This window comes from Diospyros lotus, chromosome 7, assembly GCF_014633365.1.
Source record: "Diospyros lotus cultivar Yz01 chromosome 7, ASM1463336v1, whole genome shotgun sequence".
Taxonomy (NCBI): domain Eukaryota; kingdom Viridiplantae; phylum Streptophyta; class Magnoliopsida; order Ericales; family Ebenaceae; genus Diospyros; species Diospyros lotus.
Window position 1 is genome coordinate 33,429,922 of NC_068344.1, and position 144,179 is coordinate 33,574,100.

At 36.4% G+C, this 144,179-nt stretch overlaps 10 protein-coding genes across 14 annotated transcripts; 4 read left to right on the plus strand and 6 right to left on the minus strand.

The window, feature by feature from the left end:
• Positions 1–5,369: 5,369 nt before the first annotated feature.
• On the plus strand, positions 5,370–10,094 carry LOC127806521 (actin-related protein 6). The gene is made up of 8 exons (XM_052343876.1): positions 5,370–6,161; positions 7,436–7,652; positions 7,726–7,789; positions 8,324–8,408; positions 8,519–8,569; positions 8,657–8,719; positions 8,800–8,952; positions 9,101–10,094. The coding sequence occupies exons 1-7, from the start codon at positions 5,464–5,466 to the stop codon at positions 8,927–8,929; spliced, it is 1,308 nt and encodes a 435-aa protein (XP_052199836.1). The 5' UTR covers positions 5,370–5,463; the 3' UTR covers positions 8,930–8,952; positions 9,101–10,094.
• On the minus strand, positions 9,945–55,750 carry LOC127806520 (uncharacterized). 3 transcript variants are annotated; one of them, XM_052343875.1, is made up of 22 exons: positions 55,617–55,750; positions 52,817–54,201; positions 49,321–49,652; positions 49,166–49,245; positions 46,584–46,671; positions 46,256–46,437; positions 45,925–46,061; positions 44,642–44,708; positions 43,795–43,966; positions 43,579–43,693; positions 40,035–40,110; positions 39,748–39,930; positions 38,483–38,643; positions 36,962–37,061; positions 36,376–36,568; positions 35,987–36,273; positions 35,665–35,783; positions 29,779–29,923; positions 29,472–29,564; positions 15,816–15,889; positions 10,832–10,882; positions 9,945–10,753 (listed from the first exon to the last, which is right to left on the minus strand). In XM_052343875.1, the coding sequence occupies exons 2-22, from the start codon at positions 53,815–53,817 to the stop codon at positions 10,456–10,458; spliced, it is 3,954 nt and encodes a 1,317-aa protein (XP_052199835.1). In that variant the 5' UTR covers positions 53,818–54,201; positions 55,617–55,750; the 3' UTR covers positions 9,945–10,455. The 3 variants fall into 3 exon arrangements, with proteins under 3 accessions (XP_052199835.1, XP_052199834.1, XP_052199833.1); XM_052343874.1 differs by having other exon boundaries at positions 43,579–43,690; positions 49,166–49,652; XM_052343873.1 differs by having other exon boundaries at positions 49,166–49,652.
• A 4,008-nt stretch (positions 55,751–59,758) lies between these two features.
• Positions 59,759–68,817, plus strand: LOC127806328 (uncharacterized). The gene is made up of 5 exons (XM_052343553.1): positions 59,759–60,067; positions 60,165–60,279; positions 60,394–60,508; positions 60,986–61,942; positions 68,515–68,817. Exons 1-5 carry the CDS (start codon positions 59,967–59,969, stop codon positions 68,529–68,531), a joined length of 1,305 nt encoding a protein of 434 aa, XP_052199513.1. The 5' UTR covers positions 59,759–59,966; the 3' UTR covers positions 68,532–68,817.
• Positions 68,818–69,202: 385 nt separating this feature from the next.
• On the minus strand, positions 69,203–70,276 carry LOC127806329 (cucumber peeling cupredoxin-like). The gene is made up of 2 exons (XM_052343554.1): positions 69,990–70,276; positions 69,203–69,877 (listed from the first exon to the last, which is right to left on the minus strand). The coding sequence occupies exons 1-2, from the start codon at positions 70,168–70,170 to the stop codon at positions 69,354–69,356; spliced, it is 705 nt and encodes a 234-aa protein (XP_052199514.1). The 5' UTR covers positions 70,171–70,276; the 3' UTR covers positions 69,203–69,353.
• A 4,259-nt stretch (positions 70,277–74,535) lies between these two features.
• Positions 74,536–75,908, minus strand: LOC127806210 (cucumber peeling cupredoxin-like). Its single transcript, XM_052343349.1, has 2 exons — positions 75,627–75,908; positions 74,536–75,091 (listed from the first exon to the last, which is right to left on the minus strand). The coding sequence occupies exons 1-2, from the start codon at positions 75,796–75,798 to the stop codon at positions 74,736–74,738; spliced, it is 528 nt and encodes a 175-aa protein (XP_052199309.1). The 5' UTR covers positions 75,799–75,908; the 3' UTR covers positions 74,536–74,735.
• Positions 75,909–77,159: 1,251 nt separating this feature from the next.
• LOC127805693 (stellacyanin-like) lies at positions 77,160–78,776 on the minus strand. The gene is made up of 3 exons (XM_052342449.1): positions 78,571–78,776; positions 78,449–78,487; positions 77,160–77,517 (listed from the first exon to the last, which is right to left on the minus strand). The coding sequence occupies exons 1-3, from the start codon at positions 78,774–78,776 to the stop codon at positions 77,160–77,162; spliced, it is 603 nt and encodes a 200-aa protein (XP_052198409.1).
• Positions 78,777–79,292: 516 nt separating this feature from the next.
• LOC127806209 (glucan endo-1,3-beta-glucosidase 11-like) lies at positions 79,293–94,818 on the minus strand. Its single transcript, XM_052343347.1, has 3 exons — positions 94,471–94,818; positions 92,550–93,577; positions 79,293–79,718 (listed from the first exon to the last, which is right to left on the minus strand). The coding sequence occupies exons 1-3, from the start codon at positions 94,532–94,534 to the stop codon at positions 79,632–79,634; spliced, it is 1,179 nt and encodes a 392-aa protein (XP_052199307.1). The 5' UTR covers positions 94,535–94,818; the 3' UTR covers positions 79,293–79,631.
• A 5,475-nt stretch (positions 94,819–100,293) lies between these two features.
• Positions 100,294–102,561, plus strand: LOC127806258 (thylakoid lumenal 16.5 kDa protein, chloroplastic). Its single transcript, XM_052343438.1, has 4 exons — positions 100,294–100,754; positions 101,613–101,752; positions 101,855–101,927; positions 102,277–102,561. Exons 1-4 carry the CDS (start codon positions 100,367–100,369, stop codon positions 102,384–102,386), a joined length of 711 nt encoding a protein of 236 aa, XP_052199398.1. The 5' UTR covers positions 100,294–100,366; the 3' UTR covers positions 102,387–102,561.
• A 206-nt stretch (positions 102,562–102,767) lies between these two features.
• LOC127806257 (methyl-CpG-binding domain-containing protein 11-like) lies at positions 102,768–120,705 on the minus strand. Of its 2 annotated transcripts, none has more exons than XM_052343436.1 (3): positions 120,557–120,705; positions 120,329–120,429; positions 102,768–103,840 (listed from the first exon to the last, which is right to left on the minus strand). In XM_052343436.1, the coding sequence occupies exons 2-3, from the start codon at positions 120,419–120,421 to the stop codon at positions 103,091–103,093; spliced, it is 843 nt and encodes a 280-aa protein (XP_052199396.1). In that variant the 5' UTR covers positions 120,422–120,429; positions 120,557–120,705; the 3' UTR covers positions 102,768–103,090. The 2 variants fall into 2 exon arrangements, with proteins under 2 accessions (XP_052199396.1, XP_052199397.1); XM_052343437.1 differs by lacking the exon at positions 120,557–120,705 and adding an exon at positions 108,594–108,657 and having other exon boundaries at positions 120,329–120,418.
• An 18,793-nt stretch (positions 120,706–139,498) lies between these two features.
• Positions 139,499–143,501, plus strand: LOC127805808 (axial regulator YABBY 5-like). Of its 2 annotated transcripts, none has more exons than XM_052342592.1 (7): positions 139,499–139,973; positions 140,915–141,034; positions 141,815–141,938; positions 142,080–142,128; positions 142,245–142,320; positions 142,408–142,480; positions 143,265–143,501. In XM_052342592.1, exons 1-6 carry the CDS (start codon positions 139,899–139,901, stop codon positions 142,474–142,476), a joined length of 513 nt encoding a protein of 170 aa, XP_052198552.1. In that variant the 5' UTR covers positions 139,499–139,898; the 3' UTR covers positions 142,477–142,480; positions 143,265–143,501. The 2 variants fall into 2 exon arrangements, with proteins under 2 accessions (XP_052198552.1, XP_052198553.1); XM_052342593.1 differs by lacking the exon at positions 139,499–139,973 and adding an exon at positions 140,383–140,770.
• Positions 143,502–144,179: the final 678 nt, after the last annotated feature.

The window sequence follows — 144,179 nt, forward strand, 5'->3', positions numbered from 1 at the left end:
GACAAACTTTAGTGATGGAACCAACATCATCACTTGGCGCTCATATTGGGGTTGATTGCTCTTTCCTACCTATCGAGTGCTTTTTTTGAGTTCAAGTTTTTTTCAACATGGCAACTAGAAAGAACCCTTCACAAACTACCATTGAAGAAGACAATAACTTCTTTAACCTGAGCCAATGCAAGCCATTTGAGGGTGGAGCAACAAGGGATCACCATCTAAGGAACCCACTACCACCTTTGGACTAGCTTCCTTAGTTGGAGGGACAAGTACAACACCTGACTAAGCTACTAGTTGGCTTTCTTAGATAGCAACACCACCAGAATGAGTGTCGAGATGAGCAATGATCAAGATGAGTGTTGAGAAGAGCGATATGAGTATCGAGGTGAGTGTTAGGAAGAGATGGAGTCCTACAGGGAAAAGCATAAGAGTAGGCACTCGAAGCATGAGGAGCGAAAGCGACACCATTAGGAGGGTAATAACTCTAGCTCAATCGACACCCTAGTAGGTGAAACCCTGTAGGAGAAGCGACCACATCTCCTGTAAAAGGAGATTGTTGAGATGAAAAGAAAGAAGGAGGAACCTTGGGCCATCGATTCGAACTAGCCCCTAAGCTAAGAGTTCTTGGTTGCGGTTCCCTTAGAACATTTCCAAATCCCAAGCATAAAACTCTATGGATGCACCATTGACTAGACTGATCACTTGGACCTTTTTCACCTTCCACATGATGGTTCAGCCATATCAGATGCCATGTGGTGTCAAGTTTTCTTAGTTATCTTAAAAGGGCATGCTTAGACTTAGTACTCGAGCCCTACTCATCTCTTGATCATTAGCTTAGAGAAACTAGGGAGCAAGTTCTTGGCTCACTTTGCTCATTTTAGGTGATATCAGAAATCCACCATGAGCTTAGTCAACCTAAAGAAGAGCTTGGGGGAATCCTTGAAGGATTTAGTGACTTAGTTTAACACAAAAGCATTGAGCATCAAGAATTTTGATTATAATATTGCCATGATAGCATTTCAGAATGCTCTAAAGGCTAACCCCTTTACTTATTCTCTAGCCAAGATACCCCCCTAAACCTTTACCGAGATCTTTGACTGAGCTACCGAGTATATCAATGTTGAGGAGGTTATGTGATTTGAGAGAGTCGGGCACCCTAAGAAACAAGAAAATAAAAAGCAAACTGTGGAGTGTGGTAAGCAGTAGGAGCAATTCAATCCAAGAAAGAGTTCAATTTGGTTCACTTTCCTCAACACATCCTGAGTTGAGATCCTCAATACCATTGAGGACAAGGATTACCTAAAAAGGTCAAAGTTGAATAAATCTCTTTCCAACAAAAGGAGCAAGGACAAGTATTGTTGATTCCACTGTGACTATGGACATGACATCAAGCAATGTCATTAGTTGAAGAAAGAGATTCATGACCTCATCCTTAGAAGGTTTGGAGCTCACACTTATCAATGGCAATGACTTGAAAGAGTTTGAGGAAGAGTTAGAACCTAGGCTTGATGCCTTTGCCTCGACAACATAAGATAAAGGATAAATTCTTCGATCCATTAGGGATTAATTGAGAGTGACTAATATTAAGGAAGTGAAAAACCTCAATAATGGGCTCGTCTAAAGGAAATCGACATCTAACCCAAAGAGCCTCCTTATACATACTATTCCCCTAGCATGAACCTGATGAGCCCTTTAGTTCACAAGTACAACATACCAGAAACCCTCAAAGGGAGGATGATACCGAAACAAGTGTGAAAATTCATCCTTATTTAACACCGATGAATTTGAGGTTGAGTTTGAAGGACGACTCTAAAGGTTAAATTCTACCTCTTCTTGACTACATGCACCTATTGCATCACAAAATGATAGAGCAATGGAGGAAGGATTTGACCTTTCCAGACTACTTAATCTCACCCTAGACCTATGAGGGGATAGATGAGAGCTAGACAAATTTGAGGAATCTAAGTCATTATTCTCCTCTAAATCATTAGGTGAAGATATAATGAGAAAAACCGATTGACCCAAATATAAAGACATAATCAAGGCAAAGAACAAGTTGAACTAAAGGAAAGAATGATCAACCCGACTAGAGGTGAAAACACTACCTTGTTAAGGAGAAGAACCAAGCCAAGAAAAAAAGAACAACTGAAACAAATAATTGCCAAGCTAGGCTTTGCCTTGGCCAAGTTGGGCACCACTTTGACTGAGTTAGGTTTCGACTTAGCTAATATGGGCACTGTAATATCCAAAATTTTCTAAAGGGACTCAAGCGTAATTTATTTTGGGTTGTAAGTGAGATTGTCAAAAGATTAGGGGTATTAGTGTAAATTATCATGGTTGAGAGTGACTGGAATAACTGCAAGAGATGCCCTGAAGCTTAGATGTCTAAGGAAATCGGTGTGTCTTTAATGAGATTTTGAGGCATGATTTTTAGTGTTGAAAGAAATCAGATCAGAGACAGTTTTTGGTATAACTATGGTTTAGGTCGAAAAATTGAATCGTCATAAGAGACCTCTGAAAAGTCAATAGAACCCTGTAGGGATTCAATTTTTTGCATAAGGAACAACCCTGAAGTGGTTTCAGGGTAAAAACAAATGGATTTACGTTCAAAATGTGATTTTTGCATAGTTTCAGGCGTAAGTGTAATTTTGAATTCTAGTTGAAAAATGGCCAAAAATGATGTTTTTCAAATTTTGTAAGGCCAAATTAAGAGAATGGAACTTAGGGGTCTAAGTGGTAAAACATCAAAGCTTAAGGGTTTCAACAAGGACCAAAATGGAAATTAGAGAAAAATGGGGTCAAAGTGCAAATTTTTAAAAAATATCCATGGCCACCTTCGACAAGCCTCTAGCATCTCCAACCAGCCTATGACTGCTATCGGGAAGGGTCACCTCAAGGTCCATCATGGGATTCAGAGCATGTGGAGTCGATTTGGATAAGGTATGGGCCAAGAATAGCCGTAATGTGACGTCAGTAAGGTGAGGCATGGCCGTGGGTTGCTGAAAAATCAAGCAAGCGTGTTCGAGGCTAATCACGGTAATTTGAAATGAGATAAGGTCGTATCAGGTCATTAAGAGCTTGGATTTGACTAGGCATGGCTCGGGTTGGCTAGAAATCGAATATAAATAAGAGTCGAATGGTGGAGGATTTCTTCACAATTCGAGCTGCAAATTGAAGGCTTTAAAGGGAGAATCGAGTGCAGTAGATAAGGGGCTTTTGTTCCTTGTGTGTTGTAGAATTTTTTTGGAGAGCTTGGTGAAGTTTCATCAAGGTTTGAGGGTGTTTCGAGAAGTGGCCGAAAATTGTAGCGGTTGTTGGAGCCAAACGTTTAAGTGTTCGATCAAAGGCCTTCTGGTGGTGTTTTCAGATCAAGGAGGGTACTACTAGGATCGATTGAATGAGAGCTTCATAGGAGTGTGATCAGATTAGGCATCGGAGAAATCGCCGGCGACTGGAGCATCAGAGAAGACGACTGGTGCATGGGCTTCATGCATTGGCCATTTGCTTCAAACGCGTAGGAAGGCATGTGAGGGTGCATGGCTATGTATTTTATTTTGATTTTTTTTATTTTTCTAAAATTATTTTATGAATTGTTGTGGAGAAAAAATTGAGAAAATATTTAAGGAGATATTTATTTAAAATTTATTGAGGTAAAAATAGGAAGAAAATATGTAAAAATTATGGAAAATTAGGTCTTGACATTTATTTTAATAAATATAATGGCCAGTGTGCATTGAGGCTCAAAATTGAGAGATTGTGCAATTTTTGGAGACCGAGCACGAAAATTAAGGTCGGACACGTATTTCGAGAATAAGTCAAATCATCCGTCAAGGTGAGTGGTTTTACTCTAAAAAGTTATACATGACTTGGTTGCCTATATTATACAAGATATTTATGAATGTCGCTAAGTTATTTATAATTTATGAGTATTTCGTCATATTTGTACATATACTGTTGCATCAATAGTCATGATTTTTTACATAGCATGATATTATTGGCATATTGATACTCATATATGAGAGACGGGATGTCACCCTGATAGTGTAGCCATAATTCCCTAAGGGTGTTGCTAGAACAACGTATAAAAGTATCTCGTTGTCTTGTGTGCATGCCGGGATGATTGCCTAGGATTTCGTGCCGGGCTGGTTTGCCAAGGAAGTTATACTAAGTTATCTGTTTATACATGTACATGTATCATTCATTTATATTGTTTTAATCTTCTAATGTTGGACATTTGTCCCTGAAATATTCCATATTCCAAGGCGAGACGAACGGACAAAAGGGTAAAGAGGTGATCGAAGCCTGAGCTTAGTAGAAGTTGTGATAGGTCCTAAGCCAAGGCTAGGACCAATTATCCAGTTGGTTTTGTTATTTTCATTATCAATTATTGTAATGGCATGAACGATATGTATGCAAGTATTTATGTATTGATTTGTGAGATTTCATGAGGTTCTGATTCTACTTCTGCTTATGGTTAAGATTACTATTCCTTAGTTCAATTTTGGGAATATTACCCTTATATGAGTACTTTGATCGAGCCACTAAACCAAGCTAAGCCTTAGCTTGATCGAGCTATCACCTCACCTTGCCAAGTTAACCTACTCCATTACTAAACTATGCCTCTCTAGAAGTCCCCACCTACTTTACACTCAAAGTCTTTTATGACCATATCCTTATTTATAGGGCTTTACAGGGCTTAAGAGAAGTGGGAAATGAGAAATTAAAAAGCACATCTCTTCTAATGGAGCAATCATTCACACCTCCATCAACAATTATCATGAACAAATTACTCCCAAAAATTAAAAGCGATAAGCTCGATTACTCCTCAAGATGACCACACTGTTCAGCTCAAGAAACATGGGTAAGTGATGAAGGAATATCTCACAGAAAGAAAAATTACTCTATTACTCCTATGTGTCCACCAATCACCATGGGTTATGTGTACTATCAGAAACTAATATGAAATCACCACGTGTTTAGATTGAGAAATATCATAGATTCGGCTTTAGAAAGACTTGTTGACATGGAAGACTTGGGTGCATTTGGTCTACTCCTATAAACCTAGTTAATTGAGAATCTCTCTAGTATTACAGAAATCTTAGCTTAGTAACCAAATTATATTCTCATGTGCCACTCTACATAGTCTATAAATAAGATTGAATTTTTAAAAGTATAATCATAGCCTATTTTATCTTAAACATTGAAATTCTCTCTCTCAAAAAAAAAAAAAACTAACCTTTACAGATATTTGATTTGAAACAAAACTCCATCATGGCTCCATCGTCATCACATGTGTAAACATTGAGAAAGCATTTCATCCTTGTAAAATTGGGACTTGATGTCTGGAGCACATCAACACTTGCTTACACTTAAAAGAGTGACAGTACTTGCACCGATGTTAAATTGTAAAAGGAAAGTGACAAATCACGCAAATGGAGAAAGGAAACTAGAGAGAGAGAGAGAGAGATGTCGAAGGTGGTGGTTCTAGACAACGGCGCTGGCCTCATAAAGGCCGGAATTGCCGGCGAGCGGGATCCCGCAGCCGTCGTCCCAAACTGCCTCGCTCGCCCTCTTTCCTCCAAGAAGTGGCTAATCGCCGACCAACTCCTCTACTCCTCCGCCGACCATGACCTCACCTCCGCCGCCGTCCGCCGCCCCTTCGACCGCGGCTACCTCCTGAACGCCGACCTCCAGCGCGAAATCTGGTCCCACCTCTTCTCCACTGTCCTCCACGTCACCCCCTCCTCCACCTCTCTCCTCCTCGTCGAGCCTCTCTTCAACCTTCCCTCAATCCAAGCCACCGTCGACGAGATTGTGTTCGAAGACTTAGGGTTTAAATCTCTGTTCGTCGCCGACTCGCCCTCTTTGGTCCATCTCTACGAGGCCAGCCGGAGCCCGTATGGCGTTGTTTCAAAAACGCAGACTAGTCTCGTCGTCGACTGCGGATTCTCCTTCACCCACGCCGCGCCGGTGTTCCAGAACTTCACGGTGAACTACGGTGTCAAGCGGCTCGATTTGGGCGGCAAGGCGCTGACCAACTACCTGAAGGAGTTGGTTTCATATCGGGCTGTGAATGTGATGGACGAGACCTTCGTCATGGACGATGTGAAGGAGAAGCTTTGCTTTGTTTCGCTCGACGTCGGTAGGGATTTGCAGATTGCCAGGTTTGGAAGAATACCCATATCCAATTCTTTGTGGCTCTTGTTGAGTTGATTGGTTTTTGCGTTATCATAGTGAATTGTGAAGTAGGTTTAGGTTTTTTGGAATATTTATCCTGTGCTGAAATGCAGTTACCAAATTGAGTTGAATGAGTTTGTTTGATATGAAACGATCCTTAAATTAATAGATGTAATTTAAGAAAAAGGTTGTAGAAGAAAATCTAAGTTTAGTATGCAGTACTCGATGAAGTGCTGGGCCACTACTAAATGAGTTCAGAGTTTTTGGTATATTTTTCTTCTGTGAAGAAGTGTTCAATTACAAAATTGAACGCAGTCTTGTATACTTACCATGTAATAATATGTGAATCCATGCACAATTCACACTATTTGAATATGGATCAACTACGGAAGATTAAAAATTGAGAATATAATTACAGTAGTTTTGAATGTATTAACTTTTAAGAGCTTATTATGATATGCATTGAAAAGGAAAAATGAATAAATTCCCAGGGTTTGCTTGTTAGCAAGGACCTATATTGATATCCTAATACCCAGGGATTGAACCGCACCTCCCTATTGCAAGTTTACACACAGAGTTCCTATGTGTTTGCTTGGTTTATGTGGTTTGTGTGCTATTATGTGCACCCAATAAATTTATTTAGTGAACTCGAAAGGCAGTGACTACGGATTTTCTAGGCATGCCAAAATGAGTTTCCTTACCTAGTCAACCTGGAAAACAATCTCCTTTAGAGAAAGGGAAAATCTGGGATCAATCTCCTGGCACAACAAAGGTAACAAATTGAAGGTCAAGTTTGGCCCACATTTACATTCAGATCCTCTGTACAAGTGTCCTAAAGAGCATGATGAAACACATTAAATGCCATCCATTAAAGATCTTAGAAAAATCTAATGCCTTGGGTAATCTTGTAAAGCTTCTTATATGCTCTAGCGATTGCATAGTTATATTTGGAAGCTTGGTCATCAAGCACCGGCAGCCAGTGATTGTGTCACAACTATGAAGCTGTTGGCTTCACAAAAACTTGAGTAATCTCTTGATTTCATCTGATTCCAAATTTGTAAATTTCATAAATGCTATTGATAAAATAAACTATCTTTAGAAGGAACTTAGAGTCTCTTGCTACCCTATACTAATCCATTGTATCATGCCATAGTTGAAAACATGTGGCATCCCATGTTACTTTCTTTTGCATCTACCAGAATAAACAGCTCTATGTGTACATGGCTTCAGAGTTGTTTTTAACCGTTTTCTCTCTTCACAGGAGACCTGGAAGGGACAATTTCTTCAGGTGCACATACGTGCTTCCTGATGGAGTCACTCATATGAAGGGTTTTGTAAAAGACCCAGATGAAGCAAAGAGATATTTGAGCTTAGAGGATGGATCCACACCATCAGAACTCAAAACAAAAGAGGAAATGGATGACACTGAAGATGCAGAGAAAACTAAGGGCAGAAGGACAATTGATCTAACGAAAAATGTACTACGCCATTTGGTTTTTGGATCGACTTCTCTCTGGCATGCAATGTTTCAACATTTAGCTTTTTCTACAGGAATTCAGCTTGACGAATGAGCGCTTCCTTGTGCCAGAAATGATTTTCCGCCCTGCTGATTTGGGTACATACTGAATTATAGTACTGTCAAGCAAGCCTTGAAGCTTTCAGACAATCTGATAAGCTGTTGTGTGATAAAAGTAGTCAAGATATCTTAGTCACTTTCAACTAGCATTTACTGCTTTGACCTGGTCTGAAAAATGTTGTCCGAACTATTTTCAGATGCACCTAATGTTTGTTTAGCTAAAGACACAGAATTCACTTATTTAAATGGTCAAAACCTTTGTTGCATTGAGCTATGAATTATTATTCGGAAAAAATAAAGAACTTTGTGGGAATAATTGGTGCTTAGAAATTGTTGCATCTCCTAAAAAAGTAGCATAAGATAGCAGTCAAACCTCATTCTGCTGTTTCCTCAAGTTGTGAATTGTGAAAATTTGAATTGTCTTAGCTGTATTATAAGGCACCTTGCCTATTTTAGAGATTGTTAAATTGTGATTTTGGTGAAAATGGATATTGAGAACATTGATTGTTAATTATGATTTGTTTTGTTTTGTGATGGAAATCTTTATTAGTGTGGACTGTAAACTTTTTCCAGGAATGAACCAGGCTGGACTTGCAGAGTGCATTGTTCGTGCTGTCAATTCCTGCCATCCTTACCTTCACCCTGTACTGTATGAGAGGTAATTTTTGGGAAGTTGAGTAGGAATTCTTGTCGGAAATATTACTTGTTTGAGTATTTGGCTTTAATAACCCAACTCTTTACTGTTCTTTCCAACCTGCTTTTGTGCAGCATTATATTGACTGGTGGAAGCACATTATTTCCTCGTTTTGCCAAAAGACTGTAAGCTTTTAGTCTTGTCTATTGACTTCGTCTAACCTTGTATGCTGGTAGCATGGGGGCTGTAGAATTTGATTTGTTTAAATGCAGTGAAAGAGAGCTTCGACCTCTTGTCCCTGACAACTATCAAGTGAAAATAACAACTCAAGAAGAGTAAAACCTCCCCCCTTCAAATCTCTGTCTAAAACCTGTTACTAGTTCCCAATTAATGACAGCATGCTCTCGTTGTCTAGTCCTATATTAGGTGTATGGCGAGGTGGCTCACTTCTGGCTTCTAGTCCTGATTTTGAAACAATGTGCGTCACCAAAGCTGAGTATGAGGAGTTTGGATCTGCCAGATGTCGCAAGCGGTTCTTCCATTGATTACCTTACCAGAAATCTTGAAGGTATGCGACCATGATCTCTATCTCTTCTCTTTCACAATTCAGTCTAATTGCGTGCAGTTTGACCAAGTTGTGAGCATTCATATGAAAATATCCCATTTTCAACCACTCACAATCGCATCAGTTATAAGATTCTATATTGTTTTGGCAGTGGAACGGCGAATTATGGAAAATTGTAGGTGAATGTCAACTATCATGTCAGGTCAAAGCATCGTGTCTTATCAATCATTGGTCTTACCTTCGAACAAAGAGGACGACATAGGAAAAGCTTTGCTTTTTCATATATCCAAGCTCTTGAGATGAAAGGCTCCATCACCACCCATTTCATGATACGTGCTGGCTTCTTGCTTCTTTGTGAACTTAAATAAGAGGATTACTTGATCTCCAATTCATTAAACTCAGAAGCAAGCCTGTTGAGTCATCCTGACAACGATTGAAGAGGACAAATACAACATAAGCGCAGAACGGGAAGGAAGAAGCTTGGAAGAAAGTTTTGGGTTGCTCAAGCAGACTGTGGAGACCTTGTGGGAAGTCTTGGTCCGAGTGCAGTCCTGTTGCGATCATATGGAGCCCTGCCCGGGACTTGCTCTCCTCAAATTAGAAAGACAACATGATCTCCAATCTTTTACACCTTCCAGATGCACGGCACTGGAATGCTCAAGATTTTTGCACAAATCTTTTGAAAGGTCGCCATTCTGTCAGCCTAACCCAATTACCCTGTTCACTGATCTGGATTGTGACTCGTTCCATTGAAAATATGATGGGGGCTTCATAGGCAACTGAATATTATTTGCATCGGATTTAGGAATCAAAGTTTGTGAAGTTAGTTCATAAACAGTTTATATGATAAACTTCGTGTCCAGAAACTCTCTCAGGTGAACTGTGAACATGATCTGTGATTTCAGTTCAGAGGTCTACGAAACACTTGGTTTCTGTACCCCTTAAAATTGATTAACCAATTGAAAAAGAGGGCAGTGCAGTTCTCTGGCAAGAGCTACAACAATGGTCATACATTTCACAAGTATCACTAACGGTATATACTACATATTGTCTTACATATGAACAATTATTCCAATAAATGTCTACAAATAATATACTACGTACTTCAAATTACAATGAAATGCCATCTTTATGAGTTTGTACTATCATCCTTCTCAAATTTCTACAACATGCCATTTGCTGAAGTTATGCGGCATTCCGATTTTCCATATTTGACTAATCCATCATCTTGGAAAATAGCTCCAGCCTTTTCAAGAGTAATTTTTTGTAGTAGTTCAGTGCAGCAACTGAGACTTCGATAATGACACTTTTGACAGGCAACGAATTGATGCTCGAATAGTGAATTCTTCATAGCTTTGGAAGTAGAAGGCTCTAATAATATTCTCATCTAAATTACCCGAGTCAATGGGTAAAAAAAAAATGGATGAGGTGTTGCTCCAACAGTGAATTCTCCAGGTTTAGTGGTATGATATGAACTAATTATCATATAGCCTTGGCCTGAGTTCTTCAGTCGGAAAATGGTTGCGAGTCCATGCAAAGATGCACTAGTTTTCTTTGGTACTGTCCAAAATATTCACCAACAGCAATAACATCTTCATTTTCCGGGTTTAAGCCAGGCGACAGTAATGCTTTATCCTTGATTGATGATCTTGATTCATCATCCAAGTCTAAGCTGGAGATGATATCAGTACAGGTTTCACGACAAGCAAGAATGAACATGGCAGCTGTGTCTGGTTGCTGTGCCTCACGAAGTGCAGCAAGGGCCTCTTGCAGTGCCCCGGCTGCGACGTACAAAATCAAAGCCCTATGGTGGACCACAACTAAACTTCAGTTGCAGGTGGTTGCAGATATCAATGAAGGGAGACAAGAAAATTAGTTATACCTCCAGATATTTTCAGTATGAAGAACATGATCAGCCCACCTCTGCAACACCCTGCAGGATCACATGATTGAAATCAGGCTCATTGAACCAGGTGAATGGCAATGGAGATATGCCATACCTTCATAAAGCAAATTTTGATGAAACTAAAACACATCAATCTATGCAGTGTAGTATCAAAATTTGAAATATTAGACAGTGGCACTATCAGCGGCAAAATGAAAATTAAAAGTATATCATGTGCCACAGTTGTGTTCTATGCAGTTAACTATGCAAGATTGAATTGTTAAATTAGGAGCAACAAAGTAAATAATAAATCACATATATTCTATATTATAGTATAACTAATTTCTTAACACTGAAATGATTTCTCCAACTGGAATATATGCCAACATTTTCAAACAAGTATGTTGGCAGCTTCCAGACTCTGGTAATCAACTGGAACATTTCTTCATCTGTCCTATAAGGAGGCCAAGTACTGATTCATTCTGATGGATGGACAATTTCCCGTCGTGATACATGAAAAGTTACAAGATAAATTTCCTTATTTGACCTTTACAATCCAAATTCTTTAGAGAACAACCACAACTGAACTGGCTGATGGAAGTTGGAAGATAAAAACAAGTCTGTAAATGAGCTTGGTAATGGGATCGTGCTATAAGCAGAAACATGATCAAAGCTGAGACTGTTGGAAGCCACTACAAAGCAGTCTAAATGTTATTTAGTCCTACGTTGTGTCTAATCTTTGTCCAACCAACTATTTTTTTTTTCTTCTGTGTTTTGCAAGACCAACTAGTTGACTGAATAGCCAGCCTATCCCCATCACATGCAAATGAGGAAAACCTGTTGGTTCCCCCGTTTCTACCTTCTATCACCCAATCCCAACTGGCTCTCTTCGCCTCTCAGAAGTGAGAAAAGCAGCAGCAAGCTGAAAACAGTGGAGCTTATCGAAAATTAAAAGGATTCAAGGTGCCTAGCTGTTATATATAAATATATATTGAAATTATCTAATAATAATAACATTGATAGTTTTGTGATATATATATTATAATTTATTCTTTGATTTCTTTTATTTAAATAAAGTGGTAGTTATGCGATGAAAAGACATGGCCTTTGGTTTAAATTGAAAAAGACATATACTTTTAAATTTTAAAGTCATGTCTTTTATATATTAAAGAGTTGTGACCTTTACAAAGGACAAGTCTATTCTCAAAAGACATGATCTTTCAATAGGTTGTGTTCTTTAGTTTTTGTGTCTATTGGTAAGCACGCTTTCATTGTCTATAAATAGTTTAGAACATTTGGGGTGAAAAGAGACACAACAAGCCTTCTATACTTCTTCATTCAATTACTATCATCTATCTCTCTATTTGCTCTCTATTTTCTCTCATTGTTGGGTTGAGTTTTTGGTGGTAGAAGAGATCAAAGAGTGCAACTTTGATTTCTTAAAGTTAGGCATTGTATCTTGGGGTTAGGATTTCCATTAAACCATTTGCACCTAGTGGGGAAATTAATATCCTAAAGATAGTTTTCTGGAAATGCCTTAACAACAACAACAACATATCCAGCCTTTATCCCACTATATGGGGTCGGCTACATGAATTCTAGACTTCCATGTATTTCTGTCTTTTGTCATATCCTCATTTAGATCCATATATTTCATATCAAATTTTAATGTCTCTCCCAAAGTCTTCTTGGGTCTACTTCTACCTCTTTTTGTGACTAATTGTTCCATTTCATCAACTCTTATCACAGGAGCGTCTCTTAGTCTCCTTCTCACATGACCAAACCATCTTAGTCTAGTCTCTCTCATCTTCTCCTCGATTGGCACTACTCCTACCTTATTACGAATAACTTCATTTCTAATTTTATCCTTTCCTGTATGTCCGCACATCCATCTTAACATCCGCATCTCCGCTACACTCGTCTTTTGCTCATGCTAGTATTTGACTGCCTAACATTCTGAGCCATACAGCAAGACTGGTCTTATAGCTGTCCTATAAAATTTTTCTTTCAATTTTAATGGGATTTTACCATCACATGACACCCCCGATGCATTTCTCCATTTTAGCTAACCTGCCTTAATTCTATGTGCAACATCCTCATGGATTTCTCCATCTTTTTGAATCACTGATCCCAAATATCGAAAATGGTCTTTTCTTTGTAAGATTTGGTCTTCTAATTTTATTATAACATCATCCACTCTTGCATTTTTACTAAATTTGCATTCCATATATTCTGTTTTCTTTCTACTTAATTTAAATCGCTTAGATTCTAAATTGTTTCTCCACAACTCAAACTTAGTGTTCACTCCTTCTTTTGTTTCATCCACCAACACTATGTCGTCTGCAAATAGCATACACCATGGCACATCTGTCTGAATATCTTTAGTGAGTTCATCCATTACTAGGGCAAATAAGTATGGACTTAGTGCAGAACCTTGATGCAGTCCTATTGTAGTTGTAAATGGTTCAGTATCCCCTCCGCATGTTCTGACCCTTGTCTCTACACCATGATACATGTCCTTAAGGGCTTGTATATAGGCTATTTTGACTCATTTCTTCTCTAAAACCCTTCATAATACTTCTCTAGGGACCCTATCATAGGCCTTTTCTAGATCTATAAACACCATATGTAGGTCCTTCTGATGATCTCGATACCTTTCCATTAGACACTTCAGTAAATATATAGCTTCCATTGTTGACCTACCATGCATGAAACCAAACTGATTTTCTGACACCTTTGTTTCCTTTCTGAACCTCTGCTCTATTACTCTCTCTCAGAGTTTCATGGTATGACTCATTAACTTAATTCCTCTATAATTTTCACAGTTTTGAACATCTCCTTTGTTCTTGTATATAGGAACCAAAGTACTCTTCCTCCACTCATCTGACATCTTTTTTGATTTAAGGATGGCGTTAAATAGTTGCGTTAGCCAGGAGATGCCCTATTCTCCCATGCATTTCCATGCTTCTATTGGTATATTATTTGGTCCCACTGCCTTATGATTTTTCATCTTTTTTAAAGCTTGTCTTATTTCGTTTGAACTTATGCGTCGATAGAATGTGTAGCTCACATTCCCTTCGGAGTTACTAAGATGTCCCAACCTAACTCTTGTGTCACCACCATCATTGAATAATTTTGTGAAATACTCCTTCCATCTCTCCTTAATCGCTCCCTCATTTACTAAAACATTTTGATTGTCATCTTTTATGCATTTCACTTGATTTAAATCCCGTGTTTTTCTTTCTCTTGCTTTAGCTAATTTATATATATCCATTTCTCCATCTTTTGTATCAAGTCGTTTATATAGATTCTCATATGCTTTTGACCTTGCTTCACTAACAGCTCTTTTCGCTGCCTTTTTTGCTTCTTTATAATTTTTTTGATTTTCTTCATTGTTGCATTGATATACCGCCTTATAGCAAGTTTTCTTATTTTTAATTTTCAATTGTACCTCTTCATTCCACCACCAAGACTCCTTAAGGTTAGGGGCTCTACCATTTGTCTCTCCAAGGACTACCTTTGCCGTGCTTCTCAGAGCATTAGCCATTTCTTTCCACATTTGGTTTGTCTGTCTTTCTCCATTCCATTCCATTCCCTTCTACCCCTTAATTTTTCTTTGAAAATTAGTTGTTTCTCCCCTTTTAAATTCCACCACCTGATTCTTGGATTTTATTTTATGTGATTTTTTCTCTTCCAATTTCTTACTTGGACGTCAAGTACTAGAAGTCTATGTTGAGTAGTGAAACACTCTCCCGGTATCACCTTACAATTCCTACAACATAACCGATCCTCTTGTCTCATGAGGAAGTAATCTATTTGGGTGCTTGAGGTGATATTTTTATATGTGATTAAGTGTTCGTCCCATTTTTTGAACCTAGTATTGGTTATAATGAGCCCATATGCCATAGCAAAATCTAGGATAGATTTACCCTCATTATTAATTTCCCCGAATCCATACCCTCCATGTACTTCTCTATATCCGTTTCCGTCTCTACCCACGTGCCCATTTAAGTCACCTCCTATAATCACTTTCTCTCCTCTTGGTATCATTTGTATGAGTCCCTCTAGGTCCTCCCAGAATTTTGCTTTTATCTCATCACCTAACCCCGCTTGTGGTGCATATATACTAAAGATATTCATAGTCATTCTTCCTAGACTAATCTTCACCATAATAATCCTATCCCCCATTCTCTTTACATCCACTACCTCATCTATTAAGCTTTTATCCATAATAATCCTCACTCTATTTTTTGCTCGTTCAGTTCCTGTGTACCATATTTTATATCCAGCTTCTGATAAAGTTTTTGCTTTTTTCCCTACCCATCTCATCTCTTGAAGGCACATAGTATTAATTTTTCTCCTAATCATCACATACACCACTTCCATAGCTTTGCCTGTTAATGTTCCTATGTTCCATGACCCAATCCTTAATCTATGATTTTGTTTTTGGCCTTGACTTTGGATTTGATTTTGTTTTTGGCCTTGACTTTGAATTTGATTTTGGTTTTGATTTTGGACTAGCTTCTTTAACCACATCCGTCCAAGCAAATGCGGGAACCCTTGCTCATTTATCACTACATCCAGGCGCCGATGCAGCGGCCCTAGCTCACTTGTCACTACACGGGGGCAGTGTAGCATGTCGCTATGAAGGGTTACGCCCACGCCCAAACGATTTTTCATAATTTGTCTAGAGTTTATGTTTTGGATCCGACTAAGTTTTACGTTGGCTGTCGGCTACCTAACACAACCCTCCTCATTTATCCGGGCTTGGGACCGGCAGTGGATAACATCCCCAGGCGGAATTTCCTGAAAATGCCTTACCTAATAAATATTCTATTCTTATTTTGTCTTTCCTCAATTATTCTATCATTTTTCCTTAATCACTACAACACTAGCTACAAAGAGATGGATGACAACATGAAATCAAAGTACACGTAGAAAAATAACAAGAAAACATACAAAATACAAAGAAGGTGTTAACCTTGCATAGTCAGATCCCTTCAAATGTGTTGCAGCTAAGGTTGCAGCATCTGTCCAGCACCCAGCATCTTGCAACTGAGATGGAATGGAGAGAAGTTACTCCAGTGAGAATTCTGTATAACGGTTTACTCAGCAGATTTTATTCCATATTAATGATCTACTCAGCAGATTTTCACATTTAAAATTTGATCGGTGATTTTCATTTTGCACAGTGTTCAACTGAAATCAACAGTCCATCCTAAACTCCCAGTCAAGGGAAGCTTCTCCTAAACTCCATCTACTGTGTCACATGGTGCTCCGTTCCTTGTATAATCATATGCATCTATATCACAATATAGCAATTCATTACAGGATCCATTTTGCTTGAGGTTAGCCTTGTCCTCCAACAGTCTATGTTTTCTATGCAAATTCCCAAAGAATGATAAAATGAAATGAAGATGTCTTATCTACAACAAGCATCCAGAAATGCATGGGATGGTATTGATAGCAAAAGAATTTATGTTATCTTGCATCAATTACACACATTTCAAAAACATGATGATGGTCTTAACTAAGGCAGCGGATGGATTTAGAATGGGGCTGAAGTAGAATTTTCAATGCTATGGAGTCCATTGATTGAAATCATACTCCCACCTGGTTACATATCCTTAAAGAAAATCTTACTAAACTCAAGTCACTGGGGGCTGTTTACTCGAACGCTTGGTTAATTGTCGAAAATGATTTCCACTTCTCAATCTTTAATTTTCTAGAAAACTTTAATTTTCATTTTCCATAGAAAATTTGAAAATTGCATCTAAATGTTAGAAGTATAGAAAACAATTTCCAATCTAAAAAATTGGAACATATTTTAAAAGAAGACACAGAGATTTGGAAAATTTGTGTAACCTTGATTAGAGAAGAAGATGGAGATGATTTAAATTTTGTGGGGAACCCCATTTACCATACCTCCAAAGTAATAAGGGAAATTTAGAAAACTCATTTTATAAATTTCCAAGCTCAAGAAAATTTTGGAGAACTGCATTTTCTAAATCTCCATTTTCTAGTTGGAAGATTTTTTTTTTTTTTTGAACAAGTTTTCCAATTCTTCATCTTTTGTGGAGTAGTTTTCCAAAAAATTGGGGTTGTTTCCCACAACCAAACAGCCAGTTTAGTTACCGATTTCCTACTTTATGTTCAATTTGTCTTTTCCACAGAAAATCTGGAAAATGTGCTTAATTATTAAATATAGAAAAAATTCTTATCATAAAAACTGAAAAATATATTTTAAACAGTTATATAACACGTTTACAATTGTTATATAATGCAATATACTGTTTTCAAAAATATTAAAACTAGTATAATAATTATATTATTGTAAAATTAATATTACCAGTACAATATTTATGGTATTGCTAATAATAATAATAATATTATTACATTAAAATTATGAATAAATTATATTGATAATATTATAAAAATAATATCCCCAATATATTGATTCATGATATTATTAATATTACAATATTCATGATAATCGTTAATGACAATATTAATTATAATTCTTACTCTTTTTTCAAATTTTAAAAATTTTATAATATTGGAATAGATATGTTAGGACCCGTTATTCATACCTATCAGAGGCATAAAAAGAAGGGGGAATCAGGGGGGAAAATCAAGGGTAGCCAAGGAAATTGAGTAAGGGGCAGAAGAGTCCAAAGCGGTTAGGGGAAGAATATTCCTTCACGTGGCTGCAATGGAATGAAGAGAAGGTATATAAGGCAAGGGGAAAGGAGAGAGAAAGGAGGAAAAAAAATCTGGATAACGGTCGTGGGGAGAGAAGAGGCCCTCTCGAACAGGCTGATTGGTTGTTTTAGCTTATACTTATCCTAGCAATTGCTGTAATCCTTGTAAACAATGATTTTTCTACTGTTCTAGTATTGAATTCAATCCAAAAAGAGTGAGTTCCTATAATTCTGGTATCAGAGCATTGATCTATGTGGATAACCGTTTCTGAGAGAATGGGGGAGCTGGAGGGAAGATTGGAGACTTATCAACAACAGATAGAAGGGTGAATGGAGGGATTGCAAGTCGGGTTGGATTTTATGAGGAATGAATTCCAAAAGGTGCATAACATATAGAAAAACATGACGATGATATTGGACCAATTCAACTTACTGATAGAGATGTGGGAGGCGCAGGAGAAGGATAGGAAGGGGAAATGAGGTGAGGAGAACATACCCATCGGGTCCTTTTTTACAGTGGACGAGAAACCGAGGGTAGGAGAAATAGGGAGAGATGAAGGCGGTGTGACTGAGGGCTTTGGAAGACTGGAGACAAGAGGTCGACGCTTGGAGATGCCACTATTTGAGGGAGACGACCCTGATGGATGGGTCTTTAGGGTAGAGCGCTACTTCGCCATGAACCAATTGACCAACACAGAGAAGTTGGATTTGGCGACGCTCTGCTTTGAAGGGGCTGCTCTCGCCTGGTTTCAATGGGAGCAACGGCAACGTCGTGTGAGGAGTTTGGGAGGAGCTCAAGGCAATGCTGGTCAATCGATTCTGATCAACTCAAGAAGGCACCGCGGAGGAAAGGTTCCTCGTGCTTAGGCAATAGGGGTTCGTCAAGAACCACTGCCTCTGCTTTGAGACTCTAGCCTCATCTCTTAAAGGGCTGGCAGAAGTGTTTCTAAAGGGTCATTTTATAAATGGCCTAAGGTCGGATATCTGGGCAGAGATGAGGGTACTGCGGCCAACCGAACTAGAATAGAATCAACAGATGATGGAGCTGACCCAAAGGATTGAGGAGAGGAATCAGGTGGTTCATGGAGGTTATTTTGGGTCAAGCCCAGCTCGGGTGCTGGCCCCTTCCACCCCAACAACGAACACTCAGCCGGTGGTGATTCGGCCCCCTTTTCTAGCACCGCCGAAGTCGGTGACACCTAGCCATGCCTTCTCACATCAGCCACCAACCGTCGGTAAGTGGAGCAACCCTTCTTTTAAACGGTTGAGTGAGAGTGAGTTGCAAGCCAAATAAGTGAAAGGTCTCTATTTTCATTGCGATGAGAAGTACGCGGTGGGGCACAAGTGCAAGAACATAGAGCTGCAGGTGATGGTAATCTATGAGGAGGAAAGAGAAGAGGGTGAAGAAGAAACAACGGATGCTGAAACAGGGGAGAATTCAAGGGAAACAGAAGACAATCAAAATGGGGGAAGTGGTGGAGCTATCCCTAAATTCTGTAGTGGGGTTAACACCTCCACAGACCATGAAGATCAAGGGAGAAATTGATGGCCAAGAAGTAGTGGTCTTAATCGATAGTGTGGCTTCTCACAACTTCATGGTGATAGACCACCGATTCACTGGACATACCAAAGGCGTCCAAGGAATCAGGGATAGTTTTGGAATTAGGGAAATTAGCTGTTAGATGAGGGGTAGAGCAGGAATTGCAAGGTTGTATAACAACCTGCATGTGCGGATTCCAATTCCGTTAGAGAATGAGGAATAAAAGAGAGGTGGCGGAGGTGAGGGGGGGGGGGGGGTGAAGAATTTTCTATAAAGTAGGAGAGATCAAGGGCCTCTCGAATTGCCCTGTTTTCTTTCTTCTTCGGCTGTAATTGGTTTGGACTCTTGCTTATTGAATCAAGTATTCTTACAATTCTTAGAATTCTACCATTTTGGTATCAGAGCATTGCGATCCCAATGGTGAACTTAACTGATCGAGTGGGAGATTTAGAGAAGGGGTTGGATAGCGTACAACTAGGCGTGGACGCCATGAAGAGTGAATCGAATGCCATGAGAAGTGAGATTCGATCAGTGGAGAAGAACGTTGCTTCCTTGTTGGAACAGTTCGAATGGATGAGAGCGAGATGGGAGGAGCAACAACGAGAAAGGAAGAACAAGGAGAAGTGGGGAGAACAATCACCTGGGGTAGGTGACTTGGAGGCGACGCTCGAGGCGGGTGGGAGGCTAGCTGAAACAGAGGGGGTCGAGGGTGGCTGGCGATCAGAATCTTGCAGACGCTGGCTGGAAATGCCACTCTTCGATGGAGGTGACCTAGATGGCTAGATTTTTAGGGCCGAGCGATACTTCTCGGTGAATGGGTTGACTGATATGGAGAAGGTGGATACAACAGCTGTAAGTTTGGAAGGACCTGCCCTCTCGTGGTTTCAGTGGGAAGAAAAAAGGCGGAGAATGAGGACTTGGGAGGATTTCAAGCTGTTGTTGCGAAACTGATTCCGACCTACTCAAGAAGGGTCGGTAAAAGAGCGATTTTTAGCTCTTCGGCAGAGAGGGACTGTCGCAGACTACCGTCAAAGCTTTAAGGCACTAGCATCGCCTTTGGAGAATCTGCCAGAAGTTGTGCTAGAAGGGCACTTCATCAACGGTCTCAATTCGAAGATCAAGGCTGAGTTGAGGGTGTTGAGGCCAAGGTGTTTGGAGCAAATGATGGACCTGGCGCAACGAATAGAAGAGAGGAACCTGGTGCTTCGGGGAAATGTAGCTGGACCGGCTTCGAATAGAGGTTAGTCCGCTTCTCTTGCTATTCCAAATTACCAGCGTGGGGGACCCCAGCTCCAGGCGCATCCTGCTCCTAAATCTGTGGCAGCAAACTTTCCCTATCCATTTCGGCCCCAAAACAGTGGGAGGGTGAGTAACCAGCCTTGGAAACGGCTTAGTGAGGCCGAATGGAAGTCCAAGCGAGATAAGGGCTTGTGTTTTAGGTGTGATGAGAAGTATACGATCGGCCACAAGTGTAAGAATAAAGAGTTGCAGGTGATGATGATTTATGATGAAGAAGTAGAGGAGGGGGAGCAGTGGGTAGAGGAGGGAGAGGCCAACCAGTGCCTCAGCCAAAAGAGGGAGGAAGTAGGGGAACCAGTCCAAGGGGGTGAGGTTATTGAGCTGTCCATGAATTCTGTGGTAGGATTGACAGCACCCCAAACGATGAAGTTAAAAAGGGAGATAGAACAACAGCCAGTTGTGGTCCTGATTGATGGAGGAGCAACCCATAACTTTATTTATGTGGAGCTGGTGTAGCTGTTGGGCCTAAGTAGGGAGGAAACAGCCGGCTATGGTGTGATTATGGAGACGGGAATGGCAGTTCAAGGGGTTGGAATTTGCAAGCGGGTGAAGCTTCAGCTCCAAAATTTGCAGATTGTGGAAGATTTCTTACCTTTAGAGCTGGGAAGCTCGAATGTGATTTTGGGAATGAAATGGCTAGCAGCGGTAGGTAAGATGAATGTGGATTGGAAGACTCTCACAATGAAGTTTCAAGTAGGAGACATGGCTGTAACTCTGTAGGGGGATCCTAGCTTGAGCAAGACCTTGGTATCCTCAAAGGCTATGGTGAAAGCATTTAAGGAGGACGGGGAAGGAATGTTGTTGGAATTGGGGACATTGGCAGCTGAAATTGAGGAAGATCCGAGGGCAATTCCAGATCTCTTAAGGGGCGCATTGGCTGAATTTAGAGGGGTGTTTACTGCTGAGGAAGGGTTGCCACCAAGCAGGGATAGAGACCATGCCATAAACCTCATTCCAGGATCATCTCCGGTGAGTGTAAGACCCTATCGTTATCCTTATTTACGAAAGAATGAGATTGAGAAGTTGGTGGGTTGAAATGTTGGCCGCAAGGATCATTCAACCCAGCTCCAACCCATTTTCTAGCCCAGTATTATTGGTCAAGAAGAAGGATGGGGGGTGGCGCTTTTGTGTCGATTATAGGGCCTTGAACAAGGTAACGGTTCCAAATAAATTTCCCATTCCGGTAATAGATGAGTTACTTGATGAGTTGCATGGTGCTAGGGTTTTTTCCAAACTTGACTTAAAATTTGGTTACCACCAGATTCGGGTTAGGCCCGAGGATGTCCCAAAGATAACATTCAGGACTCATGAAGGGCATTATGAGTTCCTAGTGATGCCTTTTGGATTGATGAACGCTCCGGCTACTTTCCAAGCGTTGATGAATGAAATTTTCAGAGATTATTTGAGGCGTTTTGTGTTGGTGTTTTTCGATGATATCTTGGTGTATAGCAGCAGTTTGGAGCAACATGAACAACACCTAAGATGTGTGTTAAGGGTGTTAGCAGACAACCAATTGGTGGCCAACAGCAAAAAGTGTGTTTGGGCAGCTGAAAATTGAGTATTTGGGCCATGTTATTTCTTATTTGGGGGTTTCAGCTGATAGCAACAAGGTGCAAGCGATGATAGATTGGCCTACTCCAACAACGGTAAAGGAATTGAGGGGGTTTCTTGGGCTTACGGGGTACTACAGACGCTTTGTGAGAGACTATGGTAAGCTTGCTCGGCCTCTAACTGATAAATTAAAAAAAACAACTTCTTGTGGGATGTGGCTGCTGAAGAGGCCTTCCAACAACTCAAGGCTAAAATGGTATCCTTACCCGTTTTAGCCTTACCCGACTTTGAGAAGCCTTTCACCATTGAAGCTGATGCCTTGGGGCATGGAATGGGGGCTATTTTGATGCAAGAACAGAGGCCGATCGCTTATTTCAGCCAAGCGTTCAATCAATTGGGGAGTAAGAAATCCGTTTATGAAAGAGAACTCATGGCCATAGTGTTTGCGGTGAAAAAATGGAGGCATTACTTGTTAGGCAGAAATTTTTTTATTAGAACGGATCAAAAAAGCCTCAAGTACTTGATGGAGCAACGGGAGGTAAGTTCGAAATATTTGAAATGGATGGTGAAGTTGATGGGTTACCAATTTGAGATACATTATCAGGCTGGGTTGGAGAATAAGGCAGTTGATGGGATATCCAAAATCTATCACACAGTAACTTTGATGGCTTTGATAGTGCCTAGGGTGGTCCATTTGGAGCAGGTGGCAAGTGAGGTAAACACTGATGCAGGGCTGCAAAAAATTATCCAAGAGTTACAAGCAGTCCCCTCCTCCCATCCTAATTTTCAGCTGGTGGACAAGCACCTCGTCTACAAAGGACGACTTTACTTACCCAAGAGATCCGCACTAATTCCGTTGATACTCCAAGAAGGGCATGATGGGAGCATGGGAGGTCATTCGGGGTTTTTAAAAACTTACAAAAGGGTGGCGGCGAATGTCTATTGGCCGGGTATGAAGAAGGATGTGCATTGGTATCTAAGTGAGTGTTCGACTTGTCAACAAAACAAATATATAACCTTGTCACCGGGGGGACTGTTACAGCTACTACCAATTCCTAACTCGATTTGGGACGACATTGCCATGGACTTTATTGAAGGACTTCCAAAATCTAACAAGGTAGACTCAATCCTGGTCGTGGTGGATCGACTTAGCAAATATGGGCATTTTATTGGACTTAAACATCCATTTACAGCTGGGGAGGTGGCTGGAACTTTTATCAAGGAAGTGGTAAGGCTCCATGGGGTTCCTAGGTCCATTGTGTCGGATAGAGACAAAATTTTTATGAGCAGATTTTGGGAGGAGATCTTCAAGCTACAGGGCACCAAACTCAAAAGAAGTATAGCTTATCATCCACAAACGGATGGGCAAACCGAGGTACTCAACCGGACTTTGGAAACCTACTTGAGATGTTTTGCTTCTTCCAAACCAAAGGCCTGGTTTGCTTGGTTACCATGGGCTGAATTATGGTACAATACTTCCTATCACACAGCTGCTAAATTAACTCCCTTCCAAGTGGTGTATGGGAGGGAACCGCCTCCCTTAGTGAGGTTTGAGAAGGGAACTACCCCCCGTTTCAATGGTGGAGTAGCAGATGATTGAAAGGGATGAGGTCCTAGATGAATTGAAGGCGCAACTTTTGAGAGCACAAGCCATAATGAAGAAAAGAGCAGATGGGGAAAGAAGGGATGTGAAGTTCTAGGTAGGCGACTTAGTATATTTGAAATTAAGACCGTATCGGCAAAGGTCTTTGGCTGCTCGTGCAAATGAGAAACTAGCGGCACACTATTATGGCCCATTTGAGATTAAGAAGGAGGTCGGTCCTGTGGCCTACCAGCTGAAACTGCCACCGCATTGTCAAATCCACCCAACATTTCACGTGTCCCAACTATGGGGAGGCTAAGGGGGCAATGAAGGCCACGAGGGAGCTGCCTGAACAGCTTACTGAAGATCTGGAAATGGTGGTGGAACCCTCAGCGGTGCTAGGAGTGCGTTCGGGGAATGGCAGGAGCATGCAAGGAGCAGAAGTGCTGATTCAGTGGAAGGGCCTGCCACCATTGGAAGCCACTTGGGAGCCCTACTCAGTGATCCAGCATCAGTTTCCATTTTTCCACCTTGAGGACGAGGTGAAAGTTGAGGGAGGGAATATTGATAGACCACCGATTCACTGGACATACCAAAGGCGTCCAAGGAATCAGAAATAGTTTTGGAATTAGGGAAATTAGCTGTTAGATGAGGGGTAGAGTAGGAATTGCAAGGTTGTGTAACAACCTGCATGTGCGGATTCCAATTCCGTTAGAGAATGAGGAATAAAAGAGAGGTGGCGGAGGTGAGGGGGGGGGGTGTGAAGAATTTTCCAGAAAGTAGGAGAGATCAAGGGCCTCTCGAATTGCCCTGTTTTCTTTATTCTTCGGCTGTAATTGGTTTGGACTCTTGCTTATTGAATCAAGTATTCTTACAATTCCTTAGAATTCTACCACATAGCTGCTGAGCTGGTGCAAAAACTGGGGCTGTTTCGAACTCAAACGAGAGGTTATGGAGTGATCATGGGGTCCGGCATGGCTGTTCAAGGGGTTGGAGTGTGTAAGGGGGTTACTCTAATGCTGCAAAATGTTGAGGATTTCCTACCATTAGAGCTAGGAAGCTCAGATGAAATTCTTGGAATGAAGTGGTTAGCCACGCTTGGGGAAACCCAAGTAGATTGGGACTCATTAGTTATGAAGTTTAGATCGGGGGGTATGACAGTAACACTGCATGGGGACCCTAGCCTTAGCAAAACATTGGTAACCTTGAAGTCGATGATGAAGGCGTTATGAGAAAACAAAGAAGTGTTGTTGGAGTTGGGAAGTTTGATAGTTGAGGACAAAAGGGCGGAAGAGGTGGTTCTTGGGGATTTGCAGGAGCTGCTGGCACATTTTAAGGAGGTGTTTGAGGAGCCTTGTGGGCTGCCCCTGCACTAGAGGAGGGATCACATGATTACGTTGCAATCCAGAGTCCCTCCTATTAGCGTATGGCCTTACCGTTACCCCCATCTCCAAAAAAATGAGATTGAGAAGCTGGTTCGAGAAATGTTGGCAGCAGGTCTTATCAGGCCGAGTATCTATCCATTTTCCAGCCCCATGTTGTTGGTTAAGAAGAAGGATGGTGGCTGGATATTTTGTGTAGACTATAGGGCTTTAAACAAGGTAACAATTCCCAATAAATTTCCCATTCCCATCATTGAAGAGTTATTGGACGAACTACATGGGGTTGCTATTTTTTCTAACCTAGACTTGAAATCGGGATATCATTAGATACGAATCGCACATGATGACATTCCGAAGACTGCTTTTCGCACCCATGAGGGTCATTATGAATTCTTAGTCATGTCGTTTGCCTTAACAAATAGACCTGCCACTTTTCAATCCTTGATGAATGAGATTTTTAAGGAGTACTTTAGACGATTCGTTTTGATGTTTTTTGATGACATTCTAGTCTACAGTAAGAATATGAGTGAATGCAAAGAACTTCTAAGGTGTGTATTAGGGGTCCTAACTGCCTACCAGCTGTACACTAATGCTAAGAAATGTATGTTTGGACAACGGGAGATTGGGTATTTAGGGCATGTCATCTCCCAAGAAGGTGTGGCTGCCGATAATGCTAAAGTGCAAGCTGTGTTGGAATGGCCCAGCCCCAAGTCACTGCGAGAATTCCGAGGATTTTTAGGCCTTACGGGGTATTATTAGAGGTTTGTAAGGAATTACGACAAGCTTGCGTGGCCATTAACAAATCGCCTACGGAAGGATAACTTCTCTTGAGATGAGGAGACAGAGCAAGCTTTCCAATCTCTTAAAAGGGCAATGATAGAATTGCCGGTGTTGGCTTTACCGTACTTTTCTAAGGAATTTGTCGTGGAGGCAAACGCGTTGGGGCATGGATTGGGGGCAGTCCTAATGCAGGGGCAGTGGCCTATCGCTCTCTTCAATCACGCCCTAAATCCCAATTGTCGAAACAAGTTTGTGTATGAGAGAGAGTTGATGGCGATAGTTTTCGCTGTAAGGAAGTGGAGACATTATTTATTGGGTCGAAGGCCCGTTATAAGAACTTATCAACGAAACCTTAAATTCTTGATAGAACAACAGGTAGTTAGTCCGGAGTGCCAAAAGTGGGTTGTGAAACTGATGGCCTATGACTTTGAGATCCAATATTGCCCGAGGATGGAGACTCGAGCTGCGGATGCCCTCTCTCACCTCCATTCACTTGCCACGCTTATGACCCTTATCATTCCCCGAGTATTGCAGTTGGACTAGCTCAAAAAGGAGGTTAATGAAGATGAGACACTTCAGGAAATTATTAGGGAGTTGCTGGAAAATCCTACGAACAGACCCGAGTTTGCATGGGTGGATGGGCAGTTGTCGTACAAAGGGAAATTGTATCTCCCTAAGGGCTCCACACTCATTCCTCTGATGCTAAAGGAAGGACATGATGGACAGGTTGGGGGCCACTCCGAGTTTCTCAAGACTTATAAGAGGATATTAGCCAATGTGTATTGGACAGGGATGAAGCAGGACATTCAGCGATATATTAGACATTGCCCTATGTGCCAGCAAAATAAATATGTGGTGTTGTTACCGAGAGGGTTGCTGCAGCCCCTTCCAGTCCCTCGTCAAATCTAGGAAGATGTATCCATGGATTTCATCGAAGGGTTTCCCAAATTAGTGGGGACTGGGAGGGATTCTATCATAGTGGTGGTAGATTGACTCAGTAAATATGGACATTTTATTGCTCTAAGGCACCCATTTATAGCAGCTAGCATAGCAGGGGTCTTCGTGAAGAGATTGTTTGGTTGCATGGAGTTCCAAACTTGATCATTTTCGATAGAGATAAAATATTTGTCAACCATTTTTGGGAAGAAATATTCAAGTTGCAAGGCACTCAATTGAACAGAAGTACCTCATACCACCCTCAGTCCGATGGTCAAACTGAGGTCCTAAACTGCACTTTGGAGATGTATCTCCGATGTTTTTCCTCCTCCAAACTCAAGGCGTGGTGCAGTTGGCTTCCTTGGGCAGAATATTGGTATAATACCTCTTATCATGTCTCCTCAAAACTAACTCCGTTTTAGATATTCTATGGGCATGAACCTCCCCTGTTGCTACGTTATGAGAAAGGGACCACGACGATTTTAGCAATCGAGCAACAGTTGTTGGAGCGAGATGCAGTTTTGGAGGAGTTGCAAGTCCAATTGCGACGAGTGCAGACAAGAATGAAGAATTTAGCAGATAAAAGGTGACTAGAAGTGCACTTTGAGGTCGGTGAATTGGTTTATGTGAAAATCCGCCCCTATTGACAGAAGACATTGGCTGCTAGGGTGAACGAGAAACTGTCACCAAAATTTTATGGGCCCTTTAAAGTGGAGAAGAAGATCGGGAAGGTGGCGTACAGGTTGTCCCTACCACCTTCTTGCGCAATCCACCCCATCTTCCATGTCTACCATCTTCACAAGGCGGAAGGAGCAGTGCAAGAGACGGTATAAATTCCAGACCACCTCACTGCTGAGTTGGAGATGAAGGTGGAACTGGAATTCTTGTTGGGAGTAAGGCCAGGGACAGGGAAGAATTTGAGAAACCTTGATGTTCTAATCCAATGGAAGGGGCTGCCACCCCTAGAGGCAACTTGGGAGCCCTACCATTTGATACAACAACAATTTCCTAAATTCCACCTCGAGAACAAGGTGTGTCTCTTGGGCGGGGGTAATGTTAGGACCCTCATTATTCATACCTATCAAAGGCGTAAAAGGAGGGGGGAATCAAGGGTAGCCAAGGAAATTGAGTAAGGGGCAGAAGAGTCCAAAGCGGTTAGGGCAAGAATATTCCTTCACGTGGCTGTAATGGAATGAAGAGAAGGTACATAAGACGAGGGGAAAGGAGAGAGAAGGGAGGGAAAAAAAAATCTGGACAATGGTCGTGGGGAGAGAGGAGACCCTCTTGAATAGGCCGACTAGTTGTTTTATCTCATACTTATCTTAGCAATTGCTGTAATCCTTGTAAACACTGATTTTTCTACTGTTCTAGTATTGAATTTAATCCAAAAATAGTGAGTTCCTATCAAGATATTAATATTTGAGTATTTATTGTTAGTCAATTATAATATCTATAAATAATTTTACTATTTATAATACTAATATTTTGATATTATTAATATAGATAAATATTATAATATTATTAATCAATTTTAAAATATAATAATAGCACAATAAGTTATTTATCATTAATTAAATTTTCTATTATTGATATTGCTGATATTTCTAGACTATAAAGTTACTATTAGTAAATTTCAAAATTCACATTTTTACTATTTATATTGATATTAATGTAAATATAATTAATATTGATTTTGGTTGAACTAAAATCTCAAGTTTTCAATTTGAAAAACAAAGGGAAAGCTTCACCTTGTGAAGAAAACAGTGGAAGGCGTCCTACACATGTTTCCAAACAGTCAATATATATTTAGAAAACAGGAAAACTCAGTTTTCTGTTTTATATTTGAAATTTTTTCTCATTTTAACATGTTTTCCAGTTTTTTGTTTTCTGTGATTTTTTTTTCTATAAAGCAGGCATTGTTTTCCACAACTGAACTACCCATAAGCATCCCTAGCCAACAAGTAATGAAGTGAAGATAAGTGAGCACATGCCTCTATGACTGTGAGGGCACCAATGTCTTTGCTCCAAAAAAACAACCTTCTCTCCAATGTCACTCATTGTGTCTCCTTAAATATGATGCTTGATTTGTTTAAATTATTTCCAATTCTTCCCAAACTTGTAGAAGACATGCACATCAAATAATTGTATATTCATGATCTTAGTCACCATCACCACAAAAAGTAACAAATACTTAAAAATGTACCTGGAAAACTGCAGCAACATTTTAAAAAATGATGCTAGCAGTCTTAAACCAACAATCATGAATATACAATCTTTTAGTAAAAAATACAGCTTCTCCAATTCAACAGTTAATTGGTGCTTGCAAGAAACAGCAATCCAAGGCTAGTTGTGAGGTTGAATTCCATACAATATTAGTGCCTTTTTATTATTTCTATAGCATTTTAGAATGGAAATCTAGAATTTCATTTAGCTGACTGCCTAATGGGAATAAGGCTTGTGATGATGACGATGACATAACATTTTAGATACAAGGATGCAAGAAGACACGGTTCAATGCTAAACTGATGTATGTGAAGATGAATAGGAAATGAAATTGTTGAGAGGTGAACTGAACTCCGGATGAGGAATCACAGAACAAACCAAGAGGTACCTGTGGTGCTTAAAATGTTCTACTTAGGTCATATCATTAAATAGACAAAATGGCCTTTTGCAATACAAAACCCGTAGTGAAGGTGGAAAAGGAAACTTTCAAGCCATAAAAAAGTTGTACATTTCACTTCAGAGGAATCAAACCAGATGGTTTATATACCACTAACAAGTATCTATCAAGTAAAGATGTTGACAATGAAGCTGTTCAAGTGAAGGTACAACATAAAAAAGAACTGCTTCAGTAAATAGGTCTAACCTGAGAACAAGCTTCTTGATACCTCCCAACAGCGCAGAGAAGATGTGTGCCTGACAATGACCTATCTGTCCTGACCATATTCGCTGCAACAACCTGCATGATCGTACAAAGACATGAAACAAGCAAGTATCCTAAATGGTCCTCATAATACATTTATTTCTTTTTTTTTGGTGGTAAATTATGATTTATATTTACAACATTATCACAGCCTTCATACCACTAGGTGGAGTCAGCTACATGAATTATAGCTCTCCAAATAAGATTTGCATTTACAATAAAAAAGAAATCATATCAAATGAACATTTACCTTAACTGCCAATTCCAGTAGTGACCTTGACACAGCAGATGAAAGAGCCACCGCACGAAGAGCATTTGCATAAAAATATGTGCTCTCTGGATGGGTTGAGAGCAGTAAACTAACAGCAGCTTCCAAGTTCCCAACTGACACAAGCCTGATTATCAAGGGAATGAAGAATATATGAAGGCACAAGCAATTCTGAATTTTCATATGGTACAAAAAGTGTTGCAAAAAGCCAAGCTAGACCATCGTCATTCAAATGTATCAAAAGGAAGAATAGATAAAAAGATAAAAAAGTAGTGGGAGAGGAATGGTAGAACTTAACTTCTCTTCATCCTTCTTGCATAAAAGCATCTTTAGATATATTTATGCTCTATTTATTTTCTAGATTTGTCAAGAGAAAGCAAAATTAAAGGAAAAGGAAATCAAAATGAGAGAAACTATTTCTTACTGTAGGTTGGTTGGGTTGGGAAAATAGAAGAAAATGACTAGTATTTCTCAAATTTTCAGACTTTTGTCACACAGTCATAGATGAGCACAATTGAGAAAGGATGTTCGGGAGGATATGCAGCTATATAAGAAAAGACAAAAATAGAAATGAGATCACCCATAATAAAGTTGGAGTGGCACCTATTAAAGATACAATTAGGGAAATGTGATTGAGAGAAGAAACCAATACATGCACTTGTAAAGAGAGTAATGCAGTAGAAAAAGTTTGAAACAAAAGAAGTATAGAAAGACCAAAGAAAACTTGGTAAAAAAATCCTTAGACATGGTATGGGATATAATGACTTAGAAGAAGATATGACTACAGATAAAATGATTGGAATTGGAGTGCTAGAATCTATGCAGCCAAACTCACTTAGTAGAATTAGAGCTTGTGATGTGTGTGATGATGGTTAGGCTACCGACAGAAAACAAAAAGGCATTTTCATTTTCAATTGATTTTCTTTCCCTCAATAAATCCAGCATTCAAATAATCCACCAACAATTATTGCCACTTTTTTCTATGTCCACCTTTTAACACAACATAAGCCTACTAAACTTCCCTTTTCAAAAATCTAGATGCTTTATTTCTTGACATTTCTAACTAATAAACTATTTACCATGCACCCCAAAAGTTTAAGTTCTTAGGAAAGAGGCCCAACAATGTATATCAAGCTTTTCAAGACTCTCCCTCACGTGCAACTTGCATGTGACTATTGATGAACTGACACGCAAAGAACAAGAGAGCACAACAAACACAAAGGAGAATAAAATACACATTTCAAGATTTCACCTAGGACCTCCTGAACTAGGATCTGATACTATGTTAAGTTCCGGCTTGTCCCAAAAGCTTAAACTAATAAGAAAGGGGTTAACAATGTAAATGAAGTTGGAGTCCGATATTTGTCTCCAGAAGTCAATTTTTTTGTTCACTATCACCAGATTTTTCTGATGGTATCAAGAAGAAAATGACTTATCACTTCTGACACTTTTATGTGGACAATGGGAATGACAGCCTTCGTACTTATTACAAGCCAAGATCTAGTTTCTTAGAACTCTATACCTGACCCTCACAAGGCAGGGAGCCTCGGCACCAGAGATGCCCTGACCAACCACTTTTTGTTACAAAATAGAGTCGGAATCCACTTCCATTCATATACCCTTGAATGGTTCTTTTTGAACTTAGGAACATTCCACATTAAATACCTCAAAACCTGTACTAACCCAGCCTCACCTTTTCATGCCCTATTCATTTTAATCATGGGATAATTACTGAGAAAACTTAAAAGTTAAGGTGGTGTTCTCTTCATATTTCAGTTTTCAGTTTTGAGTTTTGAATTCATTTTTAGTATTGTGTTTTGAATGTCTATTTTTAGATTTTAGAACACGCGTACTTTTTGTCATTCTGAAAAATTATTTCTTAAAACAAAAAATTAGAAAACGCGATTACTTTAGAATTTTGAAAAAAATTATTTATGATAGTTTATTTAATGAACAGCCTAAACCAGCCACAACCGCTGCCACCACAGTTGACGATGACCACTGTTGGCCGATCAAAGCCTACCATTAGAAACGCCAAGCCGGGGTTAACATACACAAAAATGAGCCAAATTTAATGGCTGGATTTTCATAGATCTGATTTTTAATTTTTGGCCAAAATTGAAAAACACACTGTCAGTCGCCACTAGCCACCGTGGCCGGTGGTTTTCGACGATCAGAGGCAACCACCTGACACCCTCATCCCCATCGGCCAACATACCAAAAAACCAACATCCTCCAATAGCCGAATCAAGGAGAAGATGAGAGAGACTAGACTAAGATGGTTTGGTCATGTGAGAAGAAGACCAAGAGATGCTCCTGTAAGGAGAATTGAAATAGAACAATTATTCAAAAAAAAAAGGTAGAGGCAGACCCAAGAAGACTTTGGAAGAGACATTAAAGTTTGATATGAAGTGCATGGGTCTAAATGAAGATATGATAAAAGACAGAAATACATGAAAGTCTAGAATTTATGTAGCCGACCCCACATAATGGGATAATGGCTGGATATGTTGTTGTTGTATCCAATAGTCGAATCTCCATAGATCTAAACTTAAACTTTCGGCCAAACTCAACACTTGCGTAAACGCACTGGCAGTCGCTACCGGCCACCATGGCCGGTGGTTTCTGACGATCAGATGCAACCACCTGACACTCTTATCCCCATCGACCAACGTACTCAAAAACCAGCAAGATCAACGGACGAATCTCCATAGATCTAAGCTTAAACATCCAGCTAGACACAAAATCAGTGATTTACAAAGGTGATGGCAGTCGACGACGGCTTGCGGTGGTGATGGTGGTGGCGGGCGCAATCGACAGCTGAGCCTTGAGAGAAGATAGAAGGGAAGAGAAACGTTGTTGCTATGTGTAACACCCCGGTATTTTGGGAACAAATAATAAATTAATTTCTGTTTTTGAGATGATTTATTGAAAAATTGTAGCATTGTGGAATTTAATGGAGAACATTAAATTTTGAAAAGGGAAGTGATTGAAAATTTTTGGAATTTTCGGGATCTACGTATAAGGTTGAAATTTGGAGTTTCTTTAGTACAAAATTAATTGTTGTGAAAATTATGATCAAAGGGGTCTTGTAGCCTAGTGGTTACTTGTACACACGAGAGTTGATAGGTTCAAAGTTCAAGTCTTGGTAGTAAAAGGCTGAAAATTATTTTTTTTAGTAAAGGGAGTTGGGATTAGTATAGAATTAATTATTTTGCATATATCAAACAAGAAAGCTTGTAGCCTAGTGGTCACGCCACCCAAGGATGGTTCCTTGCTTGGAGTAGGTTCCAGGTTCAATTCTTTGTTAGAATGCAATTATTATTATTATTTTTGGAATATAATTCTATGGTGGCCAAGTACGTTGCCACCAATCTCATCCAATTCAAAGAAAGGTCCACTATTCTCTTTAAATCTAGGGATAATGCTTTGTAAAAGGAGGTTCACTAATCTCCTTACATTAACGGGGATGTATTGTGAAAAGAGTTGCAGGTAAGCAGGAAGATGGGACCTGCAAATAAGACAAAAAGGAATAGGGGGATTAAGGGATAAATTGTGGCACGTATTGGCATTGTATGGATGTAAAATTAAAGATAGAAGTTTGGCAGCCAAGTGAGAAATCACCTATAAATAGAAGAATTGGAATTGGGAATAGAAAACAGTAGCCAGGGTGAGGAGAAATTGGAAAAAGATGAGTAGGTAGCATGGTAAGTGCGAAATAATTCAAAAATTATATGAAAGTTGATTTTAATATCTAAGAAATTATTGTGCCTTATACTACTATCTTCTTGTGTTTTGCTAGTAAAAATTTCAAGGCGTGACATCGGTGATTTTAACAATTTAGAGAAAGGCAGTAAATACTATTTCGGTAAAGGTTTAATATGTTTTCTGTGCAAATTATTTTTGTTATGACTTGCATATGATAATAGGAGAGTGCCTAGGTGTCACGAACCTAGGGTTCGTGATAGGTTAAAGAGGAATTGGGGAATGAAATCAGAATTGTAGGAGGGGGAAATGGGACAGAAATGGGGGGAGAAATCAGTAGAAAGGGAGAGAGTAATAGAGAGAAATGAGAGGGAGAATTGGAGAGAAATGTAGAGAGGAAAATAGAGATTCAACATCAATATCAATTTCAGCATACATCCCCTCCATTTACATCAGCCTTATATAGGCATATTTGTCCCCTAACAGTCTTGCACATGCAGCCATGTGCACCTAACTAATTGCTAGAATATCCCTAACAAACTATTCTACCCTATTACAATAATACCCTTTTATTACTCATAGGGTCATGACATTAGGCATGAGGCTATGGATTTTTATTTGGACGAGACAGAGCTCGTGTTAGGGTCCATAAAAAATCATAAAGGGCCACCAAGAGTCTGAGAGGGGTGAGGTGGACGGTCCTGCATGTATAATTCATTTCATATTTATCTATGTTTGTCATGATTTACAATTTGCTATGTTTACATACTGCCTTTACTGAGTCCCCGAACTCACCCTTTATAAATAACCACAGATGATTCAGACCCTAGTAGAGGAAAAACAGTGGTAGTGGACGATTCACCGATGAGCGTGGTTGACCAGTCGTGATAGGGTTTTTGTTGTAACGAATTTATGAGTATTTTATATTCCTAGTTTGTAATATATTTGTGTGAGACAGACGATATGTTAAACTTATAGTATTTCGTTAGACAAATAATTTAATTGCAGAAAACTGAGCTTCCATCCCAAAGCCTTGTAAAGCGTATAGCTAGACCAAGATGCGAGTGCCCTCGGCTACCTATGTTGTTTATGAGACTCGAGTTTTTGGACGAATGAAGGCGGTAAAACCTGGATCCCACCCAGGGCGCCCTAATCTGTAGAGCATAACCGACCTTCAAATTTATCAAATAATCGTGGGTTACGGGTGGCACCCTGGATGTGGGACCGGGAGGCATCACACTATGCGAGATTGAAATGTTCAAAACAACTATTTTCTGCGTTTTCAGATTTTGCACTTGTTCTGGCTCAAAATAGCCAAAGCGACTTTTTGGCGTTTTGGGTTTCCTTTACAAAAAAAAAAATTTGTCTTCAAAAATGCATTTTTAAAAACAACAAAGTAAACACGTCTTCACCATTTTGGAAAACTGAAAACTGAAAATGGCCTGAAAACAACAAAGAGAACAGGCCCTAAGGCTCCCAAGAGGAACAACTGTGTCCTAAACCAAAATGAATTCAATTCACAAAAAAAAAAAAGAAAAAATATTATATTTATATCTCTAGCTGGTCTGTTTCCCCAGGCATCGTACTTGGGGAATGAGAAACCATCATTAGGACATCAACTTGTCCCTTTCATTTTTTTCAAGTGGTTGAATTGAATCATATTGCCTAGGTCTAATTTGACAATTATCAAGCCTTTATCCCACTATCTAACAATTATGCCCCCCCCAAAAAAAATCTTAAACCACAAAAATTTTGTCAGAGTTGTCAGGTTAATGTTTTTGCTGCAATCTGTTCTAGTCATGTTTATGCACAAAACAGGATGGTTTTGCATTGCTTTCAATGAGTTAGTTATACAATTACATCTTCAACTTCCACCTGCTAACTTTGAATCACAAAGTTGCAAATAAAAGAAGCTCCAAGCCATGATTTTTGTGCAAATAAAACAACCTAATTATTCAGAATATTTTCCCAAATTAAATTTCAAACCTAAATCCACATACTAAAATGATATGTAGATCTCCATCTCATGCAATAAGGAGAGGAGAAAATAGAATCCTGAGAATGTATTGAAACCACATGTGTTCAGTTTGTTCGCCTTTACGGACAATAAATTTTGCAGGTACCAGGTTTAAGAATAGAGATATAAACAGAAAGAAAACTAACTCATGTACGCGGTTCTGAATAGCTTCTTCCTCGTCCAATTTCTCATGCCAAGGAATACGCTCATTTGCAGTTCCCCACAATTCTTGTTGTTCAAAAGCCATCATCCTAAGTTGACCATTCTAGCAGGCCAGATACCCCAGAGTCAGATTAGAGTACAAGACAAAGCATAAATGAACGGTAAAAATTTCATAGCTAAGTATTTGACTCGTTGAAGATGTCTGATTCATCAAATACTAACAAGAGGAAGCATCACCCTGAAGTTCAAACTCTACGCCTCAGAAGCTAGAAAATAAGAATAAATCAACACAGTGGACAAACTTACCAGAATATCTGTTTTGCCCGTTCCAGATGCTGATTTACCCTTTGATGTTATCCTGCTCAGCATAGATGTGTCGTCAAGCTCAGGAGATGATTCTGGTACGGGAGCTTTTTGTGGAGACTTATTAACCAACTTATTTATAAAATGGTTAAGGGCATGAGGTAGCTGTAACCAGAATAATGCTTCCATGGATTCACCAAAAATGGCAGCAGCAAAAGCAAATCTTGCAGCACAGCTTTTGTTTACTATAGAATCATAGAGTCTTGCCCTCTCATCATCAAGTATGCAGCCTTGAGCATGAGAAGAGGAACACGTAAGAGAACACAACTGAGAAATGATAGAGGAACATGCTTGATGAGAATTACTGTCAATTCATAAGCCCGAATGCTCACCTTCTTTTCGATAAGGTTCCAGTACCTTAAGGAGCAACTCTGGCACTACAGAGTCACCTACAGGAGGTGAATTGATCATGTAACTGCGAAGATCTCCAGAAGATGAAGCAATTTCGTGACTCTTATCTATGGTTGCACTGCACGTATTGAACCATGCAGGCTTCACTCCCAGTTGCAAGATCATGCGCACTGCCTGTACAAAGAAACACAAAACCTCAGCAGCTTGTGTTGACATCAAATAATAGTAAGCATGTTTTCCTAGATGAACATATTATGCATGCCCTATATCTAACATGAGAGAAAAACAGGTCAATCACACAAGATTTATTGAAAATTCAAGAGTTTTCAAGTGATGTGTCTGTTGTGTGTGTGTGTTGTGGGGTTCCAGTGAGATGTGAGGTTGTAGGTCTATACAAACTCAACTGAATTTGGAATACTGTGGGCAACCTGAGCAAGAGTGAAAGAGGGGGGGAATGTTTAATATTGATGACACCCTTAGCAAATAATTTTTCTTATCAACAGCTATAAGATAATTGAATGATTTTTAATACTGTAAAGGAGAGAAAGGAAAGGCAAATAATGATACCAAAGCATGTGGTGTAGGAAGTAATATTGGACAACACAAAGGCATTGGTCGGAATCTTTCTTTCACAGATCTAAGTTGATACCCAACTCTTTTGTCATTTCTGCAGGAATGAACAACAGATTTTAACAAGAGTTTATAAAACCATTCTTAAAAGAGAAGAATAACTTGTAACTGAGGAAACAGTATATTTGATCATTAGATTACATATGATAAGATTACTGGGACTATCTTGAATCTAGAAGCATTTCTATAGCAAGTACCACAATTTTTTTCTTTAATTAAGCATCTCAAAGCGGCTGACTGGGTTATGGGTTGGGTAGTCTTCAGGTGGAATTTCTTTTATCCTATGCCAATGCCCAATGGTACTAGATTTAAGTTTAACTTTTCAGAAAATACCCAAGAAGATAAAGAATTTCCAGACATCTGAGGCCTAGATGCACCCACACACCATGTTCATAAGAGAGTAAATGTAGCACAACCCTCTACAGTTTTTCTCACTTTTAAAATGCTCGACCATTTGTCTTCTGTCTGTGACCAAAATCAATAGAAAACCAAATCTAAGCAGCATAATTGGAGATTTCTACTCTGAATGCTACCAAAGGAAAAATCTGAAACTTCCTTTCAGGACCAAAACAAAAAGATATTTAGGTGTTTAACTTCCAAAGTAGTGAAGCTCTTGTGTGAGGGACTTGACACTATATCATCCTACACATTAGTTGGACACAGATTCAACAAATATGGTGAAATAGAAGTTGCCTATAAACTATAGGTAGCACTCTCATTCTATAGATTAAAGTTCTATGTTAATGTGTAAACACCAATTAATTTAGATAATTAAAAAGGTATTTAAATTTTATACAATATGAAATTAACCACATTATTGTGTCATTAAACATGAGAATTGGATGAGTCCAAACAGATAAACAACCACACCAAACACCAGTAGTGTAGTGCCTGCAGTCCAAGTTACATAGACAGAAGATAGCCAGCACAACTAAGAAAATTTGTCCACTTGAGTAATGGAATTCACACTTTCTTGGGTCAAGATCATAACCTTGGATGTGGGACTCTTGGTCAATAGGAAAGTAGTGTGGATGCAAGAACAACAACAATCACAAGCCTTAAGTGGGACCACATTGCCCAGCTAATATTTTAGCTCATATATAAGAAACTTATGAACCTCCAACTTAGGTGTCCTTATTGGGAAATGCAACCTAAGCTGCCTGTTTGTCCCCCTAAAGGACAGCTGTGAAATGCCTAATATGAAATGCCAAGGTACAATTTGTAGAAAATATTCTGACTTCTACAGTAATTTTGCTAAACATAGAGGAAATGTCTTCAACCAAGGGGGAAAAAGATGAAGGAAATATGTCCCCCTCCTGCAGCTTGCAGCCTTATCTTTGTCAGTAAAAATCTTTTCCATCCAAAAAGAGAAAAAAAATGAGGCACGTAAGAAATTAGCTTTAAAAAGATCAAAGAGCAAAAGGCAAAAAGTAAGTTCACTTGAATTGAGGTACATACACATTAACCTCAACAAGGCGAAAGCTACTGTCAGCACCAGCAACGCACAATACCAGTGGATCATTCTTATCAGTACGTAAAGGCAACCAATCAAGTTCCAGTACAAGAGTTCCTGGAAATTGAGGTTGTAGAAGGGAATTGGCCAAGGGGTCCTGTGAATCCTGCAGTTCATCAAAATATATGAAGAAATATTCCCCATAAATGTGGAGGGAAGGCATTTATTTTATACAAATCAATTCTAATTGCAACTCAGCTAATAAACACATGCAATTTTTGCTATGTAATTAAGAATATGTCAGACAAAAGTGCCAAAATAAGGGGGAATAAACCAATTAAATCCGCTATATACAGACCTTTAAGCGCATATGTCATCAGGAAATAAAATTACCCCAAAAAATTGAAGAAAAGAAACTAACAGACACAGATTCTCATTGAAAGAAACAGGGAATAGGATGATCCTTTCAAACAATAGATTGGACGCCCAATGCCTTCAAGCCATGACCTAGTTGACTACATAAACCAACTACGTATCAATCCTTAATCCCACTAGGTGGGGTTGGTTTACATGAATGCTAGGTTGCCAATCATCTCAATATATGGCCATATCTTCTGTAGGGCTTGTGTAACTCATATCATGCAAAAGAGTTTCCCATCAATAAACGGTTTCTTAGTCCAACTAATGAATGAAAAACAAACAAACAGTACACAATAATATGAAAAAGTATGTACAAACATGGTGCAGAAAATTAGGTGAGCAATCTTTTTCCTTGCTTTACAATTACAAGAGGTCATTGAAGTTGGTGCATATACATAAGGCAAGGATATCTTATTCATGTTGGCGATATATGTAGGCTGATGGTGAAGCATAACAACATGCAACCTAGAGATGCATGTGTTGAATTGTTAACCACCATTTTATCTAAAAGTTCATGTTATTAGATAGAGGCTTAACTTTATATTTTATATTATTATTTCACTCAACATGCCCCCTCACATGTGGCCAAGCTTTGCTGTATAACTAATCCAAACACTTGCAACAATTTAAATATTAGGTTAGCTATAAGGTTTGAACTCAAAACCTTCGCCTACTCTAATATCATATTGAAATTGTTAACCACAATATCATCTAAAAGATTAAGCTATTAGATAGAAGATTAACTTTATCTTTTATATTATATTATTTTTAGTCTCAACAGCGTGCATGTACACACGTAGACAAATGGAAGAAAGGGAGAAAAAGACAAGATTTTCCATTTCTAGCTTACCAGATCAAATACAGCAAACGTGTTGTCATAAAATAACACAGCTATTCGCCCACGGCTACGATCTCCAAGAACAACAGGTGAAAACTTGATTCTTCGGATTCCTTCTCTGTGAGTATTAAACGAGGAAGATTGCCCACTTGTCACATCCCACCAACGTATGTTTCCTGATCTGTCCCCCATAACCTGTGTAGAGGTGTCATTTACTTTGGTAATAGATAGCATGGGATAAATAAAAAAACTGCTCAAGTTGCTAGAAGATTAATCATTTGAAAGTTTATGATACATACTACATGAGGCAAGCGGTAAGCCATGGCAGTAATCAATCCATCAGTTGAAACAAATGAACTAGAGGGCCATTTTGGTCTGCAAACAAAATATCATAAGATGTACAATCAAAAGAAATTTATTTATTCAAATCGAGATGAATTTAAACCAGGAATTTAGCCAGTTGTCAGGTATGGGATACAAAAGAAAATATTCTCTCTTTTGGGAAACAAAGAATAAAATTTGGACAAAGAAAAATTGACCATGCAGTAAGTAGAATACAATCAATTCAATATGGAGTAGTAGAGTTGCACCAGCAACATAATAATTACTTGGGAGAATAATTGTTCCATTCATTACAATGACAACAATAATCACGAGTCTATAACCTGAATTGAAGACCTTTAGCCATCTTTGTCTATAACTGCATCCTCTACAAAGCTATTATATCCTATGTCATGTTAAAGGGTTTCCAGCCAAGTTGCTTTTTTCTTTTCTTTTCTTTTTTTATATCTTGCTCTCCCTCTTCTGCTACTAACTTTCTTCATTTGATCCACACTTGCCTCACAGGTGTGTCTATTGGTTTCTTCTCACATGTCCAAACATTTTTAATTGTGCCTCCCGCAACTTATCTTCAATAGGTGTCACTCCAACCTTATTACATATAATCTCATTTCTTTTCTTTTTTTTTCTTATGTAGACTCACATTGACCATAACATTCATATCTCAGCTACACTTATATTTTGCACATATTGGTACTTAATTTCTCAACATTTTAAGTCATACATCAAAGATATGCTTATGACCATCCAATAAAACTTTCCTTTTAAGCTTCAAAGGGATTTTACAATCAAATAAAATGTTGGGCACACTTCTCCACTTTAACCATTTTGTCTTGATTCCATGAGTACCATAATAATCCCCCCTACTTTTTTGAATAATTGATCTAAGATATCAAAAATTATCTTTTCTTAGGATTTCACTTGATCTCTAAGTCTCACAGTAACATTGTCCACATTTCTATTTTATAAACTTACAATCTACATATTTAGTTTTCAACCTACTTAATTTAAAACCTCTGAATTCTAAGGTAAATCTCCATAATGCAAGTATATTATTTAAATTTTCTTTTGTCTCATCCACCAAAATGATATCTTTTGCAAATAGCATACACCAAGGTACTTCTTCTTGGATGTCCTTTGTGAGTTTATCCATCATAAGACCAAAGATAAGTGTTCAATGCAGATTCTTGATGTAATACAACTATGTCACAACCCAAGAGTTAATTAGAATAGCTATGCTTTATTTCTTTTACTTTAATTGTTGCACTTATATTCCAGCTATCAATTTTGTTAGAATTAGAAATGCCACATGTGAGGCCTTAGGAAAAGAACAAAATAGTTTGTTGTAACTACTAGAGGGGGGGATGATCTGTTGTATCCACACCCATGCCAAGTAGCACCTATATGTATTCATCCCATTCCATGGGAGAAGGCATGCTGAAAAATAATTGAATTGAAATTCTATTTTCTTCCCTCTACCATTCTTCCTCTCTCATTCTTCTTTCTCTCTCTTCTGTTCTTCTATTTCTCCCTCTCTTTCTCTTAATATCTCTCCCACTTTCTACTGATTTCCCCCTTCCTTCAATCTGATTTTCTTCTCCAATTCCTCTTTTAACCTATCACGAACTCTAGGTTCGTGACAGACTATAATTTAGTATCTCCTCCACAAGTCCTAACACACATTTTTGCTTCATGATACAAGTCTTCAATAACCTTTACATAAGCAATCTAGCCTCCTTTGTTCTCCAACACCTTCCACAAACTTCTCTAGGGAATTTGTCAATTCCTAGTGTCTATAAATACCATATTTAAAACTTTTTTGTTTATCTCCCAGCTTTCCATTAGGCGTCTCAGTAAATGGATAGCTTTCATTATTGACCTACTAGGCATGGCATCAAGTTGATTTTCAAGCCTTTGGGTTCCTGTCCTTAACCTTTGTTCAATTACCCTTTCCCAAAGTTTCATAGTGTGGCTTAGCTTGATCCCTCTATAATTTTCAATTACCCTCTCCCAAAGTTTCATAGTGTGGATTAGCTAGAATCCCTCTATCATTTTCACAACTTTGGATCTGCTTTTTTTTTATAAATAGGCACTAAAGTGTTCACCCTCCACTGTTCTGACATTCTGTTTTATTTAAGGATCACATTGAATAATGCCATCATCAACGTCATCAATTGCACCTTATCTGAACCAAGATAGGTCAATGGCACAACATTCATAATGACAATTGACTTAAAAGTCACATTAACAATACAAATCCATACAAAGGAATAATGTGGCAAAATTTTAGGCTGGCTGCCCTTCCTAACGCAACCCTCTAGCGAGAGAATGAGAAAAAGTTCCAATTACCATCTCCATAATGGAAAATTTTCATGAGATGGCAGTGAATGAAGAATAATGTCATTAAGCAAAAAACGTCCTCTTCACCCATGCATTTCTATACATTTATTGGGATATTATTTAATCCAACTACTTAACTATTCTTCATTTTTTCCATATTTTGTTTGGAAAAGTATGTGGAGAGAACACACAATTCCCATCTTCTTTGGAATTTACTAAGTTGGCCAACATAACACTTGTTTTTCCACCTTTCCTTTTTTGGCACCTCATTACTAGCATATTTTGTGTCCGTCTTGTATGCATTTCACTTGGCTCAAATTCCTTTTTTCTTCCTTCAGTTCACTTATATATACATGTGTGTGTGTGTGTGTGTTTCTTTGCCCATCTTTTGTGTCAAGTTGGTGGTACAAATTTTCATAAGGTTATGACTTTCTATCTTTTTTGCTTCCTTTCTTTTTCCTAAATTTTTCACTTAGAACATCTGCTTTATTCTAATAAATAGGCACTAAAGTGCCCTTTCTCCACTCTTTTGGAGTTCTTTTTTTATTTAAGGATCACATTGAATTAATTTTATCAACCAAAAAATGTCCTCTTCTCCCATGCATTTCTATATTTTTATTGGGATACTATCTGATCCAACTACTTAACTATCCTTCATCTTTTTCATAACTTGCTTTATTTTGTTTGGAAAAGTACGTCCAAAGAACATGTAATTCATATCTTATTTGTAATTAGTAAGATGCCTAACATAACACTTGTTTTTACACCTTCACTGAATAACTTCAAGGAATACTCATTCTATCTTTCCTCCAGTGGCCCCTCATTTACTAGCACCTTTTGACATTCCTCTTTTAAATACTGACATGTTTAATCAAGTTACGAAGTGAAGTTTGGCCACACATGATAGAGAATGTTAAGAGTGAAAAAAAATCATAAAAAGTAGAAGTTACCCTTCACTCTATTCAATAATTTGACACTACACAAAAGAGAAGCGGCAAGAAAAAACCCATCAAGAAAGTCAAAGGGAGATTAAGAATACTAAGCAAGGTAAGAGTTGCTCATGGCATACTTCACAGACTTTAGGACAAGCAGATGACCAGGGTAATCATTATTTCACTGCCAGAGATATCATTCTGCTACCAGTTGCATCAGAGGGAATTATACCTAAAGTCTCGAATCCTTCGTCCATGAACCTCAAATACTCCTAATGCACCATTTACCAGAGCAAATGCAAAACTCTCAGAGAAGTCATCCTGAGATCCATCTGAGCTCATGTCTTCTGCAAATAGGAGTCACTTTTATCCATGAACAATTTTGGACATACAAGAAGATCAATTGTATATCCATTAATAAACTTAGTATCAAGTGAAACCAACTCACTAGAGTTTGTTGGAGGTGTTTCTGGTGGGGAAGATATCCCAGCTGTTGCTGTAGTTGTAGTATTGTCTTTGGATGATAATGACCACTGCCTAGAAGGTCCCTTTTGAGCTGGACGTGGAACTGTTGGCAGAGTCCATTCTAATACAGTGAATGGGAGAGCTAATGATCTAAGCTACATGAGGCAATAAAAAATAATAAATGTCTAGAAGAGAACTATATACTGTTAACAAAAGCTTAGGCATTATTCATAGATAATTCAATTCATTTTATTTCATGAAATGAATTAGGAAAAATCCACACAAAATGCATTTTCAGTATATAGATATTAAAAAAATATATATAACTGTTCAATATTATAACATTTTAAAAGTTGCACTCTGCATATGTCTAAAACCTCTTAAATAAAGATCAACAGAAATAACTTAGATTTTGTAGCTTAAGGGTTATGGTAATATCTGCATGCAAAGAGCAACTAGATTATCTGGTTTTAGGTAGGACAGATTAAAGCAAAAGAAGTCAATGGAAAAAGGAAAAAAAAAATTATTAAGGGAAAGGATGATGTTAACTTTGACCATCCAATGCAAAATATGTCATCTTGTTCTGTTGAGCACCACACTTCTGGGCAACTGTGTTCCCACAATAGTTAAAATAGTTTACTTGATTTCACAAGAAGGCTAAGGAAATTCGTGGAGTGGTTAATCATGCCATTTGACAAGATAGGACAGATCTTAGTACACTCGGCACAACATTGGGGTTGGACGAATGAATCTAATCATTGTGAAGAAAGTAATGCTAAAAATGGAAAAACTACCATTATATGCAACAAAAAATGCTTCAGCTAACCTACCATTATTGGAGTCTTTGTCATTGCCCATACCTCCACAGGTGCATCACGAAATAAAATCAAAAGATACCTACAAATTTTGACATTATAAGAAATTCAGCCACTTGCAAGTTGCTTGCTGAAGAATCTTTTATGATAGGAATGAGGCAATAAAGAAAATGAAAATGCAACTCCACCCATATATCAGTAGGAAAAAATTAATCACTACTTTTGCCAGACACCTGTGGCTATAGCAATGTTTTTAAATTTGTGAACCTCAAATTTCTTTTGACAATGATGTTACAATGGTGAATTTCATATGTATGATGGTAAAGATTTTATTTATGTCAATAATGCCAAAGGATAAGATCATCAAATTTAACCTGCCCACCACCCCCATCAAGCAGGCAATCAGTCAACCACACCCTGGTGCAACTTTTGTTGCTCCTGGAATCAATCCAATCCACCAGCACAAGTTTACTTGCCAAGCCTCCAGTATCGCACTAATTAAGAAGGAACAAATTTTTGCTCCCGTCTTCGGGAGAGAAATCATTTATCCCCTTAAGCTCTCATGCAAAGATTCTAATACCCTCCTCCCACACCCACTGTGGATGTGACATAGAGAATTAAGACCAAGCACACACATCATATGAGGATTGGCATTACAGGTTGGCCTGCAAGGACAGGCTTGGAGAATTTTCAGGTCTGATTGGCAGTTGCAATTACAATATAACTTGCAAATGGTATTTGAAGTTTGTCCTAGACATCAATATACATCGATAAATTTATCTATACAAAAGATATATTCCATGTAGGCATCAGGTTATTAATTTTATTCCTAGAGAAGGAACATAATCATGCATGTATTGTTCAGAAAACTAGTTACAAGTTAAGCACTTGACATTTCATCCATAAAGAAACATGCAAGAAACTTCACCAACTGCATATTTATCTGCAACATGTGACGTAAACTTTTTGTTGTACAAGATTGTTTGGTTATACATTAAGGTCTAGACCACTAAGCAAAAAAAAAAAAAAAAACCGGGGGGGGTGTCAAGACCAATTTCTTTTCAAGTGTCTACGAGAATTGAAGACCAGGCCCAGCTCCAACACTACAGTTAGTTATATATGGTACAGGCTTGGTCTCAAGCACCCCAGAAGCACCTAATCACAGGGTTGACAACTGGGTATTTAAGCATAACCTTTTAGGTTAATCTGGCATTTCCATTCTTACTTCTGTAAGAACAAAAAATAAGTTAATAGAAACAAATAACAAGCATTTGAAACTTTAGATCAGACTATGAAACCTTCCAGATGACGAAGCTCTTAAAGCTCTTATGGGTGCACGCTCTGGCTTTTGTAAAACCCGAAATGGTCGATTTAGGCCACTTCTAACACAAGTAACAACAAGCCTATTGATATAGCCCCCTGTTTTTTCATTCCCCTGCAACATTAAATCATCGGATGTAATACTAAGATATGAGAAAGAAGCAGTGATAAAACAAATTAAGCCATGAAGATTACTGAGAATCAGAGATAAACAGCAAAAGCCAGGTATAAGGAGGTGAGCAATTTATAGAAATTCTGTGGACTGAGATAATGGACAAGGAGACAATGTTTAAATCAGATGCCAAGTACCTGGGTATAGGAGAATGACACCAGTCTAGAATTTCCAAGCCACCGTAAACCCCGAACAGTACTATTATGAACAGAGAAACTTGCAGCAACAGCATTAGCAGAGACATCAATAACATCAATAGTACCATTTTGAGTTCCCAAAGCAACTAATGGAACAGCAACAGCAGGATGGTTTCCCCCACCTTCACATGTAGATTCCCATCAATCATTTTGACTAGTATTTAGATATCAGAATAATGCTATACTATTTATTTAAAAAAAAAAGAAACCTTCTGAGTCTTGGTACTCAACAGAGAGATCCAAATGAAGACAGATGAAAAAAACTCACGGGCCAAAGTAGCTGTTAGTGAAGGGGATGGTACAGCCAGCATAGTCACTGTTGATGAAAGAAGATGAAGCTGTCCCACCAAGCTGATCTGCAAGGTTCAACCTTTAGGAAACAAGGATGGCCAAATTATGTACATAGCAATAATATGAGTCATTTGTCCCTCCTACTTCAGTATACTGCAATGAGCAACAATATGAACAAAAAATCCTGTGCTGCCGTTGCACTTCTACATAAACAAGAGGCAAATAGTAAAAGAGTTCCCGGGATTAAAGCCTCCCCCTCTGCCCACACCATTGAACTGGGATCAGGATTGCACAGTTGCAATGGGGGTGCATTTGCACACCAGATCACAACAGAAACTGACATTCTCAAAAAAAAAAAAATGATCAAGGAAATTGAAAAGAAAATTTTGAGGTGCTGAAATCACAAGCAATCTGAATCTAAGGATATAGTATTGAAGTTACCAAAAAAAAAAAAAAATCACCAATTGTTCTCATAATTATAGTTACTACTGATATTGTCTTAAATTATGAATGACTAGCTTCCAAGCGAACTGCGACCTTACATGTTGCTCCAACTAAGCTCCTCTCACATTGCACATGAAGAAGAATGTTGAATTGCAGAGCCATACCCCATATCGCATTCCATACAGAACTGTAACCAGGTAACCAATGTTTCTTTTCCTATTGAACCCAATGTTACAAGAAAATGTTAATAGCCTAATGATCTGCTAATTGGTATTCATTTCAATTCAAAATAGAGAAATTTAGCAATCCATGATAATGCCAAATTTTTACATTTATTTCCTTTAAAGTTTTCTTAGGAGTGGTAAAAATCCAATATAATGATCTAAAAGTTAGAAAATTTGGAGTTTTGGTGAAGAAAATTTGGAAAAAAAATTGTCAATAAGGCTTCAAGAAATGTGTTCTAACATGACTGATAAATAGACTTAAAAAAGTATTCCGAGAATTTTTACAAGTCTACCCCATGATAGAACATATAATTCTTAGATGCTCTACTATAAGGGTAGCCCCCTTTTATGGCAGCTATAGCTAATACTACACTTTCTTATAAAAGAACAAAAAACAGAAGTCTTAGACCAATACTGCTTTCCCATTCACTCCCATGTAGAGGTACAAGAAAGTCTTAGCAATATTTCAAGATTGCACCTCTTTTGTGCTAATGAAAGAACCATAAAACAGGGAGGCTGAAGAGGAAGTTTCAGGATATTGAACACTTGGATATAATTAAAAGAAAGAAAGGAATAAACTAGTGATGTGGTATTCAAACAGAATCAAGGCAGAAGAGTTAAAGTGAAAAAGTATGTCTGGCAATTTATGCAATTGTAGAATCCTTTTAAAGCTAAAGAGAAGTTATATCTAACAGGCCATATGATCATCCTTGTTAGATGGCTCAAAACGTTGGGCAATTAAGTACCAACACGTGCAAAATATGAGTGTAACTGAAATAAAATATTAACATGGATGCGTGGCCAGTACAAAAAAGGACAGAATTAGACACAAGATTATTAATAATAAAGCTCAAGGGGTGCCTATTGAAGATAAAATGTTGACAATGCAATTAAGATGGTTTAAACATGTGAGAAGAAGACCAATATATGAACCTATGAGGTGAGTGGAAGAAATGACAAAAGTTTATGGTAATAGATGTAGAGGCTGACCAAACAAAACTTGGTGAAAAATTCTTAAACATTGACATGGAATATAATGGCCTCACAGAAGAGACATGCCTGAGGAGAGAAATAATTGGAAAACTATAATTCATATAGCCAACCCCATTTAGCAAGATTAAGGCTTCTGATGTTGTCATTGTTGTTATATCTGTGGGTTATGTCAATTTACTAGTAAAGAAATTGTGAAAGAGATGCAACACAAGCAAGGGCAATGGGTGTAGAGGATAGGGATTAAAAAGAAAAAAACAAGACAGAGAGACGAGTATGGTTATTTCAATGCTTTCGAAAGATTATTGTCTCCCTCTTTGTGGATTAGTTGAATAACTCTTAGTCCATTACTCAATGACTAAAGTTATGGCTGTTTACTCTATTGTGGTTCAATATTGCCCTGGTCTTTCCTAAGTGTGTAATTAATGATGTTCTAGAATTGAAAGCTTCTAGAGTGAGCAAATTGAAAAGGAAGGCCTGGCTTTCGGTGCATCGTGCTTCAATCTGGATTGTTGAGGGTTAACATAATCATAAGGCTTACCAAGGCTGTGAAGACCCTTCATTTAGATTGGAAAATAGGTGATTCTCAGACAGTAACAGTATGCAACCATGCTTCCACCAATTTTTTATTTTGCGGAGTGATTGGTGAGTTTTGGAACATAAATCTTGTTTATGATCCTCTTTTATGGGCTCTTTCTGATACATAATTCTTTATTCATCCAAAAAAGAGAAGAGAAGGTTGACATAGAAATTATGATAGGAACTACAAAGTTTTCTCTCTATTCATGCTTTTAATGGGGTAGCCTTTACCCATCCTGCAACAACTAAAAACTATTATGCTATATCCAACCAACAAAAGAAAAAGTTTTGGGTACTAATCTTGAAAAAAGCAAACTCAAACCTTAAATGACATCTCTTTCAGGCTGATATTTGATCTTTGCCGACAACAACAAATGTCATTCACAATGTCTACTTGGGGAACTGCATTTGATGCACGTACATCAGCAGAAGACACAACATTGCCAGAACTTGTCTCCAGAATAGGCACTTCTCTACCTTCATCAACAGCACTGGAGTTTCTTGCATCCTTCTGTGCATCTCCAGGTCCTTCAGCAGTCAGGAGCCAGTTCCAAATTTTCCCATCATCAGATATGGAAATCAAATGTATCTTAGAAACAACAAGAGATTCATCACAAAAATCAAGAGGCGTATCAAAGTCCTCATCAGGGGAAGAAGCATAAGACATATCAGAGTAAATCTTGCGAACATTTTGGAGAGTGGAATCTGATTGCGAGATGATGACTGCAAGAACAGAGGGAGAAGGGACAGATGTGCCAACTGAGGGCATCAATTCTTCCATCATACACATTGTGTGCACTTGTTCTCCTCTGTGATGACATGCAAATAAATACATTTTCTTAATACAAACCAAAATTTTCTCATATATAAAGCACAAACAGTTTTGATCCACAAGAACAGAAAAGATATCAAGCAAAATATCTCAGGTTTCTGCTAGGAAAAAGAACATAAGGAATCATGAAAATTGAGCAGCAATTAACCACGGTCATTGCTGCTTGTAGTAAATTACCCACTATCTCCATTATACCAGTGTGTTTCAGCAACCAGATTTTACCGCCCTTTTGTAAGAAAATCCAGGAATAGTGAAGATCTCAAATCTCAATAATCCAGGAATCATCAGAATATCATGAAACTCATTCCAAGAAATTAGCTTTTTTTTCATTTCTTCTCTTTTTCTTGGGGGAGGGCAATATTTGAGATTCTAAGTAGTGGAGTATTTGGTGCATATTAGAAAAAGAGGATCAAGCAGCTTAATAAGAATCTGAAACCAAATTGATGACAATTTCCATCCTTAATATGACTCGTTAGTTCTTCTTAATTCCAAATAAATGAAAAGTGTTTGACCCAACAAGTCAGGCTTTAATTGTGCTGAGATTCAAGTTGAGTTGTATTAGGTCAAATATATGGACACTGTATCTCAATATCAAAGACATATTGAAAAAATTTCCTGGAGTATCTGAAAAATCACAATGCACGTTCAAAATTGAAAAATCATTCTCAAATTATCAACCATTCAAGGATCAGAGACATCCACAAGGATATAAGGAAATTCAGTTTGAAGAAGATGCAATTGTAGGTAGACTTATTTCTGCTCCTTAAGGCAGTTGCCAAGAAACTTAAATCATCTTAAATAAAAAAAAATGCATATAAGAAATTCCCAAGTAAAGTAACCTATATTAGGCATAAGCACCCGTATCAATGACTCGTACTACTTATTGCCCTTCAAAATTTACTGTCTTGATATTGCCTCTCACGGCTAATACTTCTAACTTTGAAATAGATCATGATACAACTTTTGATAAAAGTGAATGCTGCTTCAATTTTGATAAAAGAACATGTAATATAGGACGAAAAGAGGAAATTTAGACATTGCTTGTGGATGGAGTAATGAGGTAGGGGTAAAAGGACTGGATAACAGAAAAGAGGAAAGAGAAAAGTAGTTTCACATGCACTAACTTTCAAAGAACCGACAGAATATTTTTTTTGCTACCAACCAACCGATTCAAATTTTGGAATTCCAGAAAAGAAAAGGGGGCTTTTTGATTCTGGAAAATTAGTTTCCATACCATATGGAGCTTTATATAGAAATGAGTTTTATTCATTTCAGATGTTCAATTCTCATGGAGTTTTAAGCAGTTATTTTTTGAACCATGCCTATGATCGTTGCCATTAGAATTTGCCTGCATAGAGCTCCAAGTACCCAGTTCAAATGTCTTTCATAAGGTTGCAGTGCTAAAATAATAGGTTTTAAGTCAAATCAATATTTGCACAGGTTCCCTTGGGTCTTTCCAACTTGGCAGGAATATGAACTGTTTAGGTCACTTTCTGGAGGAGAGCTACCCTAATCGCCCCTCCTTACCCCCATTAACTTGAACAAGGCTGGCCTTTGTGCATGCATTGCTCAAATAACCAAGAGATGGGTACTAAGAAAGATGAAAATAACACAAAGTAGAGCCCTTTTCTAAAGTGTTCACCCCACTGGAGGTTTTTCTCGGTAGAGCCCTTTTCTAAAGTGTTTGCCCCTCCTTACCCCCATGCCTATGATCGTTGCCATTAGAATTTGCCCGCATAGAGCTCCAAGTACCCAAAATGTCTTTCATAATGTTGCAGTGCTAAAATAATAGGTTTTAAGTCAGATCAATATTTGCACAGGTTCCCTTGGGTCTTTCCAACTTGGCAGGAATATGAATTGTTTAGGTCACTTTCTGGAGGAGAGCTACCCTAATCGCCCCTCCTTACCCCCATTAACTTGAACAAGGCTGGCCTTTGTGCATGCATTGCTCAAATAACCAAGAGACGGGTACTAAGAAAGATGAAAATAACACAAAGTAGAGCCCTTTTCTAAAGTGTTCACCCCACTGGAGGTTTTTCTCTGTACGTTTTTAATTATTTAGAATAAAAAAAAAAGAACACAAAGTAGAGAATTGAGGAGTGTGGCCACAGTCTAAAAAGCCAAGATAGTGCAAACAGAAAAAGGGGATAGAGGAGTCAAGGCAAAAGAAGCATAACAAGATGATGCCAGAAATGAATTGTGCCCATATGATGTGAGCTTATACAGGGGGAGAAAAAGGAAAGCATAAAAATCTAAAGTGCAAAGATGTGAGTGAAAAGGAGTACAAGAAACGAGAGGACCAGATCTTGAAATCCAAATTAAGGTCCTCTATGGAATAAGTAAAATGATTTCCGTAAACACAGTTTTAAGTGCATAGAAACCAAGACCGTGAGGTCAGGCAGGTGGTTGACCACTTTCTCTGTGATTAAAAAAATGTCTAAGTTCAATATGATCAAGTTTTCCAATTTTTCTTAGAATCAAATTTTGTTCACAAAAAACTTAGACAAAGGAGCATTCTATTGGTTTATTATCTATAAATAAATAGACCCTTAGAGGAGAAGCCACATGTAGAAAAGGACTAGGATGAAAACTAGATCACTCATGTACCAAATCAGCTGTCAGAAAGCTCTAGAAAAATTCCACAGAAAAATTTCACAAATGGTCTATTTCTAAGGATGAGCAATCCCTGAATTCCAAGTGCAATGCAAACCCTCAAAATACACTCTTCAAACTCTACAAAGGATTTCCCACCCACCTTATTGGAAGATGCTCCCCACACTAATGCCAACAAGCATAAAATGATAAAATAGATTGAAGGAATCTACATTTCCAGACAGTACGAGGTTAGTCATTTGAAGATATAAGCAATGGAATCAGTAACAGTTTCAAGTTCAACTAATTTCTATAAGACTTTGAACAATAATAAACTTCTGCAGTATGCATGTCTACAGGTTAGCAAAAAATTCTTAAATGCAATTGTCTCATAACATCAAAAACTCATGTGGTTGGAGAGGGTACTACTGACGTTGTACAAGAAGCGTCAGACCACTCGCTAATGAAGCACCGTCAAAGCAGGACTTCAAATACATTGCACACATTAAAATAAAAGATAAGTAACAATTCATAACAGTTAGAGCATACTCTTTTCGCCGCCAGGTACTAAGCCTCCCATCAAGATGCGGACAATACAACAATTCAAGATTTGGATCTGGCAACACATCAAAAAACTTGCTGCACCCCCGGGGCAGCCCAGCAGTGAACAATGCCGTCTCGTACTGCAAATCAAACACAACCAATTCCCTTGGGAAAGTCACGAAGAGAATGTGCCTCCAGATCGAAGAAAAAGAAAACCGAGCTATATAAGTGGGAAATGCCGCCAATGCCGGTGACGAAGATGAGGAATTGGACGACGAGTCCCTCTCCAGCCTCTGCAATTCAGTGCTGTCGGTGCGAATCCGAAGCTCCTTAATGACAACGTCATTTTCCGTGTCGCCGAGGACCATGACGGAGAGGAGGAAGCCTCTGAGGCCTAGGGCACATAAGTGTCTAGAATCGAACGGGTCGCGGCGGATACAGGAGAGGTACTCCGGCGAGGCCTCGTACTTGAAGAAGCAGCGGCTAGTAGTGGTGTTGTAGAGAGAAAAGAGCGACGGTCCAGAGACAGCGGCCAGCACCGGGTCGGACCGGGTGGGGATCCAGCAGAGGTCTTGGATGCCGGACTTGGACAGATTGGAGTCGGAATGGAGGAATAGGGGGCTTTTAAGGCGGAGATCGATGAGGGCGATGCGGCCATGGCGATCGCCGGCGGCGAGGAGGAGGTGCGAGGAGGCGGAGGAAGGGTCGTGGTCGTGAGTGAGGATGTTTGGGAGCGGGTTCGGGGACCACTTCACAGCGGTGACGAAGGGGGAGAGGCAGGCAGCGGCGGAGGAGGAGGAGGAGGAGGAGGAAGCTGGAGGCGGCGGGGGGAGCGGGATGACGGAAACAAGTTGCATGGAGCGGGTGTCGACTACGGCGACGCTGCTGCCGGCGGCGTAAGCCAGGAGGGCCGAGGGGCTGAGATCGGCGGCCCCGCCGTTGTTTCGCGACGGCGCGCCGGGAAGCATGCAATCCCACGACTCTTGCTGTGGTCTTTGGATCGACATTACCGCGTTCTCCCGATTCAAATGCTTCTGATATCTTTGAATGAAGATCTATATCATTATCATACATATATATATATATATGTATGTATGAGTAGAGAGAGTGCAATTCGATCGGCGTGGGAATGAATGAAGTGATTGAATTCCAAGTGTTTAAGAGAAACAGCTCACGGTTGGACGGATCTGTTCTCTGTAACTTTCTTGCAGTAGCAGGCCAATTTCTAACTCCACGACGAGCTTTGCTCTGAGGGCAAGAGGAAGATGATTACCACGGCTGTGTCTCGCCAGAAAACATTCTAAATCAATTACCGATCACGAGTTTGGGTCCTGTCCTGTCAACAGATCTGTATCTGTAATGATGAAAGGGCAACGAAAGGACAAGCCATTCTGCAATCGAAAAAATTATAGAAATATCTATGAAGAGTATATATAAATTTTTTTAAATTTTTAATTAAAAAATTAGAATATAACATGTTTAAGTCTGTTTTGGTCAAAATTGAAATCACTTGTCCCGGACACCTCTACATCCGGCCCGACAAGATATAGGGGAGGTTAATCATGGTGATCTAACCGAACGTAGTGGTTAGACCCGAGTTCATCGCGCACAAAGAACCCCCTTACTTTAGAGAAAAACACCCCATATTGTCGCTTACGAAATTTGATCCTCGATCTTAGTTTAAGATTCATCTTGAAATAAACTTTGTGCCCCTTCTTCACCAATTAGGCTGGTCATGCGGGCCTGTTTAAGTCTGTTTTGTTTTGTCAGTAGATTTGAATAATAATAAAAACATATTCTCTAATTAAACAAGTCATTAAAACTTTTTTCTCTTCCTCAGCCTGCCCTAATTTGATGAACAATGAATCCCTAAGTACAGACAAAAAAGTAAAAATACATTATGTCAGTGTAATCGATTTTCTCATTACAAAAATCAAATTTATACATAAAAAAAAATTACCGACTTTAAAAAAATATAAAATATTATTGAATGATGACCATGACTTAAAAGATAATTAAAAATTACATTTGTAAAGTCATCGATTGAGAATAAATATTAATAATAATTTCTAATAACGTTACGTGATGATTGTAATAAATCAATAAATTCAAATTCAACTAATGAATTATTAAATTAAAACTACAAGAAGTTTAAAATTTTAGTATTTTTTATAATACAAAATGTTAATTATTGTCTCTAAATACAATAATTAAAAAATACATTTATCATATTTTACTATTAATTTTACACAATTTCATTATAATTTACTCTTTTTAATAAATAATTAATAATTTCTACGAAGAATGTCACGTAGACAGAGAGAGAGAGAGACCTTACAATCCATGAAACCACAACAGCAATAACAGCTGAAAAAGTTAAAATCATTTGAGGAATCGCATCAAATTGTGACTATTTTACATTTCATCTAACTTTTGCCCGTCTGCCCCTAAAGAATCCAATCTATAAGCAACAACTGACAAGTCTACGAAGGAGCCAACCTAAGCAAAGCTCAATAAAGGTCGTCTTACAAACCTTTATCCCTTACTCGCCATTCTTTGCTCAACCTTTCTCCCTTAAATTAGGCTTATCTTCCCCATTAACGATGCATCATCTTAATTTTATCTCCTTAAATTCGTGAATCTATCATGTGTGCCCTCCAAACATTTGTGAACCCATCACTATCAATTGAACAAAGATACTAATCCGATGGTTTGGTTTAGAGCCTTAGTAGATTGTGTTCCTAATTACACAATATTGAGCGACTGCGGGCCCAATTTTATCAATTTAAACGACTCAGTCACTCACCTCCACAGCCATGAACTCGGAGGCTCCTTGTCCGATATACTGAGTTAACTCGCTCCTCCTGCTTGAATCCCAGTTTCTGCTCGAAACAGGCGATTTTCTGGAGAGAAATGCATTGAACAGAGCCGTGATTGTGAACGAGCCGTTCTGTTTCGAAGACCTCGATCTTCTATCCCGGCGACAGCTTCCTCGTCTACGATCCCAACGGAGCCCTCGTCTTCCGAGTGACTCGTGCTGTCCCGGTTCCCAGCCCAAGGACGAGCTCGTTCTCATGGACTCCTCCGTCAAGTGCCTTCTCTCGCTCCGCCGCAAGCTCAGTTCACAACTCCTAGCCATTTCACCGCTTTTCCTCGGATTCGGTGCGAGTCGACTCAGCTCATCAGCAGGTTTTTTGGTTTGTGGAATCAGATCCTGAGCCTCCATCAACGGTGGGAAGGATTTGCTGGCGAGGGGACGGAAGGACAAGAGCCGATATTCAGCGTCCGCAAGTCGTCCACAATCAACGGTCAGAAGTGCTGGTGGAGTTGTGGCGTGGACCCTGCCGCAGAGAATGCATCCTCTTGAGTGATGTTTTCTTTTTCCTTTTGTTTTTTTTTTTAATTATTTTGCTTTGCAAATTTGTTATTGTTTGAGGTATTTTAGACTTCTACTAGAGAAAGAGGATTAGAAAACTTTACCACTTGCTCATGTAATTCTTGCTTTAAATTAATTTTAATTATAATTGAGTTTTTTTTAATTAGTATCATTGATAAATTTTATCATAAATATGATACTATTTGAACTGTTCAATTAGAATATGATATTATTTTAAAAAACTAATAAACTGAATATAATATTTTTAGTTGTAATTTCAAATAAATACATATTATATCACAAGTCTAAGTTGTATGGAAAGAGATAAAGGAAACATTTTTGACATAAAACGAAAATGGAAAAATGATATTTTTTCAAAAAATTTAAGAAACAAAAATGCAAGATTCAGTGTAAATTAAAAATTTTATAAATATATTCTTTAATATATATATATATACATATCATCATATTTCTCTTCTTTTTCAACAATTTATATATACATATTAGATATTATTTCTCTCTCCGATAATTTTATTTCTCTCTCACTCTCTCTCCCCTTTCTTTACTATATGTTCATCTTATTTATTCTTCAACAACTATTTCTCGTTGCCTTCTTCTCATCGCAACCAACTGTCTTGCCACTACCTCACATCTCTTGTTGCCTCGCCTCATTGTCACTTCACATCTCTCCCTTTGTTGTTGTGTCATTTCTTTTTGTCGCTAAAAACATGTTTTCGACCATATTATATAATTTGCAAAACTGTTTTAAAACGTTATGTAAATTACAAAAATAACTCAAAAAACGTTTCGGCTTGTGATTTTCCGTTTTCATGCTTCCTAGTCATAATTACCATAATATTATATCACAAGTAATATCAGAATTAACCCAATACCACTACCCAATATAATGTACCATAAAAAAATATTTTTAGATTATATAAGATATAAGATCTTTGCTTTGGTGAGAGGGACACGAGGCATAATATATAATGAGAGTTTCCCACACTTTAATTTACACTAATAATTTATTAGAAAAATAAAAGTATTTAAATTCAACAGGCACATTTAGATAAATAAATTTTGAATGAAGAATTACTAAATATATGTTACCAAATAGATAATTATTTCTTCGATCATACATGTTGCTCCATGCATGGTTTTTGTCAATTGATGATGCCTTGAAAGACTGACTTCTTATTATTTGTCAATTTTTTTCCCTGAAATTGTTTTAATTTTTTCATTAATTTTTATATATTTGTTTTGACTTTGGTTAAAAAATAAAACTAAATATTTTATTTAATAATATTTTTATTTTTAAAAATGTTAAAAATGAAAATGAAAATATTATTTAATAAAAAGAGTAAATTAATCTCAAGCTTTCTCTGATTTAATTACTTTAAATCATATAAATGAGATGTTAAATACTTTTAATAGTACTATTATCACAATATTTTAATAGTCATTTACTATATTTACACATATAAAATAATAATTACATTTTACACATAAATTGAATAAATATTAAGTACATATATCATTTATTGAGGTGGTTGCAAGGTTGACTCAGTGGGTGCCAATGCCTGCTGAAAGTACCATTCCCTCACCCAACAAGTGAGAATGCAAGCCAAGGGCATGGGTTCGAAAAAGGACATGTATATGTAATACATTGATTGATTTTTGGTTTTTTTAATTTATTTATTTTCATCCATCACTTTTATTTTTTCAATTTCAATTTTTTACTTTTAATTTGTTAGATCTATATATATATATATATTATATTAAACTATTTTCAAGACAAAATAATTTTTTTAGTATTGTTATCAATAACCATATTATATTTAATGTTATTTTTAAAGGTATTTTACTAAGTTTATTTTCATCTTCATCTCTCTATTTCTTTTATTATTAATTTCGTTTATTTCATCTATTCTTGTTATCTGATCGTTTTTATCGTCACTCTTCTTATCTTATCTTCTACGTCTCTCCAACTTTATTGTTATGCATTTGTTTCTTCAACTTTTACCATATATGTGAACACTCAATTTTATAACATTTCAAGTACACAACAAAACATGTTTAATACGCATCGGTTAAACAGTCAAGGGGGAGACAAGTGGGAAAAGAGAAGGACGAGGCAGCCATCCAAGCGGGGAAAGCAACGCGGCCATCTTTTCAGCCAATACGAACGCCACAGCTCTGCAAGGCAAAGCTCGTCCCGCCATCAGCTCATGCTATGTCCCAACTGCAGAATGTGGTGCAATTTGCCTGCAAAGGGACAAATATGGGGGTGGGGGGCGCTCGCCGGCCCATCCGCATTGCCCTCCGCCTCTGCCATCTATGGCACCCACCCCGTACCAAACAGTGGCGGATTCCTATTTATCTTTGTACCCCGGGGGCCCCCCGTCTCCCCCTCTGCACGCTCGCCAATATGGAGTTCCCATGTGGTCACCTTTCTTGTGTGGCCCATCCAAGTTTCTCCTCCCGGCAATCGTTGATGGATGGAAAGGGTGTTTATTTTTTGGGTAAATTAAAATTTTATCTAAATATTTTTTAATTTTTAATTTTATTTAATTAATTTTATTTTTTTTTAAAATTAATCATCACACTCTTTTATTAGCCATCACATCTCTTGAACTTTACCATGACAAAAACATATTTATACTAATGAATTTTTATATATTTTTTGGTCATGAAATTCTAATAACATATTCTCACCGTATTTTAATTTTTAATTTTTAGTTTTATATTTTAAGTATATTTTTAAATTACAAAAAAATATACTTTTTTATTTGTAATATTTTTCATGTTTTAAAAATTTTAAACGTATTTATGATAAAAATAGTTAAAATAATTGTTTATTATTTTAATTTTTTTATATATTTTTTATTTTTAAAAATATGAAAATAAACGTATTTTTACTATTTTAAAAAATTAAAACAATAAAAAGAAAATGACAAATTTTTCGTGATTTCAAATATGCCCCTAAAATTTATTCAAGAGTATATTTATATCCCTAAACTTTTATAATTTTTTCTTGTAAAACTCTAAACTTTTTATAATTCTAAATATATTCATAAATTGTACAAAATCACTCATTTATAAGGTGTTAGGTGTCATATAATTTTTACCAATTAGGTGTCATAGATGATTTAAAAAAATTGAAGGACTAATTAGAAATTTTAAAATTTATAGTGTTTACGCTAAAATTTAAAAAATGTATAATTAATTTATTTTATTTATATATATACATGTATTATAATTTATATAAAAATTAAAAAATAACCATTTTATCCATATAAACATAAGTGGGTTAATTGAGAAATATGAAAAATATTTTTTATTAAAAATGAATTTTAAAATTAATTTATCACATGTAAATGGGACGCATATATATTTCATTTTCAGCACTAAACACTTAAGTTAGTGAATGTATGGTGTTTTGAAATATTTATTTAATTAATTAAATTATTTAAAAGTTAAAAATAATATATAAATTTATATTATTTAAAAGTAATTTATATTTATTATTACCAGCTGCCATTTAAACTCCCAGAGTCCCAGACCCGCTTATTATTACCAGCTGCCATTTAAACTCCCAGAGTCCGAGACCCATAAATAAGATTGCTCACAGTAAAGCAGCCTTCTCCATCTCTTCTCTACCCTCGCCTTCTCCGTTCTCTCTCTCTCTCCCCATCTCTCTATATTTAAAATCATACATACACTCGAATATATATGTATATGCAGGCACATGCTGCTTAGAACTCAGTTCGTCACTAGGAGATGCCAAGGCCGGGGCCAAGACCTTATGAATGTGTGAGGAGAGCTTGGCACAGTGACAGACACCAACCCGTCCGAGGTTCAATCATTCAACAGATTTTCAGGTAACGGATAATGATATTGTTTGCTTGAACCTGGTTTTGGTGGTTGGGGGTTTGTTTTTCTGTCGATTTTCTTAGTGCCCACCATGTGTTTGATCAGGGTTGTCCATGAGAGTCACAGTGCTGCTACTAAGAAGAACAGGGAATGGAGGGAGAAGCTACCTATTGTGGTGCTCAAAGCGGAGGAAATCATGTATTCCAAGGCTAATTCTGAGGTTTGGCTCTTGAATTAGATTTGATGATTGAATGGGTCGGCTTGGATTTCTTGGATCTTTGTTGTATGGGTTGGGTTCTTTTGAATTGATTTTGAACACTGTTGGATTGCTTAGGCTGAGTACGTGGATCTTGAAACGCTATGGGACCGTGTAAATGATGCCATTAATACCATCATCAGGAGAGACGAGAGCACGGAAACTGGAGATCTCTTGCCGCCGTGTGTTGAAGGTACCTTTTTCCCTTTTTTGAAGAACCAGTTACTCTATAGTTCTTCCTTTTCCACACTTCTTGGGTCAAACTCTGAAATTATGCAACTGGGTTGGTCTCATTTTGAAAGTAGATCAACCCCAGGCGTGTAGAAGGTCATTTAACTATTGAGAGACAGTTGATTCCTACCTGTTCCTTGGCTCTAAGATTTGCCAAGGGAAAGGAAAAATGAATGAGAAAATAAAGGAGAATAAGGACTGAAGCTAAATTTTTGTCTTTCTTTTGTGTGTGTGTGTGTTGGGGGGGTGGGGTTTAAGAAACCGAAAAAATGAATAGGCATTTCTCAATATTACGTTATTCTGCGTCTCCTTTTGGTCAACAAACTCCTAGATCCATGCATATTGGTAATGTTATTTCTCTAGACAATTATTTGATTATTTGTTGTTAAGAGATGGTTCTTCAAATGGGTAAATTGAAATTTTCACAATATGTTTTCAGCTGCCCTGAACTTGGGTTGTATACCAGTAAGGGCATCACGTAGCCAACGAAATTCTAATCCAACAGGTTACCTCAGTCCAAGAACTCAAGAACCTGATTGTGTACCTGCTAAAGTTTTGGATGGCACTTCCAGTGAACGGAAGCCCCTGTCACTACCAATCCATCCTGGCAATGAATTAACGACTGCAAGACCGTTGGTGATGAATTCAGTGCCATTAGTTACAGTATCTGACAGACATGCAATGCAAAACGATATCTATAATAATGCCTCTACTTCCTCCAATATTCCTTTTCCATGTGGGGAACTTGCTCCTCCTCACAACAACCAGTTTGTCCCAACGGACAGTAACCCTTCTGTGCATTGCGGTTCTGTTTTTCCATTGTATTATGGTTCACATTCTCAACCTAATATATCCCATTTTGACTTCCAACTTCCAAGAAACTCAAATTCCAGAATTGTTGGTACACCAGTTTTACCATCAACCGTGGATCCTGCTAAAATGGGTAGCTTGCAAAACTTATTTTCCAGTGAGAGGGAGGAACATTCTAAAAACATCATCAAGCAAAGGGATATTAGAAGCAACCATGACAAGGTGTCTGAAACAGGATTTGATCTATCTTTACGGTTGGGTTTGTTTAAAGACTCATCCATGAGCCTGGAAAAAGTTTCAGCTCATGATGGCAATATTGTTGATTTGAACAACTCTCAGGAGGGGAGCAAGTTCAGTGATATATCTCACTGCCAAAATGAAGAATTTTCATTCTTTCCTGTGCATACTGGTAATGATCCCAGTGGGTTCCAGTCTACCTGTTGGAACTTTGGGGGTGAAGGCCAGAGTACAGAAGGAGCTGTTAGGAAACGCAAGGCACCCCTTAATCACAATCTGGAGGATGAGCTATTTGCCTCACACCCGGAGTTCAGATTCAACCAGTTTACTGGTCGAGATAAAAGGCCAGGTTTGTAGAGAAATCCTTGTGCGTTGTACCATAGACTTTTTTGGAAAAAAAATGAGATGCCTTGGTATATATCTTTGAGGCCTTTATCTATGTCCACATTGTGATTGTTGAATTATTAACTACCATTTCTTCTACAAGCTTAAGAGGGTTAACATTATTTTTCATATTGTCATTTTCACTCTTAACACACCCTTTCATGTGGCCAGACTTCATTATATAACTGGTCTAAACATGTGCAATTATTTAAAAATTGGGTCAGCGGTGAGGTGGTTCGAGCTTAGGACCTTTACTTGCTCTAATACTATGATGAGTTATTAACCTCCAGTTTATAAAAATGCTTAAACTGTTAGATAGAGGTTTAACTTTATCTCTTATATTATCATGTTTACTCTCAACGGTTATCAATAAAAACTTGAATGGTTTTGGAGAGGGTCCCAACCAAGTACGTTACAAATTAATTTTCTTATTACTGCAGCCTAAACAAGACTCCAGCCGCGTAAGAAGAATTGTAAACCAACTCAAAATTAAATTTGTAATGGAAATCTAATGAAACATCATTACTTAAAATAACCTGCCTCTCCTCCTTTCAGTCAAAAGAAGAAATAGTTGAATTAAAAGAAGAATAAAGGACACAATGTTTAGCATTTGTTGCAAGTGGAGCAGCGAGGGACATACTGTACATGGTGTTTAATTTAAATTGCATCTCTTCCCCTTCATCTCTCTAAATCTATCCATCTTATCTCTCTCACTCCCTCTACATGCACACACGCACACACTTATAATTAATTGAATATTTGTTATATTGGGGTTGACTGATCTTTCATCCTACCTGGAACTAGAACTCGATTAGAATTTTAGTTGATGGAAAGGTTTTTCTTTTGAAAATCTTGGTGGGAGACACTTAGTATTATATAAATTATAAGGGACTTAAAAGATAAGGCTAGAGATAGAAATGACTAGCAAGCTAGAATTCATGTTGCTGATCTCACATAGTAGAATAAAAGCTTGATATGTTGTTGGAAAGATTTTTCTTTTGTAAAGGAAAGCACAAATGCTAACTAACTTCGATAAAATCTGCTATTCCAAAACAAAAAGGAAAAGATTTACATGTTTATTGAGTTGAATATCTAATTTGTAAGGATTTTCTTTTTTGATTTTTTGTTCCGTGTTAAGCTATCGAGTCCTTATCTGGAGGGAAGGGGTATGTTCATTCAAAATTGAAGTAAAATTGACCAGGAATATTTCATGATACATTTTTACCCATATAGAATGGTTGTTTCTTTTGCTTCATGTCTTTAATTTCTTTCACTACTTACCTTGCAACCCCTTTTTTGTTGTCTTTTGAAACTATCCTGACCATATCACTTTTCAATTTGGGATGGTAGCTCTCTGTTGGTGCTAGCCAGATCATAGACAGAAATTTTCTTGGAAATTGGTTTTTGCCTTCATTTTAATGTCGCGTGTTCCCTTGCTATGACTCCTTGCCATTCTCCAGCCCAATAAGTTTGAAAGCTGTACTTGAATCATCAATTTTTCTTGGTTTCAACTTACATGACATTTCATAGTAAAAGGAAGGCCAATTTTGTGTATAATTCCGTGGTTCCATTCCATCTATTTATAAGTAAGCTGCAGCTATGGAACAGTGCACACATGCTCCGTCATGACATCTGTCCCTGTACTTGCTGCATTGCTCACATTATGTTTCCTTTAAGAAAATCAATATGCTCTTAAGTGTGGCTTTCCCTTATCTCTTGGTCATCAATATTACCTACATTTGGACATTCTGCCAATAGGTGGAGAAATTACATTGTCCCTTGAAATTACTGTTATGTGCTTTTTCAAAGCGTTGTACTAATGAATTATTGCACTTCAAATTTTCCTTTAATGATTCTCTACTAGAATAGATAATAATTGATTATGCACATAGGAAATAGCATTGCGGATTTCCTGTATGTGTCTGATTTCCATACAATCAGGTAAAAAAAGGAGTCTAAATGTAAGAGCAATGGATGCCTTTTAAAATCAGTTTCTGTTCTCACAATAACCAATTTTACATATGGTCACAATTACTTTTACCTCATTATTGGATTTACTTGATACGTTGTGCACTGGGGATGCTCCTTTTTATTGGATTTACTTGATTAAGAACAATACTGAATACTGCAACTGGAGCCTGAACTCTCTAGTTTAATAAGAACCCAATCAACAACTGATTCATACTCATTTCATATTTGAGACACTGATATGTGGGATTAAATATTAATTGTCAAATTGTGGCAAACTTCCATTTGACATTGTTGACCCACTCCTCTCATATTATTGGACAATGGGTTCAAGTCTGGAGGTTGTTTTTGCAAAAGCTATCATAGCACAACAGTCATAATTTTGTGTTCTCTGAATCCTTGATGGCAGCTACTTATTTGTTTCAATGTTGTAGCAAGAGGGTAAGTGAAACACCCCTCTTTAAAGTGTTCTTCCACATCATAGTTTGGAGTTTTTTTTTGAAACATTTCCTGTAAAAGGCCTTTGCTAACCCTTACGATTTACATCTTGTTTTCAAAACCTTCATTTGCTTGACTTTTCATGTTCATTATTTATTTTCCCCAATTCATTAGAGATTATTCTCCTAAATAATGCTTAGGGAGGTTTACCTCTAGTGGCCTTGCTTTTCCACCAAACTCTTGCAATTGGTTTAGTTCGTTAAGGTGAGGTCTTTGTGAGTGCTTGTATTTTAACGGATTGAACCTAGTTTAAGTCATAACTCATATTAAGAAGTCCAAATCTCAAATCAATCCGAAATATCGAATTTAAAAGAAAAAGAAAGACTTTTTGGGTGTCTCAACCGAAATCTTTAGAAATCCTCGATGTAAATTTCTAAATCACCACAACCCAATATATGAATGTAAAAGTTGTCTATTTTCTGCAAAATAAAATAATAGACTTTAAATGAAAACCAAGTTTGTTCGATGAGTTTGACATATTTAATACACTTATATCACCAAAACATAACCTATACATGCGTCTCATAAAAACACGTATAGCATCTACAAATCATTACATGCCACAAAAATAATGAAGCTTCCCAAAACCTATGCTTCAAGAGTTTCTTTCCCCTTTGAGCTGCTTGCCTCCCTCCGTGGTGTCACTTGTGACCATGTCGGCCTCCTTACAAGAACTTTCTCAACTGGCACTAGAAGCGCCTCTTGGGAGGTTCTCGACCATGTCACCTTGGGCCTAAGTGGCAAGAAAAGTGCATGTGTCTGCTCCACAGTGCCACTTGTGACCCCATCAACCTCCTTCCAAGAGCTTTCTCAATTGGTGTCGAAAGCGCCTTTTGGAAGGTACTCGACTATGTCACCTTGGACTTAGACAACATAGAGCAAAATAGCATGGCCATACATGATCGTTGATGCAAATGAGAAGCCAAAATGAAGTATATTTCCAAAATCGATTTTTTTCATGCAATACAAAAAACCACGAAATAAGAGTTTGTGAGTGGAAGAACCTCACCTTGGGGTCTCGTTAGAGAAGATCTTGCTTGCTCTTCCTAGCTTCCCAATCTCTTCTTGGTTACCTTGATGGCAAGCTTCTTCTTCTGTTCACTTGTTCTCTCTCCTCCTTCCTCCCTTCTCTATTTTCTCTCTTCTCTTACGCTTACTTCAATTCTCTCGAAAGAGAGATCCTCCCCCAATTTATAGGATCCCTCATCTTCCCTATCAAGAAGCAAATTAATGTGAGGGATTTTGTGTTTTATTTTTGTTTTTGTGAAACATTCCTATATATACACGTGGGCATGGAGGAAGAAGAAAAGAGTCAAGGCATCAATGGGGGATGGCTTGGAAGCCATCCCCAAAGGTGTAAAGGGGTCTGCTTTCGTGTGGGCACGCAGGTGAGCAGCAGCAGCTGCTCGTTGCAAACAGCGAGCAGAAGCCATCCCCAAAGGTGTAAAGGGGTCTGCCTTTGTGTGGGCACGCAGGTGAGCAGCAGCAGCTGCTCGCTGCTTGCCTTTCTGGGGGACTGTGGTGTCCCTTTCATGGAAAGGGACCTCATGATCCATTAAGGGGGAGAGTTGGTGGGCTGCAGCCTGCTGGCTCCTCCCTCCTTTATATAAATATATATATATATATACACCTACACATATATTGAACCCATATACATGTAGATCTACATATCAATTCATTTGACCCATTAGGTTAACTGAATTTTTCTCAAAATTAAGTCCGAATTTATTTTCTCAAGTCTCCAAATATTCTAAAAATATAAAATATTTTGAGGTGTTACTGGAAGGTTGCGTACTTGGAGCCTCCTGCACACTTTTCTTATCTGGAGCCTTGATTGCTTTATGTGATATTTCTTATTTGTTGAAACGTTGATGAATAATTAATGCATCTTAAGTTGCTCTTTCTAGCCTAGTAAAATTTTTACACCCTTTACCTCAGTAATTTTATGGAGATGCTATCTAAGTCAAAAAATAATAGAAGCTATTGAATTATGGTGCTAAACTATTTGCCACATTAAGTTTGATGTATCTGATATTAATGCATTGACACTCTGGAGAATCTCTTCCCTTGTATATTATTGTGACTTAGTAGACCTGGCATTATATTTTTTGGTGAAGTGTATTACATTTCTTTTAATTTACTTGTTTTGAATAACTAAAGGTACTGTTTCAGCTTGGAGAAATCATATATCTTCAACCTGGCCCCTGTTTGACATGGTTTCTGAGAGAAATAATTTTCTACTGCATTTTATTTTAGCAATTGTGCTGGGAAAGTTTAGAAACTATGTATTAGTAAAAGCAGCTCATCATTAAGCAATTTTATAGTTAAAGACCAGTGGGCAGTTCTTTCTGCATAAGCTGTTAGGCTGCTCTTAAATTCTGGCTATAGGATTGTTGTTAATGCTCAAAATATTCTTGCTTGTAGTTGCATTCTCTCACATTTCTGTGCAGCTTTGTATCCCATTAGATAACTTGGTGAAGTTTCTGTGCGGGTCTCTTGCTGTTGACTTCTCCTTTTGTAAATCATTCCAATTTCTGCAATTGTTGAGGAGTTTAGAGAGCATACACGTTGAACTCTTTCTGGATAGTTAATGAAAGAATGGCAGAAGTTCCTTAACTTTTTATAGGCTTGTATAATTGGTCATGTAATTCTTATCTCAATTGCTTTCTCTCTTAGATTGGTTCTCTTATTGTTTCTCTACCAGCATAAGGTCTCATATGTACATGAGATCCTTCTTTTCCGAAACGTTTCTAGGATTTTGATGTTTGGGTAAATTACCGAAAAATGCCGAACTTCAATTTGTTTTGCGGATTTATTCTGAACTTCCAATTTTATCACTTAACCACGATAACTTTAAAAACGTTTTCAATTGTGTTCTGTAGTCAACATTCAGCTAAAAAAAACAAAAAACAAAAACTTTATATTGCTCTGCGTAGAAGTATTGCATTCATATAGCACTTAGAAGGTGCAGGGTAGCAAGAGATTACTTTCTTAATGGAAGTGACATATCCCAAGATAACTTAAGCTCCTCTTCATCATCATCATCATCATCATCATCTGCTTCTTCGTCCATCTATATGTCTTTCAGCTTGTTTCTTAAGTATAGCCTAATCCCTTCGGCCTTGGCCTTGAACATTGGCACTTTGTGTATAAACTCAAGACATCAACAGAGACATGACAAACCAGACAAGAATAATGTGAAAGTGTGAAATGCTGCGTAGTGCATACAAATGCTACCTTCAAGCAGAGAGAATCGTGCACTGATAGCCACTGTTCCTTGAATTGTTCATTTATTTTATTAATTAACATGGCTGTAATTGAATTTCCTTTCAGTAATTGTTACGTTTTGAATGAGACAAAGCAATGCGTAATTGGATGTTGGGAACGTTTGAAGTCTGAAGCTAATCATATGGTTGAAATATGATTTATCAAGGTAGTTATATCTAATTTGGACTTTAGTGAATTATCCACTGCAATGCGAATGGAAGACTGCAAAATGAAAGCATGGACCATGATTGGTGTATTGAACCAAACCCCCTCCACCATAGACTATATAGTATTTGCAAGTTGGTAATTGTCATTTCTCATCTGTCTGGCCCTTCAATCACGTATAATGAATTAGCCAAATATAATTAGAATTCTGATTTGTTTGGTCCTAATTTTATCAAAAAAAGAAAAAAATTCTTCATAATCATTGAAGTAGTTGACCAAATGATCTAAGACAGATAAAGGTCACTCTCAAGGTAGGATTTTTTCCCCCTTTGTTTGGGGCTTTGCGAGAGTGCTGTGTTTTATAGTCTCTTCTTTTTATTTTATAAATATATTGTATTGGTAATTCAAACTTGCCTTTATGTCTTAAGACTCCTTTGTGTCCATACTTCATTTCTTTTTTTATATATATTCTTTTTACAAGAATTAAAGGTTGTCATGGGGTTGATGCAAACCATTTAACTCAATTTGTAAGGAACTTGGAAACATTTAAATACCATACCTTGCCTTGGGGTGTATTTGCAATTAAGCTTTTCATCTTGTTAAAATTTCGGTAATAACCTCATTTGTTTCTCATTGAAGTCATAGATGTTGTCTGAATCTGAAGATTGAGCTCATAATCTCAAAGTGGTAACATGATATCGTCAAATCCTCATAAGCCATCACGTGGTTGGTAAAGATTTCTAGAAAATCATCAAGGAGAATGGAAGACCAGATCCCTAGCTTGTGTTAGTCATTGGTCGAGAGCTAGCTTAGCTTGTCAAGCTCTTGTATTCAAAAGAAGCTGCCGTCCAATTTAAAAACCTTTCCTAGTCAAAGAAAGGCTTCAATGAATATCATATCATGTATATAGTGTACTGGTCTATATATGGGTTCCACTTGACAACGTTTATCACGATGCTATGATTATTCCTTGTTATAGTGTCCTTAAAAGGACTTTTTTCATAAGAAGATGGTAAAATGAAACACGCTTTTGACCACATCAATACATACAGACATACAAACAGAGAATTTTCAATTTTGTACAAAAATTATATAGATGCGATATTTTTATATTATTATAATAATATGATTACGTTTAGGTAGTCATGAGTTCACCTAACAAGAAAAGGAAGATAAGAGCAGTCAAACTGAACACTTCAGTTTTCTTTTCCTGAGATCAGCAAGCAATTGGAAACGTGGACAAGATTACAAAACGAAATAATGAATGGGTTGAAATTAAAAGCAATATCACAAGCATTATTTTGTACGAAAATCAACACCGTGGATATATTGAGAGATCACACCAAACTGTTTGTATATTAAATGGAAAATATTCTTTATTGTAACGCAGGAAAACAAATGTTCAATAATAATGCCAATATTACATCAACCGCACCCTAAAAAATGGAGGAAAAATCTGTAAATTAACGGTAATTGATCTAATGAAGCAGAGCCAAGGCAATGGACAATAAGGTGACCGGCAAGGCAGCCGCGGCCAACGACGACGGAGCGCCGTTTGGTGGCGGAGGAGCGGTGGTGCTGGATGGAGAAGGGGTGCTGCCTGACGGAGAAGGCGTGGGCGGAGGAGTGGTGCTTTCGGACGGAGAAGGCGTGGGCGGAGGAGTGGTGCTGCCGGACGGAGACGGGGCTGTGGGCGAGTTGGGTGTGGGGGCCGACGGTGATGGTGGGGTGGCGGTGGAGGTGGGGCTGGGAGAAGGTGAGGGGGTGGCAGCGGCAGGCTGGGGGGCCGGAGAAGCGGATGCGGAGACATTGATGGCCAACTTCTGACCCAGGCTGCAGTGCTGACCGAAAGTGCAGATGTAGTAGTGCTCGCCGGCCGCACTGAGAGTAATATTAGTTGGCCCGTCGGTTGCAATGGAGATGGGGCTGGTGCCGTTGCAGCTGTCGAACCCCGCCTTCGTCACCGTCGCCACGTCGTGCTGTCCGGTGGCGTAGTTGAAGACTACGCATCCAATCAAAAACAAAAGGTTAGATAAGAGCGAAGAAAATATATATTTCGTGTTGTAGTGTTGGACGTGATATATATATACAACTGAATTTATAGCCTTAATTACCAAGAACATCGCCGACGGTGAAGGTTTGGTTGGAAGCCCATGTGGAGTAGGCTACGGCGCCGCTGGGTGGGACGACCCAACCCAAGGCATCTCCGACTACATGGGTAGTCTTAGCGGCGGTGCTCTGCAATAGAGCAGCCACGACCACCATTCCAAGAAGCACCATTTTCATGGATGCCATCGCCTTGCTGTGTTGTTGATGAACAGGTCGCCCCCGATCTCTCTCTCTCTCTGTATATATGTAGATATATAGATGTATTTGTTGAATTGGTTTCTGGGTTATCGCTATTACAACGAGAAGTGAGGTATTTATAGAGAAAGAGGGAGAAGAGTCAGAGTGCCAATGACGAAGCTTGGTTCGTCACACGGGTCAAGGCAGCAAGAATCGTCAACTCTATTCCTCTCCTCTCCTATTACAATGGAGATGGATAATTAAAATAAATTATTTAATGTTTGTGGGAACATGCCTAACGTGAACGTCTCATTATTAAAATTTCCAGAGAATTTTTTCATAAGATTTTTTTATACAAATCTTCTAAGATTTAAGACTTAGAGTTATTTTATTATATAATTTTAAATTGTGCTCTATCTTTAAATTCTTTTAATTTTTGACTAATTTAATTTAAATATCAAAATTTTTTATTGAAAAATATCTTGCGCCCTCTAATCTTCTTCACTTTTGCAAAATCTGAAGTGTTTAAAGATGATTCTTTAAGATCTAAATTTATTTTTGGATCCAAACACTAATGTTGATAAATTTTAAAGTGTGTTAATTATTTTCAATGAAAAGTATTTTAAATTTTATTTTATTTAACTTGAAAATTAAAAAAACGTGTAAAAGAAAATTAACTCTGATACCGAAGACACGTTAGGTAATTGGTGGGCCCGGCGGGGTGGAGGAACTTCCAGATTCCGCCGCGTAGCACCGACTCAAACTGGACTTTCCGGCTGCTGACCGCCTCCGCGTTTCAGTATCTTCGCTGGAACGCCGCGATCGGTCAAAAATGTACGGTTGCTTGGGCTCCATTGCTTGGAACAAATCTTAATTGCTAGGTCTTGGGTCGTTGAGATGAGATGAGATGGTGGCTTGATTGATTACTTCATACGTGAATTGAATATTATATATATGCATTGCCCAAATGTTTATTTGACACAGCCTTTTGTCGCTCAATATTAATTTCTAAAAATTTATTTTGATAACAAATTGAAACCCAAGTGAATTGAAGTTGTCACTTACTTAGCATTTAGTATTAAAAATTCCCTCGATAAAGTGTTTTTTTTTTTTATGGATCTTAACTTGAAAAATAAAAATGAATTATGTTAATAAAATAATTATGGACTATTGAATCCTTTTGGATAAAAATTTTAAAAAAATTAGTTTATTTGGTTTTTGACTTAAAAAAATCATCAATCTTGATCAATCTATAAACATGCCTAATTTTTCATTTTCCCTTGAAATTGAAGCAATTAATATAGAGAGTGTTTTATTTTATGTATGATCTTTTGATTTAACCCATTCCATTTTAATATTGTGTTTGGTTGGGCTGAAATATTGTGTTGGTTTCCTGGGCTTTGACAAATTGAGATTGGGCCCACCTGTTCTGGTGAGGTCCATTTGAGACCAACCCAGGATTGTTTTGTTTTTTTTTTTATAACTCATGTGTCTAAGCTTCACCCACTTAGTCTTAAAAGAGATCGATTTTCCTCTTAATTCGGCCTCTTGGTAAATTAGATATGATCGTAAACTTATACACTTTCAAGCACACACACAGTCAATTTTCATCAAATTATACATTATCGAAAATTCATCACTCCCAAGAAAAATTAAAAATTTTATCACTTGCGCCATATCCTCGGGGCTACCATGATTGTTTTTTATTTTGGCTGAGTCAAAACGATAGAGTTTCGCCGGAATTTGGTTATAAAAATTATATATATATATTAATTTATAATCTTATTTTTATACATTTTTGTCTGAAACTCCCCATTTGTTTGATAACTTTATTCGGATTGGGATTGACAATGAATAAAAATTCAAAAATAAAGATCAGTAGTCGTCAACCTGGTATAGAATACATTAGTATAGTAATTTTAAAAATTAGAAACTTAGAATCAAAGCTAATTTATTGTATAACATAATCTTAATTATGTTTGAGTAGGAGATGTAAATACTAAATTAAATACATGTCTTTCATATGTCTTTGTTGATAGAGAAATATTATTTATAACATAATTTATTTTATTTATTTATTTATTTTTAATTACGCACTATTAAGAACGTTTCTATTATCCGGCCCTACGATGTTAACATGAGATGTAAATCAAGAAATTTAGCAGTCAATTTCAATCTCTGGCATGCCTGTTAAAGCGAGGATGATGTACCTTTTTTAATCCCAAACCTAACCACTCGGCTATGTCTTATAGGCTTTTTTTTTATTTTATGTGTGAGAGAGAGGTAGATGTAGTCAAATTTGCCATTCTTGAATAGTTTTATATTTTTCAATTACACATTTTCTTCGCATCCAACTTCTCTTGTGGAAACACAGCAAGAAAGCCAGTGGCCCAAACCCTAAAATACACCAACCCAATAGAGTGGGTTTTTTTTTTTTTAATTATTTATAAAGATGGTGGCCTAACTCTACCTATTGTAATCAAATGATTGTCAATTAAAGATTGGTTTTGGTTGGTTGGTTCGTTGAACGTGGCAATGAGATTCCTAGAGCTTTTCAATTCAGCGCCCCCCCCCCCCCCCCCCCCCCCCCGCCCCGCCGGGGCGCCTTCTTTATTTTTTTTTCCTTCTTTATTTCCCAAGGCGACTTTAAAAAAGTTTTGCCATCTCATCACATCTTTTTCAAGGCGAGGAAAAAATATTTGACATGACAAGCAAAGCCTAAAGCAACAATATATAATTGTCCATACTAAAACTTATTTAATTATGTATAAAAATGTAAATGGGTTTTCAAATGACTCATGTACATACTTACTTTAATAAATTTTTAAATAACTCTTATATTTATATTTCTTAGTTATAATTTTTTATATTTATTATTATTAAAATATAATAATTAAATTTATAACGTGGATATATTAAGTACAAGTAAAGCAAGGCAAGAAAATCGAGGTGAATTACAAGTCGGGAGAAAGTGGTTTGTTGTTGTCTAAAAGAGAGTTCATACTGTTGTTGTTCGGGGGGAGAACTCATGTTTTTATTCGAGGGGAGAGATCAACATGTTTGAGTCTCCCAAAGAAGTAATTGTAGGCTTAAACAAGTAGCATAGTGTTGAAGCGAAAGAGAAAGATATATGATTACCTAAGGAAAGCTTCGATGTTCAAGAGGGAGCAGCTATAAAGGAATACACGGTTAGAAGGCATGCATGGATTCTTCTCGCGTGGGTCCTCAAATGTTTAAATTAGAAAAAGTCATGAATAAATAGGTGAAAGTGTCCAATAGAAGAAGTAGTGGTCTTTCATCTAGATAAACAAGCAGATTAATTCATGTTTAGGTGTTGTTATGTGTAAGATATGATTCGGGAGAAAATCCCAATAAACAAGGAGTTCTCTTGGGTTAAGCTTAAAAGAAATCCCCCAAGGAGTAGGTCTTTGAGAGAAGGAATACCTTGTGAGGCGAGTTGCCATTGGGCAAGACAGTGATAGAATAGTGAATTATTCGAGTGAAAATCTCCTTTGTTGTTCCCCTCGGAGAGTAACTTGATTAGGTGTGATGCTTTTCATGCAAAGAAACTTTTCCGATAGAACATTATTTTCCCAAAAAAACGTGCTTTGTCCTAAAGTATGTCATTCTTTCAAAAATTGGCAATTCTTCTGGGAGAACATCTCTTTGTCCCAGAAACTACACTTCCATTGAAAGAATGATTTTGTTCAAAGATTGGGTTACAACAATATTTATTTTAATTTTAAATAAAATTAATTAAAATGCATAGAAAAATCTATTTATATCCTTAATTATAGTCAGCACTTATGACACCCTTAAAGGATAAATTATAGTCAACACCTTTAAAGTGTCAACAAAAAACAAAATAAAATAAAAATACCTATAACATTTGAAAAATAATAGTGAGAGTTCTCTTTGCTTTACAGCTTTGACTATACTCTTTCTCTTAATCGTTGTTAAAATTGTTAATATGAAAAAATATATTTTCTCCCTTTCTTTATTCTTTTCTATTGTCCAGATAAAATTTAATAATCTATTGATCTCTATTCGACGGTGGCTAAACTATATTCGACAATAACTAAACTATCATCGAACGCAACAAAAAGAGAGATTGATACACATGCATTCTAGGCAATTTATCATACAAGGAGAATGGAAAGGGAGAGACGGAAAATCTGTAAAAATAATATAAAAGCAAAAATATAGCTAAAGTTATAAAATTAAGAAAAATTTCAGTCTTTTTATTAAACCCTAAAAGTGCTCTCTAATTTACCCTTATATATGTATATTTTAAATTTCCTCAATAAAGATATATATCCACCTTCCCTCCATCATTGCCTTCACAAAATTATTTAGTCATGGCCGGTGCGGAAGTACTGAAAAAAGGTGATCCTTCTATATTATATAGCAATAGCAATAGCAGCCAGCCTATCACGTTTACAAAAGTCACCACCTAAACCTCAAGCTAATTTATTGGTCTCCAGACAGAAAAATTTAAACATGTAAATCAATCCACATGACAACTCAATCAAACATACAAACAAAGAACCAAAAAAAAAAAACTATTCTAAGGGCTACAGGAAAGCCATGGCAATGGTCATGATGATGAAGGAGGAGGCGCCGACGGCGGCCGGCGGGGCAGAGTTGGGTGGCGGAGGAGCAGTGGCTGCCGGCGGTGGCGGGCTGCTGCCTGGAGAGGCCGGCGGCGGGGGGCTGCCGCTCGGAGTGGCAGCAGAAGTAACATTAATGCTCAACTTTTGGCCCGAGGAGCAGTGGCTGCCGATGGTGCAGATGTAGTAGTTCATGCTGGCTGAGTCTAGCTTGATGGTTGCCGGACCGGTGGTCACAATCTGGTTGCCGGCGGTGCAGCTGCTGAACTGAGACTCACTCACTGTGGCGACGTCGTGTTGTCCAGTGGCAAAATCGAAAACTGCAAAGTAGATAAGATTTTGAGTAATGATTTAGAGCTGTTTTTGGATTTCAGTCTTGGTAAGTCCTGTTTGGTTTTGCTGTCAGTTTTAATGTATTTATGTTGGTGAGAGAGTGGAACAGGGCCTAAGCAAATAATACAGGGTTATCTTGATTGTTCCCTTCTTATTCACTTGAATTTTGGAATGTTATAGATTATCAACATGGGTATTCTAGAATTCTGTCAAGAATGGGGACAATCAAGGCAATTAAATCAGCTATCTCAAAACTCTAAAGTTAGCTTATTTTTTCTTACTCTAAAATGAGTGAGATAAGATTAAATTAATATAAAATTAAAATATTTTTTACAATTTATATATCAAATGAATCGAGATTAAAAAGTATTTTAAAATTTTTATTAAATTTTTAGAATGTATTGTAAGACATATGTTTCTTTTTTTTTTTAAGGGTCATTTTTTTAATCTACAAAGTTATATGTGGTCCCGTCCTTGACAAACACGACATACATGTATGTGTGCATAGAGATTGAACTTTACCTAGAGAGTCTCCCACCGCGAAGGTGTGTTTCGCCGCCCAGTCGGAGTAGAAGCTGGCACCGCTAGAGGGGATCCTCCAGCCGGAGTCATCGCCGACGGTGTATGATGCCGCCGTTGAGCCCTCCACCAGGGCAGCCACCACTGCTATTGCAAGGAAAGCAAGTCTTGCCATATGTTTGCTCGAAGGCGTCTCAGACAAAACTATGGTGCTTGTCTTGTGTTCAATGAGTCTAGGTCGCCCCTGTTGCAGCAACTCAAGCTTGGATGGCCTTATGGGTTTTGTTCATTTCATTAATGATATAAATAGAGCCAAGCCTAACTGCCCTCTTCGTAGTTGGTGAGGTTCCTTATTGGATGGCTGCCACGTGGAGGGCCAGTGTTTTCCCTGAGGTATTTTATTATTATTATTTTCTGTTATTGGTAGCTTAGTTGCCTCATGGGGTTGGTATATTTAAGTTGAAAGTCAAATGAGAAGATAGGCATCAAGAGAAGGAAGGAACATAGAAACCAGACAAGGTGATACCCGCATAGAATAACAGTATAATCCTCACCAAAAAGTGATCGCAGCGAAAGTGATACACCCAAAATTTTCAAAAGTAAATTAATTATGTTGAGAATAAGTCCCAGTTTCAATTCTTGACATATTCATCGGACCAAAACTCTATATCTCAATTTGACCCAAACAAATCTTGAAACAATTTCCTGTTCCGTAGCTAATGATCGATCCTATATAGATTGATTCTGATACCACTTATAACACCATAAGTTCTTTCTCAAAAATGTTGCAGTAGAAGGCGGGTTATGGGTTGATGATGAGACTCAATAGATTAATCTGGCAACAGTGAAACAGATTAATCTGGTGCTAAACCGATGTACATTGCTTAAAACAGAGAAATTTACGGACAATTCCTACTAGGGTCTGCAAATGGCAAGAATAGATGAAATAGACAGATGATGCACTGCAATATGTCATGAGATAGCAACCCACTAGTATGGAGAGAAGATTTATTCGGCATGCACAAAACAAATAAAAATTGCTGAAGCAGATAAAAATGATCAGCAATTCCTACTGCCATTTCTCACAGTAACAAGAATTGATGATTGCTCAAATAGGATATGAGATACCAAACCTATGGCTCTGGTATGTAAGTTCATGCTATAAATCTAGGAGTATCCCAAAATTTGCTTTTTTATGAATTCAATCGGAGAAGCAGCATCAAAGCAGAGGTGATAGCCAATACTTGTTCCAGCTTTGAAATGTTACAACTTAATTTAATTATATATATGTATATTTTAATTTCCCAAATGAATATATTCACTGTCTCTATCATGCTTAGTCATGGCCTGTGCAAAACTGAACAAAAAGGTAATCCTCTATTATGGTAGCCAGCCTATCATGTATACAGAAATCATCATCAAAAACTCGAACTAATTTATTGGTCTCCAAACACAAAAATCAAACATGTAACTCATCAACAGGACAACTCCATCAAACACACAAACAAATAAAAACCATTAATGGTTGAAGGAAAGCTATGGCAATGGACATGAGGATGAAAAAGGCGGTGGGACCATTCCCACCGGGGCTGGGGCAGAGATGGATGGCAGAGGAGGAGCAGTGGTGGTGGGTGGAGAGGTAGGGCAACCAGCTGCCGGCGGCGGCTGGCTGCCGCTTGGAGTGGAAGCAGAAGTAACATTAATGCTTAACTTTTGGCCGAGGGAGCAGTGGTTGGCGATGGTGCAGATATAGTAGTGCATGCCGGTTGAGTTTAGCTTGATGGTTGCTGCTGGACCAGTGGTCTGAAGAGCAATTGGGTGGGCGGAATTGCAGCTGTTGAAATCAGCCTCAGTCACTGTGGTGACATCGTGTGCTCCGTGGAAAAGTTGAAAACTGCAAACTTGAGGGAATTTTAATGATGATATAGAGCTAGTTTTTGATTTCAGTCTCATCATGCCCATTTGAATTTGCTGTCAGTTTTCAAGTGAAGGAAAGGGTGTTAGCACTCAGTGTGGAAAAAGAAAAAATGGAAAATCCCAACACACGAACACCTTTTTTCAACGCCTGTCCATTTTTTTGTTAGTCACTTGAATTTTGGAATATTCCAGAATATCAACATAGGTGTTTTAGAATTCTGTCATGGATGGGACAATCGAGACAGGCATTCTAGTTGTTCTTTGAGAAAATTAGAGTTTCAAGCCAATAGAGCCGCTCCAAAATGATTTGAAGCCCAGCTAGATTAGGGCTAGCTAGTTCAAGATCGTCTTTTTATTTAAACAGTTTTGAACTTAATTTTTAAACTCACATAGTAACAGTTTGAACTTGATTTTAAAGTTCAAATAATAACCGAGCCAAGCTTAAATTTTTAGTCTCTCAATTCGTTTCTACTCATGAACAACCTAGTTCGTGGTTTGTTTGTAGGTGTTTATAAACTTGTGTATAGCTTTGCCTCTTTATAGGCTTAAATGGAGCATATTTCAAAATAATGTGTTCTTTTAATAATTAAGAAATTTTTCCACATTATTTATATTATTCAAGATTTAAATATATATTGAAATACATTAATTTTATATGTTCTACTGAAACTAGTCAGAAATTAAATTGTAATAACCTTCAACGTTTAAAACTTATGAAAAGATTTGTATAAACTCATTGAAACCTCAATTAAAAAAAATAAGTTGAGATTGAACCTTCTAAATAAACAAACTTGAGCCTCATCTTTGAGCCTGACTCAAACTCAGGCTCGGCCCTGTCCGTCCAATAAAATTCTAACAAATAAGCCCGAGCTTCTATGAGTTCATTTCAACTTGGCTTGTTTACAGACCTGGGGACCATCAAGATGACTAAATCAGATATTCCAAAACTACGCGAAAAATGAGAACACAAAAGTTATCGTGATCTTCCCCTTCTTTGCACGCATGTATCCGTGCGTAGGTTTAACTCTACCTAGAGAGTCTCCCACCATGAAGATATGTTTCATGGCCTAGTTGGCATAGAAGCTGGCACTGCCAGAAGCGACACTGCCAGCTGGAGCTCTCACCAACGGTGTATGTTGCCGCAGTTGAGCTCTCCACTAGGGCAGTCATCAACTGCTGTTGCAGGAATGCCAGGTCTTGCCAATGTTTGCTTGGAGGCATCTCAGCCAACACCATGGTCTGTGCTGTGTTCTATAGGTCTAGGTCAGCCCTGTTGTAGCAACTGAAGGTTCGGACGGCCTTATAGGTTGTGTTCATTCATTAATGAGACTATGTAGAGCCAAACCCAACTGCCCCCTTGGTGAGGTTCCCCTATTGGATGGCTGCCGTGTGGAGGGCCAGTACTTTCCTTGAGGTTATTTATTATTATTGCTGCTGTTATTACTGTTATTATCATTATTTTTATTCTGTTATTTGTAGCTATATTATTATTATTATTTGTAGCTTAGTCGCCTACTGGGGTTGGTACATTCAAGCTGAAAGTCAATGAGAAGATAGACACAGGGGGAACTGGGAAGAAACATAGAAACCTGACATAAGTCTTGTGATTGTTACATTCTATGGCAATTTACTGTTGTCTTGGGTTCCTGCCGAATAAAAGTGGGATAACGGCTGGATATGTTATTGTAATAACAGAGAAATAAGCTCCAAAAAGTGCGACTATCATCAGTGAAACAGTAGATACAACAGAGAAGAAGATAATCTGGCACTAAACCAATGAACATTGCTTAAATAGATAAAATCTATCGATAATTCCTACAGTGAGTCTGTAGATGGCAAGAATGGATGATAATACACCGATGATGCCCTGTAATATGACGTGAGATACAAATATGGGGAGAAGATTTATTTGGCGTGCACTAAAAAAATATACATTGCTGAAGCAGATAAAAATGATCAGCAAATCCTACTGCCATTTCTCACGGTAACAAGAATTGATGATGTGCTCAAATAGGATATGAGATACCAAACCTATGGCTCTTATAAGTCAGTTCATTGTATAAATCTAGGAGTGCCCCAAAATTTGCTTTATCATGAACTTAAACCGAGTAGCAGCATCAGAGCAGAGGTGACCAAAACCAAGGAGCAGGATCCAAACCAACCTTTACCTAGAAAATCCTGTAACAATGGCAACAAAAAGTATGTATCAAAAAAATGATCAATGGTGAATAGTAAGAAAAATATGGAAAAGGTCAATGGTGTCACAGTAGCTGAAATAGTGGTCTAACAAGTAATTCTTAATGCATCTGAGTTCTAAATGCTCCTTTTTTAATTATCATGCATGTTGAACAAAAAAAACTAGCCTAACAGAGACAATTGTGACATAACGGCGTTAGTCTTTTGCCACTTGATTGAAGCATAATGATTCTAGATGGGCACAAAATAAAATAGAACGAAAGTAGCCTCCAGATAATTAATATCTTTCCATATCAACTTAAAACCTAATATAACTTCAACTATCAACTCAAAACCAGAGATTTGCTGAATTTCTAGTTCATCTGTACAGGTAGGTTGAAGAAACATTTACACTGTTTGGAACTGGAATTTCTGAATGGAAAGGAAGAGGAAGGCAAAATAAATGTTCTTAACTATCTGCATGTAAGTTATTTCATTTTCCTTTCCATTGAAAAATTCAATTTGCAAATGGAGCATTAAATAGAAAAGGAAAAGACAATCATGGTGTTCTTTCTGCCTTTCTTCTATTCCCTTAATTGTGCATCAAAGGACCAAAACCCTTGGGGAGGGGAAAATTAAGTTGCATAGCAAAGCTGTGGTATTCATGAGTTTTGAGATGTTCATATACCAGACTAAGTACCACAAGTTGCATAGAATTTAACTGCAGCAAAATTAAATTAAACAAAATTTATGATGTTGTAAAGTACTAAAATAAGGTGTGTGAGAATCCCACATTGCTTTAGCAAGGAGGACCTGGGCTATATATAAGGAGGAGAATCCCTCCCCCTGTTAAGTTAGCTTTTTAGGTTAGAGTTCTACCTCTGACTTCTCACATGGTATCAGAGCCAACCCTTGGCTGTCGTGGTCATGGACCAATACCTTGCTCGATCACCTGGGCATGTATTAGTTATTGGAGAAGCTTCGGCATTTTTTTTTTTTTTTTTTTTGGAGGGGGGGGTGTGAGAATCTCACATCGCCTCAGCAAGAGAGACCTAGGCTATATATAAGGAAGATGATCCCTCCACCTGTTAAGCTGACTTTTCAGGTTGGAGTTCCACCTCTAACTTCTCACATAAGGAGTACAGTTTTTCGCCAAAATAGACTTGCTAGTAAAGATTTGAATTCAATTGTAAGAATCAAAATATCTCTCAAACTTTGTAAGGCTGAGCTCAAGTTACATTGAAAGATCGGAATATCATATGCTGACATCTAGAGCTGTAGTTGCTCTTAAAGTTGAGAAATTAAATGTTTTTTTGCTATCAACTAACCAATTAATTTCTCTCTTACAAACGTCCTCTTCCCCACCCACCCACCCCCAGAATGAAACCCCCCCCTCCCCTTTCATTTAGTGCATCATTTCGACTTGCAGTTTGAGCCTGAAAACAATAAGTAGAAAAGAAACTGGGAAAAGTGGTAGCATGTCCTGTTAAAGAAAGATGAGAAACAGATGCTAAAGACACTCCCCCCACAAAAGTGTCACTCCACAGTGCTTACAAGCTGATTTCTCCAACAAAAATACTACCCCAAGGATACAAATATTTCTATAACAACTAAGTCTGTCCTATGCCATAATGTAATTGGAGAAAGAGTTGGCTGCAGGAAAGTTGGGTTTACATAAATCATGTTCTTATTATAGATCTTTGCTAGGTTATTAATTGTAAAACATTGTATGCAATTCTTCAACAACAGACACACTAAACCTTAACCTCACTAAGTGGGTCACCTACATGAATTTTAATTCGCCAATCATCTCTATCATGGCCATTATCTTCTATAAGATCATTATACTCCATGTTCACCTAAGAGTTTTCCATCTAGTTTTCTTTGGTCTTTCACTATTTCTTTTGCTAGAAACTTGTTTTATTCCATTCACTCTCTTTACACGTGCTTCTATTTGTCTCCTTCACATGTTTAAACTATTCTAAAAGGGTCCAACCTTATTGCATATAACATCAATGAGTTGAAACATAGTGTGTATATGAATAGAACAAACTACAGAGTACAGACAATATCAATTTCTTCTGTAATCGGCCAATGTTCTAATAACCAACTCCTAAGATCAATAGAAAAAAAAGGTGAAAATATTTTGCCTACAGCTGCAACTCATTTGAGTATACTTTGTGCTAACCAAGTCTCAAGTTCTAGCCATCTCATCCCATTTTCACAATCAAACATAGGAGATATAGAGATACAGATAAAGGTTTCCGTAAAGGTTAGAGAGATAAAAAAGATAAACATATAGGAATTAGAGATCAAGAGAGAGAAAAATACTTTGTGCTATCCATTGGGATTTTAAAGGGGTGGTTCTTGCCTCTTTTATCCCCTCTATGATTCTATGTGTTCATGTGTTAAAGGCCTTGGACTAGTTGCTGCAAGATTGTAATGGTACATCAAAAGGTTGTTAGGCCTGTTATGACATCAAGACAGCCATTACAACAATGCAGGGACCATTACACTTTGAACTTTAGTAAAACTGCTAAATCATGGTTTAATGGGATCAAAATTTGTCAAAATTGCAGTGTGATGATTTTGATCAATTCCTAAAACCATCAACTACACCAAGCTTAGAAGGAATCATATGTATTTCAAACAACTCACTCCAAAATCCTAGATTGTTTCAGCAATTTTGGCCTATAGAAAAACCATAATGCCAAAGAAAGCAAATCTTACTGCTATAAGTTTGTTTTTTGCGTGTTTTTTAATCTTTCATTTCTATTAAGTTTTACATACTTGAATTTTCACAACTCAACCCCACCTTATTGGTCTACCAAAAAAGTTAATAGTATAGTATTTGACCCCAGGAGAGCTTAAAAATCAACTTCGGCTATGAATACCTGTAATATTACAAGTAATAATAACAGAGTTGACTGAGGACGACTATCATATACATAAGAGCTAATATGGTATGTTTCGGTTATCCATGGGTCAACATTATGGTTAAGTAAGATTTCTGATTTGTCAAGAATGATATGGCTTAAGGGAGAAGTTTGTAGTAACTCAATTCCACATCAGTAGCCTATTGAAAAGATATTGGATATGCAAAAATTAATGAGAAGGGACATAAGGTGTTACATGCACATTAAACATACATCTTTAGAATTTTCATTAGTAGCAAGTCAAGATTGTAAGATGTTCAATGGGTTAAGATTAATGTATCTAGATCTTGTTGCACTTCTCACTTAATGTTATCCTACTATTTGTGAGTACATCACAAAAAGTATAAAAGAACATGAGAGAAAAGTTGGGCATTTAAATTGAGGTGGAAAATATGAATGGCTATTATTATTTTACTGTAACTAGTGGGACAAGTAGCAACCACCTTGACTCATACTGACTTACATTAAGTTTCACATTAGAAGTCAACCATACCAGTATAAAGGTGAAGCCAACTGGTGTGATAGGTTAACCATATGCAATTAGAGCCGAACAATGCATAAAATCATATGGGCATGAAGCAATCTAATGCATGGTTCTTTTGACCTTAATTGCGTCCCTTAAATTGTAGTTTAGGGCGGTACATGAGTCGTCAACAACAACAACAACATATCCAACTTTTATCCCACTATGTGGGGTCGGCTACATGAATTATAGACTTTCATGTATTTCTGTCTTTTGTCATATCTTCATTTAGGCCCATACACTTCATATCAAACTTTAATGTTTCTCCCAAAATCTTCTTGGATCTGCCTCTACCTCTTTTTTTTGACTAATTATTCCATTTCATCAACTCTCCTCACAGGAGCGTCTCTTGGTCTCCTTCTCACATGAACAAACCATCTTAGTCTAGTCTCTCTCATCTTCTTCTCGATTGGCACTATTCCTACCTTATTAGGAATAACTTCATTTCTAATTTTATCTTTTCTTGTATGACCATACATCCATCTTAGCATCCTCATCTCCGCTACACTCATCTTTTGCTCATGCCGATATTTGACTGCCTAACATTCTGAGCCATACAACAAGACTGATCTTATGGATGTCCTATAGCATTTTCTTTTTAGTTTTAATGGAATTTTACTATCACATAACACCCCTAATGCATTTCTCCATTTTAGCCAACCTGCCTTAATTCTATGCATGACATCCTCGTGAATTTCTCCATCTTTTTGAATTACTGATCCCAAATATCGAAAATGGTATTTTCTTTGTAAGATTTGGTCTTCCAATTTTATTATAACATCCTCCATTCTTGCATTCTTACTAAATTTATATTCCATATATTCTGTTTTCCTTCTACTTAATTTAAATCCCTTAGATTCTAAATTATTTCTCCACAACTCAAGCTTAGTGCTCACTCCCTCTTTTATTTCATCCACCAACACTATGTCATTTGCAAATAGTATACACCATGGCACTTTTGTCTGAATGTGTTTAGTGAGTTCATCCATTACTAAAACAAATAAGTATGGACTAAGTGCAGAACCTTAATGCAGTCCCATTGTAATATTAAACAGTTCAGTATCCCCCTTGCATGTTCTGACCCTTGTCTCTGCTCCGTGATACATGTCTTAAGAACTTGTATATAGGCTATTCGAACTCCTTTCTTTTCTAAAACCCTCCATAATACTTCTCTAGAGACTTTATCATAGGCATTTTCTAGATCTATAAACACCATATGTATGTCTTTTTGTTGATCCCAATACCTTTCCATTAGGTGCCTCAGTAGGTATATAGCTTTCACTGTTGACCTACCAGACATGAAACCAAACTGATTTTCTGAGACATCTGTTTCTTTTCTGAGTCTCTTCTCTATTACTCTCTCCCAGAGTTTCATGGTATGGCTCATTAACTTAATTTCTTTGTAGTTTTCACAATTTTGAACATCTCCTTTGTTCTTGTATATAGGAACCAAAGTACTCTTTCTCCACTCATCTGGCATCTTTTTTTTTTTAAGGATTGCGTTAAATAATTTCGTTAGCCAGAAGATGTCCTCTTCTCCCATGCATTTCCATGCTTCTATTGGTATATTATCTGATCTCATCGCCTTATAATTTTTCATTTTTTTTAATACTTGTCTTATTTCATTTGAACTTATGTGTCGATAAAATGTACAGTTCACGTTCCCTCAGAGTTACTAAGATGTCCCAACCTAACTCTTGTGTCCCCACCATCATTGAATAATTTTGTGAAATACTTCTTCCATCTCTCCTTAATCACTCCCTCATTCACTAATACATTTTGGTTTTCATCTTTTTTGCATTTCACTTGGTTTAGATCCCTTATTTTTTTTTTTCTCTTGCTTTAGCTAATTTATATATATCCCTTTTTTCATCTTTTGTATCAAGTCGTTTATATAGATTCTCATATGCTTTTGACCTTGCTTCACTAATAGCTCTTTTTGCTACCTTTTTTGCTTCTTTATAATTTTTTAGGTTTTTTTCATTATTGTACTGATATACAGTCTTATAGCAAGTTTTCTTATTTCTAATTTTCAATTGTACCTCTTCATTCCACCACCAAGACTCCTTAAGTTTTAGAGCTCTACCATTTGTCTCTCCAAGGACTACCTTTGCCATGCTTCTCAGGGCAGTAGCCATTTCCCTCCACATTTGGTTTGCCGATCCTTCTCCATTCCATTCCCTTCTACCCCTTAATTTTTCTTTGAAGATTAGTTGTTTCTCCCCTTTTAAATCCCATCATCTAATTCTTGGATTTTGTTTTATGTGATTTTTTCTCTTCCAATTTCTTACTTGGACGTCAAGTACCAAAAGTCTATTTTGAGTAGTCAAACACTCCCCCGATATCACCTTACAATCCCTACAACATAACCGATCCTCTTGTCTCATGAGAAAGTAATCTATTTGGGTGTTTGATGTGACATTTTTATATGTGATTAAGTGTTCGTCCCGTTTTTTGAACCTAGTATTGGTTATAATGAGCCCATATGACATAACAAAATCTAGAATAGACTTACTCTCATTATTAATTTCCCCGAATCCATACCCTCCATGTACCTCTCTATAGTCGTTTCCGTCTCTACCTATGTGACCATTTAAGTCACCTCCTATAATCACTTTCTCTCCTCTTGGTATCATTTGTATAAGTCCCTCTAAGTCTTCCCAGAATTTTTCTTTTATCTCCTTACCTAACCCCGCGTGTGGTGCATATGCACTAAAGATATTCATAGTTATTCTTTTTTGTTGAAAGATAAGGATACAACAACCAATCCTAAAGGAATGAGAAGATGATCCGTGGAAGAGATAAGAAGAATAAGAAGAGGATAACTCTTCCGAGTTATTCTCATGCTTATATATACTTGTAGATTAGTTAGAATTATTTTATCTTGTGCTAAAGTTTAGAAGTTTATCTAGTAGCTAAGGTTTAGGACATAAGTTTGATAAGTTGTATCAAACTAGGAGTCTTGTATATTTATTTCCAAAACAACTATCAGAAAAGTTAAGAACGATAGCTTTAATTCATCTATCGGATTTCTTCATGGTATCAAAGCTCAGGTTCGAGTCTCTGTGATCACCAATTATTTAGAGTTCTAATTGTAAAAGAACTCTCTCAACTTGCGCCATGGCTGATGATCAAACAGCCAGTACGGGAACGTCTATTCCCCCTCTTACAACGAGCAGTCCAGTCCCTGCAACTGCATCACATTCTTCCGCAGTTTTTGATGGATCTTCCCTCCAGATTACTTTACACAAGCTGAATGGAACCAACTTCCGAGAGTGGTCCCAATCAGTTATGCTTGTGATTAAAGGAAAAGGGAAGGTAGGCTATCTAACCGGAGAAATCATGAAGCCTAGCCAAGATTCAACAGCCTATGGAGTATGGGAAGCTGAGAATGCCATTGTCATGGCATGGCTAGTAAACTCAATGGAGCCAAAGGTAGGAAGAACTTACCTTTTTTACAAGACTGCAAGCGAAATCTGGAATGCAGTTCGAGAGATCTATTCAGATCTTGAAAATACTGCCCAAAGCTTCCAAGTTCGATCCACCATTCGATCAACAAAGCAAGGTAACAATACGGTAACTGAATATTACAATACCTTGATTGAGTTATGGCAAGAGGTTGATCTCTTTCACGAGATCACATGGGAATGCTTGGCAGATGGAAGGAAGTATGACAAGATGGTGGAGAAAGAGAGGATATTTGACTTCTTACATGGTCTAAATTCAGATTTAGATGAGGTAAGAGGCAGATTGCTTGGGACTAAGCCCTTTCCCTCTATGAGAGAAGTATTTGCCGAAGTAAGAAGGGAGGAAAGTAGGAAGAAAGTAATGCTGCCCAGTGGTTCAACAAATGAAGGAATGTTACAGAACTCAGCTTTAAATATATCCCGTGGCCGGCCACCTATTACAACTAAGGGAGAGATACAGCGAGATAAGCAATGGTGTGATCATTGTAACAAGCCCTATCATACTAGGGACACATGCTGGAAACTACATGGGAAACCGGCTAATTGGAAACCAAGAAGTCAGCGAAAAGGTGTGCAGTCTGCCTATGTGGTGGAATCTGAAAAAGGGAATTCAACACCAGCACCGATCTCTTTCACACCAGATCAACTAGAAGCCCTTCAACAATTGTTGAATCAGCAATTGCTTAATCAAACCAAGATGCAGAAAACAACCGAAAGTATGGACAACAACAGCAACCAGGTGGTATCCTTAGCTAAACAAGGTAAGATCAGTCATTCTTTGTTCTCAAAAAGGCTGACCACAGGTATTTGGATTATAGACACCAGTGCATCAGATCACATGACAGGTGATCTTGAAATTCTATCCAATTTTAAATCATGTGATCAGAATATTACTGTATTTATGACTGATGGAACTAATACTTTAGTCCAAGGAAGGGGAACAACTTATGCAGCAGGGCTAAGATTAGAGTCAGTCCTTTATGTGCCAAATTTGAGATGTAATTTGCTGTCAGTAAGCAAGATTACTCAAGATAAAGACTGTTCAGTGATATTTTCTTCTTCTCATTGTGTATTTCAGGACAAATCTTCGGGGAGGATGATTGGCAAAGCTGAAGAGAAGGGAGGTTTATATCAACTAGTTAGTCTTGATTATCAAAAGGAGTGTAGGTCATTTGTTCAATCCTCTTTAGCTGCAGTTTCAGATTCTGATTTAATGTTATGGCATCAAAGATTAGGACACCCTAGCTTCGAGTATCTTAGAGTCTTGTACCCTTCAATTTCTATCAATAAAATCCAGAATCTCTATTGTGAACATTGCATTCTTGCAAAACAAACTAAGAGCACTCATCCAAAGCATTCCTACAAACTGTCTCAGCCATTTCATTTAATACATAGTGACATTTGGGGACCAGCTAAGCTTTCAAACCTAACAAACACTCGATGGTTCATCACCTTCATTGATGATCACACACGAGTTTGTTGGGTCTTCCTCATGAAAGATAAATCAGAAACCTATATGGTTTTTAAACGGTTTCATCTCATGGTTAAGAATATTTTCCAAACTTCCATTCATATTTTGAGAAGTGACAATGGTAGAGAATACTTCTCAAATGACTTTAATCATTACCTAAATGAGCATGGTATTGTTCACCAAAGCTCTTGCCCATACAACCCTCAACAAAATGGGGTAGCCGAGAGGAAGAACCGGCACTTACTTGAGACGGCTAGGGCTCTTATGTTCACTCAATCAGTTCCGCATTCTTATTGGGGAGAGGCAGTTCTTACAACATTCTACCTTATAAATCGTCTTCCTTCAAAGACCTTGAACTATAAGACTCCCTTAAATGTCTTCCTTGAAGCTTTCCCTCATTATTCCAGGGCCCTAAACACTCTTGTTCCTAAGGTCTTTGGGTGTATTTCCTTCGTACATCAAAACCAGTTAAATCCATCCAAGCTTGACCCGAAAGCACTTAAATGTGTGTTTGTTGGATATTCTCCTACCCAACAAGGCTATAAGTGCTATAACCCAACAACCCGCAATTTCATTATTTCTTGTGATGTCACCTTCCTTGAAAAACAACCATTCTTCCACAGCACAACTCAAAATGAAAATCTAGTCCAGAATTGGAGTACAGTCATTTCTGTACCCCTCAATCCCTTTCCTAGTCGTTCTTCTACTGAAACATATCAACGGGAGGAGAAAGAGGAGACTGAAATCCAACAGGATGATCAAGACTTGACCAAACCTCTAAAGGTCTACTCCAAAAGACCTAAAGCTACTACTCTTCAGCCAACCAATCTGTCCGATCTGGAGGTAAGTCCAAGTCCAAACAAGACAGTTGACACTGATATCAATATACAACAGCAGCTTGCTGATGACTTAAATGTCCCAATTGCATTAAGAAAAGGAAGAAGGATGTGCACCAAGTATCCTATTAATGATTTCATCGGGTACTCAAAGCTGTCTCCCTCATTTAAAGCGTTTACTATCAGTTTAGACAGTGTAGCTGTCCCTAAGAATGTTTATCAAGCATTGCAGGATGAAAACTGGAAGATAGCTATTATGGAAGAAATGACAGCCTTGGAGAAAAATGGTACATGGGAAATTATGGATCTTCCGGAAGGAAAGAAGGCAGTTGGCAGCAAGTGGGTATTCACTCTAAAGTATAAATCAGATGGAAGTTTGGAAAGGTATAAAGCAAGACTGGTAGCTCAGGGATTTACTCAAACTCAAGGCTTGGATTATGAAGAAACGTTTGCTCCCGTAGCCAAACTCAATTCAATCCGAATTCTATTATCCTTAGCCGTAAACCTGGACTGGAAACTACACCAATTGGACATCAAAAACGGCTTCCTCAATGGAGATTTAGAGGAGGAGATTTATATGAGGATACCACCAGGGTTTGAGAAAGACAATACAAGAGATAAGGTATGCAAATTGAAAAAATCTCTATATGGCTTAAAGCAATCACCGAGAGCATGGTTTAAAAGATTTAGTGATACTCTATACAAGTTGGGATATAAGTAGGGACAAGCGGATCATACTCTCTTTACAAAGATCAAGGAGGATGGTAGGAGAACAATTCTAATAGTCTATGTGGATGATATCATTATCACGGGGGATGATAACCAAGAAATTGAGAAGCTAAAAGAGCAGCTAAGGCAGGACTTTGAAGTAAAAGAGTTGGGGGAACTGCGATATTTCCTTGGTTTGGAAGTTGCAAGAAGTAAGAATGGTATTTTTGTATCCCAAAGAAAATACACTATTGATTTGCTAAAAGAGACTGGCAAATTAGGGTGTAAACCAGCAAGCACACCGCTAGAACCTAACTGGAAGAACAAAGAAGAAAAAGAAGAGCATCTAGTGGACAAAGGAATGTACCAACGATTGGTAGGCAAACTCATTTATTTATCTCACACCAGACCGGATATTACCTATGCTGTGGGTATTGTTAGCCAATTCATGCATTCACCTACTAGGAGACACTTGGAAGCAGCCTATCACATTCTCAAATATCTTAAAGGAACACCAGGCAAGGGTCTATTATTCACAAAAAGCCAAGACAAAGGTATAATAGGCTATGCAGATTCTGATTGGGCAAGAGCTATGGAAGATAGCAAATCTACATCAGGCTATTGTACAAAATTATGGGGTAACTTAGTAACTTGGCGGAGCAAGAAACAACAAGTGGTAGCTCGTAGCAACGCTGAAGCAGAGTATCGTTCAATTGCTCAAGCTATTTGTGAAATGATATGGGTGGAAAGAATGTTGAATGATTTGTCTATCCCAATATTATCTCCTAAGTTTCTTTATAGTGATAGCAAATCAGCTATCAACATTGTCAACAATCCGGTGCAGCATGACCGGATGAAGCACGTCCGAATAGATCGCCATTTTGTCAAACAGGAACTTGAGGAGGGCAATATCAAGCTGACTTACGTACCAACAAAAGAACAACATGCAGACATTCTGACCAAAGCAATGGGAAAACAGGGTTTTGAGTATATCAGAAGCAAGCTGGGAATATTTGATATATATTCCTCAGCTTGAGGGAGGCTATTGAAAGATAAGGATACAACAACCAATCCTAAAGGATTGAGAAGATGATCTGTGGAAGAGATAAGAAGAATAAGAAGAGGATAACTCTTCCGAGTTATTCTCATGCTTATATATACTTGTAGATTAGTTAGAATTATTTTATCTTGTGCTAAAGTTTAGAAGTTTATCTAGTAGCTAAGGTTTAGGAGATAAGTTTGATAAGTTGTATCAAACTAGGAGTCTTGTATATTTATTTCCAAAACTACTATCAGAAAAGTTAAGAACGATAGCTTTAATTCATCTATCGGATTTCTTCATTTTTAGACCAACCTTTACCATAATAATTCTATCACATATTCTCTTTACATCCACTAAGCTTTTATCCATAATAATCCCCACTCCATTTTTCGCTCAATCATTTCCTGTGTACCATATTTTATATCCAGTTTCTGATAAAGTTTTTGTTTTTTTCCCTACCCATCTCGTCTCTTGAAGGCACAGAATATTAATCTTTCTCCTAATCATCACGTCTACCACTTCCACAACTTTGCCTGTTAATGTTCCTATGTTCCACGAATCAATCCTTAATCTATGATTTTGGTTTTGGCCTTGACATTGAATTTGATTTTGTTTTTGTTTTTGATTTTGGTTTTGATTTTGATTTTGGATTAACTTCTTTACCCACATCCGTCAAAGTAAATGCGAGGACTCTTCCTTATTTGTCACTACATCTGGGCGCCGATGTAGCCCTATTTCACTTGACACTACACGCAGGCAGTGTAGCACGTCACTATGAAGGGTTACGCCCCAACGATTTGAATGAGCTGCTAAATTTATCCGTAATCTATCCTGCTAAATTTGAATGAGCTGCTAAACAACCAAAGTTTGAGTAACTTGATATATTTGGACAGTAAGAGTGCTTATTAACTTATAGACCTCAAAAGGTAATTGAGCTAGACTGGGCTACATTAATAAGAGCCAACATCAAACTATTTCCTACAGAGCTCAAAGAGTCCCTTTTTTGGGTAGAAGTAGAAGTATATTCTCTACTGCTTCTCTCAGGTAATAATTCGAGTAATTTCATGCAGCCAATCTAAAAAACTAAAATTCCTCTTTCACCTCCTCTGCATGGCTATAAAAGGGTCAACCTAGATAACTCATAACTACTAGTGGAGGTACTGCACTGTGTGCCTGTTCTTACCTCATTAAGTACCTTTCTCATGCAGTCTATTTCTCACCTCACTTCCTAATTGCATGAGTCTATTTGTTCCCTCTTAGAAAATAAAGTATCAATTGATACCAAGGAGGCCAAAATAGACATATATATTCCAATCAGAAGTAGTCAAGCTTTCTTCATTCACATTTTCTAGCATATAAACAGATATTTATACACACTGTTTGCTTGTAGTAACAGTTATATAGAGCTTTCTGAGAGCACAAAAGATCATACATTTTCATGCTCACCGAATGAGATGAGTTAGAGAACCCTTTACTCCTTAAAGCTCCTGATAATTTGTGTTCATCTAGAAGGTAAATCATGATGCCTTTTTTAACTGTGCAAATCTACCTCGATTTAATCATTAACTCTTTCTAATCCCAATTAGTCATCAGCAGCAGCAGCAGCACAAGCCTTAATACCTCTAGGTGAGGGCTACCACATGGATATTAGATCTCCAATCATCCCCATCTACTGCCAACTTCACAATCATCATCCCTACCTCCAATCAATATTTTTTTTTTTTTTTACTAATTATGATAAGGAAATAAAACCCACTAGTAGCCACAATTCTACAACATTTTTAACAAAAGAAAAATAATTGATAAGGAGCAACAAAACAAGGCATTTCAAAGGGATAAAGAAATTCAAACCTTTAATGACAAAATAGATGAAGCTGCAGATGAAGATTTCATCCCAGCAAACCCAATGTCATAAGAAATGTTCCCATCAGGTTTATATAGCCCAAAGTTCCTCTCTGAAGTTGCACCAGGCTTCAAATTCTCATTAAAGAGTGCAAAGATATATGCCTTCAACGCATTCTTTGGTCGCCGTGGGGTTCCCTTCTTCTTGGCAAGCCTCTTACGCAGGTTATAATTGTAAGTCCTTGCATTGTTTATGGTAGCGGCAGCTTCATTTTGATCTCCATGAGAAGCCCAGCCAGTCTCTGTAACTATAACTTCCATCTTTTTAAATCCAGCATCTTCAAGAGCAGCATATGCTGCATCAACCTGAGCATCAAGCATGTTGTCATAATGCAGGTCAACTTTCTGATCATATATACCCTTGTTTGACTGGAAAAGAGTATAATTTAGATCAATTTCACTTGGATTATATGTGTAGGCCAGAAATGGGTAAGCATTCAAACAGAAAGGTGACCCTATCTGTGAGAAGAACTCCAAGAGTGGCTTCATATATTGCACAACATTGTCTCTGAAAGTACATGAAGAGGGAGGGTATGAATTCTCAAAAACAGCCTGTGAATGTGCAGTGGAAATCTGGATTGAATCAGCCAACTGAAGCTTTTTCGTGGCATTGTGAACATTTTTCACTGCACCCAAAAGTGCTTCCCAAAGTGATTGATCAGTCCCCCCCAGAACTTCATTTCCCACAGCAATCCCAACAATATTTGTCTCCGGAAGGAATGCCTGGACATTTTCTTTGACCCATGTCAAGGCATGGTCGGGGTTATAACTCATATCTTTCAGGTTACCATTTGGAAGTCCAATCACTAATTCAAGCCCTGTTCCACTGAAGGCCTTGAGGACACTCTGGTCAGCATCGTATATCCGAACATTCTTAATCTTTGCTGCTCGGAGGAGTTTAGCGACGTTATCAGGAGAGGGAATGTTATCTGCAATTCTGCCATAATTTATGCCATATGTTCCAGTGAATGCTTCCACTGCCAAGGAGAGTAAGAAAAGAACATAAGCAATCCATTAGTCACTGTCTCATTCAGCTATCAAGATAGCATGACAACAACAAACTTCGCTAGCATGTAATAAAAAAACCATCAATAGAAACAAATTTCTCCATCAGATACCATAACTACTAATAAATAATTGACTTCAGTCCTATATCTTGATCGTAGGAACTACGTTTTTCATTTCGTTCCACTAAAATCCCTCCGCCATGAAGCACAACATATCCCTTAAAATGATGCATCTAATTTAAATAACTGTCTGAAACATATTTGACTTTCTTTTGCTTTTTTCACAATTTAATACAAACAAATAAAAAACAGACCAAATACAATATCCGTGAATCATAGAGTCCAACAAAAATAAGCCAGCAACAAATTAAGGGAGAAAACTTTAAAATCAGTGTGGCAACTACGCAGGTCGTTCAGTAAATAATTAGGAAGTTTTGGAAATTGTTCAACACAAAGTACAAGCTTGAAGAGTGGATTAGTATGAACCAAAACCCTCGAGTACTTGAAAGTACTATTCATGAGAATCAAAATAACTATTACTAATACATCAAAGAGAAAAAAAAGAAAAGAAAAGAGTGGTTTCTTTTGACCAGGCAAATGCTGAAAAAAAGTAAATAGCTCGAGCAGAAACATTCGCAATCCCTTCGTGAAAAATTTCAAAATTAACAACCCAAATTGTATCATCCAAAACCAAATTAGAGTCGACAACCCAATCTTCCACCAAATATAAACCCAGATCATACTCGTGAACAATCACGATCATTGATTCAAGTCCAACCCAAACCAACTCCACCCAATTGCGAAATACAGTGCAAAATTTCAAAATTTTTTTGTTTTGTTTTGCCAAGAAACCGTAAAGTTACCATTTGGAGTGAAGCCGATAGAGAGCACGAGAAGGAACTGGACGAAGCAATTCAAATTCTTCATCGCTTTAGGGTGAGGACGATCAAGTTCCGCACGGTTTCTTCGCCACGCTGCTCCTTATAATTAGTACTCCGATATGCCATAAGACCGCAGACCACGCTTTACCCTCTTCCCATCGCTTATCGGCAAAATTATGAGCCTCTCTCTATCTGCAACGTGGGAGCGTGGAAGAGGTGTGGATTCCGGCAGCCGGAGCGTGGCAGTTCAAGGCGGAATCCGGGGGGTTTAAGGGGTGGTTTTCTAATTCCAAGTGTTTGACGTTTGGTCTGAACGAAAAGTGTCGATTAGTAGAGCCGTGGGGTGCTGTTGTTGACTAGACAATCCGCTTTCGCCACGTCATACAACTTTTGTGAATTTCTGATATTTTCCGAGGAATACTATTCAGGCGTAGAAATAAACAGTGATGAAGAATGTAGAAGTGTTTAATTAATATATTATATATTTATTTAAAATATATAAATAATAAAATCTATTTTATATTATTTTATATTTTTCAAATAAATATATTTATATAAACAGTCACATCACTATTATTCATCTCTATTAAAAATAAATAATATTATTCTATCTTTATATTTATATTTTATTAAAATATTTCTGTCATAAGACTAACATGTTGATAATCAAATTCAAATATAATATAATTTTTATAAATTTTATTAAATTATATATACTCTTAATTAAAATTAGATACGTGTCGAGAATACATATAAAATAATCAGACTTATATTTATATAACAAATTTTAAATTTTTACCTATTAATTTTTTGTCACACTTGAATAAATTTAAAAACCCCTTAAATTTTCCAATCAAGATTCAAAACCACATACCTCGAAACAAAGCAAAACTTTAAAAATATTCATATTTCTAATTTTTTTTTTATTGAACTTTTAACACTTTTACTTACTAACCCTTTAAAATAAAAAGCAAAACTTTAGTCTTTCATTCCTCCACTTTGGTGGCCTCAATTATTTATAGCCAAGCAAAAATATACCATGATTCCACCATCACACATCTTGATCCGTACACTTTCATCTATATTCTTATCCCATCAAAATATTTATATGTAGCATTTAACATTTTGTATCTAGTAAATATATATATATATATATACACACGGAGTATATACATATACCATTGAGTTAACAATAATTTTTAGAACACTTGTACTTTATTTTTAATATTCAACCACTTACATAATTAATTAGTAAAATATTTTAAAATACAATGCATGTTAATAAGAGGGTCGAGAGCTGAAATAATGTATAATTATTATGATTTGTCTAAAAACAAAATGCATTACACAAACATAACAAAATCTATAAATACAGTTATTTTATTTTTATTATTGTTGTGGAGAGTCTCATGGAGGTGAGCGAGTCTCAACACTTTAAGGGAGGATTTGTCGATTATTCCTTGTATTAGCCTTTAAGAATGAGCGTTCCTTGATTTTGTGTCAAGTTTTTCACAAACAACGTTAATTGTTGTTGTCTTGATACAATAATAAATTTATAATATGAGAAAGTGAGGCGTAAGTCTCAGGGCGTCCAGAGAATTCTAAAGTGTCCATGAGACCTTTAAAATGGTGTCGAAATATTAAGTGATTGTGAGACCTCTAAAGTGACGTCGAGATATCAAAGTGATCGTGAGAACTCCAAAGTAGTGTCGGAGTATTAAGTGACTGAGAGACTTTCAAAATGACATTGAGGAATCAAGTGACCAAGAGGCCCCTCATCCTAAAGTGTTGTTGGAGTATCAAGTGATTGAGAAATTTACAGAGAAAAAAACAAGTTAGGGGTGGGGTCAGGCCACTCGCGGACCCTCCAATGCTCATTACGTCACTAAAATTCTAATTTCTCTTTAGACTAAAACTAACTTAAGTATCGGAGGGTTCGCGAGTGACCTTACCTGTATCTCGAACTTACTTATTTTTCTACAGGTCTCTTAGTCACTTGATACTTTAACAACACTTTAGGGGATCTTTTGGTCACTTGATACCCTGATGCCACTTTTAGTTTTAGAGCCTTTTGATCACTTAATACTTGAACGCTACTTTGGAGGTCTATGAACACTTTGAAACTTTTTAGGTGTTCTAAAACTCATACCTCAATTTCTCGCATTATAAATTTATTATTATATTAAACCAATAATAATTATATTTTCTTATAAAAATTCTATCTTTTTACATAACATCTTTGTATGTTCGAGTTATTTAGTCTTGAATATATATAAATATATATATGTGTACACGTAATTAATTCTCATTGTCAAATAATATTATATTAATTAATTAAATCACAATAGATAGTATATGCCTTTGATCTTTTCTTTTCTTTTTCTGGTCTTTTATCATAAAAATTAACTGATGAAAGGTGAAGAAACACAGAAGAAGACAATATGGATTGAGATCATGGAAGAAGCTCTTGGTTCCCTGTCTCTCTCTATATGTGTGTGTGTGTGTGTTGTTTGTGGGGGTGAAAGTGATAATTTTCATGAGTGTAAAGCCGACCCTTAATTAGAAAGGAAGGGATGGTTAGAGGTGGGTTGAAATTAATGAGTGATTAATATGCATGCCTTTGTGGCTAAGCCAAACTTGATGTTAATTAATAATCATATTGCAAAAGAGATTTTACCGTGATGGAAGTTGCTTTTCTGCCCACCAACTGCAACCAAGCGAATCTACCTTCTATATTCATCTTATATATATATATATATATATGATATAGCCACAAATGTTCTCACGCCCTCTTTCATGACTTTTGTCAAAGCAAGCAACGTAACAGTTTCAATGATATAATTTTTTTTTTATTATAAAATTTTTATTTAAATATGATAAAAAATCTATCTTTCTTTCCTGCCTATACCCTCTGCTCTCCCTTAGTACCTTCTATACAACGCTAATTGGTATTGTCTCGATACAATAATAAATTTATAATGTGAAAAAGTGGGGAGTAAGTCTTAGGGCGACCAGAGAGTTCTAAAGTGTTTATGAGACATTCAAAGTGATGTCAGAGTATCAAGTGATTGAGAATCTCTCAAAATGACGTCGAGATATCAAGTGATTGTGAGACCTCTAAAGTGGTGTTAGAGTATCAAGTGACCAGGAGACCCTCAAAGTAGCGTCGGGGGATCAAGTGGCTAAGAGACCCCTCTTCCCAAAGTGTTGTCGAAGTATCACGTGATCGAGAAATCTATAGAGAAAAAAGCAAGTTAGGGGCGGGGGTGAGGCCACCCACGGACCCTCCAATGCTTATTACGCCACTAAAATTCTAATTTCTCTTTACGTCAAAACTAACTTAAGTATTAAAGAGTTTGCGAGTGACCTCACTTGCACCTCGAACTTGCTCATTTTTTTGCAAGTCTCTCAATCATTTGATACGTTAACGACACTTCGAGGGGTCTTTTGGTCACTTGATACCCTGGCATCACTTTTTTTTTTTTTTTTGATGACGCAAGTGTCTAGATTTCACCTGCCTAGTTTTGGAATAGACCGACCTTCCCTCCTGATTCAGCCTCCAAGTAAATTAGATGTGGTCATAAGCTTGTGCACTCCCAAGCAGATATGTGATTAGTCTCCACCAAATAGAATATTTCTGATTCCACTAGAAGTTGATTCTCCATCACTTTCAAGAAAACTTGAAATTTTTACCACTTATGCCATACCCTGGAGGCGTAATGCCACTTTTAGTTTTAAGGTCTCTTGATCACTTGATATTTTGACGCTACTTTAAATGTCTCACAAACACTTTAGAACTTTCTAGATGCTCTGATACTCATATCTCACTTTTAATTTTATAAAGACAACAATAATTATATTTTTAAAAAAATTCTATCTTTTTTATATAATGTTTTTGTACGTTCAAGTTACTTAATCTTGAAGATATATAAATATGTGTGTACACGTCATTAACTCTCATTGTCAAATAATATCATATCATATCAATTAATTAAATCACAATAGATAATGCATATGCTTTTGATCTTTTTCTTTTTTTTTTTTTTGGCCGTTTATCATAAAAGTTGACTGATGAAGGTGAAGAAACACAGAAGAAGGCAATATGGATTGAGAATCTGAGATCATGGAAGAAGCTCTTGGTTCCCCCCTCCCTCTCTCTCTCTCTCTCTCTCTCTATATATGTGTGTGTGTGTGTGTGTGTGTGTCTGTTGTTTGTGGGGGTGAAAGTGATAATTTTCATGAGTGTAAAGCCGACCCTTAATTAGAAAGGAAGGGATGGTTAGAGGTGGGTTGAAATTAATGAGTGATTAATATGCATGCCTTTGAGGCTAAGCCAAACTTGATGTTAATTAATAATCATATTGCAAAAGAGATTTTGCAGTGATGGTGGTTGCTTTTCTGCCCACCAACTGCAACCAAGCGAATCTACCTTCTATATTCATCTTTTATATATATATATATATATTATATAGCGTACCTTCATTTTCATTATAAAACTTTTTTTAAATAAGATAAAAAGTCTCTCTTTCTTCCCAGCCTATACCCTCTCCTCCTATACAACCAAAGTCTTAAGGTCCTATTCTATTACTGTTGATTTGGTAGTTTACAAACATTATTTTTAATAGATCGTGCTACTTGTATTGATAGGATGACATATTCGATATGTCTGGCTTCATGAAGTCTGAGACTTCATCCAGAAACAATAGTGGCAAAGTGATGAGATGGTGCAGTGACGATTGGCGCAAGGTGCTACGGTGAGGCAACGACAATCGCACCAGGCATTGTAGTGGAACGACGATAAGATGCAGCGGTGGTTGAGCAAGGTGCTACAATGAGGCAACGAGAAGATGCATGATGCATCGGCGGTTGATGAGGCAGTGAGGCAATGTGGGGCGACGATAAGGCAAGGCGAAACTTGTTGGAGGCGACCATGGTAGAGGACAAAGAAGGCGAATAAGGGCAGGGGTGGTGAATCTGCAAATTAGGTGATGGCATTTTTGTTATTTGGTGCATTCGGTCATCCTTATTTGAGCAAAGTAGCATTTTCCATTCTTAATTTGTCATCCACCATTATAAATATTAAAGTTTTGCAAAGATATATAGTTATTTGTTATATATAGCAAATGAATAAGGGTTAGCATGAAAGGTTTTGTGAAATGAATAACGTATAATTAAATAATGACTAGTGTGACGTGATAATTAAGGTCATAAGACTAATTGTGCCTACAAAAATGTTACTTTGCCCGAGAAGGTTATTGAGAGGCTCTAAAATGATAAAAATGCCTTTTGCAATTGCTTCCCCTTTTTTTCCATGGTCAACGCCTCTCTCATCTCTGCCCTTTCCTATAGTCATCGTCGCCTTTTCTCCTTACCATTTTTGCCTCGCTATCGTTGCCTTGCACTGTCTCGCCTTTTGCTCATCGACCACTGCAGCATCAATCACGACAGATGTAGCAACAACGATGGGCAAAAGACGAGACAACGTGAGGTGAGGAGGCGCGAAGCAACATCGACCATGGGAAGGGGAAAAGATGAGAGAGGCGACAGACATGGAAGAGAAGGGGAAACAATTTTAGATGGCATGAGTGTGAGAGATGTTTTTGTCATTTTAACATATTTATGTCAATCAATGGGTAAGTCTCTCGAACAAAATAACATGATTCATGTGGCTAATAGCATATCCAAAATCCAACGGGGTGGGGGAGGGGAAATTACTGTGAGAACTAGAAAGACCAAAATGCCCTCCAACATTTGAAAAATGCCCTCTGATTAGACGAGACACAGAATCCAAGTGACCTTATCCTCTATAGTTCCGAACTGCCAAAAGCCAACCCTTTGCCTCCTTCCCACCAAAAAAAAAGGCCGAAAATAAAAAAAAATGGCCACAATTTTCCTCTCCACTGCAAAAACCTTCCTCCCAGCTCTGCTTTCTTCATCATCTTCGTCTTCGTCTTCGTCTTCTTCACCGGCTTCGCCTTCAATTCTTCTTCAGAAGCGCAGTAGTGCTAGGCCAATTTCAACTCTCTGCAAGCCAGCGAGTAGCGATGCGAGACATCCTTATCCTCCAATTCTCGCCAGAAGAAGCCTCTCCATCAGCCTCACCGCAGCCTTCCTCTCCACCCTGGCCGGCGGCCATGGCGGCTCTGCTGCCAATGCCGCCATTCTCGAAGCCGACGACGACGAGGAGCTCCTGGAGAGGGTGAAGAAGGACAGGAAGAGGAGGCTTGAGAAGCAAGGAGTCATCAGCTCATCCAACAAAGAGAAAGGTCGGTTTCTTCGCTGTGTAATTTCCTTGACTTGGTGCTTGAAACTGCACCCGATTGGCTCAATTTCATTCTCTCTGTGTGTTAAATTGCAACTTAATCAATGCGCTGTTGAGCTATTGGTAGGGGTCAACATTCGGTTAATTAAACTGAATTTAACCGTAATTTTAGAAAACCGATTTAACTGAAATGACCACATTAACCAAAGTAACATGAATGAATGAAATGAATCGAATTTGGTTAGAAATAACAATATTAATAAAGTTTACTAAAAGTTTAAGGTGTTTTAGTAAGTATAATTATTGCAATAGGCATCAATTTCATTGTTATTTGAGTGGTAATTTTGTAAATAGTCTAAAATTAATGGCGTTTTTTAAGTCTATTAGGTTGAAACTTGAAAGCCAAATTATGATCTTCAAACTAAACCAACAACACAAATACTAACATTTAAAAATTTAAAACCGAATTGTGCCATGAACATAGTCCAGCAGTTGAGGACGAGCATGAATTAAAACTTAAAGAGCCCTTGGACTATAGCCGGTTGGGGTCCCGTGTTCGAATCTCATCGTTAGGTTTCATGATTAACCTCTCTTGCAAAAATTTTGGGATTGAGCTGCGGGACCATTAAGGTGAGAGATTTCACCTTTTAAAAAAAGATAGAAAATGGAACCTAAAAATTTAAAACCAAATTAACCAAACTTTATTGGTTGGGTTTGAATATTCGATTTGTATTAAACGAGCGCTCACCCCTAACGGTTATTATAATTGATTTCAAATGTTTGATAACTTAAACTTAAAGCGAACACATGAAAACTGACAATTAACATTCTGATAATGCTTCCATGAACATTCATTCAACAGCCTACCTCCAAGAACTTGTGTACAAGCTGAGCAAAGTGGGGCAAGCCATAGAGAAAAATGATCTGCCAACAGCAAGTTCCGTGCTTGGCAAAAGCACAGATACAGATTGGCTCCAGAAAGCCAATACAGCCTTCACCAAGGTGTTCTTAATTACTGATTAGACTCTTGCCCATATTGGCTTTATTATTTTGTAGGTTGTGTGTCTTTGGGTTTTTCTAATTGTTTCTTTTTCATTTCAACAGCTGAGCTCCAGCCCTGAGGAGAAGACTGAGGTGGATGCCTTCAACACCTCACTGGCTTCTTTGATTTCCTCAGGTGAGCTTCCTGTGATTTTTTCGTAATTATGAGCTAGTGTTAATAAGATATTAATACTACTTTAGGTGGTTGATTATCAGCGTAAAACTTTTGAGAACAAATGGTTTGGTGCTGCATAGAAGAAAGGATGGATTTTAATTTGTCTCATTTTATAAAAGGAAAATGAGAGTGAAGAAACGGAAAAAAAAAAAAAAATTATTGCTTGAGCAAATGGAATGTTATCCCAGACTCTGCTACTTGTGTCCTCACTTTATCTTTTCTTTGGCTTTCTTCTTTTTTATCCTTCTCCCCTTTTCCTGAAAAATTTCCTAATTTCTTTCTACCTTAATCTGTGCTTTGCCCTTCACAGTGATAGGGAACGATGTCGAGGCCTCCAAAATAGCTTTTGTTTCATCAGCAACTGCGTTTGAGAAGTGGTCAGCCTTGACAGGGTTGGTTGAGCAGCTTAAAGGGCTCTAAAGGGTTGTGATTTTCCTTTCATTTTTGTTCTAATTACTGTCCAAGGAAAATCGTTGCACTCCTCACTCTCCCCTTTGATTTTTTCATTTGATTCTTCACCACAATGCATGCAACCTTGGAAATTTCAAATGGTGGTAGATGTTAATGCTGCAGCATCTGAATGTTTTCTGTACAAGATATTATCCACTTTAACCATAGGCACATAGATGAGATAAGACATAACCCCTTTTTGTCCCCTTGACAAAGGAAGTGCGGTTCGCTATAGCTAACACCTCGTACATGACTCACATCGATGTGATGCAAGCACCAATCGTGTTCCATTGAACCTGCTCAGCTTTTGCAGCATTCATGAAAAGAGCAAATCAAATCATGCTAAAGGAGTTGATAATATCACGAACCAAATTTGTAGCCACTTATTCCAATATTTAACACCAAAGTGTTCCATGGTCTATGGATCTCTGCAAGCTACGGCCTACAAGCTCCATATATAAGTGCACAAAAGGCAGCAGCATTAATTCAAGGCCCCTACATTTCCTTTCTTAACAACGAAGCTGCGATATAGACCACCTAATTAACTATAGTTATAAGTACAAGTCTTCATGAAATCAGAATTCAGTCATAAACATTAAGATGCTACAGTCATCTGAAGATCGGAAACCTACGAAGGATTATAACAGAAGTAACAGATTGAGCTACATTATAACTCAAGGGTTAGAGTTGGCAGCCTTGCCACCACGGCTGCCGTTCTCTATCGCTTCTTCCTCCGCCTTCTTGCTCATCTCATTTTCGAGTTTCTTTTGTTCCTCGTTTTTGTTGTCCACTGCTTTGTCTTGCTCCTCAGGAACATCCTTTTTCTCAGCCTGGTCTGATGCATGCTCCATTTCATTGGTACCATCAGCTGTTTTTCCATTCTGAGCATCTTTGGGATCTGCCGCTTCATCCTTCTTGGAACCTTCAGCATCAGGCGCTTTGACGTCTTCTCCAAGCTTAGCCTCTTCTGGAGGAGTACCCTCCACTTTGCCATGCACAACATGTGTTTCATCTTTATTCTGATCTTCGGTTTCCTTCACAGCATCCTTTTCAGTTTCTCCACCAGCATTATCCTTCCCCACCTTATCTTCATCTGGCATGTGATCCTCTTTCTCTTTCTCCCCCTCCGTTTCTTCAGGGGCAACTTCCTTTTCTTTGTGATCCTTCTTTGGGGCTGAGGTTTTCCTGCTACGCTTCTTTGGAGGCTCAGGTTCCGGTGGTGGAGCTATCTTCACTCTCTCACTAATCCTGGCTGATCTTCTTGGAGTTTCACCAGTTCCCCAATCAAACTCGGATATTGGGGGACCACCAGGATGCGACTTCAGGTACTGATCCAACTGTCGTCTGCTGGTGATCTCCTCCCCTGTAGGGGCAGTGAATACGATTTCACTCTTCTTAGGGGTGCCCCCTTTCTTGGGCATGAACTGCAATAAAGACAGTTTTGTTTTATACACAGTCTTCTGTGCAAATAAAGGAGGAAAAAAAAAAAATCCAACAAGCAAGTTTACAGTATAAAGCAAAGGGACATAAACAGATGAGAATGTATAATTTAAGTATAAGTCTACAAAGTAAAGTTTCTTAATAAACAGAACACTTTTAAGAGAAGACATAAATTAAAAAAATTAATGAAAGATAATCTTGCTACTGTACAGCAATTGAGAGAGGCAAAATTGTTTTCTATACTCTTTGACCACAGGCCACACTATAACCAGTGGAAAATTCTATGCTGGACCCGGTCCACCGGGCCAGCAAGTGTGCCCCACTTGTCCTGTGGCAGGTGTGCCCCTTCTCTTCCTCTGCCTTTCTGTCCTCTGCTTCTCTCTCTCTCTCTCTCTCTCTCTCTCTCTCATGCAGCAGATATAACCCTCTTTTCTCCCTATTAAGCTGTAAAAAGACTACAACTAGCCAGAAAACATGAAAAAATATGAGGGAAAAATATGAAGAGTAAAATCTTATGTTAATAAAATTTTTATTATAATTAAATATATATTTATTAAAAAATTAACATTTTTTTTTACTTTTTAATATTCTTTATATTCTCAACTTTTAATAACTTAAAATATAACTAAAATTTACTTAATATACATATATACACATAGGAAGAGAACAAGAGAAGCAGGGGGCGCTGCCACAGGACACATGGTGCACCCCTATTGGCCAATAGGAGAAAAATTAGAGGAAGGAGAAGCAGCGCAAGGGTGCGCCTGCCATGGGACACGTGGTGCACCCCTACTGGCCCGGTCCATGAGTGGGCCCGGTGGACCGGGTCCAGCATAGAATCTCTCATAACCAGTTGGTTAACCGACCTTCATGTGGGGCTCAACACTCCCTGCTCTGGTTGATATGAAGATGATACATGGTCATTAATATAGTTGTTTTCCTCTTAAAAAATAAAGCAGACTTGCCTTACAATCCCACTCCAAATCAGTTGAATATTATCTGCTGACATGGAGTGATTTATAGAACCCGATATAAAAATTGCAGTAGCCTAAGCGATACTTGAACGGTTGAACCAAGGAAACGGAAAATGATTAATTGACAGGTAAACAAAATGCATTTCATGAATCATCAACCTTAAAAGGGTTAGTCTCTAAGTCTGACTTAGACAAGTAAAATAAACTCTAAAACCTAATCATTGTCAACAAAAATTCATACAAGGTTTACTTGTAACTAATGTAGCAATCATACAAAGTTTTTAGACATTAAAATGCCAAAAAATATGCACTTTTTCTTTCTATGAACTTTCTATATCAAATATCTATTTGTGCCAAACTCTTGCAAGAAAAGGATACGAATAGCAAAAGTTTATTTGTTTAACTTCCACATGCAGCAAGGAGTTTGAAATCAAACAAATGGAGCATAAATATGTGACCATGTCATTTTCAGTTTATTGGGATCTAACAGAATTCCCACAGCAATTTGAGGCCAGTTAGAAGCCTTGACAAACTTCCCTATTTATATCCACTTCAAGTTGATCAATATGCATTAGATACAACTAGAAAGCAAGAAAGAAGCTGTCAGGATCCTATGGTTTTGGTAGGTTGTAGCAATTTAATTTGAATGTCAGCTATAGAATATTAATTCTCCAGAGAACAGTTACAACTTGTAACTAAAATTGTAACAGCTGATTGATTAGCCATATATAAAGCTAATCAATCAGTTTTCTAGGATTCAATGACATTACTAAATTTCAGTTTCTGAATTCTCTCTCCCAATCTTTCTCTCTCGGAATTCTCCGTTTCTCTCTCTCTCTCTCGCACCTCCTAGGCCACCGAAATCTGTTCTTGTGCAATTTCTGCCATGGCTGATGGTACACGCATGAAGCAATTCAAATCTCAACTGCAGCAGGTGAATGTGACAGTCTCAGATCTGCCAAGTCAAGTGGATTCTCTGGAAGCAAGAACCAGCCGGAATCATGAGACATTGGATTGGAAGTTTGAGAACTCTGTCGACAGAATTAATAGGAGGTTAGATGGATTGATGCTGATGTGTTCGAAACTGTATCAAGTAAATCTTCCTTCTGATTTTCCTCCTAAGAAAATATCAGATCCACTCTTTCCTCCTAAGGAAGGGTTAAATCCACTCCTGCCAGGAAATGGAGTGATTCATAGAATTATGCAATCCAACTTGTCAGAGGACTTTCTTTCAAAGGAGAAGGCAGATCAAATTCTGGAACGTATTGATGGCAATGCTGCTAACATGACATGTCCTAAGCAATCCTCGGATGAACACAGCAAGGTGCCTAATTCAAGCAGCAGCAAAGATGTTCAAGATCCTATTCCATCCAAGCATCTCCCTCTCCTTGATCATGGAGAAGTTCAGCCACTTGTAGGCATTTCTGATCCAAAGGACATTACAGCCCAAGGTGGTTTTAGGTTTGTCAAGGAAGGTCTAATTGTTCCAACTAAATCAACTCAAGATTTTTCACTTGAGGTGGAAGATTTGGATATCTCAGGGAGTGATCTGGTTTTGAAAGAGAGAATCGGTGCAGGTTCCTTTGGTGTTGTCCATTATGCTGAGGTTGTGGCTGTAAAGATTCTTATGGATCAAGATTTCCTTCCAAAGCAATGGAAGGAATTTTTGAGAGAGGTCACAATTATGAAACGCCTGAGGCATCCAAATATTGTCCTTTTCATGGGAGAATTGAAGTCTCCAAATCTTTTGGTTGACAAGAAGTATACAGTAAAGGTTTGTGATTTTGGCCTATCCCGCTCTAGCACATTTCTTTCTATAAAATCAACAGCAGGATCTCCTGAATGGATGGCTTCAGAAGTTCCCTGTGAGGAACCATCCAATGAGAAGTCAGATGTATAAAGCTTTGGTGTGAAATTATGGGAAATTGCACGGAATTCTACATTCCGCTGGTCTGGTAGAAAACCATTGGCTCAGCTGCTACTTCCAGTTCTACTTTACCCCACTAATACTTGGGAATAATTGCCAGATTTGCTCAATCAAATTTCCTCTGCTGCTCAGCTTCTTTGTTTTTTGTCTTGAGGACAAGAAAATTTTCAAGGGCGGGGAAATGCCAAGATCTTAGGGTTTTGGTAGGTTGTAGCAATTTAATTTGAATGTCACCTGTAGAATATTAATTCTCTAGAGAATAGTTACAACTTGTAACTGAAATTGTAACAGCTGATTGATTAGCTATATATAAAGCTGCTAATCAATCTCTTTTCTAGGATTCAATGACATTACTAAATTTCAGTTTCTGAATTCTCTCTTCAATTCTCTCTCTCTCTCTCTCGTAATTTTCTGCCTTATCTCTCGCCACTTTCTGCCTTAGTTCTTGCCAATTGGCTGAGACTTCACAGTCAGATCCGAGGATCATAACAGAAGCATACACCAGCGGACATGAATTTGTCAAAACAATTTATTGGATAAGATAAGAAAATGATTTGGTGCCACTTTGATCTAGAGGGCATTGTTTTGTCTTTTAACATTATAAATGTACATCCTTTTCCCCCACACGATATTTTCTAAGCTTCTTATACTGATAGAAGCATAGAATGAATGGGAGAAGATGCCATTTTATAGTTAGCGAAACTATTTAACAACATACTAAACCTTTATCCTACTATGTGGGGTTGGCCACATAAATTCTAGCAATCTATTTATTTCTATCCATTGCCTTATCTTCTATGAGACCCATAACTTAATATCAAACCAAATTGTCTCCCAATTTTTTTTTTTTGTCTTCCTTTAACTCTTTTGCTAACTATTTGTTCCATTCATTCCATCAACTTTTCTCATAGGAGCCTCTATTGGTGTTTTTCTCACCTAACCAAACTATCATAATCGTATCTCCCACATCTTATCTTCAATAGGAGCCATTCCAACCTTATTATGAATAAACTCATTTCTAATTTTATCTTTCATCGTATGGACACACATCCATCCTAACATCATCTTGATTATGCTCATATTTTGTACAAGATGATACCTTACTCCCAACATTCTATGCCATACATCAAAGCTGGTCTTATAACCGTCTTGTAAAATTTTCCTTTTAGATTTAATGGAATCTTACTATCACATAAAACACCAGAAGCACTTTTCCATTTCAACCATCATGCCTTAATTCTAAGGATAACATCCTCATTAATCTCCCCATCTTTTTGGATGATAGATCCAAGATACCTAAATTGGTCTCTTTTTTTGGGGTATGATTTGATCCTCCAATTTTACCAAAACATCATCCACACTTTATTTTTACTAAACCATCATCCACACTTTATTTTTACTAAACTTACATTCCATATCTTTGGTTTTCACTCTACTTAATTTAAAACCTTTAGATTCTAAAGTGTGCTTTCATATCTCAGGTTCCATATTCATGCCTTCTTTGCTCTACCAATAAACTATCCCAACAAAATTATTGATTTCCAAAAACACTTGGAAGGACTAAAATCACCTGAAAAGCTAAGCTTGCAAAATAAATTTGCAACAGATAAGTTACAGCACCACTTTGACAGCATTCCAATGCAGTCTAGAGCTTGGACTATGCTAGCTGCTATGAACCATAGTGATCTACATTCAAAATGATCAGATATACCATATTCAACAATTATTTAGACAGTAACCTAGTGTTACCAACAATTTTATAATAGCTATAGCAGAGTGTAAAGTTTTGCTTAATATGAGATATGTCCCTGTAGAATTTAATATTTAGACCATTACCTGAATTCACGTCTTTTCACTCTTTTCCCTCGTAAAGCTTTAGCTCCACCAACTTCTTGGGAAGCTTCATAAGACAATGGTCACAAAGATGTGAAAAGTTAGCCTTGACCAGGCTGCTTGGGATGCCAACTGGCAAAGCTCACTACGATCCAGTGACATGATTATACAAATATGTACTCTCAGCAATAATATAAAGAATATTGAGTGCCCAACGAGAGCTAAACGGTGCATGTAAATTCATAGTTCTCTTTAGACTTGCAACACAGTGCTAGACTCATTTCATTTCTCCCCATTTTTCCTTTCCCCTTTCCTTCTTTTTCTTATTTAATTTTGCTTATTTGTTTGTTTAAAGGTAGGGGTATAGGGGGTGGGGGGAGGGCAGTCATGGAGTCACTCATACAAATATGTCTATAATACAAGGGAGCAAAGTTATCACATAGCAAGTCCAATATGAAAGTTGATAATTAAACAATATGCTCCTCCTTGTAAGACCTCCTGAAACATAATCATGATAAACTTCTTTACTCTATTCTTCCCACTCAAAGTCAACTTTGCTACTGCCTTGATTTGTGTTTTCTACTGCATACAGCTGGTTACAACCTAAGATAAAAGGGTTGAAGTAGGTACATGAATAATAAGTGCTATAATTGCATCTTATGACACAGGCATGCAAAGAGGTTAAGAGGATCATTTCAGATATCTTGGAACTGATCTTAAAGAAACAAAAAATGATGCAGCCAACACTGAGTACATGGAGCAAATGTAAAATTCTTCAAGTGTTATATAATGGAAAACGTCTATTAATTGAGCAATAATAGCTACAGGATACCTTCAAGTTACTTGTGTTTTATGGTGCAAAATAAAAAACAGTTACCATGAACACCAAGTTTATCTGACACAAGGATTCAATGGGTGAGTGTTGTTAGAAAGCAGAGAAAGTAAAATAATTGACTTCATCAAAATCAAAGTGACACTAACTGAAGATAGGAAATGATGAAACCTGTTCAAGAGGCTTGAGTATGTGCAACTTGCACAAACTAACGTGTAATAATATGGAGTGACTTTGGTTCAGGTTCAAATTCAAGTTATTATCAATCATTCAAGTATCAATACTCAAGTTTTGTGCAATATTCACTCTTTTCTTATAATTTTGGAGATGATAAATGAAGATTTTGGGACAGAAAACATACATCTCTTTCTTTGATTGGACATACATATAAAGGTTACAAGATACAGAGTCGGTTAAGTAAGAAAATTGTCACCTAGAGACAAAAAAAACTGTACACTTAAATACAAAATTGTAATTACACGATTGTCACCTAGAGATAAAAATAACTGTACACTTAAATACAAAATTGTAATTACACGATTGTCACCTAGAGACAAAAATAATCGTACACTTAAATACAAAATTGTAATTACACGATTTTCTACACTCGCCCTCAAGCTAAGATGTAAATGTTAAGTAAACTCAGCTTGGATTTCATGTCTTCAAACTTAGTCTTTGGTAGAGTCTTGGCAGAATGGTTGCAATCTATAGAGCTGTAGGTATGTAGGAAATATTAACAATCCCACCTTCAATTTTTTCTTTTATGAAGTGCCTGTCCATGTCCACATATTTAGTTTGATCATGATAAACTAAGTTCTTACTATGCTTATAGCAGCTTGATTGTCACACAACATGATTGGATCATTTGTTGTATAATTTGGACTTCAAGAAGTAACCGCTTTAACCACGTTCCTTTGCATATTCCATGAGCTATGGTTCCAAATTCGGTTTTAGCACTACTCCAAGCCACAACTATCTGCTTCTTGCTGTGCCAAGTAACCAAGTTTCCCCCCACACATAAGTACAATATCTAGAGGTTGATCTACGATCAGTAGTAGAGCCAACTCATTATGCATTAATGAATTCCTCAATGTTCCTCTTCTTAGTCTTCTTAAAGTCCTTCCCTAGGAGTTTTCTTTGGGTACCTCAAAATGTGATACAATTGATCCATATGCTCTTCGATGGGATTATTCCAAAATTGACAAGCTACACTTACTACAAAGACAATATCAAGTCTTGTATGTGAAAGATAGATAAGTATTCCGATCAATCTATGAAATCTTCCTTTGTCAGTAGGAGCACTTTTTCCTTCTCTATCTCTAGTGACAATCTCCATTGGAGTATTTGCAGGTTTGCATCCAAGCATTTCGGTTTCTTTAAGCAAATCAAGAACATACTTGCATTGAGAAACCACAATACCTATCTTAGATCTTACAATTTCCATTCCAAGAAAACATTTCAAATTCCCCAAGTCTCTGACTTCAAATTCATGTGAAAGAAACCCCTTTGAGTTTTCCAATTTCCTCTTCGTTAGGATTATATCATCCACATACACAATAGTAATGGATATCCTTCCACCAGACAAATTTTTAATAAACAAAGTATGATCAGACTAACAATATAAACAACCAAACTTCTTTACTACCTTAGTGAACTTGTCAAACAAGGCTCTACGAGACTATTTAAGACCATAAAGAGATTTCTTCAACTTACAAACTTTGTCTGGGTTTGTTTGATTCTCAACACTTGCAAGAATCTCTATGTACACCTACTCTTCTAGATCTCATTGAGAAAGGCATTCTTGATATTCAGTTAATGTAATTTCCAGTCATGATTCATCGCAAGAGATAAAAGTATCCGAATCATGTTTAATTTGGCAACAAGAGCAAATGTCTCTTGATAGTCAATGCCATAAGCCTGTGTGGAATCCTTAGCAACTAAGCGGGCCTTGAACCCTTCGACACTTCCATATGCTTTGTGCTTAATGGTGAAAATCCATTTACATCCAACTGAATTCTTCCTTGGAGGCAGGTTGACCACATCCTAAGTTCCATTCTTTTCAAGTGCTCTAATCTCTTCATTTACAGCTTCCTTCCATTCAGGTATTTGGAGAGCTTCTTGTAAGTTGGGAACCTGAATATTTATGAGATTAGTAGTAAAAGCATGATATTTTAGAGATAACTTCTTGTAAGATAGGAAGTTATAGTGGGATACTTCGTTTAAGATCTTTAGAATTAAAAACAGTGTTACCTAGTTGTGTCTCTTTTGGAGTTGAACTCGATTCAGCTTCATGGTTAATTGTGGGTTGCACTTGTTCTTCTACATGTCGCTAATCTTTCTTCTTTCTAGAGTAAACAATTAACTCTTTGTTGTTAACAATTGAAAGAACAATTAAAGGATATGACTCTGGTTGATTTTCGGTTACATAAGAAATCGGACCAGGCACAAACACAAGTGGATCAGGTAGAGTGACAATAGAAGGAAGAACACTAGGAGGTGTGGATTCACAATCCCAAAACTGATCTCCCCTTAAATGTCAGTTTGGGAATAATATGGTTGATTTTTCAAGAAAGTAACATCCATTGAATGATAGAATTTCATGGTGAGGGGAGAATAACACTTATATCCCTTTTGATTTGGAGTATAACCAAGGAATATACATTTGATAGATTTAGGATCAAATTTATCTTGGGATTGAAGAGGAATATGGACAAAGGAAGTACACCCAAACACTTTTAAGTGGAATAGATGAAATGAGATGATTTGAAGGATATGACTTGAGAAAGGCTTGACATGGAGTTTGTAATTTGAGAACTTGAGAAGGCATTCTATTAATGAGATATGTAGCGATAAGAAGAACATCCCATCAAAATATTTACGGAACATGAGAGGATATCATAAGAGCTCAATTAACATCTAATGAATGTTGATTATTCTGTTCAACAATCCCATTTTGTTGAGGGGTATTACTGTATTAGGACAAGAACTTTGGTGGACTATGACTGCTTGAATTAGATATGTCCCAAGAATATAATTAAAATAACCTTTGGCATTATCAATACGATGAAATTGAATTTTGGCATTGAATTGAGTTAGAAATTTTTGAATAATTCACCTACCTTTGATTTTTCTTTCATGAGAAATATCCTAGAGATAAGTGTGGTCATCTATCAATAAAACAAACCATCTAGCTCTTGTTACACTTTTAATTTTAGATAATCCCCAAAACATCACTGTGAATCAATGAGAAAGGATGGGATTCTTGATATTTTTGAATTGGATAAGAATTGCAAACATGCTTAGACAATTGACAAGCTTCACATTGAATATCAAAGGAATTTTTATTAAATAATGATCGAAAGAGTTCTTCGAGATACAAAAGATTAGGATGACCCAAATGATAGTTCCATAACATTATTTCACTATCTTTATTAGACCTAAGAGCAAAAAAAGAATGCTTTCCTTCGACTGTCTATTGAGATTGTCTTCTAGAGGATTCAGTCAATCTGACTATATAGAGTCCAAAATGCAATTTAGCACTGCCAATCATCTGTCCCAAATTCAAATCCTGAAAAACACAATGAGTTGGGAAAAATTTAATAACGTAGTTCTTTTCTTGAGCGAGTTGACTAATAGATAAAAGATTACAATTCAAATTGGGAACCAGTAAAACTGATTCAAGAGTGAGGTTCTCTAAAATGACAACAGAACCTGTACCAGACACCCTTGAGATAGAACCATCAGCAATACGCATAGTGTAATTTTCAGAACAAGATGTGAAATCTTGGATGAGAGATATATCACCAGTCATATGATTCGAGGCTCCAAAATCGACAATCTAACTACCCTTACTGTCCACCTTTTTAACCTTAAGTGCAATCAACAAATTACCTTTCTGAACCAATGTGGTTGATGTTGAGGTGGTAGTGTTATGGGAAATTGATGTTTGTTGGGCTTGGGCGATCAACTGTTGAAGAATTTCTAGTCGTTCCTTGTTGAATTGACCAGTTTGGACTGCAATGGAACTCTCCTCGATTGTAGTATGGTGTCCACGACTTTCTTTCTTCTTGGTTTCCAATCAACTGGTTTCCCATGAATATCCCAACGAGTGTCTCAGGTGTGACCTGCCTTTTTTGCAGTGATCGCCAAGGTCTTCTTTTCTTGGTGTGGTGGTCATCGGTTCCCCGAGAAACCATAACAGATACTTCGATGATTGGTGGTTGAACTACTGTGCCCATCATAACCTTTTTCAACTTTCAAACTTCTGATGCCACTTCATGCAAATTCGGTAGAGGTTTGATGGCCAATATTTGGCCTTAGACTTCGTCTAAATTTTTGTTGAGACCTAGAAGAAACTTGTAAATTTGCTTCTTCTAAACAATCTTCTTATATTTTCCAGCATCAATTTGACACTACCACTTGGTTGTCTCATACATATCAAGTTGCTGCCAATATCTAGTTAGGCGACTAAAATATTAAGTGATCGTGAGATCCCCTTGATGAGCCATGACATTACCATATTGTTTTCTATCTTCCACGCCTTGTACTTTGGATCTTCTTTCTTCAGTTTAGGGGTTGCACCAGTGAGATGACAATCATCCTTGTCTCGGTCGCATATGAACATCATAATTGAATGGGACCATTAAAAATAGTTGTGCCCATTCAGTTTGTGTCCTGTAATAAGGAGGGCAAAGGAATCGGAGCCTCTATTAGTGTTCAGAATTGAGGGAACTTGAGAGTTGAGAGGAAGAAGAGACTTCAAAGGTGGATGCCATAGCAGAAGGAAAAACTCGAAGGAAGCACGTTCAGAATTTTGCGGAAACAAGATCGGAATCAGGAAGAACTAGGATCAGAATTAAGAATGCTCTGATACCATGAAGATTTTTGGACAGAAAACATGCATCACTTTCTTTGATTGGACATACATAAAAAGGTTACAAGATAGAAACTGCCCCTATGGAGTCCGTTAAGTAAGAAAACTGTCACATAGAGAAAAAAATAGCTATACACTTAAATACAAAAACATAATTACACAATTTTCTACAATAAAGAATGCATCTTACCTTTCAAATTTCAACAGACTCACCTTGCAGCAACTTTCTTTACCATCTATAGATCTATCACCAAATGATGACTTGCTGAAGGGTATTTGCAGAAAGAAACACATTGTAATACTGCACACAACTCTTTATTTCAGCTCACAGGGTGCTTCTTTCTCCTCATCCATCTCCAGAGTTTTTAATTGTTATTCAATGGCTTTGTATAGTCATAGTGTGCCAGATAACTAATAATGGCAGACAACCCCACCACAATCAGAACCTTGACCTTTGAAACAACAATATGCACATCTCAAAAGCAAAATCGGGCATAAATGCCAGCTCACTAGACTTGACAGAATGTGGAACATGAAAAACTTTAGGGTTTCCATTTCCATTTCCAGCTTCATTTCTCTAGTACAAGAAGTCCGCAATAACCAACTTATACAGAAAAAATAAGCCAATTGTCAAGAGACGCAAGTCTTGTATACAAATAACCTCGAACTAAATTAAAGCACCAAGGTTGCTCCAACTGCCAATTGGAGTACACACACCACTACCAATAACATATCCAGCCTTTATCCCACTATGTAGGGTCAGCTATATGAATTCTAGCCCACCAATCATTTATGCTATGGTCTTATCTTCTATAAAGACTTTATAGTTATATCATACTTAAGTGTTTTCTACCGAGTTTTTCTTGGTCATCCCCATCTTTTCTGCCAAGTTCCATTCCATCCAATCCTCATTGGAGCCTCTATTAGTCTTCTTTTCATATGATCAAACTATTTTAATCATGTCTCACGCATTTTATTGCATGGCGGCGCATTCATCTTAACATCCTCATCTCCATCAGTTATATTCTGCACATGTTGGTACTTTACTACCCAACATTCTATACCACACAAAAAAGTTGGTCTTATAACCATTTCATAAAATTTTCCTTTTCGCTTTAATGGAATTTTATTATCACATAAAGCATTGGAATCACTTTTCACTTAACCATTCTACTTTAATTCTATGAGTAACATTCTCATCGATCTCCTATCTTTTTAGATGATTGATCTAAGATTCCAAACTGATATTTTCTTGGTACAACTTGATCTTCCAATTTTAGCATAATACCATCCACCCTTAAAAATTTTACTAAACTTACATTTCATATGTTTGGTTTTTGATTTTTTAACTTAAAACCTCTAGATTCTAAAGTGTTCCTCCACATCTCAAGCTTAGTATTCATGTCTTCTTTTTTCTCATTCACCAACATAATGTCATTTGCAAATAGCATACACCAAGGCACCTCTTTTTGTATAGGTTTAGTGAGTTCATCCACTACTGGGGAAAATAGTAAGGAGTAAGACAAAACCCTAGATGTAATCCAATTGTAGCTGAAAAAACTTCGGTATCTTCTCCTCATATTCCGACACATGTTTCTACTTCATGATACATATCTTTGATAACCTGTATATAAGTAATTCAGACTCCTTAATTCTCTAAAAGCCTCCATAAAAATTATATAGAAACTTCATCGCAAGAATTTTCTGAATCTATACATACCATATATAAATTCTTTTGTTTATTTCTGTACCTTTTCATTAGGCACAAGTTCATAGCTTCCAATTTTTACCTCCATGCATGAAACCAAATGGATTTTCAAGCACCTTGGTTTCCCTTCTTAATCTTAGCTTAATCGCTCTCTCACAGAATTTCAAAATGTGACTTATTAGTTTGATTTCTCTACAATTTTCACAACTTTGAACATCTCCCTTATTCTTGTAAATGGGCACTAAAATGCTCCTCCTCCATTGGTCCAACATCCTTTTTGATTTCAAGATAACATTAAATAATTCCAAGCTTCTATTGATATATTATCTAGTCCAACTGCTTTACCAAAAAACTGCCAACTGGAGTACATTGAGAACATTCGTGGGAATCAAAGAAGTAGATACAGTTCAACTCATCTCTTCCAGATTATTGTCATTATTTGTCTCTCACTGCCCATGAGCAAACCATATTAACTAGTTTTTCCTTGATTTAACAACTTCCAACTCATAGAAGATATCATTTCAAACTTTTTCCTTTTTTTGTTTTTTGTCTTGGCATATCTTCATATCAACCATCTTAAATGTCAATGAGCATGCTGTCCCCTTTAGCCTAAAACCTTTTCTTCACCAAAAAAGCACAATTTTTATATGGATGATAGTATCCAAGGTGATGAAGAAGTCAATCAGCCATTGGAATCATCTCCCATCTTGATAAGTAAACATATTATAGAAGAGATGTACGGAGGGGATAACAACCGTATATAAAAGACAAGTATAGCAGAAAAAGGAATTTCATATCCTCTGCATTTATCATTTACTCGACATCTGTAAAATCCAAAGGTGCTGCATCACTTGAAAACCAACTAGACAGCAAAGCAAGCAATTTACTCTTTAGTCCAAGAAAAGTTTTTTCACATCCTTTGAAGTGATATGACTAGGTTGACCCCTGATTATCCTAATGAAAGCATGTCAGACCAAGAGCCACATAGCCCACACCCTCTTCTTCCTTTGGCAACTTTAACTCCTCTCTAAACCAAAATAAAGGAACTTCGTACACTGAGGAAACAGCCATTCCATTCTGAAGAATTAGCCTCAAATAACAATTGAGATCTTCTAGCAATTGGCTAATGGATAAGAAGATGAATCATGAACTCCCTGCCATCTTCATACATGAAATACTAATTAACAATAATTTGCCTTATTTTAACCAAATGTATCGCATGTTAAAATGTTGCCATGGTATACACATAAAAATGGCATGTTATAACAGGCCTTGCAAACTAAACTCCCCTGCAAAGGAAGGAGACTTCATTGCAGATCACCAAGGCCAAACGAAAGGGTTTAATATCAGTATGATTTCAACCATGAAACTGTATCCTCTTCTCCTCCCAGAGGAGGCAAGGTTTAAGAAACTGCAATTAGCTGCTCAAATTTTCTAACTTCCTTGTCAATAAGCTCTCTCCAGAGATAACATTCCAAATCACCTGCAAATCCATCAATCTAAAATAGTCACCAATTGTTTCCCTTTTACCATGCAGCACCTGGAAAAAAACCAGGAAAACCTCCTCAAATCCAAAATTACCACAAAAAAGATGATTCCAATAATTAATCCTTTTCCCCATGCCCAACAAAAGACAGATTTTTTTTTTTTTTAGTTGAAATTGACCCACTGTGCCTGTATCCTTCGCTAAAGACTCCTCTTCAGGGGCAGAATGACCTTTGAATTCAGTGACATCCCAACTACTACCATGTTTAAAAGAGACAACCATTCTTCAAACATTGTCACGTGTCACTAGCATAATTTCCAAATCGTCCTGCCAAGAATGATGATTAAAAATCTCCAGTTGCCTAATCCTGTTTTTGTCTGAATAATCTGACAAATGGGCTTCTAAATGAGTTTTGTTTGTGATCCTTTCGAGGCCTTGACTTGCATACATGAATCTAAAATTCATACAAAAGAATAAATATTTTTATATACCAAGCGCTGCTAATGAGCACAACATTTTCAGAATTGTAACCTTCCCACGACATACAGGGGTGGAGCAACATGGATTTGAGGGTGGACAATCATCCCCCACAAGGTTGCGACATATACACTTATAGTGTGTAATTTTTTTTTCAAGCCCCCACTTAGATTAATAACATGTGGGTTCAATCCAAAAAGAAAGTCATAAAGTAACTAGAAAGAGAAAATGATTAATTATTTTAAGAGACTTTAAAATGTACGGGGCAAATCAAAAAAGGAAACAAGTATATTTTGCAATCTTAAGAAGTTTATAGGTAAAAAAAAGATATAAGAGGGGCACTTTTCAAAATATAAAAAATTAAAAAAATACTATAAATAGTAATTTAATCTTCTTTAGGGTTTTTTTTGTACATAGCAGCTGTTTGAAGACTTGAAATTAAATAAAGAAGAATAACAAGGGGGGGGGGGGGGGGGGGGGGGGGGAGAGGGGAGAGAAGGAAAATAATGAAAACAATCATTAAAACATAAAGAAAATCGTTTAACCGAAAAACTACCCCCAAAATTTCATTAATTTTGTGACAAGTTTACAACTATAAGGTAAGACAAATAAATCATATCTCTGACTTTCTTATATTGATAATTTTTATGTTATAATCACACATTTTTTCAGGATAAATAATGTTAAGTAATTATAATTTTTAATACTAACCATATGAAATATAATTTATGTTATAATCACACTTAGTTTTTTCAGGATAAATAATGTAAACTAATTATAATTTTTAATACTAACTATATGAATTATATTAATAATTAATTGATAGTTTCTTAATTATGTTTAATTTTAATGTAAAGATTATTCTTTAATTGTTTATATTTGTGGATGAGATTTTTAAAAGGAAAGCAATATTATATCAAGAAGCATATATTTAAGAATCTAGTGGCCAAGATGATGAAAGAAGTTTTCAAAAACCTGTTGAGTTAAGATGAACTTAGAAGATATTTTGTATAGATTCTTAATCTAGGATTAAAATTTTAGATAATCATCCAAAGAGCAAGAAAATATACCTAGAGTATACATAAAAAGAGAGAATTTGTCAAATTCATCATTGTAGTTTTTTCATAAAAAAGAAAAGTTCATAGAAATTTTTTGGTTAAGAGTATAATAAAGGATACTACCTTTAGCTTATGTAGCCATTTTTTTAGGCTGATATACTATGATACAATATGAAAAATACTACCCCATTCAATGTGGGGCTGGGCTCCACCGCTGACGGCATATAAGCAACTGATACATTTTTCCCCACAGTGAGTTTGCCACCAACTATAGTGGCACCATCTGCTAAAATTTGTCCTTTATGTATCTACACCTTGAAGCTAGGATTTTTTATGCATAACTAACGGAATGCTTAGAGTATCTCCATTACCTAATAAAACAATTTTGTCAGTATTAGTATACGATCTTCCCCTCATATTCGGCTATAGCAAGAGCCCCCTAACTGAAAGCCACTTGTCGCTCCAACCCAATTCCAACAATCCACTTCTCGGACCAAGAAAGTGGAACCACAAGAATGGGGGCGTGCAGATGGTTGCATTCAAGGTATCTAGAGAGTGGCTATTTAGATATGAAAGTTACCAAACATTTCAATAAGATGGAACCATGAAGGAATCTGCATAGTATAATTCCAGAAAACACTAATCTGAAATCTGAATTTCCAAAATGAAAGCATAAGCAACCTTCAACCTTCGTAATGCCATATAAATAAAAATTTTGACTCTTATAGAACCGCCAAGACCGTTATTTCACAATATTCCAACTCCATCCCACTCCTCAAACAGCACCCCTTTAATCGTTATCAAGAAAAAGAAGGGGCATAAAAAACACCAGCTGCATTGCAGTTTATTTGCCGGACCATTAACTACAGAAATTAGTTTCCCCAGCAACTAGACAAAAAATAAACTAAATTAACAACTCTGGAAGATAGACAGAGAGTGAAACACTCTAATTTGAAGAACTTCAGACAACCTAGCAAGACCAGCGGGGTTCAAATTTTAACTGTTTCACAGAAGCAAACCCAGAAAAGGCCAATAAACTTCAACAAAACAAACCTCAAGAAACGAAACTCAGAAAATCACAGAACAACTCAATTTGCCCTAGCTTTAGGGCTATCAGTACCGAACCGAATACAACAACAGAACAACACAATTTGACAAAATTGAACATACCCAGAACGCAATTCACACAAATAAACAAAACTAATAGCAAAAAACCAGCATAAGCTTCAAGAAACTAAATGTAATAGACTACAAACAAACAGACAGGGGAAGAAGGGAAGAAGAAAGAGCAAAAAAAAAGGAACCTTTTTGGTCCAACCAGGAGGAGCTGGGAGGTCCACGGAGAAACCCTCATCACCCGCACCGCTTTGGGTCTCCTTCTCCACTGAGCTTGCCATTTTCCCACCTAGAGATCCAAACCCAAAAATCACAACCCCTCAAAAAACATACAAACTAAGCCAAACCCACCAACATAAACACATATTCATAAACATCTCTCCCTCTATCTATCTATATATATTTTCTCTCTCTACCTTTAGGCTTTTGAGCTGAAGCTTTGTGTAGAGTGGCAGCAACAGGGCCTATCTATGGCGAAGCAACGAGAAATTGTGAGCAGAAAAACAGAGAGGCGCACGAACGTTGAATGAACAACAGATAGTTTTTGTTTCGTGTATTTTCTTCGGAAAATAAAGGTTGGATTTTGCGTGTGGAGATGACACCTGTCACCGTTTTGGATTAGGGGTCGGGTCGGGTCATGAATGTAAGAATCGACCCGAACACGTCATCCCGAGTTTTACTGTTAATTGTACTTGCACCCGCTCGAGTATGGTCTGATGTCACTTGATCCCCCAAATTTAGGAAAAATATACATGTCCACCCTCCTGGTCATGAGAGAGAAAAATTAATTCCAACATAGTTGCCTACTCGCATTTATTTCAGCTAATATAAATACTATAAAATTTAGAAAAAAATAAGATAAGATCTTATCAAATTAATTAAGACTTTATTTGTGTTGACTTACTTCTCTATTGATGTTGCTGAGTGATATTAATGATAATATAAGGAAGTAATGTTAAAGGAAAAAATAAGATGAGAAAAAATATAAAAGATTCAATCACACTCAAATACAAGAAATTTTATGTGAAAAATCCTAAAAGAAAAAAATCACAGCCGTTAAAATGACAAAGAAAAAATATCACTATATAGTAAAGTTTACAACTACAAAACTTAATATTCTTTCTCTAAATCCAAGTTCCAATTATACCTAATTTTTAACTCTCACTAACCTCTCACAAGTAATTTGCTCTTCTTGATTAACAAGCAAATCATCCTATTTATAGAATAGTTTCTTTGTTCAACAAGGTTAAGATTTCCTTACCTAACAATAATTTCCAACTGACTATAAAATAGGATTACAAACTAAATAATAAACTAATTATAAATAGAAAATAATCTTCAAGATTAATTAGGATTTCTTGCTAAAAATCCCAACAAACCACCACTATAGCAAGAATTCCTAAAAAACATTCGTCTATTCTCCAACGACAACCATGATTATCTATTACCAATAATCACCATGATCTTTATCATCAAGATTATTGTATCCCACTATAAAAGGTACAACCACTTAAGCATATACTATCTAAGATTTTCACGACACAATGTCGAAAAGTATATTGCTGAAAAACTATGGTGCAACCCCCAGCTTGGTTTCCTTGGGAGCTCTTCAGCTATATATCGACATCATTTCTACCACACACCTTGCATCACCGTCAAGCCAATGCCCATGTGCAAACTTTGTGGACCCACTAGAAGTATCACATCATTTTTCATGGCAACTTTAGTAGTCTAGTAGCATACCATGAGAATGTATCCATCTTTTTAAAGAACATATTCATCTCCTTCAAAATTGAGAGACGAACTTCTAGCATCACAATCTTTGGAGCCATTTGCCAAACTTGCTCTGCCAAATTTTTCAAAGTCTTTAGGAGTTGGTTTGCCTTTCAAGACCTTGTATACGAGTATTTTATTAAGATATCATTGACTTGTATTTGCCACAAGCCAAAATTGATCTTCTAATCGAACTTTTCAAAATCAAACTTTATCATGCTTGGCATATCTTTTGTGCATTAGGTGACCGATAACCAAAGCTATGATATCACTTGGTGAAGGAAAAAATAAGATGAGAAAAAGTACAAAAGATCTAATCACACTCAAATAAAAGAGATTTTACGTGAAAAACCCTAAAAGAAAAAAATCATGACCGTTAGGACGACAGAGAAAAAATATTACTATGTAGTAAAGTTTACAATTACAAAACTCAATATTCTCTCTCTAAACCCAAGTCCCAATTACACCCAATTTCTAACTCTCACTGAACTCTCACAAGTAATTTGTTTTTCTTGACTAACAAATCAATCATTCTATTTATAGAATAGTTTCATTGTTCAACAAGATTAAGGTTTTCTTACCTAACAATAATTTTCAACTGACTATAAAATAGGATTACAAACTAAACAAGAAATCAATTAGGAATATGAAATAATTTTCGAGACTAATTAGGATTTCTCGCTGAAAATCCCAACAAGTAAAATAACTATAATTTTAATAAAAAAAATTCTAATACATAAGAAAGAAGATATAATTGTCAAGCACGATATGAGAAAAAAAAAGTAATATAAACAACTAATGGACATGGTATTTTATTAAAAACAAAAAAAAAATATAGTTAATAAAGGAGCAAATCTATCTTTTTGTACATAGAAAACCCACATCCTTTTATATTTGTGGAGATTTAGTTTGGGTCAAGAGTTTGTGCTTCTAAAAGTCTCGAGTGAATATTCTTACGTTTATGTCATTATAGATGTTAGTCGTATATATCTTACATAGTGAAGTTAAATTTAATTTATCGTCAACCTTAATGTTTTAAACTATTTATGTTAGTCCTTTAGGATATGGCCACTTAAGAGGAGGGGTGAATTGAGTGATTAATTTTTTTTTCAATTTTAATAAATATTCTCGATTAATGATTTTATTGAAAAATATATATTTGATAAATATAATAAATTATATTTGAGATTAATAATAAATGTAAGCCACAAGATATAACAAAAATAAATACAATAAGACACAAGACAATTTATAGTGGTTCAGTATCTTCACATACACCTAATTTACTCTCCCAAAGTCTAATCACTCTTGGGGTTCCATTAAAATAATTTCACAAAGATTTTCACACTAGCTTACCTTGGAAATCAAATACATACCTAGATTACAATAGGTTCTAGGCAACCACTGCACCAAGATTTCATTCATACTTTACCTTGGAAACTATATTCACCTAGATTTTAATGGCTCTAAGAAACCTATACAATTCACAATGGTAATTTAAATATTACAAATAATTTGTCCACGCTTGGATACAAATAAACAATTAAGAACAAATTATATAAAACAATAATATTTAAATAAATAAATAAATTTATAACCTCAAATAGAGAAGTTCGGATTTGTTGTAGAAAACTTGAAGAACTTTTCTCTTTTTGCCTTGTGCCTCTTCAGTGGATGTGCAATAATATTTCGAGAGCCTCAGATTGCTTGAATGTCTTGCTTGAGAGCGTTTGAGAGCTTTGGAGTGCTTTAGATATGCAATAAAAGCATTTAGATACTCAAAAAATGAGTTTGAAGGTATTTATAAGCATTTTAGCCACTAAAAAAGGGTTAATATGAAATTTGAAATTCAAAAAATGTTTACACTTTTTCAAACAATAAGAAAACATGTTTCACCTTTAATTCAAATTAAATTTATTTTTTGCATGAAAAATCAATATTTAAAAATTCAAATATAAGCTTTTAAAATATAAATGATTAAAACAAGAAAACATGTCTAAAAGCAATCTCATTTAATTCAAAATAAATTTACTTTTTGTATGTGAAAGAGAAAACATATCTAAAAACAAATCTTCTTTAATTCAAAATTTGAAAATTCAAATATAAAGTTGCGTTCTCTTTACTGTTTTCATGTCATTTTTAGTTTTTAATTTTCTAAAATAATGAAAACTTATTCTCTTTGTTGTTTTTAAAAATGCATTTTTGAAAACAAAAAAAAAATTATAAAGAAAACTCAAAATAACAAAAAGTTATTTTGAGTGTTTTCATCCAAAACAAACTCAAAACTCAAAACATATTTATTTATTCATATTTTATTATTATAATAGGAAAAAATATTATAAAATTCATTAACTTTAAAATGTATATATATTTTTAATAATATATTAATATTAAATATTTATAATTTACTTAATAATCAAATTTATTGAATAAAATATCATTAAAAAAATATTTTTAAAATTTCAAAGAGAATGCGTTTTCTAATTTTTTGTTTTGAAAAATAGTTTTTCATAATGATAAAAAGAACACATTTTTAATTTTCTAAAAATAGACTACCAAAACAAAAAACTGAAAATGAATTCAAAACTCAAAACTAAAAATTGAAAAGTAAAGAGAACGCAGCCTAAGATTTTGAGACATAAATGATTAAAACAAGAAAACATGTTTAAAAGCAATTCTCTTTTAATTCAAAATAAATTTATTTTTTTTCATGAGTAAGAGAAAATATTTATATTATAAAAATACTTTTATTAATTATCAGAAGTTAATTAATATAACAAGTTAGCTCAACAATTTGAGAATTGTTTCATACCTTTGTTAGTTGCTTTTGTAATGCCAAATACATATATGCTATGTGGATGTGTGGGGTTCGTCATTTTTATTATTTATTTATCCAATTTAAAAGTGAATAGTTTTCAATTAATCTTATATTATTACTACACAACTCTTTTTTTCAGCCCATTATATTTTAATTAATTATTTTTATTATTTATAATTTAAAATTAAAAAAAAAACAAGATCTAAAATCTTTAATGCACTTAACAATTAGTTACCTCCCTGATTAGATATATAGCTGATTAATTATTTTTATTATTTTCTTCTATTACCTAGCCTGGGCTACAATCTCACATCATATGTAGCTCATTATGTTGCCTTTCTCAAAGGCATGAACAATTTCCAACCCAAGTAAGAAAAAAGCATTTAGGGACTCCGTAGGTTTTTGAACTCACACGAGGTTTAGTAAATCTTTTTAAGTTTGTAATAAGTTTTAATATTTAGTACATTTAAAAATTAACATTTATATTGATAAATTGTGTGCTATACCACCCAAATTCGAAAACCCTCTAAGCTATTGTAGCAAGATCCCTGAAACAATGGCCACACAATCTATTCATAATAATAAAAAAGAATAGATCTTACCCCATAAGAGAAATGATTACAAAAAAAGGCTAATAATTAGAAAAATTAGTAGATCTTAACCCAATATTAATTGAAATTAGATTTATCTAATTTCGCATAGCAAAATTGGGTCGGACCTTTATTAGTTCAAAAATAAAATTACAAAATCAAAAATTGTTTGTTTGCCAAAGCCACACTTCACAAAGAATTTTCTTTGAGAGTTTGGTGCCCTTCTACACAAGTCAAAACACAACACATGAGCACATTGATTTCTTTTTCGATCATTTTCTCCTTTTGGAATTTCAGTAACCTTCAAGCAACCATTTTTCATTGTATATATCCAATATATATACTTGCATACATAAGCATACTCATGTACTTAGAGAAAATGGCTTCAACTACTAAATGACAGTTATTCTCTCTGTAACTACACATAGAGGTTGCAGATTTGAATTTTGATCTGGATCCAAGTCTGGATCCGAAGCCTATTATGGGTGGACTAACCCAGGTGAGTAACCCAAATTTACCACATCCAAGTCATATTTAATCACACTTAGATCTTATTTGGATTCATCACTTATTCAATAAACCCTATATTCACAATTATAATTCAACGAATAATTATAATTAGTTGACTTGTGAATACATTCAAATGTGACACTCAAACGGATCTTTCTTTATTCTTGAAATCTTTTCATTATAATTCATTCATTTTTTCAAATATGTTCCATCCTACTAAATCATACATGGCTTCTGGTAGCATTCCAAAATAATTGCATCAAATCATAACTTCTAAAAACAGTTAAAGGTTAAAGGGTATTTTACGAGATTCTTATGACCTCGAGGGTCTCACACACCTAAAAGTGGAGATCCATGTCTTTTGTTATTCTATTTTGGTCAAACTTTGCACACATGGCATGAAATCTGTACTACTGTATTATTTTTATTTTCCTATAAAGCGTATGTCTTTTGTTATATAAATATATAGTTTAGATACATTTAGTATCTAACTTTAGTTCACAACTCTAATTTTCACATGTTTGTTAAATAAGCATTTACTTGGCATTCTTAGTTAGATATGGTGAGAAGTGGGATTTTCACCTTTTGGTTACCTTTTATAGTCGCATCTAGATAATTCATCAAGAACGATTTTGTTTTAAGCTTGAGGTCACATTAGCTTAATAACTTTTGTGATTTGATTAAAAGTATCTTTCGTTTATGCGCTACTCAATTATAGATGTAGTTGCTTGTGTGAGAAAACCAACTATCTATTTGAAATATCTTTAATTATTGTACTCAGCAATATGCATTAAACATTGTATTTAACATTATGCACGGAGCATTATATATATGTGTGTGGGCATTAATTAATTTGTGTACTAAAACACAATTGGCATTAATTAAAAATAACATGAATCATTTATTGACGTAAATTAGGAAAATAATATTACATGCTAATGTTCCAAAAAATACATTTAACATTTACACATTTCCGAGGATTTAACATGACTTTAGAATAGATCTTTTGGAATAAGTTTTGTGAACGGATCGTCTATCATTTTGTGTGTAGAGATATACTCTTAATGCACCTCCTTTTATGCAACAATATCTCTTACAAAATTATATCTTGTGTCAATATATTTGATCTTCAAATGATATTTGAGATCCCTGGGGAATGTTATTATAGCTTGTCACAATTCACTATGACAGAATTTGAAAAGGCACTCACAACTCCCAAATGATTCAAAAATTTATTTAACAAAACAACTTTTTATACTGCTATTGATAATGCTACTTCCATTTGCTCATTTCCTCCACACTTGGAGGAAGTTGTCTCAATTGCTTAAATAGTACTTGTTCTCTTTGCAAATATACGTAGCAATTGTATATTCGGATCCAGACTCGAGTTTGGATTTGGAGCTAGTTATGGGTGGACCGATTCGACCACATGACCTAAATTTATTACATTCACAAAAATTTAGATTTAATAAGCTTTGATGGGCAAATTCATTGTTTAGACCAAAAAAATGTGCGACCTCTCAAATAGATGATCTATCTATTGTTAGCTCCACCAAAATTGCTTTAATGGATAGAACTCATCTCAATTTTTTTGTTTCTTTTTTTGTGCTTAATGAACTTGTTTTAATTTTCTCTCTCAAATTTCAACAAGTGTTGTTTTTGTAATTCTTTTTTGCCAATATAACTGAATCATAGAAAATCTTAATCCCGACAATTAGAGGACTAATGAACTTCATAATTAAAGGTAACAAAATGGACTGTAAACCCATAACTAAAATAGACTAATGACATAATATAAAATATTATTTGTTTAACTTCATTTGCTTGGGTTCAAATGTAATTTGCTCAAGCTACTGATGAATTATACACTTGGAATTTGAGTTTATAGTTCAAATTGTCTTTTTTTTTTATTCTTTGGGATTACTCCAGTAGTCAGCATGGAGTGATGGATGGCCTGATTTATCAGATTTGAATCCATTCTCTGCACAATTATTGTGAATTAGATTTAAATTTACCTCTCCTTTCAAAAATTATGAGATCGAGCGACCGAAGCCCCCGCAAGAGAAGGCATCCTAACTATCTTTTGGATTTTCATGTACCTAATTAGCTTATCATGATCATATTAGGTTTTGTTGTAAAAATTGGCTGTAAGCCCATTTACCTTAAAATAGCCCAATTCTCTACAAGGTCTTCCCCTAGGATTATCCTAAAAGATTGTTGTTGTTGTCTAGATATAACTATAAATTTAATTGACTGGAAATATCATCATCGAGTCATCTAAATCTGTAAAAATAAGAAAATAATTAAAGGACGAGAGAAAGTCTTCGTGCAAATACTTTGATACTTAAATCAAACATATGATGAAAAAAATTGTATTGAAACTAGTATTAGAAATATTGTACATTTTTAGAATTAAATATCTGCTTATTTATAGAGAAATATAAAGTGATTTAAAGTGTAATAAAATTAAGAATTTTATAGATAACACTTATCATGATTAATTTTAGTCTGACTGAGAGTAGATTTGTTATGAATGATGTCTATCTTTTATGAATGATGTTTATCTTATCATTTTTTAGAAATATTCGGAGAGATTTTTAGATATTGGAGTTATTTTATTTGTGCGTGTGTGAGACCCTTGTATAAAAAATTTATGCCTTTCAACCCAAAATATCCTTTTGGACTCTTAGAATTTTAATGGCTTTGGTTTATGACACAGTAATTGTAAAAACATCCTATATATGGATGTGAAATGCCACGACACAAAATCCATTTGAAGCCACCAAAACAATATTTGGAATCTCCATTACATGTTGTTTATTTTTTTTTTAAATATAGATTAAGGCCTAAACGAGCAAGGACGACACAAAACCCACAAAAACATAAGCCAAACATACGAGAAAGCCAACTGGACCAAGAACACTATAACGTAGGTAGGACCTCCCCAAGGCAACTGCTGCAACCTTGATGAGTTTGGGATTAACAAATATCGACTTAGAATCATCGGAAAATAAATGGATTAGATGAGTTAACTTTAAAGTGCCATTAAAAAGGCAAAAGATAACCCAAAAAGCTCAACATAAGATGCAAGCAGCCAAGCAGCTGCCACTTGAACCCCGCTTCAGCTTCGTCTTCTTTTGCTTCAGCACGAACAAGAAAGGGATTCAAATGCCACTGTGCCTGTCTTAATTGAAGACAAAACGCACATAGATTAAGAAAATGTGTGCGTGGCTTTATTTGATTTACACTAAGAGATCAAGTTGTTTTAGATATATATCCACTTTTTTTTTTCTAAGTAAAAATCATTTCGGGATCAAGCTAACTAGATTATGTAAACTAACTAGATTAGCCTTTTCTTCTTGTTTTTGGGATCCTGTCTTGTACGCCTTTCATGGATTGCATTGGAATTTGTTTGTTGGCTAAAGGACTCTTGGAGCTTGTTTATCTGTCTGTGTCTTGGCCCATTTAACTTGTTTTCTCACATCTCTTCGTTTCTTTCTTGTTCAGGGCTACACACACAAATATAGATGTATATTACCCGATTGAATAAGCCCAGAAGTTAAATTTAGCTAATAGCTACATAAAACCAAATTTTTTATCTTTTTTCCTGATAACATGAACAATTAATATTACTTGTGGGAACCCTCTCAATTCATATAATGGGTTAAGATCAGTCTGGCATTTCATCTGGGACTAGAATTTAAAACATAAGATGCTGTGGTATGTACCACATCACAAAATAACAATTGATGGCAATACAGGTCGACTTTTGTTAGAAATTAACCAAACGGTGCTACAGCAGCATTAATTGTAATCTATCAGTACTTTTCTTTAATGATAATGACCTTTCAGTTTAATTGCATGTTGCCTCGCTAAGAAGACATTCTTGTCTGCTTGGTCACAAGTTAATAAATGAATAGCCGAAAAGAAAATATAACTTAAAAGATGTCTTTGGACATTAAGGTTTTATATGGAATGGACTTTTTAGTTAGTTTATATTGTTGACAGTTATGAAAAAAGTTTACATATTTAGTATACTTTTCAAAAATTGCCTTTTTAATGAGAAATTAATCTATTTTTTGGATTTTTAACAATAATTTTATTAAATTTTTGGTTTTTAAACTTTTTAAAAAACAACTTTTTATATAAATAAACCAAACACTCTTAAAAGAACTTTTCATTAACTGATATTACACCTCAAAACTATAAATCCCCCAAATTGACAAAAACAACAAACCCCAAATAAACAACGGAATAAACATCATTTACTCGTGATGTTAAATGGGTTGGGAAGGTTATGGGTAGTTCAAACCGACTTGTTATTGTTGTAAGTTGAGCTTGACTTACCTTTATCATTTATATAGGGTTGAATTGAGTCCAACATTTTTAAGTTTGCAACTTAGCCTATCTAAGGCCTCAACTCATATCCATGGGCCCTGACTTGTGGACTTAATTCGTTGCCAGGCTTAATGGAATTTTATTTTTTTTAAAAATAAAATTATAAATTATTTAAATTTGAATTTGGATTGTTGATATTTAATTTATCTAATATTTTAAAAATTATATAGACAATGTTACAAAATTTATATTGATAATCTATAAATCTCAAATAATTTATATTTCATACACAATTTTACAAAAAAAAATTATATTTTACATGCAAAAAGGCATAATTATTTTAACAAAATATAAATATGTAAATAAATATGTATCTCATACACAAACATTGGAGTTCAAATTTAAAATATGAAGCAATTTTTATAACTTTTAAATATTTATAAAATTTAATACCACTTTAAAAGTGGAATTCTAAATTATCAAAAAATTTAATTTTCAAATCGTTAACTTTTATATTGTAAATTTTTATTTTTCAAATAGAATTTGCATTTTTAAAAATATTTTTATATTTTAAATATTAATTGAATAAATATATTTATATTTTTTAAAATTATTTTCAAATTATTTTAAATATAAGTCAGTTTGACAGACTTTTGTTGAGGTCAATCTATTAACAGTCTGTTTGGCTGTGTAATTTGACCGCTTATAAGTTATTAGTGTAGCTTAAAAGTTATTAAACTTTTTCAGTTAAGTGTTTGACAAACTCAAATAACTTAAAAGTTATATATATAGCTTAAATGCTATTTGAATAACTTTTTGAAAAGTTCTTTCCCTTCAATTTCTACAAAATGCTCTTGGGAAAAAATTGCTTTGACCAAGGAAATTACCAATTTATCCTCAACCAAAATACCAATTTCCAACCCATATTCTTCTTCTTCAATCCTTTGCAACCAATTTCCCACTGCCACTGTTCCCCATGGTCCGTTGCCTTCTGCCTCGCTATCACCCTAGCCATCGCCCCCATCGTCGCCCCCAATTGCTCTGTCGTCGTTGCCTAGCTCGACCACTATAAGTCGATTCCTTCATCTCCATCGCAAGCCTAATTCGATCACCGCAAGTTGCCTCAATCTCGCTACTGCGATCACCGCCTCTGTTTCCAAATCTGCTGCTGCAAGTCGCCTAGTGCTGTCACGTCTCTTGCTGCCTATCTCACCTCCTCTCACCATCGTCGTCCCTTTCTACGCCATCGCCCATCTCCTTCTCTGTTACCGGCCTTCTTCTTCATCTCTTCACTATATATATGTATATATATGTATATATATGTATAACATAACATGTAATAATATATGTTATATTATATATAACATATATAATAATTTTGTATATAACATATAATATATATTAATTTTAATAAAATATATTTTTTAATAATTATACTAATACAATGTTAATTTATAATAGTAAAATTAATGTATATATTTTTTAACAGTAAAATTTTATTAATTAAACATTAATTTATAAAAATTTATTAAAATTTAGTATTTTATATATTTTTTTATATTATTTAATAGTATATCTATTTTCATCTTTTATCAATATCTCATAACTTATCAGCTCTTTCAAATAAATACATAATTATTAACTGATAATTTAAAAACACATTTATCCAAACACATTATCAACTTAAACATTATTTAACTTAAATGCTATAACCAGCTTAAATAGTATCTAACTTAAAAGCTACAAAAATAAACGCCAAGCCAAACTAAGGCTAAGTATCACAAACCTTGAGTTTGACTCGGATTGGGAGTTTGATGGACCGGCCTACGTCTACCCGTTTTAGGCAGGGTAACAAGTTAAGTCAGGGCTTGCTTTTTATTAACAGGTCAAATTTATTATATAAATGAATTGAGCCCGTTTTGGCTTGTCTCTTGAGGGCTACTGATGCACCCGACTTGAGTCATTTGATATCAACACTCAAGATAATCATAATAATTCTCACACTTTTTAATGAAATTAAGTTTTTGTAAAACCACCGTAAATTAATAGGTTAAACAGGGAATTAATTGTCCTCTTCTTCTCCATAAAACTATTTATTGAAAGCCATCAAAATCAAGATATAGCAAGAGATTTAACGCCAAGAAACAGGCCACATGAAGAATTTACTATGCTTCACAAAAGCGCAGAGACATGATCTCTGATAATCGGTGGTACATGCCAACAGTAACAGCTGTGTCTAGAAAGATGCAGAAAATGAGAAAATGATATGAATGAATATAATGAGCCAGCCCTCACTCTCATTGCATTTACTTGGCCCCCCCTCTGTCTCTCTCTCTCTCTATATATGTATATATATATTATAACTTGGACAAAGATCAAGACAGCTGCACTCTTCTACACCTCATGAAAAGAAGAAAGACCATGTGTAATGTATCAAGATCCACTAAAAATAAGTTTAAAATTAAAAAATAATAAATAAAAAGAGAAAGAATCGCAAAGAACTGAGGAGACACTCTCAGAAAGGGTCTCCAAGAAATGTAGAATTCTCTTGGAGACCCCTCTCACGTGATATTCCCACAGGAATGTGCAAACTTATCTTTGAAACTTTCTCTATAAATTACACAAAAAATAGGGATTTATTATCTACAGTTATCTAAATCCTAGTCAATCTTCTAATATTAGAAATATTTATCACAAATCTCCTAAGTTATAAATAAGCCAATTCTCATTCCAAAAAGGGTAAGACACTTATTAACAGTTCAATGTGGGGAATATCTTGTGCTCTTTAACAATTTTGTTTTTGCAGAATTCTAAAAATTTGAAGATGATTTTTTTGGACAAATAAATTTTATTGCTGTGTTAAGTGAAAAAGACACGAGGGAGAGTGAGGGAGAGTGAGAGAGAGTGACAATGAACCAATCATTCAGTAGCTTAATTAAAGAGAGAGAAATATGGCTCAGGCAATTATTACTGTGATGTGATACTTTCATCTTCACTGTTGCATGCAAGTTAATTATAAGTTATTAATGATCACATATTTAAACGTATTTATTAAAATTGATTGTAAGTAAAAATATTATTGCTATATTTTCTTTTAACAATATTAATTTATTGTACAAAAATGAAAGGTTTAAGACCAATTTGGCCCTCAATTTTTTTGGGTTTTGGTCAAATTTGCCATACACTTTTTTGTTTTTACTTGAATGAACTTTTGGAAATGGTTTATCAAAGGGTGAATTTGAGCCTAAAACAAAGAGTACTTCAAGAGCGAAGACAATTATTTAAAAAATTGATGAGTGAATTTTATAAAAGTTAATCTACTTTTTATTCTTATAAAAATTTATGAAAGTACATATCATATATAAAAGGGTGAAGAGGCTTCTGAGATGCGTTCGCTGAGTCCCTATTGAATGCCATTCTGAGATCCTATATATATAGATGTCACAAGGTTCTCTCTCTCCTTTGAATTCCATATTACCTTGAAATTCAAAAACATTCATTCATCAGTACTAGAGATATATACACACAGACACATAAATTAAAAGATTGAAATGTGAACCAGCTTTTAGGGTTAATGCAGTCTGCGAAAGTGAACAACCTGCACACACTTTCCAAGAATTTCTTTCTTCCTCTATATATGATGTGGTGGAATGGATTGGTAGATGGCCATTTTGGCACAATCCTGTCACACACACACACACATTCTGACTTTATGAATCAAGATTGAAGCTGGATAGAATTGTCTTTGCACTTAAAAGGGTGTCTTTACTTAGAAATATGGGGATGCTTCAGTGCCTTTACATGCCCTTGCCCTTTTTTTCTTTCCTTCTGTACATTTCGCTCAATTTGGCTTCTCACCATTTCAGAGACATGAGACGTTCCACTACATTGGCTGCTTCTGATCGCTTTCCCTTGTATATACAGATAAGGCTATACACATAGGACACAAGGTTTGGATTCTTCATAGTTAGGGCTAGCTATAGGGATATGCTCCTACACCTGTATTACTACAAACATATATACCAAAAATCAATGAATATTTTACATAATTTGGATAAGAAGAAAGACATAAATAATATTTTTGTGGTGGCTGAAATCCGCAATGTATTGACTGGATGGGTTGGTAGAAATTTGGCGCCTAATGTGATATTTAAGCTAGAGTTGCTTGGGCTTATTAAGAAGGTTAGTTCATGAATATTGTTTAATGTGGAAGTTCATATGCCTCTTTGGCGGCCATGTAGCTGCCGCCTTCAGGATTGCGAGTGTTGCTATTGTGATGTAGTTTAAGAATATCTACTCTGAGTTAGCTTATTAAGAGGGTTAGCTGCCACCTTCAGAACTCTATATGCTCCCTTCTATATATATAAAGATAATTAATCCTCAAGAGGAACTATATAATCTGGATTAAGGGAAGTTTTTCTACTTGGAAATCAGTCTGTGTCTTGCCGGGTATATAATTTACTTGGAGCTGGTTCTCATGTTACTGTCTCCAAGTATTTAATTTGCTTTTTTTTATTCCTTTAATTGGTTAATTAATTCTTTGTTTGGGGGAAGAAAGGTAGATGAGAAAATGGCATTTTGAAAAACAAAATTAATAAATAAATATTGCCAAAGTAGTTGAAGGAAACATTTCTCTTACAGTGAGGACTATTTATTAATTAGCTAGGGCAGATATGGAAAGGGACGTAAGATGAAGAAGCACACTATGCCCAATGCCCAATTATCGAAGTTGGCTGACCCAACAAAGATGAGATCTCTTGCTTCCTTTTTTGAATTAAAATCACAAAAAATCAAATATGTACAAAAAGTGAATATCTAATCCTCTATTATATAAGTTAGGTTCCAATTATTTTTATTATTAAGGAGTGCCTAAACAAGCCAGCAAGGGCCTGCAGAGACAAAGGAAGGACAAAACAAACGTCAAGGGTAATTGTCTTACAAGACATCCCAGACCCAGAGTAGACCATGAACAAATTGAAAGCTAATTTAGGGGATGCATGCAATGCATGTATCCATCAGCCATGCTCTTGGAAGGATGATTAATTTTATGATTTGAGATACTTTTTAACTCTTTTGTAATTTTATTTTTAATTAAGAATCTTTTTAATATAATCTTTTGGTTAAAATATTAAATTTACACTTAAGAAAAAAATGACCATAGTGTCTTAATTAATTTTAAATAATTATGTACAACTCTATTATTAAAAACTCATTAAAAATAAAAATACTAAACTTGTCCAGTAATTGGCTCTAATTGATTATTTAAGACGAATAAATGGAGAACAAAGTGGAAGGCGATGCCATTAACCTTAATAAGTCTCTAAATTCAAGTAAAATTTTAATTTATCTCTAAGGAAATGCAAAAGCCAATCAGTAATTTTGCAATTAATCTATAACTTAAACCAAAATCTAATTCATCTTTGAATCACAAAAGCACATTAGTCTTCATTTTTTTTTTTTTTTGAATCATGGAAGCAAAGTAATATCCAAAAAAAATATTTTTATCAATAAAAACGGTTTTTAGTTGAATTTCAAACCCACAATTCTTAAAATTTTCTTATTTTTTCTTCATAAATATGATTTTTAATTAAATTTTCAAATACTTTAATTATTTGAGTTCATAACTTCAAAAGTTGAAAATTACGTTACTTCATAAGGCATTAACCATGGTAAAAAATTACTATAAACTGTTTTGCAGTGAAAAATTATGTTTTAAGTGTTCATAATAATTTAAAAGTCAATATTTCATTTCATTACTCATCTATTGTTTCCATTATTTTTTCAAACTTTTTCAAAATTTTGATAGTAAAAACAAGCAATCAAATAATGTCATTTTCTATTTTTGTTTTCAAAATAATAATATTGGAACGAAATTTGACCAAAAGAGCCCTAAGAAATTTTTTATGATAGAAAGAATAAAAAAAAAAAACATAATTTTTATATAGTTACGTTTTTTCACGCATTTATCTCTAATTTATCCTCTCAAATCATTAATTGACGCTACTTTCTTACTTAAGTTTAAGTTTGGTATTTTATCTTTAATTAATATGTAAAAATAGAATTGTGTTCAATTGTTTAAAATCAATTGAGATATTTATTTGGTTATTTTTTCTTTTTGACATATAAATTTAATTAATCTTTTTGTCTGAAAATGATTTCAAATGAGATTTTTTGCCAAAAATAAAATTATAGGAGGATTAAATATCACAAGTCATAAACTTTGAAAAATTTTAATGAATTTTAGCCAAGTTTTATATCAAAATGTCCCCCCCCCCCCCTTCTCTCTCTCTCTCTCTCTCTCTCTCTTTCTGTGGTATAAATTCTGCCTATTTCAATAATTACTTATCAATCTCACATGTTGTTCTATAGATTTTCTTTTCACATATCTCAATCATCTTAACTGCTGGTTGAGACGTTTACCTGACAACATAAAATTATTTTGAAATTTAATATATTTATGAGCATGTTATTGCAAAAAGTACTTTGATAATTAGGTGTAAAATTGGATAACAAACTCTCAACAGATGGAAGGAAAAATCCCTTTCCTATGTTGGTAGGGCACCAATATCCTTTTAGCTCCAGCCTCTTCCTCCTGGAATTAGGGATTTATTTAGTATGCATCCAAGGATATTGATTATAAAATTTTTTATACAAAAAATTATACAATAATTACACAAAAAATTTCCAAAACTATAAATCAAAAAATGAATTGATTTTAGTGAAAAATCTCGAATACTTGAGACGCTTCTTTTAGTATTTTCACAAACAATCATCCCCCGCCCTTCCCGTACAAAAAAAAAAAAAAAAAAAGAAAGAAAAGGAAAAGCAAAAGGCATGCCAAACTATTACAACCAATTAATAAGAACCTTTACTAGGCTCATTGTTAAGATGTCCTTTTAAGCACTGACTTTGTTACAACTATAAGACACAAATTAATGCTATTGTGGTTGGTGTACGCTTATATGAGGGAAGGTTCCAAATTTGAGTCTCTCTTCACTTCTTAATATTGTCTCACACGAGTTTGTGTGATCACTCTTGATTCAAGGTGAAAAGACTTAATTATGATATCATGATTAAAATCTAACAAAATATTATTAGGATATTTAGACGATATGTTTATTGATATTAATCCTAATACGCATCTCTAGGCCTTTAAACATTTTCATGATAAGTCGGGCTAATTAAAAGGGTCCATTGAGCTCGATCTTGGCTATAAGATTGTCAAAATTTGCACAAGATTTACACCAACCAAAATGTCAGCGAAGTTCTTCCTCTTCTTAAAAAACAAAAAAAAAAAAATTCAGCAGTAGGCTAAAAAGAAGAGACACATGGCATGGAGATCGAAACTTGGCAACAATTATGCTTTAATCAATAATGGATCCAACTTTAACACCGCATTCTAGCAACGACATCAACCAAACCCATCGATTGCTGAAGTACAAGTTGGTGCCTACCTTTAATTTTCAACCTGGCTGCTGCCTGTTTATTTACTTTTATAACTCATCCCAAACTTTTATTTAGAACAAGTCAAAATTTTTCAATCCATCACACTATCAATTAATGGTTTTTTTCACTGCTTTTATTAGCTAATTAATGGGTTGTTTTAAATATATCTCTAGTTTAAAATATATTTTGATATATTAATTTCTTGTTTACTTGTGATTTTGCGTATGCATATATATATATATATATATATACCTACCTCGGGCACAACAATAAAATGTCAACAAAATATTTATTATTTATTTTTAATATTAATATGCATAAAATCATATTAAGTTACAAAAGAATATTTTTATTAATACTAATTTCATAACATAGCACGACAAAGTGCAACGATAGTAAAATAAACATTATTCATAGTGTATGGTTCTAATTATATTAATTAGCTCACAAATAAACATATTATTCAACATGAGAATATCCTGTTCAAAAATTTTATGAAAAACCGAAAAAAGATTCAATTTTAAGAGGTCTATACACAAACATTTTTTGGATTAATATAGCATGCAGTGACAATTTGCTATTTTCAGCCAAATGAGTATCTTTACACAAAAAAATATATGGGAAGGAGTGCCTTCCAGGGCATTGCTTAAGAAGTATTCTAATAATATATTATTTTTTAATAAATTATATTTATTATATCTAATTTTTAGATCTATAAGTTTTTTTTCTTAATTGGTTTCATTTAATTAGAATGCATATATTTATTACAATAAATAGTTAAATACAAAAAATAGAAATTGTTTAGTTTAACAAAAAAAATGTTTATCCAACCACCCAAAATGGGTAAAACATTTTCCCTGAAAAAAAAAAATGACTGGGTACATTAGACCAAATATGTTTTTGCTCTATATAAATCAACTTTTCCTTCCATCCAAACAGCTCTTCAAATTAATCCCACCATATATAGGTGACGTACAGAATACAATGCATGCTTTCATATACATATATATATATATATATGTGTGTGTGTGTGTGTATAACTCTACGAACACTGCATGTTCATAGGTGGAAAATAAAAAAGAAAGAAAAAGAAAAGAAAAGAAAAGTCGCCCCCATCGTCCGCTGTTGTGTGGCAGATATAGAAGATGGGAGGGTTTTGAGTGGTCGCTCTCATCATCTCATCAAAATGCAGCCAAAACACTCTGTACTTCCTTCTGAAACCCTAGCCCTCATCTTCCCTGGTACCTCCCAAATTGATTAATTAAAACCGGCCTGGTTTTATTTCCATGGGGAACCGGCCGGCCTTAATGTCTTTTCCCTGTCCATTAGCTTGCTAGCTGCTTCTCTCTTTCTCTCTCTCTCCCTCTCTCCATGGCCAGCTTTAGTTTTCCCAACTCATCATCAAAACTCTGATTAATTATCACTTTGAACCCTCTCCCTCCTTTTCCTTTTCCTTTTCCCCCCTCTCCTCTCTGCAACTTTCTTTCTCTATTTTAGGCATTTACAGGTTCTACTGTCGAGATAAATAGCCCATCTTGAAAGCAAAGGGGGAAATGGCCGGACAATGATATATATCTCTAGAGAATTTTTATAATATCATATGATATGAAAAAACCCAGTAATTGTAATTTCTTGAAATTTTCAACCAGAAACTTAATTTAGTGGGAATGGAAAAGAGCTAAAATCTATCAACGGAACAAGAGTTGCTACTGTGCTTGTTAGCGTGCTCCATTGTATATTAAAAAACAAAAAAAAAAAAAACATCAAAGGCGCTTGTAATTGTAAAACTACCATTGCCACGTCACATTCTATACATGTATATAGATATAGGTAAAAAAAAAAAGAGGCAAAAATGTATGTATAAATGTCATTTGCCAGGAAGGCCTCATTCACTCTTGGTTAAGCTAGCTAGTTTGGTTCCTTTGCTGTGTTGCAAGAGAAAGCTTGCTTTTCATGCTTGATTTCTCTCCTTAAGGTTGTTTGGTTGCTTTCTACTTTGTATAAATTTATGGAACCTTTCCCCACTTTAGCTCTGATTACCACTTTGATCATATCCCTCTTTTCACTCTTCCCACTCTCTCTCTCTCTCTCTCTCTAGACATATGATCATTTACTGTTGTGATACATAAACCGCATCTTGAGAACAAGAGGGGGGAGAGAATAAAGAGCCTTTTGTTTTATCGCAAGAGTGGCTTGGCTGTCTTCTCCTTTGCGTTGCAGCTTCTTCTTCTTCTACTTCATCTTCTTCTTCTTCTTCTTGGAAGCTTCAATTTCTGCATAAGAATGTCTACCTGCATCGATGTTGCCCCTGAGCAACTCTGCTACATCCCTTGCAACTTTTGCAATATTGTTCTTGCGGTATATGACCTCTGAACATACCCTTTACATAGTGGGATCTGCTTTTTCATCTCAGTATATATAATATAGATATATAATTATATGCACTCCATATATGTGTGGTTACTTACATATACATATATGTTCTATTATATCTATGCAAGAAGATTGTATTGGTTCCTGAAAAGAGCGGGCCGATTGTATTGGATCCTGAAAAGAGCTCGCCTTTGTACTGATGAGATCAAGTCATTTGGTGTTATTATACTGAAAATCTATTCTTTCTTCCTCGTTTTTCTTTTCTTGTCACGGTCAGGTCTCCATCTTGGACTTTCTTTTCCTTCTCTCTTTTGCAGTAAAAGAAAAGTCATATTTGAAGGTCCTGGAGTGCAGAAAAACCAGAGAGAGGGGGGGGGGGGGGGGGGGGGGAGAGAGAGAGAGAGACTACGAGAGTTAAACTTCAAAACAAGTGTTCGATGACAAATTTGATGAGAATAAGTCTTGTGGCTCATGATAGGTTTCATTCACCAATGGAGATCTCACCCGTGTCATTCTTGAAAACTTTTCATGAAAACTTCCATCACATAAAGATGAAAAGTTTTCAAGGAACCTGATTTTTTTTCTTTGGTTTTCTCTGCAACCCATTTCTTTAATTTAAAGAAAGAAATTAAAGACGGGATTTCCAATTTCAATTCTTCAGGTCAAATTAGCCATATCTTTGTTTTTTCAACCTTCGTGATAGAGGGACCCAGCTCCAAAGTTTCAGTTTCTGATTTGAGCTTTTGTTTAAAATCTTTCTCTAGTATGATTCTGTTATGCAGGTGAGCGTTCCAACTGGGTTTTCGTTTCATCCGAGAGAGAGAGAGAAAGAGAGAGAGACAGCTAAAATCTGCGTTTTCTGATTTGGGTTTTCGTTTTTCCTCTTTTGGAACCCTGTTGTTAAGGAGTTAGATTTTGACGCGCAGGTGAGTGTCCCATCCTGCAGCTTATTCGACATCGTGACCGTCCGATGCGGGCATTGCAGCAATCTGTGGTCCGTGAACATGGCGTCTGCATTTCAGTCACTGTCCTGGCAAGATGTTCAGGTGAGCTGTTAAATTTTTCAGCTCAATTTTTGGGGGATCATAGCCTTATGAAACCTGGGCTTTCCGGGTTTTCCTTCTTTCGAGGAAATCAAAGTCTTCTCTCAAATAAATACATATACATCTATATGTATATGTGTAATTGAGTATTTCGAAGCATCTGCAAACCCTAACAGCCGCCATAACCAAAACCTATAAATCTTGCCTTTTGTAGAGAGTGTTTTGCAGCCGCAGTTATGATGCGTCAGAACCTGTCGTGACCATCAAGGGAAATCGTCTTCTAGGTTTTCAATTGTTTCTTTTCAAAGCTTCGATCTTTGGGGTTCAGATGATTTGATTGACATGTATCGTTATTCTAAGTTTCATAGGTTCATTTCTTTTCATCAGGTTTTGTCCTCTTCTGTAGGAACAAAGCCTCAAATTTCTTCTCTCCTCCACAACTGTCGATCTGGGTCTTATTTTCTCTTCATGATTTTTAATAGATTCAGTCACTTCAACGCCGGTTTCTTTTTGGCTCATAAGACATCTTTTCAACTCTCTCTCTCTCTCCCCCCGGCACCCCCTATTATTTTCAGCTCCAGACTGGTTAAAAGGTCCTCTTGCATTTCTTTCCTTTTTTGTTCCCCTTCGGCTGACATTGAGATGCTAAACCAAGAAAGCAGTTAAGCATTAAGCTTCAATTTCATCATTACTTGACTATTTTTCACTCGCCCTTTTTATGATCTTCTGAAATATATAATACTTTTTTCTGAATCTGTATTTCTGTAATTTAATTTTCTTCAGGCACCCAACTACACTTCCACCAATCAGAGGATTGATTTTGGTTCCTCTTCCAAATGTAATAACAAGACGGCAACGAGATCACCTATCACAAATACTACTACTCCAGAAAGGCCTGTGAACAGGCGTGAGTACCATGATTACTGTTATCATTTATAATGGTTTTTTTTTTCTTCTTTTCCTTTTTATTTCATTTTTTTTTTTGGGCTGAGATTTTATTTCAGTTATATTGATGTTGTGTCTCTTCTACTGTTTTTCCTTTTCTCAGCCCCAGAGAAGAGGCAGCGAGTGCCTTCTGCATATAACCAGTTTATAAAGTAATGATGAGTAGCACTTTAAATTTATCTTTCATGTTACATAAGTTTTGAATTTTGATGGCAATGACTAACCAATTTATGATTTTCCTAAACAATTAAAAATTGTGATTCTTTAGAGAGGAAATCCAAAGGATTAAGGCCAATAATCCAGATATCAGTCACAGGGAAGCATTCAGCACTGCTGCAAAGAATGTAAGAGCAAATTAAACAAATTTTTGTTGGTTTTAAGCAATGTTTTTGGGGTGATTAATTAATTGACGAAATTTCTTAATTCGATAGTGGGCATACTTCCCTCGGATTCATTTTGGGCTAATGCTGGAGAACAACAGCAAAGCTAAGTTACCTTGATCGTGTAAGTATTTATATTTTTTGTTTCAAATTTGATTTTCACTATCCTTCTCTTGCAAATTATGCGTTATATTCTGCTTGCGAAACCTAAATGAAAGCTTGTCCTTTGGATTAATACATAAGGAATTTTCTTAATTATTTAAACTACCTTTGTTTTGTTTATTTTGGGCGTGGTAGCATTTTTTGAATTAATTAGTATAGCTCAGTTATTAGTAGTAACTTGTCATATTATATGACCTCCTCCGTTAATCCTAAATCAGTAGACTGCTTTCCGTGCTCTACTATTTGCTTCAATTTAATTATTTATATTTATGGATCTATTGATAGGCATTCAATGTAGGAAAAAATATTCTTAATTATCTTGTGAAATGAGTGGTGAATCTATTGTTAGGCATTCAATGTAGGAAAAATATTCTTAATTATTAGGGCATTAATTGTGCGATAAAATTCCCAAAGACTCTCTCTCTCTCTCTCTCTCTCTCTCTACCTGGTTGACTGAGGCTAATTAACTCCATTCTGGTCTACATTCTCGAGGAAAATGTAATTGGACTCTTCTTTTTCTTTCTGTACTTGGGATTTTTAACAATAACTGCCTCTTATAGTCTTTGCCAAAACCAAACAATTTTGTTAGGTAAGATCATTGTTCTCCTTAAATTTTCTAACCCATAGTCTAAATAATTAACTGAACTATGAATTATAGCCTTTTCTTATTAGTCACTAGCTGTATTATTTCCTTGTCTCCCTCTCTCATATTGAAGGTTTTTTTTTTTTTTTTTTTTTCTGCTCAGGATTCTGGGAAACATATATAATCTCAAGGGTAGCCCTATTGAACAAAAGAAAATGTTGACCTTCAGTGGCATCTCCGTTGTAGAGTTGAAGAATGGCTTGATTTTGAATGTGTTCTTACTGCTTAAAGACATAAAAATATGTACTTTCATTTCTTCCTTGCGTTTGCTACAAGTTGTTTAGAAGATGCTATATTTGGGATCTTGTAAAACTATATAAACCACTTTCCTTTGGCTTTATATCTTCCAGCTCCCTATTTCATGTGTTATAGTTTAGATGATACTGGTTTTCGTATGCATTATTGATCATTCCTTTTGCTAACGTAAAGACAAAAAAACCCTAAAAACTAACTAAAATTTTTACCCCATTAGATACTTTGTATCATAGAAATAATAGATTGTATGTACAATTTTCCGCAAACTAAAACAACGTGATAATATAGTATATAATGTAATTATAAAGGTTTTATATCGACGTAACCCTTTCATAATTATAGGTGAACTTATGTTGATTCTTTATAGATTTCTAGATTGAAAGTTAATGAATTAATTTAGTTGTTTTTCTCTAGAAACTGAAAATTGCACAAGATCAGTTAGAGTTTACAGTGAGCTAGCTAGGAAAATACACATGAAAGCACTATTAGGGAAACTAAATTTAGCAGGGCTATAGAGTTTCCATCAAGTGTATGCTAATTCTTGTGGGTATTTTTTGAGTTTTTGTTTTATGTTTGCAGTATATTTGTTGGAAATTAAACCAAAAACAAGTTAACCGAAATTTGAAAACTTCTTTCCCCAATTACTTGACAGTGTATTCCGACAAGAAAGGGAAATTAAAGGCACGAGGAACCAATGTCCGTACTAGGGTAGTTACTGCAATTGAATTCCTCTTGTAATTTATTATGGAAGAATTAAATCTTT

Bases quoted from the DNA above. Each gene is read 5' to 3' on its own strand.
- LOC127805693 (XM_052342449.1), bottom strand. From the start codon at position 78,776: ATGGTGTTGGCTGAGATGCCTCCAAGCAAACATTGGCAAGACCTGGCA. The intron at 78,488-78,570 runs GTAGAGTTAAAC...TTTTTCGCGTAG, and splicing joins CATGGTGGGAGACTCTCTAG to TTTTGGAATATCTGATTTAG. The intron at 77,518-78,448 runs GTCTGTAAACAA...TCAAGTTTGCAG, and splicing joins GTCATCTTGATGGTCCCCAG to TTTTCAACTTTTCCACGGAG.
- LOC127806520 (XM_052343873.1), bottom strand. From the start codon at position 53,817: ATGTCGATCCAAAGACCACAGCAAGAGTCGTGGGATTGCATGCTTCCC. The intron at 44,709-45,924 runs GTTTCATAGTCT...CAAAATTTGTAG, and splicing joins AGAGCTTCGTCATCTGGAAG to GTATCTTTTGATTTTATTTC. The intron at 37,062-38,482 runs GTATGTACCTCA...TCATTCCTGCAG, and splicing joins CGCCTTGTTGAGGTTAATGT to AAATGACAAAAGAGTTGGGT.
- LOC127806210 (XM_052343349.1), bottom strand. From the start codon at position 75,798: ATGGCAAGACTTGCTTTCCTTGCAATAGCAGTGGTGGCTGCCCTGGTG. The intron at 75,092-75,626 runs GTAAAGTTCAAT...TCTACTTTGCAG, and splicing joins CGCGGTGGGAGACTCTCTAG to TTTTCGATTTTGCCACTGGA.
- LOC127806329 (XM_052343554.1), bottom strand. From the start codon at position 70,170: ATGGCATCCATGAAAATGGTGCTTCTTGGAATGGTGGTCGTGGCTGCT. The intron at 69,878-69,989 runs GTAATTAAGGCT...TTGGATGCGTAG, and splicing joins CACCGTCGGCGATGTTCTTG to TCTTCAACTACGCCACCGGA.
- LOC127806258 (XM_052343438.1), top strand. From the start codon at position 100,367: ATGGCCACAATTTTCCTCTCCACTGCAAAAACCTTCCTCCCAGCTCTG. The intron at 100,755-101,612 runs GTCGGTTTCTTC...TTCATTCAACAG, and splicing joins CTCATCCAACAAAGAGAAAG to CCTACCTCCAAGAACTTGTG. The intron at 101,928-102,276 runs GTGAGCTTCCTG...TGCCCTTCACAG, and splicing joins GGCTTCTTTGATTTCCTCAG to TGATAGGGAACGATGTCGAG.
- LOC127805808 (XM_052342592.1), top strand. From the start codon at position 139,899: ATGTCTACCTGCATCGATGTTGCCCCTGAGCAACTCTGCTACATCCCT. The intron at 139,974-140,914 runs GTATATGACCTC...TTTGACGCGCAG, and splicing joins TTTGCAATATTGTTCTTGCG to GTGAGTGTCCCATCCTGCAG. The intron at 141,035-141,814 runs GTGAGCTGTTAA...AATTTTCTTCAG, and splicing joins TGTCCTGGCAAGATGTTCAG to GCACCCAACTACACTTCCAC.
- LOC127806328 (XM_052343553.1), top strand. From the start codon at position 59,967: ATGCCAAGGCCGGGGCCAAGACCTTATGAATGTGTGAGGAGAGCTTGG. The intron at 60,068-60,164 runs GTAACGGATAAT...GTGTTTGATCAG, and splicing joins ATCATTCAACAGATTTTCAG to GGTTGTCCATGAGAGTCACA. The intron at 60,280-60,393 runs GTTTGGCTCTTG...TGGATTGCTTAG, and splicing joins ATTCCAAGGCTAATTCTGAG to GCTGAGTACGTGGATCTTGA.
- LOC127806257 (XM_052343436.1), bottom strand. From the start codon at position 120,421: ATGGCAAGCTCAGTGGAGAAGGAGACCCAAAGCGGTGCGGGTGATGAG. The intron at 103,841-120,328 runs GTTCCTTTTTTT...TCTTTATTGCAG, and splicing joins CTCCTGGTTGGACCAAAAAG to TTCATGCCCAAGAAAGGGGG.
- LOC127806521 (XM_052343876.1), top strand. From the start codon at position 5,464: ATGTCGAAGGTGGTGGTTCTAGACAACGGCGCTGGCCTCATAAAGGCC. The intron at 8,409-8,518 runs GTAATTTTTGGG...GCTTTTGTGCAG, and splicing joins CACCCTGTACTGTATGAGAG to CATTATATTGACTGGTGGAA. The intron at 8,720-8,799 runs GTAAAACCTCCC...CTCGTTGTCTAG, and splicing joins AAAATAACAACTCAAGAAGA to TCCTATATTAGGTGTATGGC.
- LOC127806209 (XM_052343347.1), bottom strand. From the start codon at position 94,534: ATGAAGAATTTGAATTGCTTCGTCCAGTTCCTTCTCGTGCTCTCTATC. The intron at 93,578-94,470 runs GTAACTTTACGG...TCTCCTTGGCAG, and splicing joins TATCGGCTTCACTCCAAATG to TGGAAGCATTCACTGGAACA. The intron at 79,719-92,549 runs GTTTGAATTTCT...CCATTGTTACAG, and splicing joins CATCTATTTTGTCATTAAAG to GATTTTCTAGGTAAAGGTTG.